Genomic DNA, 144,179 nt, shown 5'->3' on the forward strand with positions numbered 1-144,179 from the left:
TGTTCCATTTAGATTGCAAATGGGCTTCACAAGGAAAACAAGTAGAGACTGCCATTATTCATAATTATTTTTTAATCCCAAAATGTGACTATCTGAGAGCATTTGTCAGTGCTTTATAAATCAGCTGAATCTGGCTATGGAGACATGTGTCCCTTCCTTTGGATTTCAGATCATTACTTTTTAAATTCTCCTCATTGTGTTTGCAAGGTTCAAGGTTTACACACTTGAACTGGCAATCGTTCCTTGTAGTTACCCACTCTGAAGAGAGGGAGGGGTGACTTCGGAAAGAAATGTTAAAATCACTTACTAGGGAAGAGGTCTAGAGAAGCTAAAAGGGTGCACATCTTTTGTTTCGTAAACAAACATGGGATTTCGTATGTGCAGTGTGTGCAGGTCATTCTTACACATACCCAGGAAGGGTCGACGTCTGTTCTGAAATCTTTCAGTGATTATTTTTATGAAACATAAGTAAGGTTAATGTCAAGCTTCTCATTGGAGGCAGGGTGGCCACGGAACTCTTGTTCTTTTGGGGAAGTGAACGTAACGCTCAGTGACTGCCAAGTTCAGAGACTGCAGTTTTTCCTAGTGCTGTGGTCTCTGTATTTATTCGTGGGAGTTGGGAACAGACTTTGTTGAAGGTTTAAGCCACTTTATAAGGTCACATCGTATTGCATTTTGGGGCATGTGGGTACCCTCATAAATGACGTTTCTGAGCTAAAATAGATCACCGAAGACTAGATCCGGGTCGGTAACGTTATCCGCTACCCTTCACGGCTTCCAGTAAATGCCTCTATGCGTGTTTGCACGAAGATCAAAATCAAACTTAGGGCCATCCTTACATGCAGTTTAGCTTAGTTTATGAGCCAGTGTTTATTGATGAAAAGGTCACTATTGGCCTGTGTGCTTGTTCGTGTTTGTATTTTCTCAAGTTCTGATTATGTCTGAAGTCAGCGGAGGGTGTCGCGAGACTGTGGAGTATGGGCGATGGCCGAGTCCTCACTGGGGATGCCCACACGTCCACGCGTGAGGGAGAACCGGTCCGAATAACAACGATGGACTCCTCAGTAGGAGGTGCAATGACACAGAAAGGAGAGCCGGCCGTCAGCACGGTTAGATACATACACCGGCCACTGAAACTAATGTGACAAAGTATGTATGCACGGACGATGTTTAATAACCTCTAATAGAAATTGTTCTGGAATGATTTTACCATATTTAGGCAGATACACTTTAATCACGAAAAAAGGATTTCAATGACAACTTAACTTGATATCAGTTGAGCTTCTCAGATATCCGTGTTGTCCTTTTAGTTCTGTATGCTGCCATCTGTAGAGCCATGGTCTACATGGACATAGTACTATCACTGCAAAACGGGAGGATGCTGAATGAAAAACTGTATTCTTGTTATAAGTATAGAGTATTTAAAACCAATTAATATCCCAAAACTAATTAGAAAGCATTTGATAGCTCAGGAATCTCATAACTAAGGTCCTCATTAGAAGAAAGACACAGTGAGACACGCTGATGGCGAGATCCTTAGAGCAGGCTGTATTTGCTTCGTGTTGGGTAGCAGGACAATATTTTACTAGCTCAGGACAATGTATTTTGGGGATGGGCTTTACTTACCGAAACCCAGAGGAGACGCGTTGCTTCATCGGGTGTGAGACGGCTTCCCCACTCTGCTGTGAGTCAGAGGCCTTTGGAACCAAGTTTATCTTAGTCTCCGAGGGAAACTGGAGGATAATTGAGACTATAACAGATGCCTGCGGGAGAAAACCGTGCTTTCTCAGAAGGGATTACGTGGGAAACCGCAGTTCTCAGGTCCTCTGGGGCAGATGGTCTTAAAATATGGCGGGGGACACCCCCCCGCTGCGCGTGCTGGCCCTGGGACTGCCTTGACAAGTGCATTACAGCAGAGGTGGCTTTTGGCCCTGACCAGTGTGGCTCAGTGGATTGGGTGTCATCCTGCCAAACAGAGGGTTGCAGGTTCAATTCCAGGTCAGGGAACATGCCCGGGTTGCAGGTCTGGTCCTGGTCCGGGCGTGTACGGGAGGCAGCCGGTCGATGTTTCTCTCTCTCTCTTTCTCTCTCCTTTCCCCTCTCTCTAAAAATAAATTTAAAAAAATGTTTTTTAGAAGAAGTGGCTTTCCAATATCCCTGAGCCGCAGCCTACTGGTGTTTGGCAGGAGGCCCATCCTTTTTCTCAGGAAGCTCCTTCTTAGAGTCCCCTCCTCGCTGCGAGGACAGCGAGCAGACCCCCCCCCCCCCCCGCTGAGTTCCCCAGAAGCCAGCACCCCTTGCAGGTGTCCGAGGTGGCACCTGCGGTCCGAGGGCTGGCCCAGTGCCCGGAGGCTGGAGGGAGGCCTGGTCTGTCCTCACAGCCGAGATGGAACCTGCTGCCGTGATGCAAACCGCGGGTTTTGGTGACGTTTTTACGCAGGAGTTGGCAACAAAACACCTCGTCGTATAAATAATGCTCTGATTAGGGGCAATGTTGCCAGTTTCAGTTTGTTTGGTTTGGGGGAGGGTGCTTCTTTCTCTGTTGTCTCCGTTCCTTCTATTATTTTTGTCGTCAGTTTACTACCCACTGTCTTAGGGAATCTGGGTTCTGAGGGAGAAAAGGCGATCCAGGGAAGGGCGAGGGCTCGCAGGCCGCGGCTTCCTGCGACAGCGATCCTGGAGGGCGCGTGTCCTGCGACCGCTGCTGGGGGAGGTGCGTCCGGAGGACAGACAAGCCCACGGGCAGGCCTCAGCTCAGGGTCTGAACCACGGGGCCGAGAGGTCCCTGCGCTCCCGGGGTACGTTTCCATAACTGAACGTCGAGGTGGGGGAGGGATGAACGCTTGTGAGGAGAGGTCCAGAGGGGACAGGACAGAGGAACGGGGCTCCTGGGTCGGGAGGTCTCGCTTGAAGTTCGTTGCAATGTCCTGGCCCCCGCTGGGTGGGTTTGTAGAGCCCGTCACCTGAATGGGGGTGCTTCTCGGTGGGGGCCTGGGAGGGGGCCGTGCTGGAGGAGCTGCAGCCCAGTTCCTAATACCCGTGTGTCCACTGCTGGGGAAAGTGCTGCCTCTGGCGGAGGGGTCGTCACCCTGTGTGACCCGCTGATTCGCACTTTCTTTGTGCAGGGGCATCGGAAATAAACACCCACAAGTTCGTGTATTAAATTACATTTCCGGGGGTTTCCATTTACAGAAAACATAAGAAATACGCCATTATGGATCACATCTTTTCTTCATAAGTTGTACTGACAAACTTTGAAGAAATTCATTATTTCTCTCCTAAAATTAATGAAGCGCTCTTGTAAGTACACAGTAAGTGTAGATTTCAGTGTATTTTATACCAGAGGAAAAAGGCTCTCAGTGGCTTGGCCTTGCTACGGTGTACTTTACCTTGTGTCTTTATGGGGGGATAACGGGATTTTGTGTAGATGAGGTTCGTTTGTAGCCAAAATAAAATAAAATAGAAAGCATGTCATGTGTCAGTGCCTTTTTATTGTATAGCGTATTCACTGGGGCACGTAAAATGTTCTCTTTCAATGAAATTTCACAAAAATGTTATTCAGGTCTATGGAGGGTATAAAAATAAATTTCTAAGTATGAACTAGACCTATGGTGGCCACACAGTATTTTACAGTAAATAATTGTCTGAGTTTTGGCTTTTTTTTTTTCAGAGACGTGGCACATGTTCCTCCAAGCACCTTGTATGTAGTCGGTAGTCAGTGAGTGCGCTTTGTGAAGAATGAGTGTGTCTGCCCTTGCCCTTGACCTGGGACAGCCAATACTGTCGCCTGTGTGCTGCAGTCAGTCCCCCCTACCCCACGCCCCATCCACCCTCTGGTCAGAAACATGCTCGACCAGGAAGTTGCCGGCTGGACATACCACTGTGTTAGGTGTGCATCACACCGCTTACACGCACCCAGTGGCTACCGAGTGCAAAGGAAGGAGCAGTGGCGAAGTGCGTGCAGGGTGCAAACGTGATGCTCAAGAACAAGAACAAGGTTGCTATCACTATGAAGCGCGGGTCATTTCCCAAGGGCCACCATTCTCTCAACCAGCTCACCTTAGATCAGACCGCTGTCCTTTCTAGAGCAGCTCCTTTTAAGTCAATAAGTTGGATATTTTGAAAATATTTAGCTCTACCTATCTGGACACGTTTTCCATTATAGGCATTTTTCAGTAGAAGCAAAGGACATCTTCAAAGATCTTTTTTTAATGTTACATCTAAAGAGAAGTATTTTGCCTGAAAGAAAAACAACTCGTTGAATATGTGAGTAAATAAAATGTATTCATTTTGAAATCAGACGATAAGCCTACTTTTATTCCCAGGTGTGAAATAATGAAGTATACCTGATGCTAGAAAATAGAGAAAGAACAGTGGCCACTGTCTAGGAAGAAAAATAAATTACTCTGAATTAAAAAAAAAAAATAATAACGATAGGAGACAGAGGACCCAGACAGAGCTGAGAGCCCTTAGAAAGAATGACAGTCCTTCATGGAGTGTGTATGTCTTCACGAGGCCTGCGTCCACCCACGCACAATCTGAGAACAGGTGACAAGTCTTCCTGCCACTGCTATCAAAAATCAGAGCGCCCCCACAGCTGAGGGGTGTCAGACTGATATTCTCTATGGGTAGTTTCCCTCAATTTACTCACCTTCAAAAGTAGAATCTCAACTACAACAGTCAGGGACTTCTCACTCATTTCAGGCATCAGTCCAAACCCCAAAAGGAGTTGTGTAAAAGGGTACCTTATTAAAATGACCCAAGAAGCTGTAAGAATGACCGAGCCCACACTTTATAAATGGTTTGATATTGAATCTGGAGGTGGGGAGGCGTCAGTTACCCCGACAGCTGTATCTGGATCATTTTGCCCAGCTGCCTTGGAGACAGCCATGAGGGAAAGGTCACAGGAAACATTGGTGTGGCTGGCGGAGCCGCAGCGGCCGGAGCTTCGTACTTTGCTTCTCCGAACGTTGGGATTCTTCAGGGGCTGGGCCTCCCCATGTTCCATCCCACCGAGCACGTGTGCACACACTGTCGAACAGTAAATGTGAGGATATGTTGTAGTTTCTATACCGGGAGCTCCAGAGCAAGGACTGTTCTGAGTGTGTGAGAAACGGAAAGGTCGATAACTTCCAAAGGGCGAGTCTTGAAACCTCTGCACCCTGAGGTCTGTGATGACAGTTTCCTGTGCTAAAGGTGATGGCAGAAACCTTGTGTCGGTGTGAACTGGTTGGGGTATGACAGTCTACACACATACTTTTTGAAAATGTAAGAAATTCGGTTAAGAAAGCTTCCCTCCTGATTCCGTGTAGTTGACCACTGAACGCTTTTCTCCTAAAGAGCTGCTAGCAGAGAAGCTGTGAATTTCACAAAGCGCCGTTGGCAGAGCTGCAAAAGAGAAATAATTTGGGTCAGATGAATAAAGATAATGTATATTAACATGCATGTATTAAGGGGAACATTTGCTTGGCTGGTTAGTTGTGTTTTTAGGCTAGTTCTGAGTGATTTCCACTTTTTCCCTAATTATCCTCCCTTTAATTATCTCGACTGTTTTCAAATCTCACTTTCCTCACGCACTCCAGCAACTAGGGCCAGAGAAAAACAACGGTCGTGCTAAATGGCTTCGCTTTAAATCCCCAGACACCAAGCGCCAGCAGCACCCCGTCACTGCCTGGCAAGCTCACAGCCCCCCCTCTGCCCCACTGACCTGGGAAGATATTTCACATCTCCCTGCAAACCTCCCGCAGCCCTGCCCCCAGCAACTCCTCCTTGCCCTCAACTGAGAAAGAAGGAGGAGCCCAAAGAGTTTCCCGTTTCCCCTCCGGCCATCCTGCCGCCCTCCCTGAGCCTGGAGCTCTCTGTTCCCCCGCCCTGGGCTTGCACCCGCTGCCCTCCCTCCTGTCCACTGTCCGTTACACGGTGACTTTGCGCCCGTGACAGCTGCCTGCCTCTCAGCAGCAACCACGCACTTTCTCTTTTATATCATTTTCACCAACGTGAAGACATGGTAGGGATCGTACACCATTAAAAACAGCCTCTCCTTGACCTCTGGCTCTTCTTCGGTCACCGCTCCGTTGACTCCCGTTTGCAGAAAAACCCAGGCCAAGGTTGGCTCTACTCGCTGCCTCCCGGAAGGGGCCGACTTGACCCGCCTCGGAGATGCTAACCAGGGAGCCGTCGAGTCCGCCTGGGTGGCTGGCCTCCAGATCTATGAGATAATAACCGCGTGTCGTTTTAAGGCGCTAAACGCATGGGGACGTGGGACACAGCATAGGACCGGATACAGACGGGCAGGGAGTGCAGGGTTTAAAGGCATGGCCGGGGCAGGGCCTGCGAAGAAGGCGGTGTGGGAACAAGGGTTCACGAAGGTGGAGGAACCAGGTAGGTGGGTATTTGGGGTGAAAACGTTCTAGGTAAAACAGGGCCAGCGCGGCAGCAGAAGGCCACCCCAGGGGTGGGGGCCGTGCGGGACCCGGGGGGTTGGAACGAGGTGAGAAAAGGAAAGCGGAAGCGGGGAGAGTGAGCCCCGAGCAGATCCTGCAGGGACTGCCGGGTCCCGGTGAGGACCGTGGGCTCCTGGTGAGGACTGCATTTTCACGGAGTGGCGTGGGGCACCGATGCAGGACTTTGAAGCAGAGCAACTTCATAACTAGCTTTGCATTTCTACTGGACGGAGGAAACCCACGCAGGAGCCGTCGTAGGAGCAGGAACCAGCGGTCCTGGGACGGGACCATGGCAGTGGCCGCTGAGGTGGGGGGACATGGTTAGATTCTGGAGACACCCCCATTGCTATTTGAAAGTCAGTCCCCAAACAGGTGGCCCCTACAGTCAAGGTCATCACTGAGCGGCAATGCTTTGAGCTGTGAACTGTGACTGCAGGGTTGTCACGGTTAATATTAGATGTCAACTTGGCTAGGTCACCGTACCCAGATAGTTTGTCAAACATTATTCTAGATGTTTCTGTGAAGGTATTGTTTTTAGATAAGGTTAACATTTAATCAGTCGGCTTTCAGAAAAGTGGATAACTCTCCAAACATGGTGGGCCTCACCCAATCGGTTGATAGAAGTAGGACAGACCCACCAGGAAGAAGATGCGGGCTGGTGGCCTTGGGATGCACACAGCCGCTCCTCCCCGGGGCTCCAGGCTGCCGGCGGGCCCTGCAGATTTTGGACTTCGCAGCCTCCACCAAGGTGGGAACCCGTTCCTTAAAATGAGTCTCTTGCTTTGTGCACCCCAGACTAACAAAAGGGGCACCTGGAGGGGTGGCAGCGGGAAGCAGACCCTGAGTTGCGATCCTTTATTGTTGAGCAGCTACCACGTGCAGACCTGGGTAGGCTCCCTGGTGGGGGGAGGGGGGCACAGCATGGCGGCCGTGGGAGGGAGAAAGATGAGGCTGCCGTCTAACTTTGCCTGGGCTCTGAACTTTGGAAACAACTACTTCCCAAGTCTAGGTTTCAGGTTCTTCCCTGAAATGTGGGCCTAAGAGACAGAGAAAGACAAATACTGTGTGGTTTTACCGATACGTGGAATGTAAGAAAAAGACAGGAACCAGTGAATAAACAAAGCAAGGTCGATCAGTAACAGACCCACAGCTGTAAAGAACAAGCTGATGGTCACCAAAGGGGACAGGGCATGAGGGATGGTGACACGGAGAAAAAGGAAAAAGAGACTGTAATTCCTGTTAACGGTACAGGTGCTAATAACAGGCGATAATAACACCTTCCCCTGATTTGATTCATTTAACATTTTAAAGAACTTTCATATATTATTTTGTGATCCTCCACTGATAAGCTCTGTGCATTATTGTGCTTTTAACTTCGATGGAAATCAGGAAAATGTCACATGATTTTATCTCCTGTCAAGCATGGGGCTGCGGTTGCAAAGACAGCACTCTGCACGCCACGGAGGATATTGTATTTGCTGCTGTGCTGTGTGATCACGGATGAAATAGCTAATTATGGTGCCAAAGGTCAATGAAACGGAGATGAAAAATATTAAGGAGGCATACATACTTGCTATAAGACTATTTTTTTTTAAATTTGCTTTAAAATAAACAGAGTGAACAGAAGTTTTATGCATCTCACCACCCAACGGTGAATAGATTGTGTCTTTAATGGAGCGTCACGAAGTTGCATCAGAAACACGGTCGACGTACGTCTGGTGTTTTTCGAAGAGCGTTGCGCTGGAAGTTACTTCATTATATTTTAATTGTCTTGCCAAAGAATAAACTCATTTAATGTTTACTTTAATTGAAAGTACCAAAACATGATTCATGATAGCAGTGCCTGTATCGATTGGACATGCAGTAGGCAGCAGGCAGTAAGATCACGGCTTCTCAGACACCGCACATGCAGACGTCACTGCAGTCCTATGAATGAGACTCCTTCTCTCCTTTCGCCAACGACTATCATGAGCCCTAAGGGGGTCATGCAGTTTTCCTAAGGGTCTGCAACAAATATGGCAGAGCTGGTATTTGAATTGTATTATTGAATCCCTGTATGAAGATAGCAAAGCAAAGTCAATAATTCTCCAATTTCCTTGCATGAAAGATATGGGAAGTGTGGTTATTCTAATGCAGACTGCTCCTGGATCAGAGGCTCGGAGGGGGGACTCAGGGACTTTTATCTCTAACACATAACTCAGGGAATACTCTGGGGACAGGAGGCTGCATGGAGATCTAGAATTTGACAAACAGAGTAGGGTTGTTTATGGAATTATCAAGATATGGTTGAGCGTAATTTTCTGTTTTAAATTTTTTACATTAAATCTCTGTCCTCACTATGACTTAATACATTTTATTATTGATTTTGGAAAGAAGACACTGGGCTTACACTGAAGTGTCCCTCCGTGGCCTTGGCCAAGACTCATGCTTGCCATTGCAGGGGTGCGCTCCCCCCACGTCACCTTCCGGGGCTGCGTGGGTCAGTAGGGCGGGGCTGACCTACTTCTCTGGAGGCTCAGTGAACCTTGGAGGACTATCTTCGGGGCAATTTCTGTGTTCTCATAGTTCAGGCTCTTTATGTCTAAAATACCACGAAGACTTCAAAATGTATTTGTGTCGCTTGTGTAGGCATTAGCAGATTTAATCCATTGTCATGAATGGTGAAACCAGAAGACTGGCACGGGATGGGGACAGAGTGTGGGGGTCTCTAAGGGTGAGACAAGAATAGTCAGCTACTCTAGCAGTGCTGCAAAGAACTGTAATTGTTAATGAATCCAACACTTTAAAAACCATGTCTAAGTGATTTACTTATCCTAGACCAGTATTATTCCAGCAAACATACTAAATTTGATGGGTTCCTGCCGTAGAAATTACTTGATTACACTCTGACTTTGCAAACTTTTGTGTTGCGTCTCTAGCTATTAATGTCATGGATGCAAAGAGTTGTTTCATGAGACCCTGAAGATATTTTTGTTTTTAATAAATACATTAATGTGCTTTTTGCTTTAATTATATTTTTATCCTTATGACATATTGGTGAAATTAGTAGGGAAATAAAGAAATTGATATTCAGAGGAGTTCAGTAACTTCTCCAAGATCACAGAAGCAAGAGTTGGGACCTGAAGACGTTTGGGCCCGTGGACTTACCGCCGAAGGGGAAGCACTAATCTGGCGCATCTGGTCCGCTTCCAGGAGGCTACGCGGGGTGGACTGCGGGCTATCTACCCGGTGTGTTTGGAACCGGTCCACTCGAATCACTTCTGCGAGGAGTTAGTCTGAAGCCCACGCATCCCTCTCCCTGTGGGTCCTGCTCTGACCGACTGGCCCCTGTGTCAGAGGGAATCCATCTTCTGGGCACGGTTGAGGAGGGGCTTTGCCAGCAGAGAGGTGGACCATCGGGCAGCAGGAGCTGGCCTGGCAGAGGGGTTGGTTCTCGTGTTGGAGGGACTGCGGGTGGGCAGCTCCCAGGCACCTTAAAACCCAGAGGGGTGAGCTCAGGAAGGACGCTGAGGGGCAGAGGGCACTGCCTCCTGCGTGTCACCGACCAGGTCATGCTGGGCCAACAGATCGCAGGTCGCTCCGGCCTCGTTCATGTTCACGGAAACGTCCAGCCAGGCCACCGTCCTTAAATTGCTGAAATTAACAAAGTAACTGATGAATGAATGGTCACTATTTATAGCAGTCTCCAAGTTTAGATCTCATGACTGTGTAGATTAATGTTCCATTTCAGTTATGTTCATCCTAAAGCTTAAGTGTCAATCTGAGGGGAAAAAAAATATGAGAAAGCAAATCTTCAAATAACAAAAAAAAAATAAATAAAAAATAAAAAAGGAAGGAAAAAGAAAGAAAGAAAGAAAGGAAACACCTATCTATAGAAGAGGATTACTGGGTCCTTAGTGAGGAGTGCACTTCATTTTCTGAGAGAGGAAAACGAGGTCTCATACTTTCCTGAAGAGAGCCAGCCAGTGATTTTTTCAGTTAGAAAACAAAGAATAAAAACAAACAATCACACGACAAAAACACCGCAGCTGCTGTTTTGGGGTAAAGTCTCCCAGGATCCTCTGACCACTTCTCTGCTGCTCCGCACATCTTAGTCAAGCCGAGTGAGGTTGTCAGTAAAGTCGCCAAAGCATTAAAATTCTAAAGCCACCTGTCACTACCGATGCTTCTGAGGATTTTTCAAAACACCAAAGCTGTCCTTGAAAAAACCATCAAATGTACATCTTCATTCTCTCCTGGATCTGCAGAAGTCAGGGAGATTGAAACCACAGATAGAAACCCTCTGCTTCTAGGCTGTGTGACCTTGAGCGAGGGGCCAGACCTCAGGACCTCTGTGTCCCCACTATGAAAATGAAGTCATAATAATTGTGTCCATGCTGGTTTGTGGTGAGGGATCTGTGATAACAAAGCTGGGTCCCTTAGGACAGGCCTTACACACAGTAACAACGGCAGACGGGCTCCCCAGAAAGGGCAGGTGGTTTAGGCAAAAACAAACTCCCACGGTGGTGGTGGGGGCCCCCAAAGTGATGACCCCTTCAGTCAGGCCGCTCCTGCCATGGTTCCCAGGGCAAGGGCTGGGAGGGTCCTCAGCCCCGCTGCAAAGTCAAGCCCAGAGTTGATACTGACTGAGCTACAGACTGTTTCCATGCATAACATAGCCATATTCCTTTAAATAATTCACCAGCCGCTTCATCTTCTCTGAAAGAATGCAAAACTGTGCGGAACACTAGAAAACCCTATAGCCCTTGTGTTTGGAAGTTTAAGATCAGAGATGTGAGAAATGTTTATTTATTTTTTCTCTTACAAGCCTGTGCCTGCAGCTTCATGAGCATTATGTTATTTTAAATTTTGTTTTCTTTCGGGAAGAAAAGGAGAGAGTATCATAGATACAGAGGAGGACCAGAACTCTGTGTGTGAATTCTAGGCTGACTCCCTAGAGGACTCTCCCTGGAGGGCAACAAGCTATTACCTTGGCATTAGGTTAAATAATTAGAAATAGTTGTCCCTCGAAAGGCACAACAAAAGCTGAGGAGTTAACCTAAACGAGAGAGAACAGAACGAAGCAAAGACCATGGAATCCGAACATCTCTAACTGATCTGACCCCGGTCCTTCACTGCAAACTCGATTCTAAACCACTCAGCCCCAGCCCAGCCCAGACATGATGCTCCCTCCCCGTTTTCCTCGGTTTCCCGGGAACAAGGCAGTCTCACTGGCGCCCAGAGTCATTCCCCTTGCTCATGTCTCTGTGGGGAGTTTTTCTCCGGGGCCATCACCGGTTTTTATTTATTTTTTTGACTTTGTTCAAGTCTTCAGAGCGCCTGGCTCTAAAGGTGCACGAGTCTCCCCGTCACAGGAGTTGCGGGAGCCCACACGAGGCCGTGCGTGATGTCAATGCCCGCCCGTGGGCCCAGCTCCGCAGCTCTCAGGAGCCCTCTCAGAGGTGTAGCGAGGTGTCTGTCACCACCGTTACTGATACTGACACATACCAGGGGCTTCTATGAAGTGTTCTGTTCTCAAACTGTCTTAATGTATCCTAATTTACTAATAAGAGTTCAGACCTTAATGAATATGAGCTATAATTCATGTTGGAAGTCATTTATAAAATGATTCTTAATCTTAATTTGCATTTCAAAATCAGTGCAGAAGTGTTGGTATTTTTATCATAGGCCATGACTAAATACAGTTCCTCTGCTGCAAACTTACGTTCAGTATTGAGTTAAGTATAATTAGACCACAAAAACGTACTCAAGCGCCAGCTCTGTGTGGAGATTTTTGCCTTTGTCTTACATCTGGACAGCGGTCTTCACCCTATCGTCATTACTGTGACCTTAACCCACATATATCTTCTTACATACATGCTATTTGTAATGCCTGTTGGCAGATCAGCCTTTCAAATGTACAGGAACCTACTTCGTGAAGTGAGGAATCATCACTGTCGAGAGATCCTGGACATCAGTAGACGATGGCTCTGAACTCCGCCTACACGCACGGCGCTCTTCTGGCACAGAACGAACTCTAGAGGAGCTCTCCGCCCATCATGAGCTCACCCCTGTCTAGATCAGTCACGTGGACACGAGAGCCACATTACTCACAGCATCTCATTAGAGTGAAATGTATGCTATAATCTGTAAGGGCTATAAAAATGGAAAGGAAAGAAATCCCCTAAGCGACTCAGAGAAGCTTTGGAGAATGAAGCGGAATTTGAGCTTGACCTTGAAGAGCTCTTGCTGTCTGCTGTCACTCACCACCTGCACTGAGCTCTGTGTCGGCTGGCACTTACCTGTCCACAGCCTGGCTCTCTCCCATCCGTCTCCGAGTTCCTCCAGGGCACGCGTTCTGCCTTGTGTGTCCCCGAGTGTCTAGCTTGCTTTAACAGGCATTACCCACAATGCACACTGTAAGGCGCTGGGTCAGACGTTCGTGTAGACAGGTCAGGGGACCCCATCCTTGCGCAGACTCTCACCGGGAAGACAGAGAACTGCCCACCATGGCAGACCATCTGCCTGAACCCAGGAGAGTTGGAATGACACGCCAGGCAGAGAGCAGCCATTACAGAGTTCAATGCACTGCATTTTGAGAGTTTTTCACCCAGACAACCACCACTGCAATTAAAACATGACGTATTTCCGTCACCCCCCAAAGATGCCTCACGTCTCTCTGCAGTCTGCCCCTCCCTCTGCCCTGGCCCTAGGCAACCGCTGTTTGCTTTTTTTGTTATTCCAGATCCGATTGCACGTCACCAAAGTGAACTCACATGGCATGTACCTGCACACTCTTTGTACACTGTTGGTGCCAGGCTTCTTCATGCAGCATCGTGGTTTTGAGCTTCATGCATGTTGTCACATGTGCTCCTAACCCGCCTAATACTTATTGCTCACGCTTCATTCTCGTGAATATTTAGAGTCTTGTTTTGGGTCAGAAGAATGCTTTACTGAGATGTAATGTTGCTGGAGAAACCAGTGAATTTTTGAGTACCACCTCAACTGCAATCGCATGAAGAGAATAATGATAATCAGAGATATCCTGAATTGAAAGGTCGAGGTATTTGCTCTGAGCAGCCTCTTCTAGTCATTGTTCTAAAAATGTGCGCACGGGGGAGCAGTGAGGTGCTCGGGGGGGGGGGGCGGGGAACGATGGGAAGACAGGTCTCCGAGCACGTGGCGGTGGGGGGCTGGCGCTGCAGAGCATAGTGAACTCTGTGGCTGTGGGGCCCGGCTGGCAGGCAGATGTGGATTTGGGCTCTAACTTTGACCCTGAGCCTTCTACGCTTCATGTCCACTTCCTTCTCGGGTTTGTTGTGAGAATTTAAAGAAATCAGTAAGGGTGACCAGTATCATGTGAAATAAGCAGTATTTAAATCTGGAAACCATTTAGGAGCTCGTCTAGGTGAAGAACGATGCTTTAACTCAGCACTTGGGCTCAGACAACCTGGGCTGGCCTTCTAAGCCCGTTGCATAGCTGTGTGCTTTTAAGAAAGTACCTCCAAATTTCATTATTTATTTCTACAAATTGGTGTTTTGTAAATAAGAACTAAAATATGCACATTAAGTGCTTAATACAGAACTTGTCACGTGCTCCTGGCCGGGACCAGAGAGTTGTTCTGGCCCTTCACACACGGTTATAACAACCTGCGTCCCATGCTCCCAATAATGTCCCTTCATGGCCAATAATTGTGCACAGCTTTAACCAAGCAATCTTATATATAAAAGGGACCTCTCTTTTAATAAGGAAAATGATTTATAATTAAACCAATTACTCATAAGGCTCTTGCTCAGTAAAATCAGGTTTTCTACATTCTTGAAGTCCTACTATGCCACAATTTCGATTGTTCTTATTAATTTGATTTCCTAAAAACAAGTTATTTTTAATTTCTCATATTTTATCCAATAATATCTAATTTGCATTATACAATGGTCTATAAAAGGTTGCCAGACCAACATCATATGATATGATCCAAGAACCCATCCTTTTTTCCAAAAAAGGCCATAACACATGTGCAGAATTATGTCACAATGATGGTCCTATTAAACTGGTCTTGACACCAAAAAAGAATATACTGAGGCATATGCTAAGCATAAATCAACTAGGGCCCATATCAGGTGCTTTTAGTGGACCAGCTATTATGGAAATATACGTGAAATACTTTATATTGAGACGGGAAGGGGGCACAAGTTCTCAAGACAAAGTTCCTATGACAGAGAACACTTTTTAATGGCACTGTTACGGAAGTCATCCATGTTCGGAACTGGAGAATACAGGCTGGGGAAGACATAAATAAGAGATCGCTTCCTAAGGAAAATTAACCTTGACAGAGAATATTAATGAAGGGTGGTAATTAGCCAAGCGACAGAGGTAGAAGTGGGCTGAAACCAGGTAAGGCTGTGCTACAATTTTCATAATAACATTAATAAGAAGAACAGCTGAAACTTCAGTACCACCTATAATATATACCAAGGATTTTTATATACCAAGGATTTTCTAAGTTCTTAAGTTAACTCTCGTAGTATTTATAACAACTTCATGACATAGGTACTATTGTTACTTCCACATCGTAGGTAAGGAAGCTGAAGCACAGAGATGTTAACTAATTTGCCCAATATCACAGCTAACAATTGGTGGGGCCATGTCATGTGTTTCCTGAGTCTTACTATGACCATTGTCCCCAGGTGGAAACGTCTCTGGAGTGCCAGAAAAATATTTTTTCTTTTAAAAAGAGTTTAACTTAGATATATGTATATCTCTCCTAGTCTCATTAAAAGATATATTTCAAATATATACTTCATATGTTTATATTGTTTTGATTATCTGCATATATCAATAATAATTATATTAATGTGCCAGCTGGGAGCCAAACAATCAACAGCAATTTAGGATTACACTATTTAAAATTGTATCATATAATATATATTATCTCCAAGGATATATAAGTATATATACTTGTTAAGAAGTACTATGTGTGTCCAGGTAAGTATTTTCAAAAATAAAAGTGTATTGTAAGAGGATGGGATACTTTGGGAAGGTCAAGTGAAATTAGGAATTCCAAGACAGAAATGCAACGATGTAAACCTCATGACTGTTAAAGAGGAGACTCTGCTTCCATCTTTTACAGGGACTGTGGCGGGCAATGAACGACATTGGGATTTATATTCTGTGGCATATATTTGAGTGGGATGCAATAGTTTCACTGCATAGTGTCAATATTTCCAATATTGCAAATTGCATCCTTTCTGTTTTAACTCGTGATCAAAAGCCTAATGTATCGTATCGTATCGTATCCATTTAAATGTGAGAGGAAATACATAATTTTCCATAGAAATTATCAAATATATTTGGAAATAACTATTCTAGAAAATTAAGAAGTTAGGAGCTTTCTGCACATCTTCAGAACCGGGGCTGTGGCCTCGGGGAGATGCTGAAGCATGTAGTGCAGAGTCCTGTTTTCCCTCTCAAACCTGGACAGGGTGCCCTTCCTATGTCCTTTCTGCCACACTTAAGAAAAGGAGATAACCTGAGATCTGGCCCCGGTCAAGTCAAGGTCACTAATAATCACCTGCAGAGTTTTAGGAAAAATAACTTGCTCATGAGTGACTACTTAAGTTCTTCAGCAACAAGGCATAATGAATGAACTCGTAATGGTTACATTCCAGAATGCTTTGGGCGGCTGTTTCTTTGCCGGACACCACAGGACGAGCCTCGCTTAGGAACAGTGCCTATCTGCTAATGAGACATTTCAGCAGATCATGTTTTAGACCAAAAAGACCCAAGAGGCTTGTTCTTTCCATTTCACTCAAGCTCAGAAGTTGTAAGTCCCTCATACAAAGTGCTGGGCGACGTGTGCTCTGAGAGCTCTCCAAGGCCTCGGCCTGGCCAGCTGCAGGGCGGCACTTCCAGCTCAGACTGCAGCAGGTTATGTAGAGAGAGTTAACCAAGACTAGCTGCGCGGTGCTGAGGCCCTGAGGCCGTTTGCCCGGGAGAGTCAAGTGCGCCCCCGCACAAGCCACTGTCGGTGTGGCGGGGCTGTCTCCTTCCCTTGGTTCCCTCATTCCCGGGGAAGGAATTGTTGCTTCCCAGCCTTCGTTTCTGAGTCAGCCACCGCAGGAAGACAGCAGATCTCCAGAGAATGAAGATGGGTCCCAGGCCCACGGCCTTTTTCTTCTTCTTCGTGTACGAGGTAGTCCTAGGTAAAATCAAAAAGGAAGACAAAAGCTTCCAAGTTCAAATCTCATGTTAAAAGCAAACATGAGCCTCTGGGCCGACATGGAGCCGATCGATGCTCTCAAACTAAGGTCCCTGCAGCAGCGGCATCAGCCTCATCTGGAACTGTTAGAAATACATGATTTCTTGGGCCCCAACCCAAAGCTACTGACTCAGGGTCTGGGGTTTAAAAAGCCCCTCAAGTGATCGCCATACACGTTAAATATAGGGAACCATCTGCTTGGAAGAATGTCCGTGATCTTGGGAGTAGCTGAGCCCTGAGCTCTGACACTACCTATATGACACCTACTCACTTATCTTGCCTCAAATGGCTGTCACTTATAAACCTACACATTGGAAGCAGCGTTGACTGAGCTGAAGTTTGGACAGAGATGATGGGGGAAGATGCTAGTGGGGAAGCATGGGCTGCTTCTAAACCACCCAGTGCCATAGAAGGGGACGAGGAGAAGGAAGTGTTCCAAGGCTAGGACAGAAGACGCTCTGTTAGCCAAGACAGATGTGTGAGTGCCCACGTATTCTGAGACAGACAGCTCCTCTGGGCGGCTGCTTTTCATAGAATTCTGTCAACCCACTCACCCGAGCTGAAGGGGAGATAATTTCCTAAAACTGATTGCGGTGAGTCGTTCCCAACATTGTCAGGCGCAGTCTCTGCAAATAGCCCAGAGTGACAGGTACAAGATCGAGAGAGTGAAAGGTCTATCCAACTAGGGAAGGGTCTATCCAACTAGGGAAGGGTCTATCCAACTAGGGGTGGGTCTATTCAACTAGGGGCATGTCTATCCAACTAGGGAAGGGTCTATCCAACTAGGGGTGGGTCTATCCAACTAGGGGTGGGTCTATCCAACTAGGGATGGGTCTATCCAACTAGGGGTGGGACTATCCAACTAGGGGCGGGTCTATCCAACTAGGGAAGGGTCTATCCAACCAGGGACGGGTGAAGGGCCATTCGGTTTCCTTGTTGCCTTCATCCCTCCAGGAGCATGGCTTGTGTTCATGTTTCCACCTGAGACGGTTGAGTTTGCCTGAATGGGGTTGAGTCTTCTCAGGTGACGGATGTATAAGGTGCTAAGAATACTTAGTATTCACACCTCTTTACATGTGATCATTGTGTGAAATTGGTGACAATTTACAATTTGTGAGTTAGTGGGGGAGTCTCAGGGTTATTTGTATTGTTAACTTTAGGAAAAAAACCTACCCCATGTTTGGACCAAACAGGTGATCTTTTCAGGGACAAGACATGCAGAGGGTGGGGCCTCTCTGGTCCTGAAGGGAGCTCTTCCTGAATCAGGCTGACATCCTTCAGGAACCTGAACAGGGGGTCACGTTCAAAAAGCCTGCCCTGTACCTTCGGCTTATATTTACCTCGCCTTCTCCTTCTCTCCCTTTTCCCTTTATTCTCTTTATAGTCCTGGCCAGCGCCTGGCCTTGTAAACCTCGCCGCCGACTGCCTGACCTCTCCACAGAGGGACTCTGCTTGCACCCCCGGCTGCTCCCAGGCCCGCAGGAGTGCGCCCGCACGTAGCAGCTATTCAGGATTTGTTGAGAGAATGAGTTTGTCTCTTGGCCATTTTCATCAATACATAGTCATCCATACATATTTTCAATGTATAATTTTTACTAGAAACTAAAAGTCATGCTGCTTAAATTCTACCTATTTGGAACAGATGATTCCAAAAATTTACACTATCAGAAACTTATTCCTAGAGGCTGAGAACATGAGTTTCTTCTTTTTTTTTCTAGTTTCCTAGGCCTTATAATTTTATTTTTAATCATTTTTTATTGTTATTCTATTATAGTTGTCCCAATTTTCCCCCTTTGCCCTCCTCTGCCCATCCCACCCACTGCTCCCACAGTCAGTCCCCACCCTGTTGTCCACGTCCGTGGGTCATTCCTACACGTCCTTTGTCTAGTCCTTTCCCCTTCTTTCCCCACTTATCCCCCTCCCCCACCCCTCTGGTCACTGTCAGTCTGTTCCATGTTTCCATGGCTGTGGTTCTATTTTGTTCATCAGTTTATATTGTTCATTAGATTCCTCTTATAGTTGAGGTCATATGGTGTTTGTCTTTCACTGACTGGCTTATTTCACTAAGCATAATTCTCTCCTGATCCATCCATGTTGTCGCAAATGGCAGAGGTTCCTTCTTTCTCTCTGCTGCATAGTATTCCATTGTGTAAATGTACCACCATTTTTTGATCCACTCATCCACAGATGGGCACTTAGGCTGTTTCCAGCATGTGGCTATTGTAAATAGCATTGCTTTGAACACAGGGGTGCATAGGTTCTTTTGAATTGGGGTTTCAGGATTCTTCAGGTATAATCCTAGCAGTGGAATCACTGGATCAAAAGGCAGTTCCATTTTTAGTTTTTTGAGGAAATTCAGTACTGTTTTCCACAGTGGCTGCACAAGTCTGCGTTCCCACCAACAGTGCACTGGGGTTCTCGTTTCTCCACATCCTCGCCAGCACTTGTTGCTTGTTGATTTGTTGATGATGGCCATTCTGACAGGTGTGAGGTGGTATCTCATGGTGGTTTTAATTTGCATCTTTCTGAGGCTAATTCAAGAGTGCAGCCCCTCTTCCTTTGTATTTGAGGCACTGGGAAATGGAACCAAAACAGATACTTTCATTTCTGTATAAGCCTTTTTCTTTAGTCATCCACATTTTGTTCATTTATTTTTATTTTTCAATTACACTTGACATTCAATATTATTTTACAGTGGTTTCAGGTGTACAATTTAAAAGTAGAGAATGAAAGTATCTGACCCCACATGAAAATACAGGGCAAGGCAGTTGTTTAGCTCTTTATAGTAAATCTCCATTTGGGATTTTTTTAAATGTCAGCAGTCCAGAGATCCTGGGCAGCAAGGCCTGACCGGGAGAATCAGCACAGGAAGGAGGGAGGCATCGGTTTGCTCCTGCAGCCTCTCTGGTGGGACGGCAAGGAAGCCCCACTCCAGGGCGGGAAGGCGGGAAGGTGCCGTGGCCACCCCTGGGGATCAGGAGCCCCCAGAGGAGGAGCGTGCGGAGCCTGCCTTACCGAGGCCCCGGAAACTTTCTCCTAACTTTTTCTGGAAAAAACGACCAAAGCCTGCCACTGTCCTCGCATAATTCTAGAAAGAAGAAGAAAATATAAAGGATTCAATTTATGGCTCTGTGGTTGAGAAAAATTATGACTATTCTAAAGGGAAAAATTAGAAAAAAATATAAAGGCATGAGCTTTCTGATTTTCAGTCAAGGAAAGGAACAAAAGAAGACAGTCTCATTTCTTTTTCACATGGGTAATGTAGAAGTTGGCATTTAACTTACCTTGTTCCTGGCTTTTGTCATTTTTCCGAAAATGTCACTACTGTACGTATCTTCACGATGATTGAAACGCGGGGTGTCATCAGCCTCTCTGACTTCACAGGAGCACGTCAAACGTGGTCTTATAATACTCATGTTTTCTCAACAGGAGGTCAACACTGCAAAGCATTGATGATACACCCATGTCAGGTCACGTTTGGAGAAGTAAAAATGAGTAAAAACTAGTCTGTACTATAAAGGCAGTGCTTATATTTCATACATATGTGACAAAAGACACTAAATGATCATTAATTCCAGCAATAGTAATGGTTTGTGACCGAGAGTGAGTTTGTGTAATTGAAATAATTATTGGGTATTTTTTGTTGTTGTTGAAATGCAGTCTTTGGGGAGAATTATATTTTATAAGTTATAGAAAATGAAATGCTAAAATATCATATTCCAATACTTTTAGGGAGAATGATCTTTATTAGTAGAGGCCACTGTCTAAAAACAAATTTTTCTATTATTTTTAAAGTATTACAACAGAACGGGATAGGCTATAAAAACATTCTTGATTATTTCCATATTAGTATCCACCAGAAAGGACTTTTTTATTAGTTTATTTTTACTGTATTTTTTCCATTACCATTTACCCCCCTAATACCGTCTCCCACCTCCACCCACCCCCTCCTCAGCAATCCCCACACTGTTGTCCACGCCCAGGAATCCTTTCCCTTTTTTGCTCAGTCCCTCTGCCCCAGCCCTCTCCCCCAGAGCTGCCAGCCTGCTCTCTCTCTGTTCTACTTGTTAGTTCAGTCTGGTCACTAGATCCCGCGTAATGAGTGAGATCCTACGGTTTTTGTCTTCCTCTGACTGGCTGATTTCACGCAGTGTAGTGTCCTCCAGGTCTGCAGGCAATTTCCAAAAAGAGAAGCGTCTGCTACCAAAAGGGTGTGGCTGTGTGGCAGTGGTGAGAGAGAAGCATTAGGAGAAAGTGAGAATCACTCGTATTTTGAGAATAATCCACAGAATGAAGAATGATTCTGGGTTAAAAGTGGAGGACTTTTGGATCGGAAACCAAAGGGAAAATACTCACTTGAGTCTCACTGTCCATGACGTAGGCCATTATTACAAGTGATTGTCACAGAAAAATTCGTTAAGCCAACCCTCTCAGAATTACGTCGAGACACATATATGCTTTAGGGACCAAGTGAGTGAAATTATGCTGCTAAATTACTGCTATTAGATAACAAGCTACATTTATTCTAGTACATTTTTATTTTTCCAAGATGTATTAATCAACACACATTTTAGCATCTATAATCCAGGCACTCACATGAAACTTTATGAAATAAAGACTATCACAGAAATAGCATTTTTAGTTTGATTAATGTTCAATTCTGTTCCATATGCTCTTCTGTTTGAATGCAGTTGTCCCAGATCAAGCCCACCGCAACAGAATAAAACTCATTTTTTACTTTATTTTCTCAATATTATATGCATTGAGTTTGATTTAAGTTTTACTTTTCAAAATGAAAGAGGTTATTAGAAAGTACGAACCCAAATTTCACTTCAGATTGAAAACCATGTGATTTGTGACAAATGCACTAATTTATTATATTGATAGCCTCTTAAATGACGCAAGGTTATAATAGCTGATCGAGTGCAGTTAAGTGGCACATTTCAGCACAGTATAAATGATGACATCCCAAGACTGATAAATTAGCATACTTTGGCAGGTTCAATGGATTTTACTGATAGTTTTCTTGGGAGATTAATGCGTAAAACAAACAAGTGAAGTCAGTTTGTGACTTTACAGTTAAAGTATGTCGAGAATCTGTACCTTGTCTTTGTGTGTGACTAAAGCAAAGCACCATGTTAAAGTCAGAAGAGGAAAATCTCCCTTAAATAACCTGTCATGATTTTCCCCCTATAACTGAATTTATAGAGTATCTTCTTTTTGCCCTGGTTGCCAGGAAACCTTAATTCATACTAAGTTTGCATATACGTATGATTTTCCTAATGTAGTGTATGTATTACAAAGTTTTGTAAACGATTTATTCACTTCCATATTTGTCATACAAGTTGTTTCTTTGTGTTTACATTTATTTATTTTATATGCTATTTCTTGTCAGGTGTATCCACTATAAATTAGTTAAAATATATTTACTCCTAGGGCCAAAAGGATGTGTATTATAAAATAAAGCTTACAATCTGAAACTTCCATCTTCCTGATCCCCAGATGACATGGTGGGACAGCTGAACGAGAGGGCCACTGGCCTTTGGAGCCCAGTGATCCTGGGGCCCCTCCCTCCAGGAGCCGTGCAAAAGCTAGGGCGCCCAGGTGTGGACCGGGTCCTTCTGGGAAGACACTGACCACTGCGTCTGGCTGGAGGCAGATGGTGAGTCCGCTGGTGTCCGGGGTCCCCCAGAGGATCACAGCCAGCCCTGGGACATGTGCTGAATTAGAAGTGTGGCCCTCACTGAGGCAGTGGCTTTCAAAGTATAGGGACGGAACCCTTGGGGGAAGAACTAGGAATGAGTGGGCGTTCCCGCCAGGACCTCTCTGTGCTGAGCCGGGGGATGGATACCCATGGCGCGTGCTCGATCGTCCAGGAATCATGGCTTCTTTGTTTGCTTTAGTCTTGGGGGTCTCCTGCGTGCAACCCCATTGGCTTTGAGAACTAGGTGTTTTGGAGACCTGTCCCTTGGGTGGAAGTCTTAAAAACCTGTGGTACTAACTGGGCCAAATTCTCCTCTCCTCAGGGAGAACCAGGAGTGGCCAGTTTCCTCCTGATGGTGTGTCACTCACTGTGGTGGGGGTGGGGTTGATGGTGAGAATGTGTCTGAGTCTTTCCTGTTATTGCCAAACTGAAGTTCAAGTGCCTGATGCTCTTGAAGGCCAGGACTCGGAACATCAGGGTTTGGAGTAAGGAAGGAATTGAAGAAGTTAAAAGATCAGAAACCTGTTCGTATGACAGGAGAAATAATAGAAGGTATTGGGAATAGTTGCATAAAGTTAATTTTTCTTATTTAAATTATAGGAAAAGCATTACAAATGATTTGTTAAACCTTAAGAAAAATAGTACTTCTTCCCTGTCTCTCAGTGTTTAGGAATAGGCAGCTTACAGGCACTTAAGAATGCTGACTTGGAATACTTAGCAAATATCGTGTATGAAAGTACCGAAAGGGATTATGATATGCTCAGTTTTGCTAATGTCATCTTGTTAAAGGTGTTAAAGGTCTAAAATTAATTTTAAAATATTGATTAAAACAACCTATGGTATATATGTCATTGTAGATGGCCCTAGGAGTTGCATAACACAGCCTGCATTCAGAAAGGTCACCCAGAAGCAGGTGAGACCGACATGCAAGCATCTACTTATCATATAATAAATAAAACATAAGCAAATGCAAAGCGTTTTCCAAAATAGCTGTCATCATAGATAAATGGAATGTTCTAGAAAACCAAAGATACAAAACATATTAAATCTTATATCAGCCCATAAAATTGAATAAAAGGCCCACACTAGTCTATGAGTCAGATCAATAGCCAAATCCAAGGTCATATTTAATTCATTGTTCAGAATAACATCTCATGCCTCATTCCTAAAATAACTTTAGCTATTTTATCCTTATAATGTATTATGGTTATATAGCTATAGAATGTATGACAGGAAGCCATGGTTTATGAACACATGACCATCTTACAACTCCTAGCGCTTTAAAATTATTCCAAATAAAACAACATCAAACCTCAAGATCATTGGCTTATTCTGATGTTGCCTCATTATCATGTTGGTTTCTGCTTCTCTGCCAGAGTCACATTAGATAGATTAACGATTGTATTTTTCTTTAGCTTGCTTTGTCAAAAGTACAGAATGTATGTATTAATATTAAAAATTGGGACTCAAGAGTGTGTGTGTGTGAGGAAGAGAGAAAGAGAGAGAGAGAGACTCAAACAAAATGTTTTGTATCGCCAGCATTATTCAGACTCAGACGTGAGCAGGTAGCATCTTTTTTTTTCTTTTTTAGCAGGTAGCATCTTTCCCGCGGCCAGCATTCTCTCTTCCCAAACACTGTGGCCAAAATTAAACCACAGGAAGAACACTAAAGGGAAAGACATTTGAGGAGCTTGAAATGTGTAGCCATCATTCAAGGACTGATACGTTGCAATGAAATATTTAAGTCATTTATGTTAAAATTTAATTTTCATTTGATATCACATTAAACAGTGATGCCCTTGTTATCGGAAAAGACCAGTCTGTGATAGCACTGTGAGTCCAAGAGCCCTGGGCCCCGCTGGGCGGCCAAACCGAGGTCAGATCATGTGGGCACCGGGCTACTTCCTGGCCATTGTCACCGGCTGAGATGAGGTGGGAGCCCTGGGAAAATGGTAGAAATTAGGAGAGTGAGACGTGTCCTGTTTAAACTGGAAACGTTCAATTCTGGATGACGCCGCGGCTCTGGGAAATGTGACATGTAAGAGAAAACTACACATAAAATATGACATCGTAACTTCCCACTGAGCGAGGGAGGCTGGTACTTGGTTTTGTTCTGTCTGTTTTGTTTCTATTTTGCTACAAGGCTGCAGACAAGGCTGCCGCCGTTCCCTGGCCTTCGTGACTCATTATTCTGGAGTCACTGAGCTGTGCCTCAGCTTTATTTGGTCGCTTGCAGCCTGAAAAGGTAGTTGTGTCAAAGAAAGTCTTGTGCATGCCCAGGAGGGCCTGGGCTCACTCCGGAAGGCGTCCTGGGCCTCTGCGAAGGCAGGGGTGCTCCCTGAACCCACACGGTGGTGGGGTTCATGCAGAAAGGCTCATGCGCAGAATGCTAATAGCTAGTTTAAAAGAAACACATAAAAAATTAAGAGTGGGGCCTTCCAGGATCTGCGAGAGGTCAAAATAGAAAGTCTCCTTAATTCTCCGTTCTTCCAAGTATAAAGACAACATAGGTAAGCCTTCCTTTCAAATAGTGTCTCTTTCAGATGATTCTGGAGGGACGAGAGAGATGAGGGGACTGAGCTGAGCCCTGGAAATAACGCTAACTCCCCCCACTTTCCACATCTTAGAGGAATGAGTGAATAGCGGTGATGGTGTGGTTGCAAGCGCACGGTGTATCATTTGTGGGGAATGAGTACGATCCCTTTAAGGTCAATATAACCCGCCCTTAAATACGCTGTTACATGCAGAACAAAGGGTTGCTAAATATATCTTTAAAAACATCTATATATACATCTGCCTTTCTGATCTTCTTACAGCCTGAGTTGCCCTACTTTGCAATGGCATGTAGCCCACTCTCAGACTTTCCCTGCACCTGCTCCCGCGCGGCTCACTGTCGAGGGGGACGTGCAGCGGGGAGGGGAGCGCAATGCCTGTCACGTCCGAGTGACTCGGCCGCTCCTGACGCAGGTCAGGGGCCCTTGCGTGTACAGAGAGATGCCGCGGTCCTGCCTCAGCGCTTCACGCGTGCTTTCCATCCAACCACGTGGGTCAGCTTTGCACGTCTCTCTCTGATGGGCAGTTGGGCCTTTCTCTCCACCACGAACGTCAGACATCTCTTAGTTCTAAACCGAGGTGCAATTCTGCAGTCAGACTGAATGACAGGGACACGTGTTTCCTTTTGTGTAATATCTTAGTCTGATTTTTGAAATATAGTTTTGACACCAGCTTTTTAAAAGCAGAGACAGAGTTTCTATTAGGGTTTTTTAAAACTCAAAAAAGAAAGCTTAGCTTCAAATATATACAATGCTTGAAGTCTATAGATGAATAGGGGGATTTGGGGCTGACTGGAGGCTCTCTTGGAATGTGATAGCTGCAAGTGTTACTTTTGGCAAAGGAAATGCTTTGTACTAAAATATTTTCTCAATTAGAGGGAGGTTCTGTGCATTGTGCGCAACAGCCAAGGTGGAAGCAACCTAAGGGCCCGCTGGCAGAGGGATGGATAACGTGGTACAGCCAAACGATGAATATTATCCAGCTTGTTAAAAAGGACAGTCTGCCATTGGTGACCATAGGGATGAACCCAGAGGACATTGTGCTGGTTGAAATAAGTCAGTCTCCAAAAGGCAAATACTGTATGATCTCACTAATATGTGGAATCAAATAAAATAAAATAAAATGAAAGTCTAACTCAGAGAGTAGCACAGTGCTTGCCAGCGCCCGGGGGAGTTGGAGAAGTGGGGAGACGTGGAGAAGGGCACAGCCCCTCAGTGTTACGATGAAGAAGTCCTGAGGGTCTAATGTACAGGATGAGGCCAAAGGGAACAGGACTGTGTCATATAGCTGACATTTGAGAGCACAGATCCTAAGTATTCTCACAGCATGCAAACACACACAGAAAAGTAAGTGGGAGGCGATGGGCATGCTAATTAGCTGATTGTGATCCATCGTTGCAGTGCGTATTTTGTTCAATATGCATTTCTTATGGAATGATAAGTCTTGGTAGTTTCTTCTGTTTCTTGAATAATTTCCTATACGTCTTTCATAGATCTTCTAGACCAGTGTTATTTATCCTCTGAGTTTATTAGGTCAATTAATTTAAAGCAATAATATGCTTTTTAAAATGATCTACTCATGATCAGGGGAACTCTTACTTAGTAAGTGCATAGTGGTGAATAGCAATCCATGAATATTTATAATTGTTTTTAATTAAAACTGCATTTTATTCTGAATCTCAGATGTAATTATTTGTTGTACTGCCCCTCAGTTTTATTAGTATAATGTTTGGTGCATAAGAAAATAGTAGATAAAACTTAATGTTATGCACTTTAAATAACTTTAGAATATATGGAGTAAATTGAATTCTAATTATTATGTACAAGACCATATGTGCACTTAAACAAGAAAGTTCGAACTAGAGAAATTTGTATACTTAGTCTAGAATAAAGATGGCTCAGAAAGAATGCGTGTAAAGATATCGGACCTCACTTAACATCAGCAGTTTGGTGATGCTGAATTTTACTCTGACCAGGACTTAAAATATCGTTAATTCTTTCTTGCGAGTTTGCTTCTGTGGCACTAAGAGCACTTTGTCTTCGAACAAGTGTCCTCGGTGTTGCAAAGAATGTGTAGTCCCAAGACAAATACATGTTTTCTACTCTATCTTAAGAAAAACTCCGTTTCCTCACCTTTGCGTATCGGCGTCATAAATGCTATAGAAATACTCTTTGGTACGTTTTGTTGAATTGGCTGAAAAATAATCCATGCTCTCTAAACATTCTGAATATTGAAAAATAACCAATGCTCTCTAAACTTTCTGAATATTTTCATTCATACTCTATTTTTTTAAGTGTTCAAATCCATTCCTAACAATGTAGGCATAAGTAATTTAGTTATAAGTCTGGCTACCGGCTATTAGAAGTCTTACCAATAGGCAAGACTTCAGGGAGGCTGTTCATATTCTTGATACATTTTAAAATATTTAAAATAATTCTATCAATTTCAATAATTTTGGTTCCTGTCAAAATTTACGTTATAGTCTTCATGAATGCATGTCACATGATATAATTCCACAGGCCCAAGGAGATTATTGAATGTAATTATCAATGTTAATACAGTAGCGTTTTGACAGACGCTCAGAGTTGTAAGATGAGTATTATATTTAGAGATCTAGAGTATAAGGCAGATGCACTTCATGTTCTTGCTATTGTTTTAAAGACTGTACTGTTTCCATAGTTACAGCATGAAGCTCAGAACACCTTCATTCTTTGTAACATGCTAAAGGATAACTTAATACTATTCTAACAGACTGTATCATTCACCGAGTCAGGTAAATACAGTTTTTGTTTTACTCTCAGACCCATTCCAGCAAACATGGACTTATGAGCAGGAATGTTTGCTGTTAGATATGACTAACAATGCTCACCTTTCTAGAGGCTCTTATCAAAACAAACTAGAGAAAGAGGAGAGAAATAAAATAATTTTAGCTCCGTTGAGTTTGTTATTATTATTCTAATTAGATCGCTTCGTTTTCATTCATGGTACTCCAAGGCTCCATTTGTTTACCCAAACCGAAGCTTGGGAAGGAGAATACACTTATTTTCCTTTTTTTTTTTTTTTTTGAGATTTTATTTATATTTAGAGAGAGAGGAAGAGAGGGAGAAAGAGAAGGAAAGAAACATCAATGTGTGGTTGCCTCTTGCGCGTCCCCAAGTGGGGATCTGGCCCACAACCCAGGCATGTGCCCTGCCTGGGAATTGAACCAGTGACCCTTTGGTTCGCAGGCTGGCACTCAATCCACTGAGCTGCACCAGGCAGGGCTAAGTCATCATTTCGGGCACCAGTGGGGAACTACAGTGACTTTGAAACTGCGACCCTTCGATGGAAGATCTTTGAATGCCAGTCCTCTTGCCCCCTTTACCCCTGTCTCTCAAACCTCTGGGTAGGGAGGGAATGTCCACTACCCTTCCTTGCGCATCTGATTCTGTTTAGCATCATTAAGTCCCTGGTCTGTTCAGCCCTGACTTACTGCATGGGGAAAGCAAGGATGACAGAGAGGCCACCGTGACCTCTCCTCAGCAAAGTGGTGACCTGCATAAGACACCACCCTGAGAAGGAAGGAAAGGGCCCTTGTGGGTTGGGGGGTGGGGGAGCTTTTCCAAAGAGCAATCCTAGCACAGCGCAGGTTACCTGTTTATTTCAATCCCTTCTTCAATTAGAAGCAAGTATAGAAAGGGCAAGAAGCCCTTAGCCCAAAGGCAGACTGCTAAGGATGTTTGATCGTGAGCGGCTCTTCATTTCCGTTTGGCCTGAGCAGTTTGCAGCAGCGGACCGCTTCATATAACAATGGCATTAGCCAAGCCCACAAACCCTCTAAGGTCGCCTCCCTGCGCTGGGGGCTGCGTGCTGAGCCGCCCGGTCTCCTGGGCGCTGGGAGTCCTGGGGCGGTTCCACAAGACTGTTCTTTAACGAGAAGCAAATTCAGTTTGTTCCCTCCTTTTTCTCTTGAGGTACCATCATTTTGTTCTAATTAATACCAAATACTATTATCAATATCCCTTGGAAGTGCTACTTAATGAAAACGCTCTGGTCATAAAATCTGCCACATAAAAACTTGGTTAGGCTTTTCAATCAGCTGCATTTAATGGGACTTACATAATACGCAGTAAGTCCGCTTGTGTAGCTCATCCTAATCGAAGAGGTTCTGGTTTGTTCGAAACAAAGAGAACATTTAGAAAGTAATGGGCATCGATAGGATGAAACGCTCTTCTTCCCAAATGAAGTCTCCGTCTGTGCCGCAATGGAGCCTCCCGTTCTGGTTCCCTCTGCAGTCGGGAGGGCCCGCTGGGACTCCAGGGAGTGGCTGGGTGCCTGCCACCCCGCGGCTGCGGCGGGGACCGCCGGGCAGCTCTGCGTCTGCACCTGGCGCAAACCCGCGTCTCCAGGTCACTCTCAGGGCCCTGACTTCAAAACGAAAAGATGAAGGAAAAACAGAACAAAACGAACGAACAAAAAAACACACAAAACTGGCATGTAAGTCATATGACTTCTGAATTTTATTTTCTTCAGTTTTAAAAACCAGGAGTGCTCTCTGCTAATGTTGAATGACAATCTCACAAGACCCTACCGCAGGGTTTTAAAGGAAAGGAAGAAGGGTCTGCTATTAGGAAAATTCTTGAGCAAAGTCTGTGGCCTGTGCGTCTCCTCGGGGTCGTGGTCGCTGCGTCCGAGGGTGTTGGCCACAGTGACATATGAACAGCATTGCAAGTTGGTGGCATGCTTCCCATGCAGACCACATTGGTGATGGCACACTTGGCAGTGAAGGGTCCTGAGGCCAGCGTGGACACGCCACACTCATAGCCACAGATTAATATTTATAAATTTGCTGTAGGAAACTTCATGCTCATAAAGTCTAGACTTTTTAGGGTGAAAAGCTTTGCTGTTCAAATGAAAATGGGAAGAATAGAAGTGTGCATTTTAGATTTGGAGGAATCTGCTGAATCGGGACATTTTCCAGGAAAAGGGACCTTAGCTCTACCGAGCCCATGGCCTGACCTCCGTCAGAGAGAGGACGAGACACGCGCGCCTGAGCCAGAGGAGTGCTTGCTGCTGCCTGGTGGTCACTTTTGACATATTGCGGAAGGACCATGTTCGAGCCCTCCCGTCAAGGTTCTGCTAACCACTGGATCACAGCAATCGGAATAGAAGTTGACTATTGCTCATGACTGTCATACATTGTCCCTTCTGGAAGCAGAACGTGAGACAGCGTGCGGCAGGAGGGATACTTACTGGGATCAATAACTGCAGGTACCAGAGGGGAAACAGTGGGACTGTCAGAGAGAAAGGCAAGTGGCTGTGCAGGCCTCGTGACGCCTCGGTCAGCCCCGGGGGGGTCCCGAGCACAAGCAGGCAGTGGCCGTTTTCTGTCCAAGAGCTGAAATGGCCTTGCCTTTGTCACCGGGACCTGATTGTATGGGATTCAGGCTCCCCAGGCGGCCAGTGAGGTGCTGAGGCCAACCCTGGAGGAGCTGACATCTGGATGTTATCTGCTAACAACATCCTCCTTTCTCATAAGACAGAAAATAATGTATTTGACAAATCAGTGGCTGTCTGGCAAGGAAATGAGGCCCTGTTTACCTGCCCTAGCATGTGGGGCTGCTACAGCCGTAGTTCAAGGTCACCCTCCAGGGCCCGTCCTCTTTCTACAGTGGCCAGAATGGTCAATGGCCATCAGAGAGAAGTGTTTGGGGGCCTGAGTCAATCAGATCAGGGTGACAGTTCTTCTGTAAAGGGTTGGCTAGTATATACAGCAGGTATTTTGAACCACCTGTGGCCTCTGTGGCATATTCTTATTGCTGGTTTTCAGGGTCCTTCAAAAATATAAAAGGGTTCTTCAGTTCTGGACCATATAATCACAGGTCGCAATCTGGATTTCACTCATAGGCTGTAGTTTGCTCATCCCCAAGTTATATTCATAAAGGCAGCTCTGAGATCCGTCATTGCTGCCACCCCGACGTGATGCTGTCTGATTCCCCACCTTGGCCCCGGGCGGCGGGGCTGCTGCTTGCCCACCCTCCCCCCCACAGTCAGAGGTGTTTGTGATCTGGCTCCTTGTGCCCCTGCCCCAACGGGGCCCTGAGGATGCTTGAGATTGTCAGATAACAATGTCAACATCGGCCCTGTGTCCAGTGGCCCTCAAAATATTTTGATTTCATCCTTTCTTCAGTGTTAGCGACTACGTTGTGTTCTCCCAGAACTGATATGATGAAATCCTGACCCTCAGTACCTTGAACATAACTTTATTTGTAAATAAAGTCATTGCAGATATAATTCGTTAGCATGAGTTCACACTTGAAAGGGTGGGCCCTAAGCTAACAAGACATGTGTCCTTATAAGAGAGGTTAATGGAGAGATTCAGATATAGACACACACACACACACACACACACACACATATACAGAATGAGCATCATGTAGAGATGAAGGCAGAGATTGGCCTTTGTCGTTTGAGGGTTCTGTTGTCCCCATTGCCACGCTTGTACCTCATTCTGTAATGACCTCTCTTTCCATATACTGTGGCATGAAGAGTGGACCACCGGTAAGCATTTAGAGATATTGGTGCTCCTGACTCTGTTCTTTCCTTACGATGGTTGTCAATAAGATATTCTCTGGGCTTCCTCAGGGAGTACTGTCTGCAGGTCTTCCAGCCTCACACACGTCAGCATGCCCACGTGCCCGGGCCTTTCCATCCCTTCTTCTAGCGCCTGCCGTGTGGCTCTGGAACGTCAACCTCACGTAGCGTTGGAGGTGCAGGTACAAGGAGGGTGGACATGCATCAGGGCTGAAAAGAGGATAATTAACTGAAAGTCTGTGTATCCAGGTGTGCACTGTCCAGCCCTGTCTTCAAGCCCAGAATTTGCATGCGTGGAGCCTGTCCTGCCTCCCAGTCCCCAGGCAGATCTCCATTTTCACCCCTTGGGAAATTAAACTTTCTACACAGAAGAACAGTCTATACTCTGGAATTTGGTTATCTCTCAGCATAACTTCATCTGGTTACTTTTAATCATTCTTCAGTAGATCTGAGAAGGGATACATCCCACCAACGTGCCCAGCTGCTCATTACCTTTAACTCACATTCATTTTAAAAATATAAAACGAAGTGTGGAGAAACACACGAGGAAAGCTCTGACTTGAAGTACGCACTGAGGTTTCTAGCAAGATGAAGAAAACTAAACCAGCTAAACGCACCCAGGTGAAGGCACATACAATTTCAGAAAATCCGGGATAAGGAGAATATTCTGAATGCTGCCAAAAATGAAAACCTAGTTAAGTGACACAATAAAGATTCTCATAATTTCTTTTTTATTGAGCGTCGGCCTGCGAGCCAAGTGTCGCTGGTTCGATTCCCAGTCAGGGCACATGACTAGGTTGCACGTCAGGTCCCCAGTTGGGGGCGCGAGTGAGAGGCAACCACACAGTGATGTTTCTCTCCCTCTCTTTCTCCTTTCCCCTCTCTCTAAAAATAAATAAGCAAACAAACAAATAAATTATTTTAAAAAATTTCTTTTTTACTTCATGCTCTCAGTACGAGGCTTTAGGGCTTTCAAAGTACGGAGGTAAAACAATGTTCAACTGAAAATTTTATAACTGACAAAACTATCAATTAAGTAAAAGTTAAGTAGAAGACTTACAGTGATGGGAGAACTCAGGAAATGTCCTTCCCTTTGTAAGCATTTCTTAAATTACATGACCATGTGTTCTAGCCAAACAGAGAATTAGGCCAAAAAATGTGTTACATCTGCTGCACCAATCAGATCACTTTTAGCTCTGAGTAACTGAAATCCAACAAAAGCTAATATAAGATACTAATGATAGGGTGATGTTCTTCGCTCATCTATGCGGTAGTTTAGGGTCATAGTTGTTGTAGTCCCCGTACCATCTACAGTTGATTCTGTCCCTCTTTTCGGGCAGGCTTCCACTTGTGGACTCAAGCCTCTCTCTCTCCTCCTGACTGCAAGTGAAGCCACAGACCCAGATACATCATCTTCTTGGCCTTCTGTTCATGGGAGAAAAACAAGACAAAACAATAGTATCCGGCCTGACTTCTCGTCTTGGCCATAACTAGTTACTCAAGAAAGACTTGGATGTCAGGAATCCAGCTCTTGTTATGAAGGTCAGTCCCCAAAAGATCACATGATCTGAAAGCGGGACGAGGGGATTCCCCCAGATATATCTGGGCTACTGTGAGGGAGGAGAGGGGACACTAGGAGAGCAACAAATGCCAGTGTGCACACACGTAAGGAGCCAGAAAGAGTAGATCCCTTTGAGAAATAAACGGATGACTGAAAATGTCAGGATTTATAACCTGGAGGGCAGCTGGATCAGTCTACACTTGGGAAACAGACCATTCAGATTAGAGATCACCAGGAAAAAAATGTAGTTCCACTAGACCACCTGCTAGACCAAAGTTAAAAACAAACAAACATTTTTATTATAAAGGAGAGAACTAAGAAAAAAATCAGAACCTGCACTGAAAATCAAAACTTCTAAGTTAAAGAACTATAATTAGGGGACCCTCTTTGACTTTGCGGTGAACACCATTTATGTGACTGTATTGTTTACACACTCAATATCCATTTTTACTTAAGTACATGTACTGCACATCTCATCAAAGGGTGAAGCAGGTGGGATGAGAGACAGCTACATCTTTAGGTCTCATAACAGGAAGTAAATGACTGTCTGACTTTGAGAACTCAAGCTAGGCCATGCAAAGTAACTTTAGCTTTTTCTTTGGGCTGCTACAGTCATATCTCTCAAGGATGAAAACCCGTAGCCTTGGAGCGAAAGAGACAAAGACAAACAGAAGATGAGGGGGTTGTTTTTCATTAAAACTCTTTGAGGATTATTTTATTTTTATCTATGTTTATATATTGTTTGGAAAAAAAATAACTTTTTTAAAGGTAAACTCAAGGCAACCCTGTTGGCCCAATGGCAACTTCAATCCACAGTCTTTCAAGTTAAGAACTATCAGGTTGTTGGGAATGGGTACATTTTTGTTTTTCCTTAGATTTGCTTTTGTGAACAAATTATGGCCAATAAACAATTTGGAAACAAAGCAGCCCTCCTCCTTCTTGCATCCCAGTAATGCCGAGTTCCCCCACAGGTCATTATTCTCACCGGGACAATGTTTGTACAGCCTGAGTCTTGATGCGGCGGATCAGCAACGGAACGGAGCAGCCAGAATGGGTGGATGGGGGCCCACGCTTGGCTTCTTCTACCATCTGCGAAATAAACAAATGTCCGAGGATTCATCTGCCCACCAGATATTATAAATTGCCTTTAGGTAAATAACAGTGAGAGAGGAAGAAAAGGAAATACATCAAAGTTAATTTGTCTGCTTCTCTTGGTTTTTCTACAGTTTCAATACATCTTAAATGAACAACAACCTTGAACGGGGAAATGGGGACGTGTTATGTCACAGAGAGGAGCACACAGCTTGGGAGTGAATGTAAAGGAAGGGGAGGGGGGTGAGCAGTCTGCAGCTCGCTCCCTTCCCACCTGTGCTCCTGGGGAACATACGTGTATGCATACTTTGAGCCTGTTTTAGTCTTGGCTGGTGGGCTCCGCCTCCTTCTCCTGCACCTGCTCTTTCCCCAGGCACCTGCTTCCGCTCCCAGCAAGTCTCTGCAGCGCACAGCCCGAGAGAAGAACTTTACTCAAAACAGTCCTTGTGCTATTTGAGAATTCTCGAAACTGATTTAGGAAAAGGAGGGTGTGATGAAGGGTGCTCTGGTGTTACCGGCTGCAAATCGCGGGTTTGGTGTTTTCTTTTTCTAATACCTAACCCTCTTTTGGGGCATGTCCCAGGGGACTCCTTCAAGGCACCCGTAGTTCCAAGGTGTTTTTTCATCATGAATGTTGAATTGCAATGCAGACGAATCTAAACACAATTTTTAAAGCTGTGTACTCAGAATATAAGTTTTAGAGTGTATTGGATAAAAATAGCTGTGTATTTTATTGAAAATAAAATAACTTAAACCATAGTCGTTTAGGTTATTCAGATACTGAAAATTCTGAAGGTTGTGTCAATAACCCGATGATGTCACCAGCTAGTTTCTTCCAACCCCTCCACCCTGCCACCTTCAGTATGTCGATGTTGGCCTCAGCTTGTCCTCTTGTGCTCAAAGTGGCTGTGGATCCATCCCTTTGCACATCCCCAGGAGATAAGTCTTTGTACAGATTTGTATGAGAAGGCTTACAATTGCTGTGGGTTCGCCCTTAGGCTGATGTAATAAAAAAATAATGGATTGCATTATCTTATTGCTCAACATTAGGTTTTCCTAAAAAAACAAAGTAAATATTTACTAATAACCAACTAAGATGATAAAGAAGCTTCTTTATCTCTTAAAATAAGCAAATACTAGAAATTCTTTCTTATTTGCCTAAGGAATATTTTGGTTAATTTGATTTTCCAAAGTTAGATCTTCTTCATAAAATATTTCTAAATGGTAATTCTAGGAATTGATTATTTTAAAAGATGAACACCATCTCTAAGTTTTATATTTTATTATCATGTCAGAATTTTTGTTTATTTAACCATTAATTCACTCACACAGCAATACAATTATTTATTTACTCGAATAAGCAATAGCATGGTGGGGGCACAACATGGTCTGATGTTTAAGTACATGGATCTGCCACAAACTGTCTGTTTTTGAATCTGCTCTTTGGTGTATCATTTGATCTCACTGGGCCCAAGTTTTCTATAAAAGAAAAAAAAAAAGAGGGATAAAATGCACATGTCTCACAGGGTTATCATTTTTATGTGAGTTCACATATGCAAATTGCTTAGAAGAGTCCATACCTCCCAATAATTACTAAGCGTTAAATAAAAATAAAGAAATAATTATACATAATTGAAGGCGAAGATATACTATTTGTATAGGTGCCACCTTGACCTATGTCTGTCAGGTTGCAAAGCACAGGCATGAAAAGCCAAAGCAGAGAAGTGAGGTGACATCAAACTTTTTAGCTTTTTAGCTCCTGCACAGCCAAGGAAACCGCCAGCAGAGGGAAAAGATAAACTCACAGAATGGGAAAGAATATTTGAAAACCGTCGCTCTGAGAAAGGCTGACTATCCAAAATATACAAAGAACTCCTACAACTCAAGAGTAAAAATAAATAACTATCTGCTTTAAGATGTGCGAACAACTTGAATAGGCATTTTTTCAAAGAAGACATGCAAATGGCCAACAGACATATGAAAAAATCTCACCATCACGGATCACCAGGGAAATGTAAATCCAAACCACAATGAGACGTTATGACCTCCCACCTGTCAGGACGGCTGTCACGGGGAAAAAAAGGAAAAAATAACATGGGTTGATGAGCATGTGGAGTAATTGAAACCCTTATACATTATTGGTGGGAATATATAATTGTATAGACTTCTTGGAAAACAATATGGGGTTTCCTCAAAAAATTAAAAATTGAACTACCATAAGATCCAACCATCCCAGTCTTGGGTACATATCCCCAGAAATCCAAAATCAACGTCTTGAAGAGCTACCCACCCTCACATGTATTGTAACATCCTTCACAATAGCCAAGTGGTTGAAAACAGCCTTAATGCCCCTCAGTGGATGAATGGATAAAGAAAATGTAGTTTACACATTCGAGGGAATATCAGCCCTTAAAAAAAAAAGTAAATGCTGCCATGTGGCAACATACGTGGACCTGAAGTTTCCTCAAGGAGTTCTTCATGCTAAATGAAATAAACCAGCCGAGAGAAGCAAAAATCCATGTATACGCGGCATCTAAAGTAGTCAGCCTCATAGAAGCAGAAGGGATTGGTGTCGCCAGGGGCTGGGGGGGGGGGAAGGTGAAAGGGGGAGGTGTGGGTCAGCAGGCATGCAGTTCTGATCACACAAGGATTAGTCCTAGAGAGACCCGCTCTACGTATGTGCATGTACAAGGCAATACTGTCCTGTACACTGAAAACTCAGTGGGGGTAGGTTTCACAGCGTGTCTTTTTTACCGTTATTAAAAAATAACCAGTTCAATCAATTCAGACCCAGGAAAACCGAGTTGATTCTGGGTGCACATAGAATGCAACGGTCAACCGCTGGCCTGCCTTTTCTGTTTTCACCTGCTTCCCCCGAGAAGACAAATCCCGAGGCTCGGGCCATGTGCTGCTACTACACCTGCTCTCCGACCTGACCGAGCAGCACTTCATTAGGCGACGTTACTCTAAGTCGTGTTATATCCATTAGGACTCCTTTTCTGCGCCAATGACAGTAAATCGATGCAAACTGACTTTCGCAAAACTGGACTTTTGACTCATAAAATGGGAAAACCTGGGAATAGTATTATACGTTATGCACCGTTTCATCCAGAAGCTCAGATTACTTGGAGTCGTTGGTTTCTGGTGTGTTTCTCTCCCCACTGGCTTTTTCCCTGAGGCTCCACCCCCCACACCTCATCTCTGGCAGCTCTCCCACCCTGAGTGCGTGCGCGTGCGTCTCTCCTGGCTCATCTGCGCTGTGTATAATATAGATGCGCAGTACATGGGCCTAAAATTGGCACTACTGAGTAGTCCAGTGGGTTCAATAAACTCAACAGAGCACTTAGCCACATTCACAAAGCCCTCAAGTAAACATTAACTTGGCTCCTGTCATGTGCTGATACCTGGATCAATGGACTCTATCTGAATATTTGACAGAAACAGTGTCATTATATTTGGTCATGTATTTATGCCTGACCAGTGACTTCGGCCTCAGAACTTAATGTACTACTTGGCTGACCCTAAACCACCCTGCAACCCTGGAGGCGGAAGTGGAATAATCTACTTTTATATTTTATGTTGTTTAAGCAAAGCACAGACTTGTCATATTTTAGTGGTCCCCTTAAAACGGGGTTCCATTTTTCATTTCCTGTCTGCAAATTCCACTTGCAGCGGTGGGCTTTAATTTTACACTCAGTATTCCAGAAGGGTGGATTTTTTATTCAGGCACCTCTATCCATACGTATGTAGTTATGAATCCTGACTTGTGTGCCTAAAATAAAAGAATATGAGTCAAAGGTATATACCAAGAATAAATGATAAAAAATTCTTATTGCTAAGGGTAACAAGAATAATGTGTTCCATCTTGAGAATAATATATAGATTTTCTAAGGAAAGGCAAATCCTTTATTTCAAAATGATGGATGGGATGGTCCTAGAAAGTAAATTCTAGATAGATAAAAATAAGGTATTAAATTCCAAAATATGAATATTCACTTTTCCTTTTGCGTGTATCATCTATCTGTAAGATCTATTTTAATTTATTGAATGTTTATACTATTTGAGGGGGTCAAAATTTAACTTTCATTTAAAAGTAATCTTTATTATTGGTCTTGCTGCCTCATGAAGTTGGCCTTGGTTGTACAAACCATGACCTGTGGTGGCCAGAGAAGCATTGTTTGAGGTCAGCACATGGGATCACCATGAATCAATCCAACCTTCTTTCATGCCTTTGCAAATCTACTCTCTGTTCATTCAATACAGAATCTTCTTGAAAAGGAAAACAAAAACTCAAAGAGAAGAGGCTTTATGTAAGAGCTGTGTTCTTCCCTGGAGGACTTTGTCATTTAAAAACTAATTTGGGAGAAACTCTCAAACCAAGCAAACCAAAAAAAAATGAAAAAGAAAAAAGATAAATGTCTCCTCAATAAGATAATTGTCATGACCCCAGACTTGCACAACTAATGTACTTGGCATTAATTTGACTGTGCCTCCTGAAATCTCTGAGGGTACACTTAAATTAATGTTTTCTCGTTTTTAGAGTAGTTCTAGGAATGCCATGAGAAATGCCTCGTTCACATTTGGAAATAAATTTGTGAAGTCAGTGGAGCCAACTAGGTATAAAGCTAACAGGCCGCGTCCTCAGGGCATACAAACACGGCTCTCTGCTTTCCCGTGTCTGAACTCAGCCTAACCTCCAAGCTCTAATATTTGCTCAAATGCAGAAAAACAATTGTCGTCTACACCAAAGATGATATAATCGCTTACAATGTAGAACTCAGGCCCCCACTTTCCTTTGCTGATTTTAGACCAGTGCTTGGGTTCAAGCATCAACATGGCCCAATCAGGGAAATCCAGTTACTGTTTTGAGAGGAGAAGAACTATTAGCAGGACGGGGGAACCCATGAGCACATGCCAGACTGGGGAGAAAATGTAAATATCAGCAAGACAATTTTGTCATGGGGGAACATTCCTGTGACTTGGGATTCAATGATTTGACAAGGACAGCTGAAGCAAGTACTAAAAATAAACTACTCATAGACTATTGGAATATCTCCTCGAAGTCTTGAGAAAATAATGGCTTACAATGAGCCACGTGGAGATGCTGCCATTGAGGGCGAGTGGCACCCTCAACATCCACACTCAGATTCTGCTAATAATCCCTTTTGTCTCAGAACAGAACCTGGGCAGAGAGCCTGCTTTGGAATCGCTCTGGCGGCTGCTTGAGGGCTCCGGTCCCAGCAGTCACTGTTTGCACGCGACTTGCACTCTGGCGGCTGTGAGCCTGCTCAGAGCTAGAGAAAGCCCCCCGGGGAACGTGGGTGGGTGCCGGCCGTGGGTAGGAGGCCAGTGCTCACCTGCTCACCGCCACAGTAAGGCCCGAGAGGGTGCTGCCGGGACCCCCGTGCCCGAGCTGAACTCAGCATGTCTGGTTGTGGGGCCAGACCTCTGGTAGCTTCATGACGTGAGATCTATAGCTTTTCTGCTCTTCCTCTTTTTTATAGCTTTCTGAGACACCCCGTATAAAACATGGCTTCCCATGGCCTTGGAAGATCTGGGATGCCATCAATTATTACGTGACAAAGAGAGGGGCATCGTGGAAGGCACCATACTCCTTTTGATCTGATTTTCCCGTTGTTAAAATGAGACGGTGGGACCCGATGGGGACTGCTCGCTCAATGCACAGAGACGAGGCGACTAAGTACCAGGTCAGAGGGGCCGGAGCTCTGACAGGGGTCGGGTATGATAAACAGCCCTATAATAACTACTGTATAGTAATTCTTTTATTTCCCAGAGAGATGTATTGAAAAATTAACCATGTATGTTCAGTTAGAAACTTACGTTCGAGGATTATTATTTTAAATGATACATTTGCCTAAAAGCATTGATGACATTTCTCCTCGATTTTAAAAATATCACCACAACCGTAGCCGCTTGGCAAACATTCTGCTGCGGTATCAGTTCTTTCTGAAACTGTAAATTTTTTGCAACTTGGTCTGCCCTAAAACTGGGGGAAACAGCCACTTCATATTTATCTTCCTGTGTTGCAAAAGGACATGAAACATATGGGACACTCCCTTATATGTGTCGAGTATAAGAAAGAATGGACAGAGGAAGAAGAATTGATAGATGACTTTGCTATTTTTGTTTTGGAAAAGCAGTGTGTTCATTCAGCATTTCTTTCTATGAGCCAAAGTGTGATTGCCTCCTCAGAACTATTTCATGAGCCAGATGTGAGTCCTGTTCTGCCTTAACATTCAGGGTTATTTACAACTAGCAAATCTTGGCTTTCGTTACTTTCTAAATCATCCACATAACTCCCAAGAAATCATAATAATATTATTATATGCCCTAAAGAGAAAAACCAAATAAACTTAGGTAATGGTATTAATTTATGTAATAAAGGATGAAAATTTAAATCTAACCCATAGATTATATTTGCATATCTGATTTAGCAATTTTAAGTAAAGTTTTGGTTGTATTGATTAATGGATATTTGGAAATAGAATATATAGATTCATTCTTCAGCTTAACTTATATTTTTCAAATAGAGTTAAATCTGTTTTTCTTCCCCAAATAACAGTGAGTGGGTGTATGGCCTGATACTTAGTACTCAGTCCAAGGGAGGCCCCTTCCCAGAGCAATACCCTTTCTAGCTCAGGATTTATCTTTATAAATGTTCCTTTCTGCCAATTTACAGAGTGCTACCTATTACTTAGGCTGGTGGCTATAAAGAAATCTTGTTATTTTTATAAGCCATGGTCAATTAAATATTAATCAGAAGGAAAACAAAGTCTTTCTAAAACTTTCGCATAGATTGGTGGATCGTGGAATTATTTTCATGCCCCTCCTGTTTCTCCAAAGGTAAGACGGCCTTGTTTGTGGAGCACAAATGTCATTTACTATGAAGCAGCGACGACAGTGACTGTGGATCTGCACGTCCTGGTAGAAACAGGGTGAAGACAGGAGTTGTGGTCGTTCATACCCACAGAGGCTAATATTCTCGTGCTAACAAAACAACAGTAGATTTGTGCTTCTCAAAAACGCACGTTTCATTTCTCCCTTCATGTTTGTTAAATGCTGAGTCTGGTTTAACTATAAGATTTCAAAGATTTTAACTCCTCTGTTTTAGGAAGACACTACTCTTTTGTGATATATGCCCAGACTTTGGGCGGGAAATAAATGGCCACAAAAGTGTCTCTGAAAACTGGTGGCATGTTACAGAACTGCAGTTCCTTTCTAAAACCATTCCAGTATTTGCCAGCAAGCAATTTATTCATAAATGTTTTTGATGAACTAATATTCTGACATATATTGTTGAGTTCTTAAAATACAAAACAGAACTTTACCTCTCACAACTAGGTAAATACATTAAAACATAGTTAGGGATTGTCAAGAAACTAAAGTCATAGAGAAAGTGCCAGCAGCACAGATTTATTTTAGTTATATTTTGGTCGCTTCAGCTCTTACGGCCATAGAAAACCAGCCTGGAAGAAGCGGCCAATTCTGCAGCCAAGTTCAAGAAAGAGCCCTCGTGCACCCGGGACTGTGTTATTCATTTCTGGGGTTGTGAGCGTGTAGACAAAAACGACTTGCCTTTGCATTAGAAGAATGGTCTCCAGCAATTCTTTTTTACAGGCTTGGAAATCCTCCTTGCCCTTCGCTGTCACGAGGTACGAGCTTACAGGAAACCAATGTGCCTTGAAGCGGGTGCAGGAAGTGCCCGTTCTGCCTGAGTTCTGTAAGTAGCCTGTTTCCGAGCTGACCTTGGAGAGCTGTAGCAAAGCTTTGAACTTACTTAAGTTCTCAGTTTATATGTTCTCCCTTTTGAAATGATCACGTATTGAAATTTGACCGTATGTGTGCCTAACCTTCTCTTGGAGAAACTGAACTTCTCCCATATGTTGATTTTTCTCAGAGAGAAAAGAAGAAAAGAAACCATGTGCCCCCCACCCCCTTAGGGAGCTGGCTGATGGTGGTTTGAACTTCAAAAGGCAAAGAAGGCAGCTTGCCAAGCTACCAGGCTGTGGCGGATGCTTCAGGGTGCGTGTGCATGTCTGTGTAGGAAAAAGAATGGGATTTGAGAGGAAAACGTTGGAGCCGTAGCCTGGTAGGGACGCCTCAGCATCTGGGGTCTCCAGCCCTTGGGGAACAGGTGCAATACTTGAGTGTGCCTCTGTCCTGGACCGTGTCCAGGTCTACCCACTCACAACCGCAGCCCTGAGCTTTGAGCGAGGGTGCGACCCCCCAGCCCCAGGCACTGCCCCGGGGAGCACAGGGTTTCAGAGATCAAAGACACCATGTGTCTGATCCTTTGAGTTCAACACCAGACCTACTGGCCACTAGCTTGTGGGGGAAGGAGGACATGCACAAAAGATGTGGGCTCCTGGCCCCTCTTTCTTTTCTCTGGGATTTCTTCTCTGTGGTTCCTGTCCCCGCCCCCTTACAATTCAAGGACCACTGGTCTAGCACAATTTCCTCCTGCCTGTCACCTACTTGGCCAGGTAACATAATCTCTGTCCTTGGGAAACTGACCAAGGCAAAAAGGAGGGGAAAGGTTAGACTTATTTGAGTAGATGGATTTAGCAAAGACCTAATTTCCATGCTATCTTCCCACTGTACTTGAGAAATGCAGTAATTTTCCTTAAATTGAGATAATTTCTAACATCGTCATTGTTTCATTGAAAAATTTTATCTTTTTGTGAAGCTGTATTTCAGGAGGTAAGATAATTACCAACCAATCCTAAAGATTTCAGCATTCTGCTGTTATTCTGTATCACTGGCCATTTTTCATGGGCCCTTTGTCATCTGTTGGCCCATCTATCCGGGGGTCTCCCCTCTTCGGTGGTGCTTTTGCTTCTGTGCAGTTGGGGCGGTTTTTCAACTCTTCTCCGCTCGCCCCCCCACCCCCCCCAAACCCCTGCGCTGGCACAAGAATCGCACGTGGATCACGTGACTCCGCGGGACCTACTGTTTATTTCCCCTCTTACAAGTACATACGTGGGCAGACAAACGCAGCGTCTGAAACGCGCCTCCACTGTCCGCCCATCGCGCGCTCCAGCCTGTAGCTCCTCTCGCGGCGCCGAGTCCTGGAGGAGCTGGCACTGCGGGCGCTCAGTCTCCGTCCCTCTGCCATTCTTTCCCTCCCTACACACCCACCTTCATTAAATGGATGAACACACACGAGCGCGCGTGCGCGCGCACGCACACACACACGCGCGCACACACGAGTGCGCCCCTCACCACTTGGTGACTTTGCTGCACGTAGAGGACTTGCAGCTGCCTGGAATCAAGGAACCGAAATCTTGGTGGGAGTCTGGGAGGCTGCTTCTGGGGCTCGTGGATCCCCTTTGGACTTGGGGCCACCTCATTATCCCTCAACTCAAATGCTGGGCAGGAGACCACCACCCTCTCCCACCCCGTCGCTGGGGAGAAGGAGGGCTTCCTGCGCCGCAGCAGCAGGTGCCAGACGGAAGTGCGGGCCTGGCTTTGAGCGCCCTCCGTCCCCTCTAGCGGCCCTCTCTGTCCTGTGGCTTTCGAGGTGACCCCAGTCCTAGCCGCGCAGCGTATCTCCGCTTCCTGCCTTAGTTCTTTCTTCGCCTCGTCCCTCACCGCCACCATCCCCATCCCGCGCCCCCGTCCGGGATGCTGAGCCAGAGCCGCAGGGTCTTCAGCGCCCCTGAGGTCCGGGGTTCGACGGCCTAAGCGCGGCCCAGGGTCCGGCTGGCGGTGGGTCTGAGCAGCCCAGCCCGCAGCTGCTGGGAAGGCGGGACAGAGCGGGGGGGGGGGGGGGGGGGGGCGGGCTGCTGGGCCTGGAGGAACCCCCACCTCCCCGCAAGCGCTTGAGCTCCGGCCCTCTGCGCAACCCAGTTACTGCTCTTTCCTATTCATTTATTCGCATTTATGACCCGGGGCTTTCCCAGGGCTCTTTCCCAGGCCACTCGTTCTCTTTTTCCCCCTCCGAGTTTAACTCCCTGCGCGAGCCTGTCCCTGTCGGGGTGGGTGGGCGGCGGTGTCTCTGCGTGCCTTGGGGTGTTAAGTTGAGGCGAGGGTGCAGGTAAATTGCGAGAAGCTCGAGTCTTTGCAGGAGCAGGTTGGTGGGGGCGACCTCGGCATCCGCCCGGAGATAAACTGCGAAACAACTTTTCCTGCCTCCGTGGCCTCCGGGCGCGCCCCTGCTGGGGTCCCCGCCTGAGACCCGAGTCCGCCAGGAAGCCGGCACCCGGGGGAGACAGAAGAACCCGCTTCCTTTAGACAGACAGAATGTAAGGGGTGGAAGTGAGATCCACGGCAACTTCTAATCCTGAAAAAGTGAAAAATTAACCCCCGCAGTGGGTTTTCACGTGACGGCCCCTCCCCCTTGCACGTCCTTTATCCGGCGAGAGGGACCCAGCTCAGAATTGCTAACTCCCTTCGGCCCCCCGGCGGGTGGCCCAGTGACGGATCCCAGACCGGCCCCCACTCCTCCCCCTCCTTCCCCCCCAGGATCCCGGCGGGTGTGTCGTCCTTGCCAGCCGCGCCCCATTCCGCCCTGCACCAGCCCCAGGGCGCCGGCCACGCGCAGCGGCTCCTTTCCACCCCGGTCGTGGGCTTCCTGGAGGGTCGCGCCACCCCAGGCTATGACTCAGTCTCCCGCTTGGTAACTCTGCCATCTTCCTGCTCCTTCCCCGCCCTCCTTTCCCCGCCTTCACGCCACCCCCGCGCCCCTCCGCCACCCTCAGCCCTCCTCCCAGACGCCCACCACCCTCTCCTGTTCGCGCAAGATCGCAGAGGTGGCGCGGGGCCCGGTCGGCCGATGACAGACCCTCTCTTCCCGTCCCCAATGCCTCAGCGGAAGATCCCCAAGGGCAGGACCGAGGAGGGCTGCTGCCGGACATCCTCCGGGCGAGGCTGCCCCGACCTGCTGCTCCTGGTGGATGAGACTGGGGACTGAGTGCCCCTGCTGCCTCCGGCGCCGCGCCGCCGCCGCCACCGCCGCCGCCACTGTCGCTGCCGTCGGTCCCAGGTCCCCGGTCCCCGGCTCTGGGCGCCCCGGGGCTCTCCGCCCGCGCCCACTGCCCGCGCCCTCCTGACAGCTGCGGCGGCGGCGATGATGCAAAGGAGGAGGGCGCTGCCTCCGGCTGCGCGGAGCGTGGCGAGTGGCGCCCGGGTGTGATGCCAGCATCATGGTGGGGATGCTGGCTTCCCGGCGGTGACAGCGAGAGAGAGCCGCGGCGGAGGACGCGCGGATCCGGACCTTCTGCGGCGCGGGCTCGGGTCTGGCCCTGCCCCTCTCTCGCTCCCCCTCCGTGTGCTCTGGGTTTGTCTGCTTCGCATCTTTCGACTCCGTCCTCTCCCCGCCACTGGACGTCTTCCCGTCTCTAAATGGAAGTAGTGGAGCTCGGAGCCTCTGGCGTAACGCACAGACATGACCTATGGACGCAGTGTGCTTCACAGTGAGTGCCGCTCCCGCCACGCGGGTCTCCTCCCGGGTGGCCGCCGCGCTCCCGCGACCCGCAGTCCCAGCGAGTCTGGGGCAGGTGTAAACTTTCTGTATTGCAGCAGAATAGCGCGGGGCGTGGGGAAGGGGGCGCAGCCCGCCGCCCCTGGATCTCAGCGTCCGCCGGGGGAAGCAACCTGTCTGTGCGCAGGATGATTACGGGGCGAGGGTGGCGATAGTTCCAGGATGCGCACGTGTGGCGGCGGCTGGGGAGTGGGCCGGAGGGAGGGCGCGGGTGGAAAGGGGGCACCGCGGGGCCGACAGGTTGCGGGATGCTGGGGAACGTTCCTCCTTCGGGGGCTTCAGGAGCTCAGCGGGCCCGGTGGCCCCAGGAGGTAGTTTACGGTACACCTGAACGCAGCGCTGGAGAGGAAGTGGGGGGGCCCTCAACTCTCGGGCACGACAGACCGTGAGTGTGGCTTTAGGGAGTGTGTGGTGTGCGTGCAGTGCTGGGGGAGGAACTGGAGGAAAATAGCATCAAAAGTCATCAAGTAAAAAGCAATATAAGAAATGTGCGATGGAAATTTCGCATTACAAAGCAAGAATTAGACAGTTAATTCCCGTTGAAAGACCGATTTTGCTGATATGTTAACCGTAGTAACCACAGCACGGGTTCCACAATGTGATTCCATCAAAACAGGAAAAAGAAAAAAAAAAAAAGCAGAGTAAACAAAACCCCAACATATGCCCTGATGTTGAAGGTTGTATACCCGTGTGCTTGTGTATGTAAAGAATCATAGCAAGTTAAAACAAGGTTTTGTTCTATTTAAACACACGGATGATAGCAGTAACTATGTAATGTTTTGTTCTTCGACCAGACGACCAGACTAGAGTACAAAGTCATATAATTGATGCGATTCTCAAACACCAAAATCAAGGACCGGATACTTTTTTCTTGGGATAATCTTTAAGCATACCGGTGTAAGCTCCTGTAAGTGAGCTTTGCTTGGGAAATCATTGTGGATTATATCTGCACTTTCCCAAATTCATTTGAAAAAGGAACATGAATATACACGTAAGGGACCTGGAGATTTTAGATAATTGGGCAACAAAATAAACATTAAGTAGAAAAGGCCAAAACAAGAAACGATAAAGACTACATCACTCTAACACATTTCTAGTTTTAGGTTGTGGAAGGATGGTGAGTGGATCAAGAAGACTTAAAAGTCACATGAAACTTCAGGTTACAAAGGTCTTTGTTAAGTGACAAATCAGAGTCTCTTTGAGGCTGAAAACCTGACTCAATGAAATGCTTGTAGCAATCCCCTTTGTCAAATTAATAATCTATTTCTGGAAAACACTAAATATTAAATCAAAGTTCAGGTTAGAAGCGATGAATTTCGAAGCTCAGAAAATGCTGAGGATGGGCTTACTTGGTAGGACAGCACATTTTTCTGAGGAGCACTGCTGTAAGCCTGCTTCATGCCTGCAATCCACAGTGATTTGTTTTTCTCTGGTTTGCTCCCCCTCCCAGCACAGACTTTGCCGAGGTGTTTAGTTTCTAAAATACAACAGCATTGCCAGTGGGTTAGGACCAGTGCTGGAGTCTCATTGTTTCCCCCTGTTTGTGGCTCCTTTTCATGCTGTCACCTGCTGCCCGGCTCTCTGTCTGTAGAGATGCCAGCCAGCAAAGCCACTCACAAAGGGCAGCTTAGAGACAGTGGGGGTCCTGAGATCCTACTGTAATGTGACATTAGTGGATTATTAATGATAGGGCCTCTTGGTGTTGAAGCAGGCATTTGCCAGAGGAGTTTGGGTCTCATCCATGCTTAACTGGCATTACTTCCCGAAAGGATTCCTAAATTTTCTTGATTTGTGCATTTTGAATCAGTTTGTGGAAGTTCTGAGTCAACTTGGAATCGTTAACAATAATATTAGTCTACTTTGATATTTTATGGTTCAATTATGTTACATTGTTATAGATATTGATTATTTCAGTGTATTATTAATACTATCTCATCAGTTTGTGCAAGTTCTGAGTCAACTTGGAACAGTTAACAATAATAAAATGAATCTTCTTTGATATATTATCATTAAATTATGTTATGTTATAGATTTTGATCATTTTGGTGTATATTAATATTATCTCTTCCTAATTTTTCTTTTCTGTTTCAGTTGTAGCAAGTTTAATCATCCTCCATTTGTCTGGGGCAACCAAGAAAGGAACAGGTATGTTTCCTTGGAAAACTGTGGGTGAGAAATCACTAATTACTTGCATTTCCCCATTTTCCCTTCATATTTAACATTCCAGAATATCTGAGCATTTTATAGTGTGTACAATTGATTGGTTTTGACTAAGATGACATTTTGAAATTAATTTACTAATGGATATTATAAGAATGTCCTCTCTATTTTTAGTCCTATGGAAAATTGGATGATGGTTCTTTTAAAACATTTTTTACAGAAAAGCAAACCACCTCGGAAACACAGCAGTCGGTACAGTGTGGAACCTGGACAAAGCATGCAGAGGGAGGTGTCTTTACCTCTCCCAACTACCCCAGCAAGTACCCGCCTGACCGAGAGTGTGTCTACATCATAGAAGGTGAGGAGCAGGGGCCACGGGCCCCTCCGTGCCGTGGGTGAGCACATGCATGCAATATTATGAGAACTGGTTTTGGAGACCCTGTGCATAGATATCTCTCTGTGGATCAAATCACTGTAGAATCTGGAACTAAACGCATTCTCGAAATTAATAGTAAAGAATTCAAAACAAGCAAATCCTTGGAACTGAAAACACATCAACAACTTATTTTATTTGGCAGTTGATTTAATTAATTTGGAAGTTTAAATTAATAGAATGGATGCATAGTTGGCCTTTTATTAACCTAACATGTCACAATTTTGGAAACTAGTATTTTACTTGTTTAACAATTATGAAAATAACCTGTACATTTGTTATTTTTATCTTTAATAATATGAAGCATAAAAAACAATATGAATGTTCGAAATAGACCTCTGATCACATTTTCCAAACGTCAGTTTGAGCGGCAGTTGCTTCCATTTGTGCTCATAGGTGACATTATCATACATTCACACCAAAGTCAGATTCCAAACTATGATGCCTCTTTTCATCATCTTCCTCCAGCTGGAAAGATAAATAGTGCTGAAAAAGAGGTTCCTTCCTCTTTGAACATTTTATTGCCATTACTCTTGTAGACACGTCCCCATTAAGTTAGATTTTTAAGAATGTAGACGAAGATTTTACTCAATGATAGATTTCAGTGTAAGTGTTAGTGGCTAATAACCCAAAACTTACAACCTCGTCCCCAACCTGACACAGATGGCAGACAGACAGACAGAGCTTTCTTAATGAAGATATGGGTATGCTCAGTATGTACTTAGAGATGGGGACACGTTCATTAGATTAATCTTTTAAAGAAAATGTCCTTATGTTTAGCTGATTTCAAGAGTTTTTATTTAGAAATGATTCTTTTTCTTTTTGTAATTTTTGGGCCAGAATTTTTCCTCTCTCCTTGCTGTACTGAAGATTGAATTTTTTTCAAAAATGAACGTCTGTACAAGAAGAAAGAGGAAGACTTAGTGAGAAAACTGAATTGTGGTACTCTTTCTTCCTCGTATGAGTGATAGAACAGGAAGTGGAAATATGGAAATTTGGGCTTAAAATTACTTGTTATTTTTATTAACTTAATATTATGTATCTATTATATAGATATGTGTTAGAAACTTTAAAATAACATAGATTAAAACATTTAGTCTAGGAAGTAGGTATGTTTGTTATGCCTGTTTTGCAGATAAGAAAACTGAGGCTTAAATTCACATGATCTGTGTTTTGAAGCAACAGCCTTTTAAACTTCAAATTATTGAGAAAATAAAATTAGTTCTCTCATTTAAAAATTAATTCAGAAGCAAATTCTTGCATGTCAGTGAGTGTTCATATTTATTGTTATTTAAAACTAAAAAGCACTGCTCACATTTGATTTTAATATCATGTACGTATTTGCATTCATGCCTAGTGACAGGAAGGACAAAACTTAAGGTTTGGGGATTCTGGGGACCTAGAATCTCCAGTTACTATTAATCATACTCCCATAACCTTTTTGAAGTACTTTATGCTAGTCACTTTTATTCATATATTAATTTAACAAACATTTATTGAAATAACTACTAAGAAACCACCACTCTTCTCTGTCCAGTTTTAGAAAGTGTTGAACAAAACAGACATGAAGCTTGTTTTGTGGAACTTACCGTGTGGTCTGGGGACTCTGCCCCTCTTAGGAAACAATCTGAAGTCCCCAAATTCGGGCAGTGTGTGGAAGAGAAGGCTGTCAGGAGGAGAAGGTGCTCACAACCGCTTTCCGAGGGACGTGCCGGAGACGATCACTCTCTCTACAGAACAGCACATGCGTCGGCTCAGATCGTGTGCGCTCGGGACCCGTGTGTAGTGTCGCTGGCCTTCAGCAGAGGGCGAGGACAGGCACCAGGGAGGGCACTAACGAGGCAGGCTGTCCCTGATACAGTAGAACTCGGTACTCAGACTCTCCCAGGAGAGTTTGAATGATAGGTAATGGATTGCTCCTGAAATAATTTAGAGAGATAAAATATTGAGATTTTGGTAAGATGACTACAGGAAAAGAACATAAGTTGAAAGTTATTGTGAAAGACCAAGTAAATATTGGGTTGGCCAAAAGGTTCATTTGGTTTTCCCTGTAAGATGGCTCTGGTAGCGCTTAGCTGTCTTTAACATCATTCAGAGCAATTTTGTTAGACTGTGTTGTGACAGCTGTCCTATCAGTGTGCATTAAAAAAAAAAAAAAAGCTTATCAAAATTGGTGATTTTTTTGTGTAGCCATTTTAATATTGAAGGCAAAAGAAAATATGCAATATTTTTGGCATATTATGCTTTATTATTTCAAGAAAGGTAAAAATGCAACTGAAGTGCAAAAAAAGATGTGTGCCCTGTATGAAGTAGGTGCTGTGACTGATGAAACGTGTCAGAAGTCGTTTGTGGAGTTTTGTGCTAGAGATTTCTTGCCAGACGATACTCTACAGTCGAGTAGAACAGCTGATGTTGACAGCCATCAAATTGAGACATTAATTGAGGACAATCAACGTTACACCATGCGGGAGAGAGCCGACAGACTCAGAATCTCCAAATCCGTAAAGCTATTGGTGAAAATGAAAAATGTGTCCTTTATTTATGGAAAAAAACTAAATGGGCTTTTTGGCCAACCCCAAAATGACTCACAGTAAAAGCTTGGACCCCAGACGTGATGGTGGTGACGGACCAGAGGAAGAAATGAGCGATGTTTAGGAAACTGAGCCACGAGTGACTGGATGTGGGAGTGAGAGAATGGGGACCCCCAGGACTGTGTGCAAGTTTTCGGCTGGGTGACTTGTTAGACGGGGTCGTTTTGCCAGACGAGAAATACAGGTAGGGAAAGAAGGGTTAAAGGAAAAACAATAGGTTCAGTTCTGGTGTTTATGGAGCTGTCTCATAAAGAGGTTGGATAGATGGGTCTTTAACTCAGTGGAGGATTCTGGGCTGAAACTATATATTCATAGGTCATAAGTATAGAGATTGTTGTTGAGGATATCAGTACGCACTAAGTTATCCAGAGAGAGTATTTGGAGCACTGTTTTTCAACTCTTTCAAAAAATACAGACACCTAAGTCCTCCTGCAGAAACTGTGATCTAATTGGTCTTAGACAGAGCTGCAGGTGTCACTGTATTGTGGCAGCTCTCCGCTGGGATGACAGCGGTGCCAGGCCACTGGTCTGCAGAGGGAGAAAAGAAGACAAAGAATTTCTGGAAAACAGTGGGTAAGGGATGGGCAGAGGAAAGAGAAGGACAAGCCGGACAGGTGCATGGGAGAGTCAGGCAGAAGGCCACAAGCAGCTGGAGTGGACCAAGTCTCAAGAAGCCAGGAGCAGCCAAAGAGGCACTTGCCACAGCACAGAAAAGTCGGTTCAAAGCCATGCATCTACTGCATGAGGTGATGAAGAACCTAATAGTTTCACAGTGTGCGCTCTGATTGACAGAATTAACATAGCTGGTGGTGGGGGTCGGGTGGAGAGCTTGGGGCTATTGATGGACCCACCATGGACATGCCATTCCTGTTTTTCTTTGTCTTCTCTTCTTTTAATGGAGCGAATGGTCATATTTAATTCTGTAAAGGATTGCCTGTTCTGTAGAGATAGGTGAATTTAAAATACAGGACAGCCCTGGCTGGTGTGGTTCAGTGGATTGAGTGCTGGCCTTTGCTGGCTTGATTCCCAGTCAGGGCACGTGCCTGGGTTGTGGGTCAGGTCCCCAGTTTGGGGCAAGCGAGAGGCCACTGGTCCATGAATCTCTTGCATACCGATGTTTCTCTCCCTTTCTTTCTCCCTACCTTCCCACTCTCTAAAAGTCAATAAATAACATCTTTAAAAATAAAATAAAATACAAGACAAAGAAGGATAAAGAGTTAGTGAGGTTCCTTAAGGTAAGGAGGTAAGTTGTGTTCAGTACAGGTGGTGTCAGTCATGGAAGAAAGCGCCCGCCCTTTATGGACCAGGAGGTCCTAAAACCCCCTCAGACAGGGGACAGTGTTCATGTAAATGCGCAGCATTCAGGTGGAAGTGCTCAGAGTCTGAACGTGTCTAAAGATCCTCCAAAGAGGTCAAGGCCTCTTGAAAGGAAGCTGCTTTAGATCAAAGACGGTTTAGAGGAAGTGTCACAGGGAAGGCATCTGTGACTTGAGAGATGTGAAGGGGAAGCAAACGGAAGTTTAAGGAGCTGGGTGTGTAGCTCCCAGTGGCTTACACGCACTGCAGTCGCTCATTTCTCCGCCTGCAACGTAACTACATGACACGCTCACTTACTACCGTCCGGAGTGTCAGGTGAGCGCGTGCGTAGTTAACGTCACCATTCCTGGGCCGAAGGAAAAGGAATTGTCCACCTGTAACTGGTCTGTCTTCCCGGAGCCACAGTGAGGACTCATTTCTTGAAGGAACAATGGCAGACTGTTCACCTGTGCAGGACAGAACTTAAGCAACGATAAGAACGAAGGTGCAAATAAATGAGCCCGGGTTAGGTGGCCGTGTGTCTCCTACTGGGGAACGTGGATGGATGTGCATTGACTGACAGAGTTCTAGGTAAATAAGCTTTACCCCTCCCTAAATATGCATCATTTACTTCTAAAAAAATATGCTATATTTTGACAGTTTACTTCCTCATAAAACTTATGCTGGTTTATCAAAGAGGAGACAAAGTGAGGCACATTCTATAGGATAATAATACACACAAATAGTACTTTGAGGCTAATACATAAATAGATCCAGTTTCTTAAACATTTACCTTTTTGCTATTAGACTCCGGGGGGTGGGGGTGGGGGGACAGGATTTTCCAGATAACTTTTTCGGATATTTTCCAGTTTTCAGATTTAAAAAAAAAATCATTGATACTTCCTCAAATTTGTGGTAATGGTATTGACCTTCATGAGACATGTTAGTGGTAGATAGAGGTCTTCCCGATTTAACTTGTAACAGTAATAAATGTCTCTTTTCAATGTCCAAAGAGTCAGAAACATTTTCAGAGATTAAAAGTCATCCATAGAATGGTCTTTTAACATGTGTCGACCTTTAACCCATTGAGCTTCAGTTTTACCTCTGGAAAGCATCAGAATTACATTCTTGTTTCCTACGTCTCTCATTTGCAAGTCATCATGTATCTCGATTCTACACAGATTTTTTTGACATCCATGAATGCGAAGCTTTAATTTTAAAGCCATCAAGGGTGATATTTAATATAGAGTTAAGGAGCAGTGTGGTGTGAACAGCAGTCATCCAGAATGATTACTGGCCACATGGGGGGGCAGGCTGGCCTCTGGCAGGACTTCACTCTCAAGTGTCCGCAGGGGGTGGTCCCTGAAGAGGACAAAGCAGCTGAGAAGCACTCAGCAGACTCAAGTCAACAGCTCTTCTCAAACGAAGAAAAATGTGTGTGGGTATTGCAACAACTGTTGGCTATTCTGGGGTCCCCTGGCTGAGTATACACCCAGAATGCCTGAATTCTGAACTGTGCAGACATCACAAGGGAAGAATAAAGGGCATTATTAGCAAACTGTTCCCCACGGAGCTCTATGGAGTTGCCCTAGAAGTCTTGTCCAGGCCGCCTCAGAGAGCTGTAAAAACACTTACGCAGAGTACGAGCTCATGTACAATTCACCCAGCAAAGGCTGTTTGGAGAGAGTCTTACTTGCAAGTACTATGCAGAGTGGTGGGAAGGAGGAACAGATACAGCCTCATCTTTAGTGAGGAGGTGTACAGGGGTCTCTCTTAAGTGAGATTTGCCTGTACAAACAGGAGTTAACAAAGCTGGAGGTATTTAGATACCCAAGAAATTGGGGAAATGCATGAAACCTTGAAAGAGCGTGTTAGCTCAGAAGAGGTTGTTTCTCTGCAGTGAATTGAGCTCAGGCTGCAAGGAGAGGCTGGAGGGTGCCCTTGAGGATATGACATGTCAAGTGTTTGCATCAGTTTCCTGGAACGGTTAAGAGCGATGCCAAGGATGTTTGCACCTGAGAGCGGCGTGATAAGATTTGTGTTCAAAGAAAAATTATTCTTAATTGCCTGTGCATTCACTTTGATCTTACCAGGGCCATCAGATTGGGGTGATTAGAACGGTTGTATAACTTCTGCTCCACCATTCTCGGGGGATAGCTCACCTTCAAATTGGGTCGTCCAGGAAATGTGGGGCACAGGACAGAAAGTTGCCTACCTCCTTTCTAAACCCGAGGTAGCAGCCTTTCGCAAAAGCACTGTGAGTCTTTTGTTCTGTGTTAGACATCGAAAGAGTCACTTTACAACAGAATAATATTTTGTTCAATGTCTGAGGATCATCCCTGAGGCATCTTTATGGAAGTATTAATCCTCAAAAAGAGAAGCACCGCACACTTGCTTTGTTTATACACGTACCTCGTGCTCAAGGTTTGATAGATGTGTGGATCAAATTTGTGGTTGAATCAGAAAAATTACATTAAGGATTTCAGAAGGGCCTCCTAAATATAATTTTTCTATTTTCCAGCGGCCCCACGACAGTGCATTGAACTTTACTTCGATGAAAAGTACTCTATTGAGCCATCTTGGGAGTGCAAATTTGATCACATTGAAGTTCGAGACGGACCCTTTGGATTTTCTCCAATAATCGGACGTTTCTGTGGACAACAAAATCCGCCTGCAATAAAGTCCAGCGGAAGATTTCTATGGATTAAATTTTTTGCTGATGGAGAGCTGGAGTCTATGGGATTTTCAGCCCGATACAATTTCACCCCCGGTAAGCAAGGTCTTGTTTTTGCCTTTTATCCTTTTCTCTCTTGGCTTAATATCTCCCGAGTACAGGAACTTTTATAAGACAACTTGATAATTTTTCAAAGAATTTTCCAGCTCTATCTAAAAGCAAATCTGCAATGCGCTCTTTTGTCATTTTACAAATTCTGAAAAGAAAATAAGTTTTGTTAAGCCTACAGAAGAGGTGAAGTGTCGTGGCTCAGGGTCCGGAGGGCCAGGAGAAGCACAGTTAATTAAATGGACTTCCATTATGCTGAAATGTGTCATTTCAGAGGCAGTCTGTAATAAAGAAACTAATTACACATTAAATCCCCCTAAACTTGAAAAGGCCATTGTAGTATTGTAAAATGTATCCATCAAAATGATCTGTGGGGACTTTGAATGAAAAATCCGTTTGTTCTGAAAATCATAATTTTTAAAGCAAATGGATCTTAGCATAAAGCGGTCTAATCTCTTTATAGAAATGCAAATCACTCAGAGTTGGGATGAAAGGAAAACTGAGACCCAGAGCAGACATATATTCATCTGCGAGGCCTGGCAGTCATTATCTGTGATTATATAATTGCTCGTTCTATGTCAATTCTCCTTTTAACCTGCTGATATTGAAAAGGGCGTGTGATGTTGACTAGCTGGCTTTGTGATGAGTTACCATTTAACACAGGGAAAACTGCCCATCCCGGTTTTGAACTGTGAGAATGGTAGGCTAAAGCAATTTGAGATTTAATAAAGAGCAGTCCTTTTTAAATGGGAAAATAAATCAAATCACGTAAAGCACATGACTTATATACAGTTGCATATTTTTCAGTTTGTACATATTGTTTTACGTAGGTTATACTGGGCAATAGATGAAACTCGAATATATGTAAAATTGGTTGAAGTTTCTATTCTATGCTACCAAGGTAACATCAGCAGGGCTAGGATGCTCAGTTCAAGCCCTAAGACTGTAAAAAGTATGTAAAATTAATGACGACTTTCACTATGATGGTATGCTTTCTGTTGAATAAGTCAGATGTTAACCGTACCATGGATATTCACCTGAAATGTTAGGAGTCTTTTTGTAATATCACTAGGAGACTGTGGCCTTAATCCTGCTTTTCTGCTATTGCATACTTTACAGAAATCATAGGTGTTTGAGGAGTGGCACTCAGACTCACCTGCTGTTTTCCATGCAGAGATTAGGATGACTTGATTGGTCCAGAGCTGGAAACAGAAATACGTACTTTTTCTTAACTGGTAATTTTGAGTGGAATCAGGGCCTAAAGATAGCAGCGCAGGGTCTGGTCTACGCTTAGAGAAGTTATATTTTCATCCTGGAGCTGGGGATTGTGGGAATAATGAGTAGGGTTTAAAATTGTGGTTGCACCCAGAAGGGAGGGCCAGCCAACCCGGTGTGCCCGCCTCGGCAGTGTGGGCCACCTTTGCGCTCTGCTGAGACCCTCCGAAGGGGGCGGGGCCCGCACCCCCTCCCTCCCTGGGAATGGCCACGTGGGTCCCTGGCTGCGCCCCTTCCCCGCTCCTTCCGTTGGAGGCACTTCACTCCACCTGTAGAAGGGGCTTCACTACCAGGCACAACCGAATCAGGAGGAAACACGAGAAGACGATTCCACGAAACTAAGGAGAAGGGGCGGACTGACCAAGGCGTGGGTTTTTACTCCTCTGCAGGGAGCGGACTCTGGGCACAGGCAGGAGAAGTGGGACCCCAAGAGATCAGTGAACCCTCGGTGGCGGTGGAACTGATGCTCTGCGCCCCGGCCACTGCCTGCAGACCCAGGAATCTGCAGGGCGCCCCATAAGGCTGCTGTGGCGGGTGGGGGTGGGGGGGGCAGGTGATGAGCCAGGAAGGGGCAGGGGTCGCTGGCGACGGAGCCAGGGTCCGCGTGACCCGGCTTACCTTGCACGTGCTGGGAGCTCCACGCAGGGCTTTGGGGAAACTCGCGGGGAAGACGCCCTCGAGGCAACTTCGTGGTGGAAGCTCTAGGGCACTGCTGAAGTCACCGGGCAGCGGGGTGGCCCGCACACTGGGGGGGAGGGACTGCCTGCTTGTCACCGGGAGGCCTGGAATCCGGCCTGGCTGGGAGGCTTGGACCCGGATTCGGCTGCCACTGCTGGCTTTCTTGTTTCTCGCTTGCTATAAACTTTGCACATAATGCTTAACATTCTGAGCCTCAATATTTTATTGGTAAATTTTCTGTTTGTAAAATTGGGATAATATTAACCACCTCATGAAGGTGCATCAGTTGTCAACCGGTGCATATGGATGAATTTATTCGCTTCCTGTGAGATCTTAACCATTGGGAGCGATCATTTTCATTAATTTGACCACAGAGTCTTCAAAAACACAGGAGGCTTGGTGCAGATTATTCAGGGAACAAGTGTCCCCATTTTTTTCAGCTACAACAGCTTTTTCCTTGATTTGCAAAAGTAATATCTACGTGATGTCACTTCTGTCACTTTTTCTCATTAGGTTTGTCTAAATGAGTCTAGGCCTTTGCATGGGGGAGTTATAGTCATTTCTGATGGCGGTTATAAAATATGTCAAAGCTGAAAGAGCTGTGGGAAGGCCAGGTGGTCTTTATTATTTTCGTGAATTTACCACCATCTGCAATCTGGATCTTCATCTTCCAGCCTCAGAAAATGCACCCTCCTGTAGGAATGAGTCACATTAACCAAGCCAGAAAGACTGACTTTGCATATATGCATGTATATTCTTATACATATGCATATATGCACATATATAAACCTGTAGGCACTTCAATAAGAATTCTTAGAATTGTCTAGCTCAGTTTTTCTTAGGGGCAAACATAGACGGGTGTCCAGTTTATAATCAGAGTTGCTGGTGCGTGTGGAATGCGATACTGAAGCTTCAATGGCACGCTGATGGAGTGGCTTCCAGGCACGGGGCCTGACTTGTCTCCATGACATGGGTCATTTTGTCCAGTGGTGCTCTGGGTCTCAGACTGCGTGGTCGGATCCCCTGCCCAGCCTTCAGCTTCTTCCTTGCCTGACCAGGATGCTAATTTGTGTCAGCTCTTATGGTAAAACGTTTTCCTGATTCTTAATATCTTAATGAAGTCAGAGGATATCTCCTTAACACTCTTCTGTACTTAAAAAAATATGTCCCTTCCCTCCCTGGCTCCTGGGTTGGGAGTAACTATGCTTCCCAGCTGGTGACCAGTGGCGTCCAGCCGACTGGACCTGAAGGGAGGAGGTGGGGCCAGAGAGGGCATCATGGAAACAGAGCTTGCCCTGCGTCTCCTGACTCCTTCTGATGGTTCTTCACTGATCCGAGGAATCGTGGTGGTTTCGGACTCTGTGCTATTACCCATGTCCACGGGGCAGTGATGGGTCACCTTGGGTGACAGAAGGAGGGTGCTGCTGAGCAGTAGGCAGAGGCCAGCTAGCTGGTCAGTGCTGGGGTCTGAAGAACTGAAGGGCAGGGGTGAGGCCTAAGGCAGGGTGGGGGCCCCAGAGCTCTGGCGGGAGGGAGAATCTTTCTTCTTCCTTTGTGAACGGAGTCGTGGGGTGACACCTGCTCATCAGCCCTTTCTCCCACCCCTGAGAAGAGACATGAGCCCTGGGTCACTGACAAAGTTACAAGTTACGTGACAGAAAACTCGATAACCCACAGATAACTTAATAAGCAAATGTCATGGTAATAGAATGATACTGTTTTGTCATCCTAAGACAATTGTTTTTCTTAAAAAGTTTAAACCTAATTTCTTACATAAAAAAGAATGATGAGAAAATATTTGTGATGAAAGTTCTTAGTTATAATAGAATAAAAGTCACCAAATTTATAACAATGAAGAGGATTTGAAGGGGCCAAGATCAGGAAATACTGAAAATTTATCAGCAGCATCAATACATGTAATGCCTTAATTTTTGAAAAATGATGCCATATTTTTGTTATTATTTGTCTAAGTAAAATTACTCAGGATAAAATGTCTAAAAAGAAACAATACTATAATAGGTAGTTTTTAAATGATTTTTTTCTAAGGGGGAATACCATTTCTCCATACTCTATAAATTTTTTTTATACTCAGAAAACAACTTTTGAGTAGAACATAGCTTTCCCCTCTGGCCAGCTGCCTCCATGCCTCAGTTTTCATTGCCAGTTGAAAAATAAAAACTACAGAGAAAACCTGTAACAGTATCTGTTCCTCCCCAGCCCAGAGGCATCATCAGGGACTTGGTCTGCTATTGAGGGAGAGAAACATCCAGGTGCTGACCGGTCCCAGGGAGAGTAACCCTTTCCGTCTCTTTGGGAACAAATGTCATTGGTTCACCCTGTTCTCTGTTCCCGGATGGAGAGGTTTTCTGCTACGTGCAGACATGACATGGCATGTTTATGGAATCTTCCTCTTCGGAGGATATGTTTTCCGAACTACTTCTGTGAAGCAAAGTTATACACACCCTACTGGAGACAGTTAATGTAAGGAGTATGCCTCAGAGTACCAAGCCAGTGAGGCTGAGTTAGGTATTGGCATGGAAGTGAACGAAGCTGTTAAATAAGTGGAATTTCTGATGCTTTGTACTTAAATAGCACCTTTCATCTGAGGAGCTCAAAGTGTTTTCGGGACATTCTGCCCAGTTTCCAGCCTCCTCTCAAACTCGGTCCTGACCGACTTCAAAGCAATGGAAATACATAGCAGTGCAGTGGTTTAAATTGAGTGTTTTAAAAGGTTTCTATGCATATTAAATCAAATATATTATTTAGTAAAATATTGTCATGGAGTCGAGGCCGTTTTAATGATTCAGTGCAATACTTTTCCTTTTTCTTTTTAAGTCTAAAATGTAAGTGATGTGTGAGTGGTAACCGTGCTGAAAGTTCCTAAATCTTCTGCAGGATAATCAGAGCTGGAATATACGCTCTGGTGAAAAAGAAACATATGCATACATCTATGTCATTTTTTAACAACTAAAGTTTCATTTGGATTTTGCACTAGAAGATGAAATCATAAAAGGCTTGAGAGGCTAAGATTAAAAGAAGGACTTTATTTGATTGCTTTGCGTTTCACATAGAAATAAAATGTTGAACACATTTGGGCCAGCTAGCTTGTGTTGTCTTTCTGTGGTACTGTAGACCCAAAATATTTTCATTTCAGCCCCAGGAAAGAATGACAAAAGGAAAATGTATGGTGTAAAGTCATAGGGCTTCTTGAGGCCAATTTTTTCCAGAAACGAAGTTAAAAATTTCAGTCACAGAAGGACAAATCTATCAAATTTATCAATATCCAATAGGTACCATGCGAGGACAATTCCATCCAGCCGGTTCATGGCTTGGTGGGTCTGGTGTATCGAATAGAGGCCGCAGGCAAGGGGATGAAGGGGGGAAGGGGGCGGGGAGCGAGAGAATGCTGTTGGTCTAGGTGGGTGTTCAGGAGAGAAGCTGGGAGTGGGAGAGAAAATTTCCAGGATTAGCTCCCATCTGTGCAGAGAATATGGAAAGCGGCAGCAAAGGAGTAGGAAGGCTTCTAAGACGTTTCCTGCACAGAGAGCGGGCCTTCCTCGTCTTGCCGGGCTCTGAGAGACAGAGAGAAGTGTGTGGTGCGCTTCTGTTGAGTTAGCGGTTCTCGCTGGACGGTGTGTTTTTGAACGTGGTGTCCCCGGGTCTGGACCACCTAGAGTCTCGGGTGTATTTCCACCGCAGACGTGCGTTTTCTTTAGACCCAGAAGAGACCTTGACTTTCATCTCCTTCAGCGTTTTCATTGTAAAGACGAGGAAACCAAAGGCCCGGAGAAGAGGCGTAGCCCAGGTTTCTGCTCTCTGTGCGCGGGGTCAGCTCCTGCTTGTCCAGGTTACGCAAGCCCTGCGCTGACCCACCTCCTATAAAGGGTTGAGATCACGACTGCAGTTACGGCACACACTGCGAGTACTGGTCGTGCGGTTATATTAAGAAATTTAATTAAGGGATGATACATGCTCACTCGCATTTCATCATTAACTGGGGTACGAATCTGAAAGTTCACCTCTTCCGTATTGTATGAAATGTCTCTCAGTCTACAATGTCCAACCCCCCCACCCCGCCACTCCTAACATAAAATCCTGCCTTGGTGACCCATCCGAGCCTTCATGAAGGGCAGGATACATTTGCTGTGCTTCTCAAGCGTCTGCTGTTACTGACGCGGCCAACTGCGGGCCCTGCTCTCATGACTAGAACCCCGTAGCTCGCATTGCTAAACACTCGAGGTGAGATGGTCACTTCTCTCTCGCAGACCTCCCACAGTTCCTCCTCCTTTGTCACACGCATCTCTGACTTGTTCTTGTGATGCCAGTTGCTTCCAGTCACCAACACAGCCCCTCCCTCTGGGACTGCTGAGCAGCCGTGTGCGTTAGGATACCCTGGGGAGAGAAGGGCTGATTCCATTCCCACGGGGAAGCCCCGGAGTGGAGCACACCCATGCCCACACCTGGAAGTGGGCTCAGTTTAGTAATGAGCGTGAAGGCATCGTCAGGACCTGCCGAGACCGTGCCTCAGCCAACCGTAGCATCACCTCTGCACCCAGTCACACGGCGGTCCCAACATCAAAGGGCCAGGATCCACCCTTCACTTGGATGTTTCTAAGGAGAAGTTGCATCATTTGAACAAGGAAAATATCCAAGAAACAAAACAGAGAAATAGTACATAGGCTCTCTTTCAGTTTTGTACATACTTGTGTTTTTCTGGGTTTTGTTAGTTAGTAGGCTTCTTAGTAAACCGTCTTTTAAAGAACTCCAACAGTTAACTTATTGTGTATTCAAGAAGCATGCTTTTCAAATTATAAACATTCTATTTATTTTGCCTGATAAAATATTATTATCTAGCTTTTCCATGTTAAAAAACATTGTCTTTCATAGCAATTTACAGATAATCTGAGGCTTATTGTTATTTTATTTATGTGCAAAATAAATCACGGGATTATCAGGAAAACTATGCAGTTATTTTCTTGATCAAAAACATTTTATTTTAGAATTTGTATTCCATTATAACTATGTAAATATAGCTCATGGAACTATTCTTTAAGTAAATGCACAGAATAACTTTATTTCCATGAAGGTGTATTTGATGCTTACATTTATTCAACAAATATTTATTGATCTCTTCTGCTAACACTGTAGAAATACAGTATGTACAAGACCTATTTTCTCTCCAGTGACTTCATAACGTATAAGAAAGGAGAAACCAGATATAGAAGACACCAAAAACAATTTCTGTGACCCAAGTCCTGGAATTTAAATATATTAGGTCACATGGCAATGGAAAATTAAGATGGTAGGTTGGGTTAAGGATGCCAATCCCTCAGCTGACTTTAACACAGGTAAATGAATTTGGATTATCTGAGAGGGCCCACTGTAACCATAAAAGTCCTTCAGGGTGTAAACTAGAGGCGGAAAGTAATTGCCGCAGTGTGTGATGTAAGAAAGACTCCAATGGCTATTTCTAGTTATGAAGGTGGAAGAAAGACCCACAAGCCAAGGAATGTGAGAACCCTCTAGACACTGGAAAAGCCGAAGAATGTATTCTCTTCTAGAGCATCCAGAAAGGACCACATTGGTTTTCACCCGGTGAGACCCATTTTAGAAGGCTGACATCCAAAACTATAAGATAAAAAGTTTGCATTATTGAAAGCTGCTAAGTTTGTTACAGCGGCAGCAGTAGCTGACAAATACAGATTTTGGTGCCTGAAAGTGGAATTTTCCAGCTGAATTTCAGAATTTCTTGGGCCTGGTAGATTTATTTCCTTTTCTCCTTTTTTGAACAGAAATGTCTATAAACATCATCTTATGCCCATCATCATTGTGTGTCTGGAGCAGCTAAAATGTTTCCTGACTTGGGGTCACAGATGGAGGGAATGTGTGTTCCAATTGGATTGTACTTAGTGCCTCCTCCATACTGGTTTTGATGCAGTGGGTGCTGCAGTGACCCCGGGACTGTGAGTTGAGGCTGTAATGGGCTGAGACTTTTGGGGACCTGGAAGGGAGTGAATGTATTTCGCTTCTGGGAGGGATTTGATGTCTGCAGCCCCACCGGCTGAACTGTGGTAGAAAGAATAATGGCCCATGCAGATGTCTACATTGGAAAGTTTGGTGGCTGTGACTGTGTCAGGTTGTGGCAAAGGAAATTTAAGACCGTGGGTGGAATTAAGATTGCTGACCAGCTGACCCAAAGATAGGGAGGCCCTTCTGGATAACCCGGGTGGGCCCAGAGGTATCACGGGCCCTTTCTGATGTGTGCAGCAGGGGCAGGGGAGTCAGTGTCAGAGGAGCGCAGTGTGAGAAAGACGCCAGTGGTCACCATTGCCTTTGAAGAGGGAAGGGGCGTGGGAGCCAAGGAGCGTGGGCAGCCTCTAGAAGCTGGAAAAGCCGAGAGATGGATTCTCTCCTAGAGCTGCTAGAAAAGAAACCCAACCCTAACAAACCTTGATTTTTAACTCAGACCCGTTTTAGACTTGGCACCAGAACTTAAAACACCTTTGTCCCAAATGCGGGATACCAGTTGGCTCAGCTGGATTTTCCTACACATAAATCGCTACTTTATATCTATATATCATTTGGTTTTACATGAGTCATCATTATGCGTAAAGATGTCCACAACCACAACAAAATAACAGCTTGTGTTTCTGTCTGAAGATGTGCATGGGTTGGTGGCACTTTTGTTTGTGGCAATGACAGCTATTTGTAGAGCCCGGCGCCCTTTACGCCTCTGTCTCTTCACGGCATATTTGCCTGATGCCTCTGCTTCAAAAGAGCTATGCTGTGTGTTCTCGCCTGCTCACTTGGCTAGCTTCCCACCAGTCCACAGCTCTGCTGACTTGCTTGAAATTCTGCTTCAGTACATCCCTTTCCACCTACTTGCAGACACCTCACTTCGCCTAGCCTACCATGAGAATCAGAGTGATTATAACATAACAGAACTCTTCACAATCAGCAGGGCAGTTCCCCACAAGAGACTTAAACTTGACTTGTTTAAGCGGGAGGACACATTAGTCATAAATATGTCACTCCTATTTTGTTCCCCATCAGTCATAAGCCAAATCAGAAAACTTCTATTCTCTGGACACGTTTCTTCTGAAATTTGCACTTCAAAGCCCCCAGGAGTGTTTCTAAGTGACTCGGAGAGAAACCAGTGCTACCTTAAAGCACTCCCGGACTCTCTGATGCTTGCCAGTGCTGCCGGAAAGAAGTGTGTTTCCTTTAGTAGATTCGGTGGGCGAACAGAAGAGCATTTGGGGAATGGTCAGTGCCCATGCTGATGAACTAGCAAAGAACATGAGGGTTGTCATGGCAATGATAAGTGAAGTCTGAAATAGAGGGTCTCCCTGGGATTCACATGCATCAGCCTTGCAAAGACCTGCTGGTGTAGATAATTGGTTAACGGGTAAGAACATGATTTCTATCTTTTTCTTTTGCGTGGGCAGATCACTTTCTGTTAATAGTCATCTTTTTTGTTGAATTATTAGAGTGACATTGGCTAATAAAATTACTGGCATATGGATTTCAAGTGTGTAATTCTATCACACGTCATCTGCACATTGTATTGTGTGTTCGCCACACCAAGTCAGGTGTCCTTCCAGCGCCCTTTCTCCCCCCTTTACCTTGTCCTACCTCTTCTTAAAATAACATTTGCATCTCAATTTTAAATGAAAATGCAGAGGTCATTTCAAATGGATACAAACATGCCTATTCTGCTTTTCACTGTTTCACCTTTTCTGTTATTTCTGTTCTATCCATTCTGCTCGCTCTTCGTTTGGATGTCGCCCCGCTTGCTGCCTGCTGCCTCCCCTCCCCAGCCGTCTCCCCCCGCTGAGCAGGGCTGCCCACCTCAGTCCCTGACACCGCCCACCCACGTGGTGCAGACACGCCCCTTCCTGCTACCCGGCTGCTGGGTCCCCAGTTCTGTGCGGTGCTTGTTGGCTCTGCCAGCCTCCCCTGTTGGTTGGTTCCGCTGCCCCATTTTCTAGAAAAAAATGCAGATTCCGTTTTCATCTGAACCCTTCATGGAGGAGAAATGTAGCGATTGGATGAATCAATAGGGTGTTTCATTTCCTGCAGAAAATGATCACGTTGGCATTTAGTTCCTTGGGCTGAGCTTCTCATGGTCTAGCTTGAGTTGGGTATATTTTTTCTTCTAACGACAACTTCCTTGTTCTGTTCTAGATCAGAAAGCACAACTTTCTGTTGAGTTAAGGTAAAGTAGTTTAGAAGAATGTGATCTAGTATAGGCTTCCCATGACCTGGGGGTGAAATATTCTTCTATGCCTAGAAAAGTTCTTCCGTAGTTTCAGGTTCTTTTAAATGGAATCTGTATATCTTCATCAAAGGGGAAAAAGTCACTCATCATTTGAGTTCCTAATTTATTACACATATTCAACTAGAAAGGGTTTATTTTAGGCCTTCCCTTTAAACTAGACTGGAAGACACTCAGTCCTTTCTGAGGGTATTGACAATGTGCTCAATTATTGCCGTGATCTGTTTGTATAGATCTTCAGTGTTTTGATCTCTACATAAACCAATTTTTCTCATAATTTCATAGTTTCTTCATAGTTTCATGTGTGGGGGGTGTGTTTGTGTGTGTGTGTGTGTGTGTGTGTGTCAAAATGCACAGTTTCATGAAACCTGGGCCGTCGTGCCAGGTTGTCTAAATTCAAATTCTGGCTTTAAAACACTGGTATTATATGACTTTTGGCAACAGAGATTTACTTAATGTCTTAGAGTTTCAGTTTCCTCATGAGACCCGCCCTTGACACATTATCATTATGAATTTTGCTACATGAAGGTACAAAGTACTGACACTACTTCACAGGTGATGAAATAGTCCCTGACATCAAGTCGAAGACTATGAGTCATTGTTTCATAGGCTCGTTCAACACCACAGAAGACTTCTGACCCACAGTTGTCCGAGATTGGACGTCGCATGCTGAAGTATGAAAATAATGGTGATGCGCAGTGTCCTCCCATGGGGCTTCCTGTGTGTGTGACTCCTGCTCCCTGCCATCTCACACCAATATACTCAATCCATTAAAGACAAAGAACCACTGAGTTCTTATTATTGTACACGCCAGGCATTGTTCTTAGCACTTGCATGCATTACCTAGTTCTATTCACACCTCTCGTGAGTTGTTATCATTGCCAATCTTGCTTTGGATTAAAAAAAATAGGTTTAAACTGTTTACGTGCTATGCTCAAGGTCATCTCCCTCGTAAAGTTGCAACTGGGACACAGGAAGTACAGATATGTAGGATTATGTCCCACTGTCAACAACTAAACTCATATTTTTGTTGGAGGGCTTTTTTCCTTTGTGATTTTATTGTTGAGATTTGAGATGTTTTTAGTGATCCTAGAATTTAACTTTTTTTATGTTATAACATCTTTCATACAATGCGATGTTTGTTTCTCTATCGTAATTAAGCAAAAAATTTCCTCTGGATTTTTAAGATGTTAATTAAATATTTTACTTTCTTCATAGACATCATCAACATCATATGAGTCATCAATATTAGTAATCAATAATGATGATAATGCATTGCTTATAATTTATATATTATAAATCAATTTTAAGCTTTTAAAGCTTACTCATATTTTTAAGTACATTATAATATGCATTTACCATAGAAAAATGATTGATTCACTTAATCTGGTTGTTGTCAACCCGTTACAAAAAGTGAATGATAATTTCCAATGCTGAAATAATAGTGGGCTTTAGCATCTTTAGTTTGAATATTTCCCTCTTATAGTCACTACTTTATGTTTTTGTAGACTTTAGAAAAAATTAATTTCAAAACAATTGCAAACAGAGAGTGGACTTACAAGTACAACGAAAATCTCTTCCCTCTCACCTCTGAGACTTTGCTGTACACGTTTTACTTTATTGTTTTGCTAAAAGCATAAAAATAGCATAAAACAGCTTGACATTTTTATTAAATTTCTAAAGGCCTTTTGCAATGTCTCTTCTGTGAACCATGTGCTCTTGACCATGAATGTGAACGTGGCACGGCCCCTCACTAGCTGGTGGTGACAGGGGAGCGTGCCACGTGACCCCATGCAGGGGACACAGCTGGCAGGGCAGTGGCTGAAGCCAAGCCTTGCGGTCTGGGAGGACTGGGAATACCAGGGCTGGAAGGACACAGAGCTGGGAAGTAAGGTGAGCTTGGCTTCAAGCTGCACTTTTAGGGCACCGTCCAGCTATTAATTAAAGCAGAGCCTTTTACCTGGCTGATTTCTAGACCTCTGGTCTGCCAAGTGTTTGTGTTCACTGCTCGGTCCAGTTCTGCAAGGGCGAAGGAAGACGCTGTGTGTGTGACCCGTTCCAAGGATCCTTTGCAGCGTCCTCTCTCACTCTGGATCTGGGGATAGACTGAGCTCGGAGACCGGTCCATCCCCTTGCACCAAACATGCAAACATAAGAGCAACATCATTGATCCAAACGCAGATTTGCTGATGGGGTCTTGAGGAGGTGGATTAGGTAATTATGTCAAGTGTCAAAAAGCAAATTTCCAACATATTTCATTTAAATATTTGCTTTCCCTCCAAATATTTTCTTCTTCTCCCTTATGTCAGACTCTTCTCAGACCTTCTGTGAGCCTGGCTTCTGCCCCAGCCCCCCAAACCCTCTTCTCCATCCCCTCGAAGACTAGGTACAAGAGCTGTCACCGGTGTAGAAAGCTGCCCACAGTTACGTTACAAACAACAGTTTCCCCCCAAGTTTATGGGTGAGGAAGGGGCCCCATCCTTCTGAGAATACTTGGTACAGAGCCGGTACCATGTGGGCACTCTAGAAGAGGCGGCCAGCAGACCTATACCCCCCTGTCTGGCAACCACCAAGCATCCACTCTATGTAGTATCCACGGAGCTTGTCAGGGCTATGCTTTCGTGATCCTACCTAGTGTCTGTCATTCTGCCCTGAGCCCCCCCCCGCCCCCCCAAACAGCGACCTCACCAGGAAGGTCACCTTCTTTAAACTTAAAGTTACCCACACTCCCTATCTGTTTCATTGGTTTAATGCCAGAGCGTGATTTTAAGAAGGTTTTGCCTGTTTGTTTGTCTGTTTTTTCCCTTCACCTCTGAATTTGCTGTTGGAAACAAACTCAAGCTTATTATTGGGTTATATAATGCATATAGGCCAACAGCAGACTTTCCGAGATTGTTACAAATCGTTCTCAATAATTATCCCCTCATGGCTCAGGTCGTTCGAAGATTGATCCTTGAAATAGCAAATGCTTGCCCGGCACCCAAGGATTTGCGTTGCTGGGGTGTGTGTGTGCCTTTAGTTAGCACTCCGATAACATGTATGATGGCTTCTCAGTCTAGGTCAAATACCTGCCTCCATGTAGCAGCTGCATGCTGTTAGACAAGAGAGAATACAAGGCAGACTCGTTGGAGCAGATGTGGAGGGGAAATGTGTGGAGCCACTGAGCATCCTCGGTGCCTCACCTTCCCAGCCCGTCTCCCTTGCTTCCCTCTCCCATCTGCCATCTGTGCTCCCCTTGGGATCCCTCCACACAGATGTTTATTTGGAGCCAGCGTCTTGGCTGCAGAATGGTCCCCATAAACCAGTCTCTGCTGAGGAGGAATTTTAGCTGATGAGGGCTGTTATTCCCCCCCAGCTAGGGCAATCTAGCTTTTCAACGAGGACTCAGGAACTGGAAAACCTGCTGGTCTCAAAGGAATAAGATGTGGAGGTTACACTTTCAGGCAATGGAATAAGCCATACAGAGATGGAGACTTCTGACTACAAGAGCTTTTCAGACACCTTTCCCCAGAGGCTCCATGCTTTCGTGGACGGGGTGGCCGTGAGCACCTGCTATGTGCCAGGCAGTGGAAACAACAGAAAGAGACCCTCACTGTGCTCCAGAAGTGGGAGACAGATGGACAAACATAATCCCCACAGTAAATACAGAAAGCTGTGGCTGAATTAAAAACAAAAACAACTTAATAGCACCTTTCTTAAATGTGCTTAAATGTTGGAGCTGCAGAAACAATCCGCCTTTTCTCCCTTTTCTGTTTCTTCAGTGTGGACATCTTTATAGTTCTGCTCTCCGTACCTTAGGGAGAGGCTATCCTTTCGTGTGACGAGAAATAAAAATAGGCATTGGAAAGGCACTTGAGCTATTCTGCTGCAATGAAAGCTGTCTCACCTTGACGGCACTTACAGAACACCGTGGTCCAATGGGCCCAGAATTAAGAGCTGGCTATGTGACCTTGGGTAAGTCCTTCACCCTCTTGGCCTGCACAGAACTTGATGGCACCTGAGACTAAAATTGTGGAATCACTCACTATCCTCTTAAAACAAAACAAAAAAATCCATAAAGACACTGATCCCTTGATCTTTGAAAACAAAATTGTATTGTTTTCTCGGTTCCCTGGTTTTATAGAAGAGTAATTTGAAGCTTGGATTATGCCTCTGTCTGTTTGGGCTACTCTAACAGCACACCATAGGCTGAGTGGCTTGTTAACAGCAGGAACTATTTCTGGAGGAGCAGTGGTCTGGGATCAAGGTGCTGGCAGATTCGGTGTCTGGTGAGGCCCATCTTCCTGGGTCACAGACAGTGTCTCCTCCCTGGGTCCTCACGTGGGGGAGGGGAAGGCAGTTCTCCAGGGCTTTCTTCCCAAGCACACCAGTCCCATTGGCAAGGACTCTGCCTCCTTGTGATCTAATCGCCCCTAACAGGGGGCACCTCCAAATACCATTGCATTGCAGATTAGGTTGTCAACTTACGAATTTTGTGGGGGGACACAGACATGCAGTCCACAGCAGAGCAGTGTGCTTCTGTCGCTTTAAGCTGTTCTTCAACCAGGTAGTTTCAAAAATGGGATGGATGAGGGGACTGGGAAGAAGACAGAGACGCGTCTCCCCTTTCCCTCTGCGGGGTCTCTTGGAGACACCGACGGGACCGGGGCGGACGCCGAGGGTGCTTGTGGCTGTGCAGCTGTGCCATTTCGAACGGCTGAAATCTCTGAAAGGGCGTCTCAATGGTCGTGGCAAGAAGTTTCTTTGAAATTGAAAAGCTACAGGATCCTCGGAAGCTCTCATTCAAGGTCAGGAGAGAAAATTCTCCATCAGTCCAAGCCTGTAGTGGGAAGTAAAGTGAAATTATGCTTCTTTGAACAACATAGAGATAAGCCTGGTGAACCGTTGGGGTATAAAACTGTTTTCCTATATTAGAAAGAAGAAAATAGAAGCTTAGAAAAGTTAAAAGCATACCCAAGGTCACCCAGTTTGCAAATTACAGCAGAAAAATGGAAATTCTGTACCGTCTGACCCTAAATTTTTGCTCTTCCTTCCTAGTCAATAGTTTCTATGAAAATTAGAATGATACATTTAGTCACAGCTATCTTCACAGTAAGGAAGAATAATGCTTGGACTCCATTTTTACTTTGCTGGGTAATGCAACAATCATTTATTTTTAACCTCAGGCCGCTTGGTTTTCTCTCATCTATCTTACTATTCTTTCTCTGGAGATCCAATTCTGCATTCAGACCTACTTACTAGGAATCTCTGAGACATACTCTAGACCTTTTATTTATGATGCCCAGCCTTGAATTCTTTGGATCCATTTCCCCAGATAAACACCACATACTGAAATTTTCTCCAAGCCTAACTCTTTTTCCGAGGTTCTATTTGCTATTGATCAATAGCACCAAGGTTCACCCAGAAATTCAAGTCCAGATCTGATCTTTCATTTTCTCTTTCTTTCTTACGGGGTCTTCGTCACTCAATACGTCACTGCGAACCTACATCCTTCAAAATTTCTCCTATTCTTTTTCTTTTCTCCATTTTTACTCCCATTACGCTCATTCTGGCCCTCAGCGTGTCCCATCTGGTCAAGTGTAAGAGCCCGTCTTCTCTCATTCGGACACACTCTCCCCATTTATCTAACCCATTATGGCTGGTTATTCGAAGCAGGAACCAAACTGTAGCCACGCCCCAATGAAAAGCGGTCGGGAACTTAGAGCTCCACCTCGCATCATAGCCGAGAGGGCCTCCCCAATGCGCTCCTTGTCTGTACACCCGGCTGCCCCCCACCGCTCTTCTTTTGACAGAAGTCTTCCCTTCATTAAAAACGACCTGCAATGACAATCTTCTGTGCCTCCTTCCTGGGATGGCTTTATCAACGCGTTCATTTATTTAGGCTTTTATTAAGCAAGTCGGTGTTGTAAGCTTGCTCCGAGGTTCCGCTGCGCTGGGCGCTGGGGCTGCCGCGAGAGTCCAGACACACGTGGGCGTTGGTGTCACAGGCCTTGGCGATCTAGTTACAGATATGAACTACACGTTGTCACTGCTTCCTTAGTGGCAGCAGGTCAGTGGGATCAGGGAGAAGAAGAGAATGTCGTACGAAGTGTAGGCCCAGCGGGCCTGACCTAGTTTATGGAAGGGTTTTCCCGAAGAAGAAGCTGGGAGTTGGGGTTGGCAGGTCCACTCCGCAGAAGGCCGGCGGACTGGGCCTGGCGGCGAAGAGGGGAGCCTTGGGGACAGCCTTGGGGACAGCCGGTGGCCCGCGCAGCAGCTCCGGTGCGCATCTTCGCAGAGCGGCAACGCGCGGCAGGGTTGGAAACATGGGCGGGGACGGGCATTTGTCTGCTGTTTACGAAGGTCATTCTGGCGCCCTCGTCTCTTTGATCAACTTTATTTATTACTTATTTACTTCTCTTATCGAGCTCTGTGACATTACGTAAGTTTAAGGTGCGCGACGTGCTGGCTTCATGCACGCGTATGGAGAAGCCATTACCCCCGGGAGGCTCGCTGACACCTCCCTCCCCGCGTGGCTGCTGTTTCTTCACCTCCGAATGCGGCCCGGAGGTCGTTCCCCTCCCAGGGTACCTTCCCTCTTCTCCTCTCCAGGCAGCTAAGAACCCCGTTCTCGCGGCGCCGTCACTGCAGCGGGTGTGGTGACTTCCTCACGGCCCCGCGACTGTCTGTTCACGTCGCTTGTGCTCCCGCTGAAGCTGAGACCCCTGGAGGCATCTGTGAGTCACGTCGATGCCCCGAACATCAGCCGCAGCGTCAACACGTGGACGCACTTACTTCCCCGTCGGCTCCTTTCACTGTCCTGTCTCAGCCTACAGCTGTTCTTACTTGCACGTCCATTTCCTCCTCAAGTTCAAGGAACATCAATGTGTCCTCCCCATGAACGTACGTTTCCCTTCCGTAGTTCATACCTCGGGCACTGGCGCTCCCAATCCCTAGACACCCCGGCAATGAGCTGTGTCATTATCTGTCATTCTTCTCTCTTACTGAACCTCCACGTCCTTCAGAAATGCTTTCAGATACTTCTTGAATCTCTGCTTTAACTGCCTACCTCAGCACTAACCTCAGGCCCTCCAACTGCTTGCTGGAATGATTAGAACAAACTTTTCACTTGTGTTCCTACTTCAGGGCTGCCCGGCCGTAGCAGCCAAGTACCTACTAGCGAGGGCTTCCTAACACTCTTACATGATCGTGATGCTGCCCAGTTGTTCATCTCCCTTACTGGGGGCCCCTGGCTTCCAGAATAATATCTGAGATCTTTAGCAGCACATACAGAGCGTTTTGGGATCTCCCTTCTCCAGGCCCGTTTCTAGATGCTCCAGTGCCTGAAACTTTGATTTCAAGCATTGAGACCCACACTAACAACACCCGATATACCACCATTGGGGCCATTGGAAATGCTGTTTCCTCCATCTAGAAAGCCCTTCCTCTTAGCAAATTCCAGCTCCCAGCTTAAACCTTGGATGAAGACAGCCCTTCTCTGTGAGGTGCTCCTTGTGCATGCCCCTGCTCCAGAGTCAGTTAGTGGTAGCTTCACCCCCACCTCCACCCAGCATATTGTGAGTTCTCCAGCCCAGAAATGATGCCCTGTTTTTATCACCAGTGCCTGGGAATTACCATCTATTTATCATAGTTTTGCCCAAACAATTACTGGTAAAAATTCAAGATAGTATTTTATTTCTCCAATGAATGAGAAACTTTAGAGATAGTTTCAGGACCAAACATAGATATGTAAATTAAAGAATTACAAAACACCAATTTTCTGTATTTCCAATTTCATTATGATCTGAAAATAATGTTATGAAATTGAAAACTAAATTGTTTTTATTACTTCTATATTACTCCTAAAAAATGAATGATTGGAGCAGTTGATCAATAAATAACTTAAAAATGAAATTGGAGCTTGGACTCCAATATTTTTTTCTGTGTTACCTTATCTAGCATAAACTGTATTTATGTGGACATGATTAGTATTAAATGCTGAAGATCAGGCACCTGTTACACATACTCAGATCATTTTAGCTGGTGTTCTAAAGATGTTGCCACAGCAAAATATAACCTGTAGTTCAGAGGAATGTGTCCGGCCTCAGAGAGTTTGGTCACAATACTGCTCCATCACTTTGTCCTCATGTGGCCTTTGGTGACCTTCAGATCTCTTGCCTAGAAAGTGGGAAGAACAGTATCAAACTCACTGGGTTACTGTGACAATTTAGAATGTAAGACATGGAGAATTTGGGGTGCGTTATTTATTGCCATCATTATTCTTCTCTAGACTCAATGTGAATATACAATACTTGAGTCTTTAGTAAACGTTGGATCAGTAAGCATGTTGAGGTCTGTCTCCAGGGCAGAAAAAATATTTCTACTGGGTGCTTTTAGTCATAAACTAAATGCAACCTGCAAATTCCCTGTTTTGATTGAGCTGGTTATTCAATTAAATGTTTATTTTGCCTTATTTTTTTCTCTCGATTTTATACATCAAAATTTACTAGGTGGTTTGCACAGCCTTCAGAAAGGCAAAATAAGGGGAGGAAAGTGATAAAATAGTAACTTGCTTTCCCTCTGAAAAGCTCTTTACCACTCTCTGCTGTAATTTTGTCAGATTTCTCATCATTAATGATCATAAGTACAATCCTCTGCGTTCTCTCTCGTTGAGAGAAAATGTTCTACTTCAATCATAAAACGGTTCTTCCTCAAATCTTCCTACCTTGGGACTTTGCTTGGAATTCCTTTAGCACCCTCCCTATTGACCATTCCCCCATATTTGGCAGTAGTTATTAGTGCTGCATTTTATTTTGTAGGGCTTCCTGTCAATGGGCCAAATATTCCTAGGTAGGCTTTACTCCCCTTGATCTGTGGGTCTTTAAGAATCAATGTATTGATAACAACTATAGGTTGATGATCAGAGAATATAAAGCAGAATAAAGATTTTTAAAATCTTTCAATTAGTAACAACTGTTTCCATTAAATAATATGCAGACTATCCAAGAGCATTTGTAACTTTCGCTCATTTTATTGTTTCGAGATACCAGCAGTATAAATTACACATAAAAAACAGAATGAAGTAGTGCCACTTGCTAGTAAAAATATAGCAATAGTGAGAACAGCTTTTTATTACACTGCAATATTAGTACAAATATGTATGGAACGCCAAAACTCTAAATTTTTAAATAGGAAATTGAATTGTAATAAACCATCTTTTAGCCTGTACATCACCACCAGGTCATATAAATGAGAGCAGCCAGCTTAGAACAAGACTTAGAAATCTCAGCCATAGGAGCTCAAGAAACAGTTACAAGGTCTGCTTATTGTAGTGTCTGGGTTAATTTGAGCCCAAAGAAGACTACTTGGCTGTTTCTTATTTCTTTTGCAATATAATTTATAAGTGGCTCTTCCTGAAGAATAAATGTAAGTAAATAAAACCTGAAGTATTTATATTATCCTGAACGAACTTTGATCTTTATGACAGTGATACATACAAATTACTGGAATTTCAAACCTGAGACTTCTCAACAACTGTATACAGTAATGCTCTTCCTAGAAGTATTTTGAGTCGCACTGAGGTTTCTAGGATATTGTGAAATAATTTTAAAAATAAATTTTAGGGACTATATTTTAATGCAATTTTCTAAAAATTACAAAATATTTGACACTGCGTTAAAATTGTAAGAGTAATAAGTACTTTGCACAGCCAGCAGGACTTGTAAACATACTACCTAGCTCATCAGTCAGCTATTCCTGTACTTATGTGCTAGGCACTGAAGATAGCAAATAAATAAAAGTCCGACGCTGCTCAGAGTCCACCAGCAGGGGACAGAGTGGTGACAACACTTGAGCAGCTGGAGCCTATGAGTGCAGAACCATCTTTCAGGACCCTTGTCTATAAAACAAATAAGATTATGGGGATGAAGACAGAGTGAGTGGTGGAATTTGAAGGGCAATGCCGAGTCATGGGAGGATTTGTAACGTTGCTGATAAGTTTGTCCCTTCTCTCTGTAAGACTTGGCTCCACAAGGCATCAGCCGAACGCTGGTTTCCTTACGCCTTGTTTCTACCTGGTGGGTCCACCTTCTCACCCACCCTGCAGTCCGTCCCTGAAAAATTGTGGTCATCTTCTTCGTTATAGCTGCTCGTGGAGAAATGCAAGCCAGCCCTCGGCCCCTAGGACCGTTGTTACTTTTGTCATGTTTCTGCTTCTTGCTTGGGATCCGTGCTGAGAGGCCCCCGTGCCTCCCGGCGCCCAGGGACGGTGCGGGCGCAGCTGCTGACGCTGCGGAAGGGCACACCTGGCCGCCCGCCCGGCCCGGGGCTGTGGGTTCCACCCGGGATGCTGAGCGTGTGGAAAAGCACCAACGTGGCGGCGCGGCTCCCTCCCTCCCTCTCCAGCCCGCCCCCGCCCCCGCCCGGGTGGCACTGCTGGCCCGTCCGCCTGGAGGCTGTGTGCCCACCCAGGGCAGCGGCCACAGCTGTGCGCGCAGGCCCACCCACCGGAGGCTGGGATGATGTTCCCCTTGCCTTCGGCCACCTGCGTACACCCGGGGGCCGTGCACTCTCCGAGACACACACCGGACCTCTTCCCGATCGCCCGGCTGTCTTTGCACAACCAGAGGTCTCTCAAGGTTTATTTCCACCCCCCTGTGGATACACTCGTCTCTCCATCTGCCCGGGTCAGTCCTAGGGTAATGCGGTTTAGTGTCAAACTGGAGTAAGACAGTGGTCATTGCCACACAGGGGCACGCGGTCTTTAGAGCCCCTGGGATGCGATAGAACCGGACAGCAAGAGCCCGGCTGCCCTCCACGCCCCACTGCCGGGCACTAGGACAGGCGCCGGCCCCACGGTGCTTTCTCCCCCGTGCCTCCTATTCGGGTCTCATTATTCCATTTCCTTTTCCGTCTGCTCTTGGGCAAAGGAGGAAATTATTTGCTGGTATTCCAGAGCGCAAATGTATGACAGGGTAAAACAAACATAGCTCTGTTTGAACAGCCAGAGTAGGAGCTGGATGTTAAAACATACATTTAAGTTTTACATCAGGTGTGTCAGAAATGTGTTAGGACCATGAAAACTCAACAATGATAAAAATAATCAATGACATCATGCTAAGATTTAATAAGTGGTTGGAGTGTCCTGGACAGTTTTGGCTCTTTATTCTTACACACACACACAAAGAATCAGCTTGTCACATCCCATTAAAGAGAATCACTCTTGAGATGGTGGTTGGTCTGCTGATTGAATTGCTGAGGACAGCTACCATTTCCAACATATTGAGTTTATATTTCATAAACAAGGTTCGACTCTCCTCCTTTTAGGTCTTACCTAATGCCTTTCACTACCATTCAGTTCTAAATTTTAAAAAATTACTTCTTGGACCCATTTTCTTTACAATGACTGTGGTTTTCAATTTCTAAATGAAACATATATGCGTGTATGTGCTTCTGACTTAAGTTGCATGGTGATTGGAAATGTGGATCACCCCTTGTCGCTATTTCATCTATTTGCTGATCTTTCTTGCACTTGAGAGTGTTCTCAGACCATTTCTGTTAGAACTACGTCCGCATATTTTTCTTTCTTGTAGATAAAATTCCTCAGTGTTTACCTGCGCTCTAAATGTGTTCATTTCCCCTTCATCCCTGAAAGATCCCTTTGCTGACTGACAGTTCTAGGTTGACAGGTGTTTTTTCCCAGGTCTTAGGAGACATTATTTGACTGTTGGCTTGTGTTGAATGGCTTGTGCCACCGAACTATCTGCAATCAAATCATTCTGTCATCTTCTTTAATTGACATGGCTTTTTTTTTTCTGGCTTTTTAAGGTTTTATCTTCATCTTCTGTGTCTAGCAATTTCATTGCCATGGAATTGTTTTGTGAAAGATACTAAACTTTCTAGATCGGTGGCTTCATATATTCATCAGTCCTGAAAAATTTGTGGCTACCATTTCTGTAAATATTGTCCATTTTAAATTATGTTCTTTACCAAATTTGTATATGGAAATTCCATTTTAATCTCCTTGTTTCTTATACTTTCTATTGCACATTTATTTTTTCAAATACCTTTTTTTGGAAACATTCTAAGTATTCCTATAGAAACTTCAAATCTCTGGTTGACGATTTCAAACTCTAGGACCCAGGGGGTGTTGCTCCTGCCACCTTGTCATGACTCCGTCTCCTTTCTCTCAGCTCTTCACTTGCTCCTTTACTCTCTTGCCATTTGTCAACATATTTTCAGGAGCATTCCTCCCAAGATGACCTGATGTCCCCCTCCTTTATATCTGCCAGTAGCGCAGGACAGCAGCTGAGCAATGCCTCTCTGGCTCCATCCAAAGTGTGGCTGCAGAAAGGATCCCGGGCCCAGCTTCCCTATGTCCTTCCAAGTTCAGAATCCCACCGAAGTGCTGCTGCAGGGATCACGCATGTGAGAACCCATCTTTCCAGTGTGCCCTTCATTCAGTCAGACCAATTTCCTTGCTCCTACACCCCAAACCCCCTCCTGCCCTGGGCCTGTCAGCTTGCCCTGGATTCCAGGGCTCTCTGTCCCAGCCCTGGCAGGTCCCTCCAGCGCAGGTTGCGTCAGCACAGAAGGGGCTCAGTCTGTGGTCATGGTCTGTGTGAGCCTGACAGTCATCCTGTGGCATAGAGACCTGTGAGACCTCCGTGAATGTGATCATTAAGGGATTGTTAGTGGGGAAGTGTGCAAACACATGTGCATGCACTGTGCACATGTGTGCATGTGTGTATGTGTGTGGTGTCTCTCAGAACTCCTAGGTATTCATTTGACAAGAAACACAAGTCCAAAGAGCCATTTTAAAATAATTATTTTACAATGAATATACTAAACATCAAAGTAAATATAGAGAGATCTATTTAAAGTTCTGCAAACCCACTGCTGAGCCTTTACAGATACTGGGAGGTTGCCATTAAGTAGGTACTTACAAAGTTGAGGACAGTTCTCAATATGTAGAAACACACGCTCTAGTTTCCAAGCCATCCAATAATTCTAAAGGGATACAGAAATGTTATAAATCAACTAGAAGGCAGGGAAATAGGGAAAGAAAATGTGGACACAAAGGAACATTAAGAAAACACAAAATATAATGATAAAAATAACCCCAGATATGTTACTGATCAATATCAGTGAAAGTAGAGAAATTCACCAATTAAAGAATCAGGAGCAGTGGGTTAGACTCGGGGAAGAAATCCAGCATTGTGACACATCTAAGACACACGGCGGAAATGACGGTGTGCGCACGCGGGAAGGGCGAATACCAAGGAACATGGCAGGACAGCGAGGCCTGAACCACAGGAGAGCTGTCCCTCCTGACCTCTCCTTGTGTCTGTCATAGTTGGCTTCTGAGGCCGTGGCTGGAGATGTTTCCCTTTATTAGGATTTCCACGAGAACATTTGACAACTGTATTTGTCCTGTTATTCTAAAACAAAGCTGTGAATTTTGTATTTAATCCCCATCTCTTTTATGGTAACGGAAGTAGCTCCTCTAGTCTCAAGAAATGAAATGAAGTTTGGGAACTCTTCTCACAGGATGATCATGTCCTCAGCAGTGAGCATTCCCCAGAATGTTTATTATTGTCCAAAAGGGACACCCCATCCATCTGTACCAAGTAAACAGAGCCAGATAATACTAAATCCAATGTGAGATCATAATTCTAAGTTCGAGGCTCACGAACGTTTTATGAGAAGATAAACATATTAGTAGCAGAATGCCATGAAGATATAATTTGAAATAACATGACCTTCTGCCAGTTCCCAGCACGTGATTTGAGTGTATTCTCTCTTTAACAATGACTTCATGAGTACACATGAAATATTAGGGATTTTGAGAACTAGTTACTAAGATTAAAACAACCCACAAAACTCTGCCTGCTTTCCAAGTGTGCGTCAAACCCATGAGGAGTGTTGGATGAGTAACATTATTCCCGGACAGATAACGCTACAGACATAAGGCTGGGCTGTGAGGTCAAGCCCTTGTTGCCAGCAAGTATCTTCCGCAAAGAGGCCAGAATGGTCCTTCGAGAACTGAGTCCCAGTCAGTCCTCCACGCAGCCATGCACCGCCTCTTCTTTGCCATCAGTCCTCCCGTTGCTGAGCTGCTCTGGGGTCAAGGGTCAGAGGGTGGGGATTTGGGGACCCTCTGTCTCTCTGGCATTAGCTCAGCTCTGCTATAGGTGGGCAGGCAGCCCTGCAGCCTGCCTCAATGAGCGAGCTGGGATGGATGTGCTTTTGAGCATCTTTTTTTTTTTTTTTTTTTTTTTTTTTTTTGAGGGGGAGAGAGAGGGAGTTTGGAAAATTGATTACTGCTGCTTTCATTATCCTTGTTTTCCAGAAATCTGATTGTATATGCAAATTTAATAATTCATAAAAAGCTTCCAGTGTCTGCCAGGGCTTGAATCTTTAGCTTCTATTCCTATGACAATCGGTGCTGTTCTGATAAGAGTAGCACAATTATTATTTATTTCACGGCTACAAGATGCACAAAAGTCAGAAAAATGTTGCTCTCACAACTAAAATAACTTTCTTGACTCTCAGCTCATAGTTCTGCTTGGCAGCAGACAACTTCATTTTATCCAGTAAATTTCTTTTTTTTTTTTTAAAGTCATATTCAAGATTCAACTCAATTCCATTTGATGCCTTCTCTGCAAGTGATTTCTGCTCTTCTCCTACTTCCCAAGCCCTGCAAGGGGACACAAGGAGAGCAGTGTCCTGACCCTGATTTCTTTGTTATCTGTCCCGCCTTTGGTGACCTGGGCTGTGCCTGGTGCTCCCTCACCAACACGACCCTCTTAGACGGCCTGCAGCTTCCCGGCACTGCGAGCCCACAGGGTCACGCCCCCGCCCAGCACACCTGTGTGCCCCATGACCAGCCATCCCTTAGGTGCTCACCTCTCTCTGCCCCTCCAGCTTCTTGTGACTGGAGCCCCGGGCACTCCCTGGCCATCGAGGTGATCAGATCAGTGTTTCGGTGCCAACAGATGTGTGTCTGAGTAACCTTTATCTGTTGCTAGAACTGCTCGATTGTATTAGTTATTGTTGTGAATCTGGTCCTGTACCTAATCTATCGATTAAACTTTATTGTAAGTATGTGTATGGAGGAAAAAACACAGCGTACATGGGGCTTGGTGCTATTCTCGGTTTCAGGCATCCTTCGTGGGTCTTGGAACATACCCCTGCGGAGAAGGGGAGGGTGGCTCTACCTGTGTGAAAATGCCAGCTTTGCCCAACGTGTACTGTGTGAACTTTGTCACTTTTCTTAGCCACCCAGTCTCGCTTTCTTCAGCTTTAACACTTGGAACAATAACCACCCTCTGAGTTAAGTATTATTTTGAGGACTAAGGAGACCGTCATTGGTCAAGTCTCTGCACAGGCAGGCCTGACATATGGTAAAGGCTTGCAGCATAGCACAGGGTCCTTGTGGTGCTGACCCGATGCTTCTGTTTACTCTCCAAAGGGAGGATATAAAGAGCACATAAAACTGCCCAGGAGATCAATTGGGAGCTAAGCCATCAAGAAGTAGGGTATCAGGCAGAGCCAGCTGTTTCAGGGGGACTTAGGGCTGTTTCCCAGGCAGGAGATGGGCAAGAGGAATGGCAGGGACAGGTGAGGAAGGGCCTCCTGCCAGGCCTCGTAGTCAGAGTTCTTCGGAGAAACAGAATCAATTCCCTAGACGCATACGTAAGATTGGTGATCAGGAACTAGATCGCAGAGGCTGAGAAGTCCACGGGTCCCCAGGTGGAGACCCAGGAGAGCTGACAGTGTAGTTGCAGCCCAAATTCAAAGGCCTGAGCACCAAGACAGCGGACGGTGTAGTGACAGTCGGAAGCGGGCAGGGTCCAGACCCAGAAGAGCCGCTGTTTCAGCCTCAGTCCAAAGGCAGGACGAGGCTGATGTCTCGGCTCCACAGTGTGTTCCTTTCCTGTCTCCAGCTCACCCGCTGATGAGGCCCCTCCACCCTGGGAGGGCTGTCCTCTTGACTCTCTTTATGATCCAAAGATCAATGTCAGGCAGAAACACGCTCAGGGGACACACCTACTATACTGTTTGGCCAAATGTCTGGGCTCCCATGACCCAGTCGTGTTGACCCATTAACCATCCTATCAACCTTTTAAAAAGATTTTAACTATTTATTTATTTTTAGAGAGAGGAGAAGGGAGGGAGAAGGCAAGGGGGAGAAACATCAATGCAAGAGAGAAACATGCATCAGTCACTTGCCTCTAGCGACCTTTCACTTTGTTGGGATGACACCAGCCGAGCCGCATGGGTCAGGGCAACAACCATCACACTGTCCTGGAGGATGGCAAAGCCACAGTGAGGACATCGGAACCCTTGAACAAACAGAACGAGCGGTAGGTCAGCGGGCGGTCTGGGGCGGAGAGTGGCAGAGTTCTGCCTTGCGGCTGGTGAGAGGTGACGCAGGGGACCGCAGCGGCGTGTTCCGTAAGTGGCCCCCGTTCTGAGCCCGGCGCAGGCTCTACCCTACACTGAGGTGCGTTGCGGCAAGGTGGGATTTTAGAAACAGGAGCTTATAAACTGTAACCCTAACACACTTATTCTTGGTCTTCCCTGAAACATGGAAAGTAGAAGTCATGTATTCTTCTCTCGTTTTCTGTGTATGAATTAAATGAACATTAATGCAGTATCCATATTTCAAAGGGCATCTCTCAGGTACCTTATAAATTCGATCTTTTCCACTTATGTAGCTTTCATGTGAAACCTAGTCTTCACGTCCTTGTAGTAGAAAAGCAAAAACGAACCTTTTCATCTTTGTGGTGCCAGAACTGTGACATCTACAAGCGTGAGCTTTTATTTTATGCATCTCTCACCAACAAAATAAGGCTTAAAATAGGGACTGCAAGTGGTTTCTTTAACTAAAACAAGCTAAGAGAAACAGGTCTTGATACGTTTAAAGTTAACATCATGAAATTCTAGTCTTTTTCATGTCAGATATAATTCAAAATTAATTTTTATATTTTTAAAGAAAAATTGTACTTTTCAATTGTAGCATATTTTCTTTGGAAATTTATCTACATTTAACATTGCTTTTCATGCTTCATGTTATTTGTTTTTGCTGCATCTCTCATGAGGAAATTTTAACGCAGGTGAAGGTGCACATTAACAGATGAAATGACGGTTATATTGTGCCTTAATGTTTAAAATATTTAAGTTAGTTTATTTAAATCCAGAGTTCACTATATATTTCAGTGTTGGCATTCTTAAGTTTAATTGAAGGCTTTAGTACAAGGAAAAACTCAGGAATGTGAGGAATCTCTCTCATTTTGAAATAAATCCGATACTGATGTCAAATGTTTTTGAAATCACAGCGTTACTTAGTTGAAAAGTGTTGATCACTTCTCAACTTCTCAGCATTTGTCCAGCTCTTTAGAAATGCATAATTTCCTGTCAAGCCAGTGATATCCAACGTATGCGTACGCTGGGGCCTGGGGTACACGCAGGCGTGTCCTTGGGGTGACACGGGGCTGGTTCCTGGGGCAGCCTCTCAGGCCTGCTGCGCTGGGCGCCATGCGCTCCGGGTAATTCTCGCCATAGACTGGAAAGGAAGTCCAGAGGCCCAGAGGAAAAGAAAAGTCACAGGAAAGGAAGAAGAGAAGGAGGAGGGAGAAAACGGAGCCATTATTTAGATTCATCAGGGCCTAGAAGTCGATGGGAAATAAATAAAAAGAAGAAAGGACAGCTCTGTGGAGTTTATTAACATTCCCATATAAATCAGTGAATAAATAGAATTTATTATAGAGGCATGTCTATGTGTCTTGGGAACACAATGTATATGTACACACACACATAAACACTTCTATTTTTATGTTTTAGATAATTTTTAATTTTTGTGCTGTTAATATTGGAAAATTATACATGTGATAAAATTACAATGACTATCATGGGTGTTTCAAAAGAATGTATTGCTTGTTTGCTTTATTGACTAACAGGGAAACAAGAAAATCTTTTGATAAATTATAATTAGCATAATATTTTATGGTATAATTTTTCCCAAGAACTATCATAATATAAGTAATAATATTATCCTATAAAATGTTTAATCATCAAGCCAATCAGAACATCTCAATAAGCAATGGCTCCTCTGGAATAAAAAATGCCTCCTATCTAATATCTAAATACACGAGTATGAATAAGTCTTGTTTCCCAAAGAAGGGGCTTAAAATGGTAAAGGGGTGTTCTGCTGTGACAGTGAAATTGCGTGTCTTCTCTTGGAGGCAGATGTCCATACGCAGCTCCCCCCTCCCCCCCCACCGTGCTGGTGTGGCCCACGGAGTCAGACCCTCGGTGGCCGAATGTCCCAAATGCTCACAGTGCCTTGCAGTTTCTTAAGGACGGAGAAACCTGTCGCCAGAGGCAGAGTCCATCATATACGATGTTGTCATCAATATTTTTAAAAATATTTTGAAATTGCAAGTGGCAAGAGCTTGAGAGACTTTTATATTTTCACTTGAAAATTTTATCGCCTTTAAGAATCTTCTAAAAGTGAGTAAATAGTGCCCTGGCTGGGTAGTGCAGTTGGTTGGAGCATTGCTCGGTGTGCTGGGGTCGCGGGTTCAATCCCTGGTCAGGGCACATGTAAGAAACAATCAATGATGCATAAATAAGTGGAACAACACATTGATGTTTCTCTCTCTCTCCCTTGCCCCCCCCCCGCCCCTCTCTACAATCAATTTTAAAAAAGGTGAATAAATGGCCTGGCCAAATTCATTTTGTGTAGCATTCCTGCTAATTTTCAAACAATGATTGTTAAATGTGCAGGTATTCTTTTAGTTTCATTTTTTAACCGTATATGACAATTTTGATTAATAATAACTATTAAGAGTCAAAAAGTATAAGGGCTAGATTTTCTTACTGTATGCTGACCACAGGCTGGTCTTATTTAAGACATAAAAAAAAAAAAAACTTCAATAGCTCAGGGTGCAGGATCAGTGTGGCCATCTCGGGGCTCAGTGGGGTGAGGCTGCCCGTCCCACCTCACTCACTCCCCCCTGACCTGGCTCGGTCCTCACTGGCTGTCGGCCCAGGCAATATTCTAGTATTTCCCAGCTTTGTGAGATTCTCCACTGGGTAGTTGGTCGTATGAGAGCTGACTGTCCTTAGAGCAAATGAGAGAGAATAAGAGCGAAGGCAAGAACGAGAGAGAGAGAGAGAGAGAGAGAGAGAGAGAGAGAGAGAGAGCTGAGGTCAGTGTCTCCGTAAGAAATCTCAATCCCATCACCACTGCTGGGGCAGGGAGTCAGTCTTCGTTGGGAGTGAGTCACGGGGTCACACGGCAGTGACACCAGGGCACAGTTTCTAGGAAGTGGGACACTGAGGGCCATCTTAGAGGCTGTTTGAATCTCTGTGTGTAGTAGGCTATTGACGGACTTTCTACAATCTTTTGATAGTTGTTGTGTTAAAAAAAACCCTAAAATTTAGTGCATTAAGACAGAAACACGGCCTATTCCTCATGCTGTTGCTGGCGGGCAGGGCATGTGTTGACGGGCACAGGGATGGTCCAATGCCCTCCCCCCGTGGCCGGCAGTGGGTGTTGGCACAAGCCTTCTAGGGCACCTTAGCTCACAAGTTCTGTGCACAGCACTGGAGGCAGAAAGAACTGGGGCAGAGAGGCTGCCTAGGTTCTGACGCCCTACGGCGCCGAGGCTGGGACTAAGCCCATAGGAGACTGGGAAGGGAGGTGGGTAGCAAGATAGTTTACAAAGAACAATCGAAAGCTCTTGGTGTGTTTTTGATGAAAGGAAAGTGTGAAGAAGTCAAGTTCATTTTGGGTTTGAAGTGTTCAGCTCGCATAATCAGGAGAAGGCTAACGATGGATAAGAATGGAAAGCCTAAGGGAATATTGCTGATGGGTTCTCTTCAATCATCCTCTCTGATAAACAAGAGAGACCTAATTCTTCCCTTCTGACCTAAAAATTATGATATTGAGTTATATTGCTTTAGACCATGACTTTGGGGAAATCGAGGATTATTCTCAGACTTCTTGATGGAATAACTTTAGGTGCTCTTATGCTTGAATGATAGATAATTAAGCAAAGAGATGCCAGATTTAGCAAGTGTCTAATAAACAGCGCAGTCTTCAACTGCAGCCTGAAGGCACGCGGATCATTCAAGGTATTTATAACGTGACGCGATTTTTACAATTACACAAATACTTTTAAAAGCCAATGGAAAGAAATGCCAGTAGAGCACTACTAAAGAATCTAAGACGCATTTTAGTGAGCCTCTTGCGCTGTGTGTGATACAGGCTAGCAATGCACTTGATGCCTGTAACCGTCAGATGATCAGTTTGGGGTCCGAGCGGACCCTGACAGTCTGGCTCTGTTCAGGGCTCCAGCATCTCTTGTTCTCCCTGGTTCCCTGAGACGGAAGGTACACTTCTGGAAAGTGATCTTCTCCGAGGCAGAGGGGTCTGAGAAGCTCTGGCCTTTCTTAACGTGTGGTTCAAAACTGGGGGCCCGACTGTGGTCACTTGAAGCCTCACGTGGAGGGTTCATTCTTCAGACACCCGCTGATACCTTCGGAGTCGCTGCAGTGCTAACCCCCATGCTTAACATAAGCCAAGGTTACTTGCTAGAGGAGAAGACAAATGCGTGATGATTCTTTCCTTCGTGGGTTTCTCCAGGATTTGTCACGAGGTGCCTCACACTGCCTTCACGTGGACCTGTTGGCGGGGTGGTGCTTGGCTTTTTACATCTGCATCTCCTCCCAGTCCCACGGTGGCTTCCGTGGCCTTTGTGCACTGCTGATGCTTGGCACATTCACTCTGCTGTCCTTGCCAAGGCCACCCATAGAGAACACTCCCAGCGCCGCCAATTAAAGGCCGGCTCAGCTCATCAAATTCAGGAAGCACAAGAGGTCTTGACTTGAGGCTACATTTGCACGGCTGGCACCGCTTCGTTGTGACCCCAGGACATTTATTTAGCTGAAGTTTTAAGGTCTTCTGGTGATACTTGCATTTATATTTTTAAATGAAATTCAGTTAACTGAGTTCAAAACTGACAAACATGATGCTTTTCAATCCTGGGTAGGAAGTGAGGGGTCCATGGGGTGATGGGCTGCAGGGAGGTGAAGGATGGAAGTGGGACCATGGCCGCTGGGGTGGGCAGGTAGCTGCTATGTGAGGGTGGCAGTCATGACGATATTCCTGCAGACACCGCAGGGCTTTCACGAGTCCCTAGAGAAAAGAAGTGGGGACGCTACGGAGCTCGTGACATAATTCGAAACGCACGAGAGTGTGAAAATTTGAGGAAAACATTGATTAGCTTTCTCGGAGACTGGCTGTCAGGTAGTTGAGTTGTGCATGGCAAACATATCAAAAGATCAAAGTTGATTTCCATAATGAGAGGGTTTTGTAAATATAATTACATGGCCAAGCCAGGCAATCACATTTCCCCATGAAGCGTGGCTCCGGGAACATCACTGTGTGCTGTGGCATGGTGGCACCCTTGAGCTCTAAAAGCCTCAGTCAGCACCCTTGTCATTAGAGCTAAAATATAATGTTTCAGAAGTATTGACCGGCTTGCGGTACAGAGATAGCTAGGAAGCTCTTCAGGTTCTAGGTTAAAACAAAGGGCATTTTGGGAAAGTTGTTGAAGCCCGCCTTTGTCCATTTGTAATATGAAGATGCCTCCCGTTGGATTCAGTCACAGCCTAATCACGTAAGCGATGGTTTACTGAATGTCCACCGGTAGCCCTACTAGCATATGGGAATTCCTTTGGGGTATGAAATAAAGGCACTGCCCAAGCCTGAGTTAAGAGATTGTAACTTAGAGTTTCGTTGGCAGAACGCATTTTTCTGGATACAAAGGTGGGCTTGGGCAGGGCAGAAATTCTAAAGTGTTTGGCTTTCAAAATGCTTATCCTTTTAAAAAAATACTGAACACCTTAGGGTATTTTGGTTTGTTTAGCTATATCATTCAGTATTTATCATATTATACATTTAAATGGACAAATTTTATTTTTTACTCTATCCAGCAAAGCTCTTATTTATTTATTTATTTTTAATTTTATTTTTTGGTTTTTCAATTATAGTTGTCCCATTTTCCCCCCCATTTCTCCCCCCACCCAGCCCACCCCTTCTCCCACAATCAATCCCCCCCTGTTTTAAATGGCTATTCATACATAGAAAAATTACACCAGTAAACCAGTTATGTGTTAACATAAAAATCGTATTTTTAAACACCTATTAATATTAAAATATTAATTAATGAATATTAAAGTAATAACTAGGTAATTCCGTGGTTTCACATTTCTGTAAATCTACTTAACGTCTGGCTTATTAGAGGGCAGCTAGACTCTCACCTCTCTCCCACATCAAGTCTGCTGCAGGGTGCTTTTATGGATAAAGTATGTGAGGGAAATCCAGCCTCACAGAGCTACGTAGTTGGAAGGAAGAAAGTATTTTTGTAGTCGTATCAGGTGGATACTACTTCAAACCTCAAAAAACTATAGTTTCTTAAAGGTTAGTTGCGATGAGTGTAAAACTGTATCAGTGAATTTTTATTTTCTGTTACATTAGCATCTACCAATGCGTTTTGCTGTTAGAATGCCTCTTTCACCCTCACGGGGTTGTTTAATATCGTGCGTTACTCCTTGACAGTTATACGTATCTTCCTAATGTTGACGTATTTCATTATTTAAGATCAAAAACCACATCTGCTCTTAGCAACAGTCACACTTAAGGATTCTTAAGGATTGAGCAGCTGTCAAATACGCAGTGATGGGTACATTTTCCTTCGCGAGAAGCTCAAATTTTATCATTTGCTGCCGAAATTGTCCATTGTTTCCCTCGAAGTCAACAGAGTAACTCTGTTCTGCCTGAGGCAAAGACATGCTCTCAAAATTTAAATTTTAGGGGATGAGTCACTTTCAGGGCTTCATCAAGGAGACTTTTAAGTCAGGTGCCCCTTGACCCCCGAGGCGCGCGGGGACGCGTTATGCAGGGGCGTGGACGGCGACGGTCCTGGAGCCCTGCAGAGGTGCCAGTAGTTTGATCCGCCGCTGACTCTGCACCGTCAACACAGATGTTCGCGTACGAGCCGTAGGATCCCGGTTACCCTGTGGTTTGAATATTTCATCACTGCTGGCATCTGTTGCCAAGCATCCGCCTAAAAGGAGCCTTCGGTGACAGCTCCATGCTGACACCCGACGACTTCAAGCAGAACGAGCCGGCTCAGCCACATCGGTACGTGGGTCTACAGGTCAGACAGAGGGGAGTTCCGCAGGCGAGATACTAACTCTGTCTCCCTGCTTCACCTAAAACTGAAGGTCAGGGGGCTACTGTCAGCAAAGTGACAAAGCAGCGGTGCCCTGTTCTGTTTTGTTTTGTTTTTACCAACTTTTCATCCAGTAGCCATTTAATAGTGTGGGCGGTTTTATTAGTTTATTGTAATTCACTGCGTTAGGAGTTTCCCAAGAAACTGTGGGCTTCTCCACCCCACGCCATTCACTAACTTACTTTGTGAGGTGTTTCAGCGACTGTCATTTTTCCTTTGACAGGTGTAGCAAGCCATTTTAAGCTTTCATTTATTATTTTTGTTTTGTTTTGCAATAGTATCTTTTTCAAAAAACGTCCTAAATAGAAGAAAAGTAGAATAACTGTTTTATATAATTGTGGAACATATTATATACTTATACAATTATTATATTGACATTTCTTATTTCATTATAAGAGAAGTGAAAAATTATACTTGTATTTTTTATGCTTAGAGATGCATTTCAGATTTCTGAAAGGAAGAAGTAGAAGACTTGCGTTCTTAAGTCAACTGCACTGTTAACATTTAATGATGCTGAAAAGAATTGGGCATAGCAGAGTTCTCTGACTCATGGAAGAGAAGAATCTACTCCAAAGAAAAGGAAAAAATGCTAAATAAGAAATAAAAATATAATAAAATCTACTCTTTCCCAGGCTTTGCGGAGGTTAACATTTAGCTTAATGTGCGTTATGCAACAGAATGTTTTTGAATGGTGTCATTGCACTGCCTCTAGTTCGGTTGTAGCCTCATTTTGAGATCAATTGTTAAAGAAAAAGCACGGAACTTTTCAAACTCAGATGTAATGAGCTCTTTAAAATCCAAAAAATAACATTTGTTACAGCTTCAGACTGGCAGTGAAGAAACTGCAGAAGCATCTTCACAGGGATTTCTCACATTCCCTGGAGAAGCAACACACTCACCAAGGTGGTTAGCTTTTAAAGAGTTAATTACGTCTACCTTTAAAATATTCAATACTTTCCAAAATTTGTCTCAAAATAATGTTGCGATCAAACTGTCACAATAAACTTACTAGAAAATATTTTTTCTGCCTGAATCACAATAAGGCGAATTATTCACATCTGTGGAGTGGGAGGAGAGAGCGTGGGCCATGTTTTATTTCTCCATTTTCCCGTTTTGTCTGGAGTAGATAGACTTCTCCTTCCCGTAAGTAAGAGACCTCTTTGAAATACCCGCTTCCTTGTTTTCGCCAGCTTTAGACACAGTGCAACGGTGGTGGAGAAAGCGAGTCTTTTAGTCTAGTGGGAGGATACATCCAATCAGAATGTAAGTGAATAGCAAAATAATAGTCAACTGTAATCGCAGAAACACCGCCACGGTAGAGAGGGCCATCCAGGAAGGCGTTTCTGAGAATATAATGTCTGACCCAGGAACTGAAGAATGAGGAAGATCCGGCTAGGCAAACAGCTGGCAGAATGACATTGCAGATAGTAAAGAATTTAAGTTCAAGGTTCTGGGAATGGGAACAGTCTGGAATGCTGAGGAAAGAGGATGGGCCAATGTGTCTAGTGAGGAGAGAGCAGAGGGGAGCAGCGGGGAGCAGTGGGGGGCGCACGGAGCCAGGTGGTCCAGGCAAGAGTGCACAGGGCATCTTAGTCCGTGAAAAAGAGTCGTGGTCTCATGCTAAAGGCAATGGCAAGCCAGGGCAGTATCGTGATTAAACTTAGACTTTAAAAATATATTCAGGTTGCTTAGTGGGGTAGATTTGCCGTGGGCTGGGAGGGTGGCCGATCTGGAGTGGAAGACAGCTTACTCCATCACCTCCATTGTTTGTCATTGGTCTTGAACAACCTGGGGCAATAAATCAATCGTAGTATTCTTAAATTCAGTGTAAGCCATTTAAAAAAATCGGTGTGTTGTTTATTTTGATTTATTTCTGCAGGTCACATGGACCATCTATTCTGGTGATGGTGACGTGACTGTGGCTAATTCTAATGGAATTGCAGAAATGTTCCCTTCTTAAAGTTGTTTTTTTAAGTATCTGTGCGCTCACCATTAATACAAAGCCAAAAACAAATTTTCGATTACCAGACCTCACATTCTCTTTACCTTGTCTGGCATGAGTTATAAAACTGACGAATGTTAGCCTTCGGCTAGAAAATAGAACACCAGCCCCATTTCCACAACAACCACAGGGATGGCCATGGAAAGCTGAAATGTTCTAATCAGAAAGGAGAGAGTGACTAATAGTGATGACTACTGTAAGCATTATTCAAAATAGTAAAAAGGTCAGAATGAATAATAAGGAATCTGGATACCTGAGGTGGGTGAGCTGGATGTAAAAGTAAGAAAAAAATGTGGATGGCCTTTTCAATCTCAACAGGACTGCCTAGTGGTGACAACCAATCTGAGTGATTCTATACAAAGCACAGTTCTTTGCTTATGTACAGCAGGTATTAAATATACACTTATTTATGGAATAACCAAACGTCTATTGCTTCAGGTGGCGGGGATACCTACTAGGGGTATCCTAATCCTAATGAACTATGCTGCCCTTATTTCTGCTCCTTTCCTGGAAATTGCATGTAGGTATTTCTCCCTTCCCAAAGATAAAAGAACTGTATTAAAAACAATTATGCAAAGGACTTTGTATCTTGATGCAAGATGTGTAATATTACCACTTTTGAATGACGTCCCATAATAAACGGAGTCCAACAGCAGGTGATGTAAGTAGCTTGATGGCCGAGCCCGGCCTCTCGGTCGTCCCAGGCCAGCACGTGTCCCTGTTGAACAGACACATGAACAACAGCCCAGGATGAGGACCACCAGCCTGCAATCACGCGTTCAGCCCGTCTGAGCTCACAGACATACGAAAAGCGCACTTACATACACACAGATGTACACATGCCCACAGTCTTAATATCCAGAACTAGTCCCCCCCCGAAAGAGCACGGTCCTTCCATACGCCAGCCCTAGACTGTGGCCGAGCGGTGCCTTGAAAACTACCGGTTGGGACAAAAGTCGGTTCCCAGTTGTTCGTGTAGAAAGCAATACAAGAAGTAACAAATGATAACCTGTGTTTGCGTCCTCACTACTGAAACCTCCTTTGGCTCCGCCCCTTAGTTCTAACTTCATAAGATTTTAAATGTATAACTAATGCTATAGTAGTAAAATAAACTAACATTTCAGAATCCCTTTTTAATTGGACTCCGTGTATCTCCAAGATAAATGATAAATTTGAAGCCTCCACCCGTAAATAAAAGAAAATCCAGTTCCAATTAACTAAGACTAGGAAGACGCGTATTGTTTCAAAAGCAAAAAGCGCCCAGAGATGTGTGGCGGCCATGGCCCGGTGACACTGGTAAGGACTCCCTCCTCCCCAGATTCCCATTTCCATTCTGCTCATTGTCAGAGTTCACCTGTCAGCGTCACAAGGCCACTCACTGCCCGCGATCCCCCCAAAGGGCCCAGCCCAAACAGGACACACCTGAGCCCTCCGGCGGGCTGACCTTTGTACCACGTGGGCTGCGTGTCCATCTCACACTCCATCCCGGGAAATGGAAGGCAGAGACCACCATGGTGGCCTCTGATAACTAGGGCTCCCCCGAGGCTCCCGAGAGATCAGGGTTCCCTGACATTTACATGCAGACACGATGGGCAGACACAGAGCCTGCTGTAGGTGGGAGGAAGCCAAGCCACGAAGAGTGAGTGCTGAGTCGATGCAGTTTCTGGGGGCCTCAAACGGAAAATTTCGGGGAAAGATTTGCTGAGCAGGAGATCGTGGGATCTGCCGAGGGAGAGGAGCCTTAGGTTTTACATCTTAGCTTTGTGCCTCCAGTACTGCAGTTGAAAATTGCGTTTCAACAATTTACGGAATCTTTTAAATCAGACAAAATGCTTGAATCTAGAATAGATGGAAGTTTCACCCAAACCTTGAATTATCTATGGATATATTTTACCAAATCATCTATTGTCTAATCATGACGTTAGAGATAATGAGTAAGATTCATATTTGATGATTAGAGAAAAGAACGGCATTGGATGATTTTTAAAAATGGCTTATTTTGTATTGATGAAAACTGTAGTAATAGCAACGTGTTACATAAATTAACATTTCAGTCTTAATATCATCAGGAAGTTTTTACATAAGCATTTAATTCCCCCTAATGTGGAGTTTTAGTCAGTATCCTGAATCATTTAATGGTATATTACTCAGCATCATCGTAACTGATAAATGCAGAATAAGATTAATTGTCTTTTTCTCAATTTTTAAGATCCTGACTTTAAGGACCTTGGAGTTCTGAAACCATTACCAGGTTGGTAAAGTAGATACTTAATACCGTTCAGAGGTGTTTGTTTTCTGCTATGAAATATCCTTTTGGTTTGTTATTCAAGCTCCGCCTTTGTCTTTGTTTGGCACCCTGTCACCCAGCGTGCGAGTTTGAGGCGGGCGGCCCCGAAGGCATCGTGGAGTCTGTGCAGATCACGAAGGAAGGGAAAGCTTCTGCTAGCGAGGCCGTGGATTGCAAGTGGTACATCCGGGCGCCTCCGCGATCCAAGGTCAGTCTCAAGGTCAATCCCAGACCTGACAGCCCTCTTGGGAAGCGTCTACAGCGTGCAGAGCTTTCAGCAGGCTGGACGTGCTCCGAGCCCCCATTAGCTCTCATTTCTTTTGGATTCTGACGTGCCCTTTGTCTTCTTCTGTCCACTGTAACTCTCATGTCATAGATAACACGGCGATGTTGCCGAAGATCGTTGGAGACCCTGAACACGGGGCTCCACTGTAACTCCACGCTGAGAAGTGGATAGGAATGCTACCCGTAGGCCATGGTCCTAAGTAGTATCGTTACAATTAGGCCTTTTGACCTCAGATCACATCGACGGGATAAGTTGACCAGGGCTTACAAAACCCTGTATCTCTGGCGTGTAAGACAAACCTGTGTGAAGGCTGGGGCCAGCGGTGAACAGGGCCTAGCGGGGCATTGGTGGCATGTGGAAGTGTGTGCCGCAGGACAGGGACGTGATCAGGTCTGCGTTCTGAGAAATCGTTCCCCCTGTGAAGTGAGGACAGAGCGGTCAGCACTGGAGGCAGAAGAGTCCCCGAAGGCCCGGCAGGAGTCCTGGGGCGGGGCTGGTTGATGATGGCACACAGGTGAGGTGACGGCACCGACAGATACAGCAAATGTGGGGGCTGGACACTCGGGAGGAGGGGAAGTAGGGCTCACCTTTGAGGGGGTTCGTATTTCAGAAAATAGTTTTGTCTTCCTTCACAAATATTTTTGCCCGGGGTCTGCACACAATTTGGGAGTGTGGCACACTTTTTCTGGGCTTCCGGTACAGAGATTCAGAGACATGGTCCACATTCCAGGTTTGTCACTTGCAGGTCACCTTGCATCTAAACAAATCTTTGAAAAAATTAAATGCATTGCAAAGAAAGGCAGTAATTCCTCCTTAAACCTCCCCCCCCCCCCCAAGGCCATTGGTACCATAACATTCAACCTAGCTTGTTAATTCTGAGGGAGCTGGATTGGTCTTTCTTATGCTCTTTTATAATAGACGAATGCTATTCATTTTTCTTAAATTCTATTAATGGAAGACTTTTAGAAGGTTTTTTTTCCCCACTGGACACACGTGAGTCCCACCTAATCATTGCAGCCAGCATCTTTGTCACTGCCACTGTCACAAAGGGGGTTTGTCAGGGAGGATCAACACACACCGTGTCTTCCAGCGGGTAGGTAGGCCGACCTGTGGACAGCCCAGAAGAGCAATGCCAATGCACCTGCCTGTGACAGAAGCTGGCCTTCTGTGACCCAGAGGGGAAGCCACCTGCAGAGCTGGACAAAGGGGGCTGGACTGGGACAGGCTTCCTCTGTTAAGTGAAAGGTCAGAGGGTAGGAAGTGGCTGTGAAGAAAAGCGAGAACTGGAATGGCTGCCCGCACAGGTTTTCTATTTTTGTGGCATTCCGAGCAGCTTGTGCTAGGAGCGTGAATTAAGCTCGAATTGGTTCCTGGGAAAATTTGAATGATAACTGGTGATTGAAGCATATTGCTTATTTGAGTTCTATTAAAATTTAAGTCAAGTACATACTGCTTCTCAGCCTTTGCACAAGTAGAATATATAATATCTGATATCTGCTTTGTTTGAAAGTAATAATATAGATGATCCGATTTCATTAGAATGTGTTTGATCCAGTTTTTTAGGACATGGAATGCCAGGCGGACTTTGGAAATCTGTTACTCATTTGACAGATGGATGAGCTGAGTCAGGACGGTGGGGTTTTTTATGGGTTAACAGGAGAACGTAAGAACATGCCTCTGTGAGCAACTCTTTGGTAGGCACAGAGATCCTAGAGCAGAGAGGACGGAAGGATAGCATGCTGTCTAGTCCTGCATCTGGTCCAGAAACGAATGCTGGGTGATCAGATCGTGGTAACCACTTTGGATGGTAATTCCATGAAGTGGGGCTTCTGTCTCAGTGCCAAGAAAAACATCTGCCCTTCAGGTCTCTCTCAGGGAGAAAATAAGCTGATGTACATCTAGAGACATGGACACGGGGGCGCTCTCCATACCGTTGAAGGACTGTGAGGTGACAGAAGAAGACACAGTCAGGCTACATCTGCCTGGTTTTAAGTACTGCAATTTGTCTGAATGCTTGAGACCAGAGCAATGTAGTTTTGATCAATATAGAGAAGGTTTTTGGTTTTTGTTTGAATAATCAAGCTGCCCAAAGACCAAATGAGATTGCATAGGAGTAATCTGGGTAGAGTTTGGCAGGAATTTTGTATAATAATTAAAAAGTCAAGTACACTTTTGGCATAGATGATATTCCATTTTTTTTCAAGACCAGAACTTGATGAGTCTCTCATGAAGGACTGCCCGAATACTTGGGTGGTTAGTAACAATGCTAAAGCGAGATCTTTATGTCCTGATTCAGTTGGGGTGATGTCTCAAAACCACACTTACAGGGGAAATGTTCAGATCTGTAAAGTCAGGAAAATAGATTAGCCAAAGATGTAGAAAAATACACGAATGGAGATAATTTAGTGACTTTAGGTCTTGGGAGAATAAAATTCTAGCTTTGAGTAATGACCCATCATTTAAAACTTGAAATTAATTTTGGATATGTTGTTACTTATTTTTGAAATGTTTCGAATAAAAGGATGAAATGAAAATATATAATAAGTCAATATTTCAAAGTGAAGTTGCGTTCAAGTTAATTATATAATCAACTTCATTGTTGTAGGCAGAATCTTCAAGATGGGCTCCGAGACTTCCAGCCCAGTCCTCGGGACTGGGTGTAAGATACACGTCACACACTTGATTATGTTAAGTTCCCGGCAAAAGGGATTTTGCTGATGCAATTCAGTTCCCCAATCAGTTCATTCCGAGTTAATTAAAAGAGAGTTTATCCAGGTGAGCCTAATCTAATCACATGAGCTTTTTAAAAATCAGAGTATTCTTTGGCTGTGGGCAAAGGAGAAGCCAGAGAGTCAGAAGAACAAAGAATGTTTTCTAGGACCTAAAAATGATCCCTGGTAAACAGTCATCAAGAAAACAGGCCGCAAAGGCCTCGGTTTTCTGCCTCATATATACGCCCTCCACAGCCTGCAAGTATTTCTAACCTACAGAGATGATAAATGGATATTGTTTCAAGCTGCTCAGTTTGTGGTAATTTGTTACGGAGCAAGGAGAAAACTAATGCAATAGAGGAAGGGGTAGCAACTATAATTGATTACAACGATACATTTTAGGGTTCTAAAGACTGTTTGCCCTTATTATCTTGAAGAAGAAAAATAAAAAATTGGGTAAACAAAATGAAAAATCTAACTGGCTAGATAACTACCAATGAAAACATTATCGTTCAACTCTGTTTTTAAATGATGTCTCAGTTTTGCGCTATCAGATTTTGGAGGGCTACCCAGATGGACTTTTAAAATATTTGATCCTTGTCTACGTTTATCGGAAAATCATTTTACTGTTGCTACGTCAGGATTTGCTGTAGGCTGTGTGTTTCTTGGCATTCCAGAAAAGAAGACGCTGTCCTGGTTTCCTGCTGGGTGCTGCTGCCTTCCAGATTCATGGGGTGTCCTGACTTAAGACCTGGCAGGCCCAGTCACAGATCAAACAGCTACCATGCAAGTCCTGGGCTACACAGTGCTTAGAAGGTGGCTCTGTTTATCAAAGTGTGAGGTCTTGAAACCATGGCCAGAGTTTCCCAGACTGTGGTGTGTTTGATTTGTATTTATCAGGGGGAAGATTGTTCCCACGAGTCTTCAACAGGCGCCCCAAATGGTGTCTGTTTCCTGTATATCATTGTGGCGTGACGGGAGGCACCAGATTAAATGGGCACCATGAAATGTCTGTAAATATATTCCTTAGTCAATTGTTAGCTCGATTTCCTTGCTGTGAGTATGCAAAATTGATGCCGCTCCGCTTATTAGTGTGATTGGGAGACAGATATGCCTAGAAATTGCTTATATGTTCCGAAGCTTCCCAAGTCCCATTTAATAAATCATTTTGTCAGCTCAAACTTGGTGATTGATTAGAAAGAAGAATATGCATCGGAATGATTCACTGAGAGGAGATTGTGATCGGGCCGTTTTACTGGAGTTATATATGATTCTGTTGGGCGTTTTCTCTTCTTCCGAAGAGAGACTGAAACACTTTCTGTAGTTTTCTCCCCAAGTAAACCCATTGTCATGGGCATCCTTCCACGCAGCGAGATTATGGTGCAAGCCTTACGCTGCTGAAATATTATTGAAATCACAATGCGGGGGCGGGAGCGGGGCAGCTTTTATAGGATCTCTGCCAGAGTGAGAGTGGGGAGGCTTGGTCACTTTTCTGGCTAGTGACATTTGCAGTCAACAGCCCTGCGCCCAGGAAGGCTAAATACCCACTGGCATGTTTTATTTCTTTTCTTGAATGATAAAAAGGAAGCAGTTATAAAAAACAATTGAGTACTTCAGAAGTGAATAATAACATCCAGTGACTGTAATGTTCGCTTCCTCTGTCAGTTGTATGCTGTCTAACAAGAATGGCCTTTCGGTGTAGACGGTACTCAGACCTCAATCACGCACTTCACGTGAGAAGGCAAATCGAGCTCCTCTTAGGGAAAATATGGCAACTGTCAAATGAGAAAACATGGGCCAAGTGCGCAAAATTGCCTTTCTAACCCTAGCGACAGTCTTCTCTAAAGTCAGTTTGTCTTTTGAGAAAATTGAAGACCGCCATTTATTTCAGAGGGACACTTTTATTTTCTACGGATCTCATTTGTATTCCAATCATCAGCTTGGTTCCTTGTCCCCTTAGGAAAAGGGCGATGGCTGCTTATTTATTAATTTTGTTGTAGCTGTTTAAGATTATAATTTTCTTTAGGGAATATAAGTCTGTGAGAATTTTTTATCAGTGTATGTGAGGCTGTGCAGTGCGATACTAAGGTGTAGATTTTTCAGGATTATCTGAGTTCAGTACTGATCTCAGGGGCCTGTGTGGCTTTGAGAACGTGACTTATTTTTCTGAACCTCTACTTTTTCATTTTTAAATGGTTATGATAAGTATTCTTTATAAGTCTGCAACATATGATCTTTTGCTTTCCTGTCATAGTTTAGAGTTATAAATATGTTGTTTTGAAAATTATTGCATAAAATAATAAAAATGTCATTTATCTGTACAATTATCATTATGTATAGCACTCGAAACACTGGCATATAGGTGTCCAATAAATACGTGATTGGTATTGAACAAATGAAGTCAATAAAGAAAACAGAATTTCCAATCAACCATTGAACTACACCTTGAAAATTCATAAGAAGTTGGTAGAGAATGGAACATGCTTACTTATGTAGAACTTGTGTACATAAAAATAATTGTGTGATGTTCAAAGATAAGAGGAAGGAAAATTTGCCAGTGTATGGTGTTTAAACTTTCTCATTATAACCATTTTGAAGCCAGTTAAAGATTTTATGATCATTATTAGGTTTGTTTTATAGAAAGATTAATACAACTTTGACTGGAGGTAGGCATTGGGGGTGAACTGGAAAAACACCCAGGACATCTGGGAAACTTGTAATATCACAAAAGTTTCAGTGGAGATGGAAAACCGCCATCCTGAGGGTGGAGTTCACAAGAGTTTGTGCCCCATTCAATGAGAACATTGAGGGCAAAAGAGAAATTTCTTTTAACTGAAATAATAATAATTTTTAATGCAAGGGCAGGCATACTGGATCTGGGGAATATTTGCCTTATGAGATTCACAGATTATGAAAAATATGGAAAAAGGAATACAGGGTGATGAAAGAGTTGAGTTTTTAATTGCATGCATGTCTTTAATTTATAGGTGATGTATTAATAGAAGGGCATTTAACAGGAAATAGGTGGTAGGCATTCGTGTTTTAAAAATGTAAAACACTATTGGTTGCATGAATTGCTTGTCATTTTTAGTGCATATCGGAGCACAGTCAGATCTTGTCTGTTGACCATAAAAAGTATCGTGAAGCAGTGTGACTAGGTGGAAGGGGTATGGACCAAAGAGTTAGAGGGACCTCATGTCCAAGTTAAAATTCATATTGTCTGTGGTTTTCATTTGAATATGGCAATACAACTTTATAGGGTTGTTGGGAATTTAAAAAATAACCTATGAAGCAGATGGCGCAATAGTTTTTACTCATTGCATGTTAATTTAATTTGTATTTATCTGGACTTAGCTAAATGGCTTGTCTGTTTTTGTGAAAATAATAGCAGGTTAGCTGTCTTTTCTTTTCTTTCCTTTTTTAACAGTCTACCTCAAAGGTGAAGCTCTGTAGTTATGTGGAATAATTTCAGCAAAGCGAAGCCAGAGACCACCTTTTTGATACCCTTCTGTTTCCCTTTGGTATTAACAAAAATTGTTTCCACCCATGCATTTTTGGAGGTGGGAGTCATGAAATTTATTTAACACAGGTACATCAGAAATACTCTCACACATTTGTGCCTATCCAGATAAAACCGTGTAACTATGAAAACTAATAACTCATTCCAGATAAGTTACGAGGAGAAATAGGGCCATTTGGGTAAAAATACCCAGCCATGGAAAATGGTTCATTTACATAAAGAAAGGATAATAACCTTTGAAAAAACTATGAGCCCCAATTGGGACCTACTCATGCATCCTTCCTCCTCGCTGTCCCCGGGGGGAAAAGAATAAGAGTGATTGCAATCAAGGCTGTCTTGTGAGGCCGAGGGAGAGAGAGGGACGCGCGGCGCTCGCTGAGCCGCTTCCCCGTGTGGATGCGCGGAGACGACCGTGGCCTTGCTGTGTTGCAGATCTACCTGCGCTTCCTGGACTACGAGATGCAGAACTCCAACGAGTGCAAGCGGAACTTCGTGGCCGTGTACGACGGCAGCAGCGCGGTGGAGGACCTGAAGGCCAAGTTCTGCAGCACCATGGCCAACGACGTGATGCTCCGCACGGGCCTCGGCGTGATCCGCCTGTGGGCCGACGAGGGCAGCCGCAACAGCCGCTTCCAGATGCTGTTCACCTCCTTCCAAGAACGTAAGCTTCCCGGCCGGCGGCCCCTCCACAGTGCGGGGCCGGGGCATTGTCCCCGCGCAGTTCCGGCACCGCAGGCTGCACGGGCGTCCCTCTCCGTCGCTGGGACCAGTGACAGGACAGGGCTACATAGGCCACTCCGACTAGTGTTTTCTTTCTTTATTGTTTATGCTACACAGTTGTTCCCGCTCTTTCTCCGTTTCCTCGCCTGCACCCAGCCCCACGCGCCCCCCTCCCTAAGTCAGTCCCCGGAACGTCGTCCCTGTCCACGGGTCACGCATAGATGTTCTCTGGTTAATCCCTTCATCGTCCTTCATCCCGTCCACCCGTCCCCTCTGGCAGCTGTCGGTCTGTTCCATCTGCTTCTGTTTCTATTTGTTCATCAGTTTATTTCGTTCATTAGATTCCACCTGTAAGTGAGGTCCTATGGGGTTCGTCTTTCACTGACTGGCTTATTTCACTTAGCGCGATGTTCTCCAGGTCCGTGCATGCTGTCGCAAAAGGGAGGAGTTCCTTCTTTTTCACTGCTGCGTAGTACTCCACTGTGTACGTCTCCCAGAGCTTTTTTACCTACTCATCTACGGATGGGCGCTTGGGCTGTTCCCAGACCTTGACTGTTGCTGATAGCGCTTCTATGAACATAGGGGTGCATAAGTTCTTTTCGTATTGGTGTTTCGGGATTCTTCAGATATATTCCCAGGGGTGGAGTTGCTGGGGCAAAAGGGTGTTTTTTTTTAAAATTTCTGACTACTTACTTCTGCACAGGCATTGTAGCCTTGCTTAAGACAATTCTCCTTGTTCAGCAGGGACGTAATGGGCGCTCTGTCTTTGGCTGAGCACTGACAAAGCTTATAGACCTGATACAGTGCAGATCTTAACAACCTACATAAAAACAGTTAGTTGCTTCTTTATAGTGAGCTTCTCTTGCAGTTTCCATTAAATTAGGCAAAGAGAGAGAACGGCATGGGAAGTCAGTAAGAAGAAAAAAGTTTCAGAAAATATTTAAAATGGCGCAATGAATGATGCCCAGATTTAGGTGCAAAGCACAGCAATTTTAGAAAATTATGTTCTGACAAATAATGAGTCATATTAATAGATATATATTTGGAATGTTCTTTAGAAACCCTGAATAAATCATGTTTAAATTTATAGAACTAGAAAATAATCCTGAGAAATGTACCTTTATTGCATTGGCACCTTGTAATTTGAAGCTATGCATTTAAAAATATATCTGAAATGTCAATGATAGGCACAGCAGCTAATATTTTCTTCAATTCATAGAGGCTAAATATAGCGGACAGTTCTTTCCCACAGTGAATAAATAGTTGGGGCCTTAAATTGTTCTCTAATTACCCAGTTGGATGATTCTAGAACACTGGAAGTCCTGAATGTCAACTCTATCTTTCTAAGTCTTGATACCATCAGAAAATGTGTTAAATATCTTACCCAGTATTATTGCAGATTTAATAGCAGGTTGCTGTCTATGTCAGTAATTGATCAAAATGTTAGAAGAAGTTGATCAAAATGTTAGAGCAATCCATCTTTATTTCAGCAAGGTATTTGGCAACAAAAAAACAAAAAAACAAAAAAAAACATAAAAAACCCCCAAAAACTTATTGTCTTTTTTCGGACTAGAACATGAAGATATTCAGGCTAACACATAGCACCTTTGGCATTTTTCCTGCTGATTGGTCTATCATCTCCCATATATGGTGCTTTTGGTAAGGGGTTAGTGTGTATGTTATTTAACATTATTTTTAATCTTAGATAATAATATATTGAGAGTTCATATCTAATTCAAATGACAAATATAGAAGGGCTCTAATATTTTAGATGATATCAAATTTTAAAAATACCACAAAAGTTTGACCTTTTTCCAAAGCTACATCATAAAATATAGTAGAGAGCAATTAGAATATATACTCTCACATTTCAAATATTAAGTAAATGCAAATAGTATAGGGGAACCCTGACTCCTAGGACTTCCTAAGTTTTTATTTTATTAAACTCAAGATAAGCTATTTTTATAATTGACAAAAAAGTCTTAAGCAGAAGTAGCTTATATTAGGAAAGTATAATAAGCAGCTCAGAAAAAAGAATCTCATGGAAAGTCCCATTGGTCAAAAATGCCTGTTCTTTCCTGGCTAATATTGATGAGGAAGAGAGAAAATATTCGAAGAGGTTGGCTAGGATGCAGAAGCATCTAGAATCATGAGGAGAAGCCAAAAGGAGAAGGAATGTTTTTCTCAGAGATTTTTGTTGTTGTTGTTCCAAATGTAATAACTATCTTAGATGTGTACGGTTGATATGCATTGATATCTGAGTGATAAGATTAATGTTTGTTAAGTTAATTATAAGGGAATATTTGAGTTCAACTGATGAAAAGAATGTCTAGCTCATAGGAGTTGAGATATTCCAAAACTGAATATATTTCCAAAGAGGATACAGGGTGACTCAGTCTGAACATGGGTTATCATCTGGTGGGAATGGTGGATGATTTTGGGAGCAGGCACAAGAGCCAGGAGGGCAATGACCACGGCTTCAGAGGAGTAAGTCCTAGAACCTGAAACATCATCAAGAGAAATCCAACATTTCCCTCTACTGGATTTCAAAACTGTGATGGACCAGTGACTCTAATTTGCCCTCCATTCTTTTTTCTTTTTTCTGAGCCAGAATCTCTATGCAGTTATCATATGCCTATCCTACCTTTGTGTGCTGGGAGCGTTGGGAATGGCGGTTTGTCTATCTGGTCTCATGAGTACGTGCGTGGAGAGGAACCATACCCCGGGGACTGACGCTCAGGCTCCTTCCAGGTGTACTCTCAGGAGGTTCATCTCCACCGTATCTAGATGACTGAGATGCCGGAAGATTGGGCTTTGAGCCGTTGAGATTTAGATGAGATTTTGGACTTTGAGTTGATGCTGTTAGGGGGTGAATGTATTTAGCAGCTGTGAAGGAAGTGAAGCATTGGGGGCCAGCACATGGACTATGATAGGAAGAGTTTTGTGATGACCCCAATATCTTTATTCCCAGTGTACAAGCCTTAAATATATCCCTCCTCTCAAGTGCAAGAAAAATCTGTGAATGTCATGGAGTATTGCTCCATGATCACATTACATTGTATGGCAAAAGGGCTATTGTGTAAGTAGTTAAGGCCCCTAACCACTTGACTCTGTATTACTCAAAAGGAAACTTTTCTGGCTGGTCTAACTATACAAAAAATATTGATAATCATTTTATGCCCTTCTTGAAGGCCTAAAGGTCAGGATGGAAGGAGTCAGAATTCTAAGCTGTAGCAAATACTCCTTCTGGCCTTAAGGGATTATACTACCATGTTAGAGAGATGGCCATTTGGCAGAGGATGGTGGGTGCCCTTTAGGAGCTGAGAATTTCCCCCAGGGGAGAGCCAGCAAGAAAGCAGGAACGTCAGTCCTACAGCCCCAAGGAACTTAATTCTTCCGATAACCTGAATGAGCTTGGAAGATGCCTCCATGTTCCAGACAAGAATGCAGTCTAGGGTTCTTTGCTTCCAGTCCTTCCTTGACTTTAACATTTTGAGATCCTAAGGAGAGAGCAAACCCACCCTAGACTTCTGATCTTCATACCTGTGAAATAACTAATGGGCGTCATTTTAAGCCAGTAAGTTTGTGGTGATTTGTTCATCAGCAGTAGAAAACTAATGCATTCTCTTAATGTGATGGATCATCCAAATGTCGATCTATCTGTGTTACTTAATATATATTTAAGTGATATTCCTATTTGTTAATGTATTTTTATTCCTCAATTTGGTAGTTCAAGAGATACAGAAAGATATAATGTAGACAATATAAGAAAATAATCACTGCAAGTTCAGCTTGGCCCTAGTGCTGAGCATCTACTACAGATTTATTAACCTAGTCACCCATAAGTTTTCATTTGGATACTATTTGCATCCTTCCGCTCATTTGTCCCTTTGGTAAACAGCAAGCACCCAGGCACTGATGACGCCAGGCAGGTGACTAGAACGGGTGTCCACCTTATGGTGCTGGCACACGCATTCAAAGGCAGTTCAAGGCTGGGGCCCACTTGGAAAGATGTCCACTCGTATCTGACACTCGGGTCCACACCCCCACCACCCATTTCCCCATTACTTCAGTCCATGGCCCACTCCCACCTGTGTTCTAAGGGGCCCATTTCTGTTCTTGCAGGGTCTTTCCTGCATCAGTGTGCAGTCGGTGGGCGTCTACTGTCCCATCCAGGGACGGTTGTTATTCCCAGCTCAGTGTTGTTACCTCTTCCCCGTCTGGGGTGCTGTCGGACCTGCCCTCTGTTCCTCCTGCGCACAATTTGCCTTCCGCCCGGGCTGGCGATAATCCCTGATTTTGTACTACACAACGAAAATGATCATTTTACCCCAGTGAACTAAATTTGATGAGTCCTAAGGGTAAAAGGTTTAGAAATTGTAATTTGAGAATTAGTAGAAAAGTGCACAGAGCTCAGTAACACTCTGCGAATAAACAAAACATGTTGGAATAATAATGCATTTGGGGAGGAGAGATAATAATTATGGCCTCAGTTGAGGGTACTGCATCACTACCTAACGACTTCTTCTTTTAGTCAGAGAATCGCTACTGTCTACACTAGAATTTCTCCAAGACACACTCAGGCGATGGCTTATTTACTGCAAGACCAATGCCTATGTCCTTAGTACACTTGAGGTGACATGTACCTTTTCTCTCCCAGGTGGCATGGTGACACTGTATTAGCTTAAATAGTGTCAGTGATGTAAAGAATTAGAATATGTTGTTCCTGACACATTTCCCAGTGAGTCGGGACTCAGGAGCTGGCAGGTCATCCTGGTTGGGAACTGTCACACTCCCAGCTCAGCGGCCTCGACCTTCCCCTTCTGCATTTGTGTCTTTCCCTGCCCATGCCATGGTGGGCGCAGCCGTAGCTACACGTGCAGAAGGCGGGCAGATCCAGCTTCCGATTACCTGAGAAATCAGCTCCTAGATAAAAGTAGGAGTATTCATTTCTTATTGCTGCTGTAACAGACTACCATACACTTAGGCCTTAAAGCCACACTGATTTATGACCTGAAGTTGGCCTCACGGAGCTGAAACTGGTGTCAGCAGGCGGCTCCCTTTGGGGAGCTCCTGGGAAGAATACAGCTGCTCACCTGTCCCAGGGCCTATGTCACCTGCGTTTGGCTCTTTGCTCCTTCTCCTTCTTCTGAGCTAGCGGGTGACGTCTCCACTCTGGCCAATTCCTGGTACCACTCTGTCCCTTAGAGCCACCGCTGCCCTCTTCTAGGGACCCCTATGTGAGCATCAGCCCCACCTGGGGAATCTAGAACAATCCGCCACCTTGAAACTTTTATAATCACATCCACAAAGTCCTTTTTGTCTTATAAAGCAGCATCCACAAGTTCTTGGAATTGGGGGCCATTGGTCAGCTTACCACAATAGGTTTGATATTCTCTTTTGGCTTTCTTATTTGCTTTTATTAAACCGATAAACTCTTCATCCAAAATTATTAAAACGTGACTTAATTGACTCGAAAACCAAAGTACACAATGCCAGATGGTAGATCTAAACATATGTTGCTTTCATACTCTAGTTGTGAATCAATATTCTTCTATATAAAGAAATTAATTAAAATTAAATATCTTATTACAAAAGGGGAATGTATCATAAAGAGAAACAGAAACATCAATTTGCTGCTCTCCTTATTCATGCAGTCATTGGTTGATTCTTGTATGTGCCCTGACTGGGGGTCAGACCCACAACCTTGGTGTGTGGGGATGATGCTCTAACCCACTGAGCTGCTCGGCCAGGGCTCACTGAACTCCTGAGAGCAACATTGTCTTCGGTGAAGGAGGGCAGCTCATTCCTTGTGGTTTTTGGTGGGCTTCTTGGGTAGCGTTTACATCGGTCGCTTTGATGTTGGCATTGCAGCCTCTGGGTTTTATGTCTGTCATTGAAAGCAGGCAGGATGAGTTTGTTGTGTGGAGACAGAAGACGATTATTCTGCATTGTCAGCCTTTTGGGCCGGCAGCATCCCACGCCGGAAGGTGGTCCGTCTATGCCTGGCTCTGATGTTCATTTATTGTAAGTCCTGCTTTGGGGAGTTGGCATGGCCAAGAGTGAAACCAAATGTAGTACTTTCAGCACAACAGCGTGTCTGAGCTAACAACGGTCACAGACACGCATTCACCATCCTGGAAAGCAAGCCTCGGCAGCACGTCCAAGTTCCAATAAGAATTAGAGTACAGACCCCAAGAGATATATTATCCTCCTCATTGTGAATCCAGTCACGTCCAATTGTACACAATGAATAAATCGCGTAGCTGACCCAAGGTAGACATAATCACCACATAAAATGTGTAATAATTTCCTGCACTCAAATAGTAACGGTTTAATAATGATGTGGTTCATGCCCTGTGCTGGGAAGGAAGTGGTCTCTGTCCACAGAACATAATTTTCTCATGAAGGTGTTGTTTTTTTTCTTAACATGATGTTTTATGCCACACTAGGAATACACAATTTTAGCAGAAATATTGGGGGAGGGAATCTAGTGTGAGCAGTGTTAAACTGAAGTTTGGGAATAGGATTTCTTGTATCAAAAAAAGAAATGGAAATATATCTTACTCAATAATACTGGATATTATGACTGATAACCAAGTCACATTGGAACATAGAGTTTTAGAGGCAGATATTGATTTTTTCAAAAAAATATGAAGATGATAAAGGAGATGAAGAGAAGATGCACAAATCTATTTCTGGCCTCAAATCTGGTCATCATTTTTCAAATAAAATGTCATTTCTTGTTATTGCATAGCCTGGAGGCCATTTTAAGTTTAAAGTAGATGGCAGGGGAAATTTTTTCTATTTATTTCGGGAAGAACAAAACAAAATGAGTATTTGGAGGTAATCTCTGATGGCCAAATAGGGAATTTTTATGTTTTCTATTTTGGTAATCAGAATACTAGAACTAAAATTGATCCTCAGCAGCAAGCTCTACACACTTATAATAATTTAAGCTTTGCTCCCATCTCTTCGGCAAGGAGAGTGACAGATGCTGGAGTGCCTGGAGTATCAGAAAATTTTAATAAATCAAAGTCTTCAAAGCTGATAAAAGTGGAATTCAAGAAATGAAGCGAGGGCTTGGGAATGTTCCCAGAACGGCCTCTCTACACGGCTCTCCGACCACTTCCCTTCTAAGTTAAGACTGGGATGAGGGATAAAAATGAGCAGACGCCGGAGATCAAACACATGTGTGTGAGCCTGTGTGTGCATTTACACATACATATGTGAGTGAGCCAGGGCGCATTTATCCACACATGCATGTGTGCATACGAGTGTGAGCCCTGTGCGTGCACTCACATACACATGTGAGTGTGTATAGGAGTGTGAGCCTAGTGCATTCACACATGCACACATATGTGAGTATGAGGGTATGCATATGAGTGCGAGCCCTGTGTGCATTCACATACATATGTGTGCATGAGTGTGAGCCTTGTGCATTTCCACAGGCATGCATGCATGCATATGAGTACGAGCCCTGTGTGCATTCACACACACATGCGTGTGTACTAGTGTGAGCCTTCTGTGTGTGTTCACACACAGGTGTGAGTGTGAGAGACCTTTGTGCATTTACACATGCAGACATGTGTACGAGTGTGCATACGAGTGTGTGAGCCTTGTGTGCAGTTACACACAGACATGAACAGGAACGTGTGTATGTGTGTGAGATGCTGTGCACACGCAGGCTGGCACAGACAAGGGCGAACCCTTGACAAACCTCCACCTGAAGAAATTAGAGAAGGTGAGAGACAAGGAGAAGGTGTGTGGAGAGGAGGTTTGGGGTGGGCTGGGGACTTCCGGGGAACTCTCGGCCTTTGTTTAGATAATGTGATGTTTTCTAAAGGAAATCAGGCTCAGGCATCACTTCTAGTTCCAGATTCTCTTGGCGAAGGCTCTGTTCTTTGGCTTTGACCTAATAATCTACCAATGACAGTTTTATTCACCACAAGGCACGGGAATTTCAAGGACCAATATTTCAGAGATAAAGCCGCCATTTCAATTCCATTTTGTTTTAATATTTTTTGAATAGAATTCAATGGATTTCTGGATTTAAAGTGAAATGGAGAGAGGAAAAAACGAATAATAGTTAGAATAAGCATCGGCGCCTTTAGCATTAAAATGACAATTATACATTAAGAGCCTTTTATTGACTTCCACAGTTGGGACAACCTCCCTAACCACGTGGCACGATGCCGAGAACGATGATGCATCATGATTCAGCCTCTAATCTTACAGCAGAGAGGTCGGATGACTCTTTGCTCGAGTTGTAAATAGAGCTTCCTCTGTGTCGCGCTGTGCTGCCTTCCTGCCCCTCATTCTTTGGGTCACCTCCTGCTCGAGGGTTCACCTCTTAAGGATCAGGACTGTAGAGAGGGCCGCTGTTCGCACGGATGCACGCAGGGGTTCAGCACCCCGCGGACTGGAACGCGGTTTCACCGAAACGTGGGGCACGCTGCCACCTCGTGGTCACAGTGGGACATGGGCGGGTTAGACCGGAGAGAGAACAAAGCGCCGTCGGTGACCCCGGAGACCGCCTGCGTTTGCGTCCTGCGTCCTTTTCATCACAGGCGAACTCCTGCTGCCCTTTAACGCCAAGTAAGCCCCAACCGCTGGTGTCTCCCAGGCGACCTTAGGGAAGAAGAGGACGGGTTTTAGGAGGCCATAGGTTTTGAGATCCGCCTCCCGAATTTCTAAGCAGACGGACTTAGTCCTCTGCGAAGGGGCAGAAGGTGCGCTCCCTCCGCACGCAGGAGGGCGAGCGCGGGGAACTGAGGGTTCGGGCCCGCTCCGGGGGTGGTCGCCGCTCCTGCTGGGCTGGGGAGCCGGCGCCCTGAAGGTTCGTGCTCCCCCCGGAAACACCCCGCTCAGGGTATTCAGTTCTCTGGGGCCCTCAGGGGTGAAGCTGCCCAGAGTTAACCTCTTCTCGTTGGTATTTGTCAGTTAAAACTCTGTCAGGCATTTACTCCAAGCCTGGAGATGGTAAGCCATAGAGGAGATTAAAAAAATACAAATTTTTAAAAGTCATGCCTCTAGCCTCAGAGGACCTGCGGGAAAGATGATAAGCGTATACAGCATTCCGTCACTTTTCGCGGGTATTACGTTCTAGCCCCCCCGCGAAGTAGGAACCTTACATTTACTTTAGTATTTATATGTATTTTAAGGTTTAAAAACCCCTCCCACACACTTATAAAGGGTTCCCATGCCCATATTAACCTTTGCCACTCCCTTATTCACCTTTCCCACACTTTTATAAACACTACCTATGTTCTTAAACATATTCTGTCCTCTTAAACCTGCGTAACTTTAACAACATACGTATACAGTACTGGGAAATCCAGCGATATAGCGAAAAATCCGCCATGAATAAGTAAATATATGATTTTTTAAAAGCCCACGGTACAGCGAGGCCGCGATGAGTGACCCGCGATATAGAGGGGGGCTGCTGTACTCAGTGTGGAACGCTTTGGAAAACTATCACAGGAACGAGTGAAGAAAAGGATCACTTTCTGTGAGGGTGGAATCTGTCACCGCTGTGCTGATACTAGAGTTCTGATAGGATTAGATAGCTGAGTGGGGAGGGGTAGTCCAGCATTCCCGGACAGACCGAGGATGGGAACAGCCACCGGGAGTGTAGGGGGTGGGGTGGGGGAGGTGATGTGAGTGATGGGGGTGGCGCGTGCCCGACATCCGCGAAAGACCGATGAGAACGCAGCTTGGTTGGGGAGCTTGTGTTCTGTGAGCACACGCTAGAAACGGGACTCCTTCATCATCCGCCACGTCTCTGGGTTCACGTGGATTAATATTCAGGCAGGCCACGCCAAGGAAACTCAGATTCCAGTAGGCTTTTTAATCTGGCGTCTAGGAAACAAAACTGGCTTCTGTTCAAGGGGTGTAAGTTGTCCCCACTTGCTTCTTGGTCTGGGCAAGGCTAGCGTATTTGTTTCCGTTTGTTTTACTGATGTTTGCGTAGCAGTTCTAAGCACATGAGCCACGGTAAGGAGGGAAAGACAGAACAGGGCCTGGAATGGTGGTCGCTTTCAAATGTGAGGGTGGCCCCAGAGGGCCGGCACACCTGCAGCCTTACCGATGGGGACAGGCAGGTGAGGGTGTCGTGACTGATGGTCCCGGCCGCCCTGTGACCTTCTGTCTTGTACCTATTTTTCCTAAACATTTTGCAGCCACTCCCGTCGACGTGCAGAAAACTTTCTGCACAGATTTTGACAACACTCACTATCCACGGAAGAGACCATATCAGCCCTGCAGCAGCCATTAGGGTTGGCTACGGAAATTCAAACTTAGTTCCTTAAGAAAAAGCAGATTTTGGCAATAATATACCGGGTCATTAAAGTTTACATTGTAAAAGGTTAACAAACCACTAGTCCAATAAAATATTAAGAAAAAATGTTCCAAATGACAACCGAATATTTTCTAATCTTTGATCCTTTTTTTTTTTTTTTCAAAATGGTACATCTTCTCACCCTTTAGCCGGCAGCCTAAGGTCAAACGAGGCAGAGAGGAAGCAGAAACTTTGCTCTTCTGAGAAGGGGTGGGGGCAGGAGGGGCAGGAGCCACTTTCCTGGAGTTGGCCAGGTCTTTGCTTTACTGTTTATTTTAGAAACTTGAGTGTTTTGGTGTTTTTTTCTTTTTAAGAATTCCTCTAAGAGTGTTAAAATATACAAATTTTCCTCATGCAAGGTATTTTCCTGACAGTTTTGATTTATACAGTAAATACGTTGACCCTTGAACAACGTGGAGTGTGTGCCAACCACCCTGTCCCAGACTCAACTGCCATTGGCTGGGAGCCGTATCAATAACTTAAGCAGTCATTAAGACACATGTTGTATTCTGTACTCTATTGTTCCCAAAAACTAAGCTAGAGAAAAGGACATGTTAAAAACTCATAAGGAAGAGAAAATACATTTATAGTATTTATTGAAAAAAATTCATGTATACGTGGACCCATGCAGTTCAAAGGTCAATGTACATTTGAACATGGTAACTTTCTCAAATATCTGTGATATATAGTTTGAAGGCGAAAAACTCACTATAACGTGACTGCAGTGTCTAGATAATATTAATCATTAATAAAGCTTTGCTGCTTGATTGACCACTGCACATTAGGTGTTATATCAAATATGTGTTGTGTTTAGTATTTCTGGAATGTCTAGTCTTACAAGGGTCCCAGGGCTATTGTTGAAAGAGATACACCCTAAGGTCATACTGTGTGAGCTGTGTGGGGCGGTCACAAAGGCGGACACAGAAGTCAGCTTCCCAGCCCTGTCTCCCCACTGGGATCCCTAATGCAGTTCTGCCCTCGAAACATACTCTTCTGAACAGCCTGGTGCTCCGATAACAAAAGAAAGGCGTTTTCCCTAGTATTGGCGTCATAGCTAACATTCTTTGCTACATTAAGCCCTTCAGTGTTTGTCCCATTTCTGTAGCCCAACTTCTCATAGTTATGTGTGCCTTCTTGGACTTAGACTGTACATTGTAATCTGGGAATCGTGGACCAAAGTTACCGGCACGGGTGATTTCATGCAACATAGACTAATTTCATGTATATCTATATCAATATCTATCTATATATATTAAAAGTTGATGGGGATATTACATCTTTTTCTTATGTTGATCAGGATTGGTTTTCTCCTGTTCTGAATGTCCATAACTCACCTTCTGTTTTTTTCATGTACTTAAATAGTGCTACAGGGTTTTGTCTAACAGGTGACTCTTTTTGGTAGTATTTTGTAAGCAAATACTTTTCAGAATTATTTCACTATTTCCATGACATCGTTTCGCTGGGTGCAGCTCAGTTTATACAGGTACAGTGTGAAGCACAACGTGACGTACGCGGGAGGCACTTTAGTTTTCCTAAGTGAGCGCGCCAAGTTAAAAAATAGAAGTACCGTATGGAGAATGGACTTCGTTTTCGTGATGGACAGTCCCCGCCCCTGCTCCATCAGCTGGACACCTCCAGGGGAATGCCCGTCACACAAGAACTCATTTCCATCCGGCCACACTTCTGAGAGTGGACGGTCAGGTCCTGTGTCTCAAGCTGACGACAAATGGTCACCGTGACCGTCCCCTCGTGCATGTGCAGGGCGCGCGGCTTTCCCCGGAGCCCCAGTTACAACCTCGTTTTCTCCCCCGTCTTGCTCTCAGCCCCCTGTGAAGGCAACACGTTCTTCTGCCACAGCAACATGTGCATCAACCACACCCTGGTGTGCAACGGCCTGCAGAACTGTGTGTACCCGTGGGACGAGAACCACTGCAAAGGTAACGGCGCGGCCTTGGCGCGCGCGCGCGCGGCCCCCTGCCCGGAGGTGGGAAGGACGTCTGCGCCAATGTTGTAGGCGTCAGTCTTACAGACGGAGTGCAGAAAGGCTTTTAGGACCTGTGGGTTCTTTATAGCCAATCGGGAAACTTAGCTCTTTGCCATTTCGGGGGCTGTCGCCAGAAGGCTCTCGTTCATTAACGTCCAGGGGACCCTCCGGAGCCCTTGCAAGCCCCCTTATGTTCAGGTTCAATGTGAACGAATTTGCAAAAGAGGAGCACGGGCGGATCGCGCTTCTGTGCGCCACGTCCAGCAGCATCTCCTGAAGTGGGTCACAGCCGAGAGCCAACCAGCAGGCGTTCCTGGTTAGTCGGGAAGGCGGGGCCCGTGTCAGCTCTGGGAACGTGGGAGGTGGCCACGGTCAGCTTCCTGTCCGAGGACCCACTTGGGGACGGATGGAGCTCAAGCACTGGGTGAAGGTTCGGCTCATTTCCCTTGCCTTTGAGGTATCCGTGGGCTCCAGCACCGCCCCCTCTGATGCAAAGGAAGGGACCCTCCGGGGAAAGCTTGGCTTCTCTGTCCTTGCACCTACCTGCCTCTCTTCCGGGCAGCCCCTCTGCCCCGCGGCTCGGGATGGGGGGCAGGGGCAGTGGCCCCCTCTCCTGCTCAATGAGCAGGGCCCTGGGCGAGGGTGGCAACAGCTGGGTGTCCCCAGATGGTGCCCCCTCCAGCCCGCAGGTGAGCTGGAGCCCGGCCTTCTCAGCCTCTGCTCTGTGGGAGGGGCTGGAAGAGGGAGGGGCCGCTGACTCCAGGCAGCCTGCCTGGGTGGAGCCCTGCTGGTGGCCCTTCTGTGCTGGGGAGGTGCTGTCGCCAGGTCTGGTCTGGGAGCTGCAGGGAGAGGTGCCGTGTTGTCTGAGGTGTCCCCTGAACAGTAGAGCTTAGCACGCTGTGTCCTGCGGGCTGCCCAAGTTCAAACGCTGCAGCCTCGCATGCACCTTAAGGAAATCGAGGTTTTTTTGGTAGGCCTTCCTCCATTTGCCATATGCCATTAGGACCATCGCTCAGACTGTACACCGCTGGGATTTTTAAACAGAATTTTTAACAATGATGGCTGTTTCACTGGGGAAACGGCCTCCATGCCACCGTTCCAGAAATGTCTGTCTTGAAGTTCAATTACCTTTTGGGTTCAGAATATTGTTGTTGCTTTGACTTCCGTTACCCACATCAGAAATAAGCTCACAAGACTCTGAGTGTAGTCTTGTTCCCAATGGTTGAGTTTGGAGGTTTTCTCATATCTTTGAGAGAAAAGAAAAATACGGTCTTTAAAATTAAGAGACCATTCTTAAATGTCACTCAAAAAGTCTCATAAGACCCTCTCCAAACACGTTTACATTTAAAGCAGGGATGTCGGGCAGCGGGAGGGCTGTGTCTGAGGCCGGAAATCCTGGTCCTTGTGGAAGTGAAAAGTGTTGATTTATAAAGATCAGTTTATGTTACTTTTTTTTTGCTTTTTTATTTGTTGATTTTCGAGGGAGAGAAAGGAAGGGAGAGAGAGAGAACGCACTCGAGAGGGAAACATTGGTTTGCCGTTCCACTTATTTATGCAGCCATTGGTTGATTCTTGTCTGTGCCCTGACCGGGGATCGAACCCTCAACCTTGGTGTGTGGAGATGATGCTCTAACCAACTGAGCCACCTGGCCGGGGCCCTTTAGCTATTTTTAATCTTTACAACCCGCCTGCTCCGCCTGCTTCACGTTGCAGCTCTGCGTCCCCGCGCTGACTCCCGCACTAACGCGCGGTGGGGGGTCTTTTTTCTGTGTCATTTGCCCCCTTCCCGCCCCTAGAAAAGCGGAAAGCCAGCCTGCTGGACCAGCTCACCAACACCAGCGGGACCGTCATCGGCGTGACCTCCTGCGTCGTCATCATCCTCATCATCATTTCTGTCACCGTGCAGATCAAGCAGCCCCGTAAAAAGTATGTGCACAGGAAGGCAGACTTTGACCCGACGGTCTTCCAGGAGGTGTTCGAGTCCCCCCACTACGAGCTGTGCTCGCTCCGGGGCCCGGCGGCCCCCGCGGACCTGGCCGACGGGGCCGACGCCTTCGAGAGCTTCCACAAACTGCGGAGGGCCTCCTCCAAGTGCGTCCACGACCATCACTGTGGGTCGCAGCTGTCCAGCGCGAAGGGCAGCCGCAGCAACCTCAGCACAAGGGACGCCTCCGTCCTGGCCGACGTGCCCGCCCCGCCGCCCCGGCCCCTGGGCCCGCCCGCCGGCCGCAGGAGCATCCTCGTCATGAAACACAGCTACTCGCAGGACGTCGCGGACGCCTGCGACATCGACGAGCTGGAGGAGGTGCCCACCACGAGCCACCGGCTGTCCCGGCACGACAAAGCCGTCCAGCGGTCAGTACCCGTAGGTTTTCTGATGACGACTAGCACCTGAGGACCCACATGCTGCCAGAGCCCTGCGCTGGCCGTTTTGTCTTCATTGTCCAGTTTCCCCTTTGATTAATGAGTTCAGCCAATGTCTCCCCCTTTTCCTTTATTTTTGCTTTTCAGCAAAAGCCCCGTACGCGTATGTGTGGACGTGTGTGAGAACACACAGACCAAAGATACTTTATTTAGCTCCACACGTACATAACATTCACTAATACAAACGTTAGGTTGCCATTTCTATTACCAATTCACATCGCTAATTTGCTTCCATGTGGTCACTAATGTCCCAATCAATATTTATATTTTTTTAGTATATGAAATGATATTTGGAAGTAATTGCCTTACCAGGGTGGTTAACCCATCTTGTTGAATAATTTTAATGTAGAAATAGCATAATTTGCAATATAATGTTTTATATTTTGGGTATGAAAATGAAAATACTTTTTCCACACGTTACATAATACTTATATTACAAATTGCATAGGATAGCATGGTGTGCTAAAATACTCCAATATTTATATTTAAATGTAGCAAAGATTAGTAGAAACATTTGATTTTTCTTTTACTTTAGACAGTATGATCTGTGTTGTAGCATTAGTCCTAAAATTAATAAAGATTTGGGGAAAAGAAAATCTAAATTTAGGGGGAAATTACTTTAAGTCCCCAAATCCCATCTAGTTATGTTTTGTTTTGCATGTTTACTAGGCTTTGGTTTGTTTTATAAATGTACATACTTTCTCAGCCATATGTTTTCAGCCCTTAACTATTTTAGTGGATTTAATATTTTTGCATGCTGATGGCCAAGATCTGCTTGCATAGCTTTATGAAATCTTAGGAACGCTCTGAAGTAACTGTTTGTGTGCGTATTTATCTCCTGTGCAAATATGACTTTGTTGAATGAAACAGCTGTAACGTTCCAGGTTCTGCCTCATTGGCTCCCTAAGCAAACACGAGTCTGACTACAACACCACTAGGGTCTAGGAGGAGAGTTCAAGGTAAGCGGTGCCCTCGGTCCCTTCTCCCACGTCGTGGGATTCTGTTGTTTTGTTTCGTTCCATTGCAGCTGTCTCGTAGTTTTTTAGGGGATGGGCTATTGATTCATTACTTCTTGAGATACGTGGTTTATAACATTTCATAGAAACAGAATGGGTTCAATGCTGATGGAAGGATGGTTCTTAGTACATGTATCTTTAAAATAAATATTAATATTCTTACCATCAAGCATTGTATGGCAATGCTACTGAAACGGATGTTCAATTAATGTAAAAGTTATATGTTATAAGGTTAAGATACAAAAATTAGTGACCTCTTCAAAGAAATACCAGAAGAAACCTGAGGTTTTCATTATTAGAACATTGAGTATTGTCTCAGTATAACTGAGGTCAATCTATAAAATTGATAGTAATTTTATTGATTTAATTTGGCGACATTTTGCTCCAAACTCATACACTAAGAACTTGGTGGCGCTTACACATTGTGTGCCCTCGTAGTTTGCATGACTGTGTAGCTTCTTTCATCAAAATTAAATGCAGCATGTTGTTGAATGCCTGACAATGTGAGCTGTCTCATCAGTGCCAGCTGTCTGTGTGTGCGTCTAATTTGTCATTGAGAATCCCCGTGGCCTTGTTTTAGCATTTGATAGTCTGTATCTCCATGAGACTAATTTGTCTCAAATAAAATTGATGGCTAATCTCTTACAAACTCTTCAGACCTATCAACTGTTCTTGAATCAGGTGAATGCATTCCCACATTCTAGGTTACCTTAATAAGTTAGTGTATTTGTGTGCATTTTTCATTGGGAGAAAATGTTTTAACTGTGTTTTATTTTCAGAGAAGAACTATTTATACAAACATGGGGACTGTGAAAAGAACGTTCTGTAGCGAATTGTGAAAAGTGGACATATTTCTTAATCCATTCCACTGCCTTTTATCCAAAACTAAGAATCACAGACATGTGTTAATCCTTCGGCAAGACATCCCCGCCTCACAATGATGTGTTCATTTCATAATTTGGTTGCTGGCCACCAAGTGCTCCTTAGTATTTAAATACATTTGAGATTTACTAGAAAATTGAAGAAGAAAGTAGCTCCCGATTCAGATGACCCCGCTTTGTTTTCGCTCCCACTCCCGTTTTGTTTCTATGTTGTTCCACGTCTCTGCTATGTAACTGTACATTGTGTGATGTGTGAGAAAACATGACTCGGGATGGACTTTGTGTTACATGTACATTGTCTTTATTATATAGACTGCTTGAGAATAGCGCGTTCCTGAGGGACTTTGAACACGCTTCAAGGAAGAGTGAAAACGTGGACCGTGGCGCCACCAGCCAGGGGTTTTATGGACTGACTATAACATCTGTTGTGTTACGACTTAATGCAGCCACAAGTAACGAGTAAAATTACTAGATGGCAATAAGAAAAATCTCATTTTTTGTTCTTTTTTTTCTGTACCCCCAATTTCCTTTTTATATATATATGTCAAAGGAAGACACCCAGTTTCAGAAACAGTTTTGGAAATATGGTATTTTACCATCTACACCCTTCAGTAATGATGTGTTTTGATTAAGCACTTGGCAATATGACTGAATTGGCAGAGAAAATGCCCTGCATGTCAGTTCTGGATATTTCAGTCAGAAAAACACCTGTTCTCTTGGGCACATTGTAAAAAGCATGCATTCTCCAATACTGCTGTCTCTTCCATGTCTTGGGGCCATCTGCTTGCTACTTGTCACTTTTTATATAAAGAAGATATATAAAAATGTATAATAATTTCCTAACTGGAGTTAAGAGAAATTTTTTCTTTTATTAGAGTGATGAAAAACCGACTCACACACTCTTTTCACATGTTAGGCTGCGGGATGTCCTTTAGTGCGGAGGGTCATGTCTCCAAAATTTTATAGGAGTATGTTCATTTTAGAATAGGAAAGTCTTTTTTAAATGCTTTTAAAAACCCACAGGCCATTTGATGACCCAAATTATACCATTCTGAGTTGTTTTGATACCAAGGCACACGTATGATAAGATGTGTTTAAACATAACTAAAGTAAAATCGTATAATATATGCAATTGCTGTTGAGTTATATACACTATCAGGTTTGATTTAGTGATTGGCTACTATTTAAATATTGAATGTATAGTCTTAGAAAACATATTTTAAAAGCCAGAATTACTATAAATCTGCTTACAACACTTGCAAGACTGCTAAATTCTACGGAATTCTGTCCTTCAAACAACAAAGCAGTCTGTTCTATCACAATTCAAACCTTGTAACTCAAGCAGACTATAAACCCAGTAGATGAATGATTTGCATACATCCATGTTAGAATTCAGTTTTATATATGTCACAAAAACAAATACATGGACAATAAAATAAAATTTTAGTGCTAGAAAAATTATCATAACAATTCTGAATAGTCTAGATTTTAAAAAATGCCCATTTCTAGAAGTAGTCACTCATGAATTTGATAAGCTGGTAAATAGAAAAAAATTAAACATAATAATAAAGATATTTTTATTTTGCTCCATACTTTTATACACATTGCTTATGTTAAAATTTAGGCTTTTTAATCAACTTGAGTGATTTATTTATTATCATGCCTACTTTTATGCCCTTTAATTCTAAGTGAAGGCCTCCAGAGATTATTCTTGAAGTGAGTAGCCGTATTTTATATTGCTTTCTTTAGAAATCTTCATAGGGCCCTTTACCCTTTGAATGGATTATCTCAGAAATCCTGACACACATGCCCAAATCCTTGATCACCACAAAAGGCGGGAAAACAGATTAGGGGAACCCTTAGTCGCCTATCTCGCGGCTGCCCCAGGCTTCCGGTGCCCCCACTCTCCTGAGGGCACAGAGTTCTGCTTGGCTGGTGCAGTGCTGGAGAGATGTTCCCACCAGAAACCCGCCAGTGGAGACTTGACACAAATGCACAAACGTCCAGCGACACTAACTGGAATGGTGAAGACGGACCGCTTCCCTGTATTTACTACACAGCAGGCCCGTGGGCATACAAGAGTGTTTCAGACGGTGAATAGCCCCTTCAGTGGTAAGACTAACAACTATTTACCACTGAGCACTGACTAATGAGAAAAGATGATAGGGGAACTGAGGCAGGGTCCTGGGGCTGGTCCACTGTCCCTGACGTGGCACTAGATGCTGGATCTTGGGAGCGGGGCTCCGGGAGGAGGCTCTTTGAAAGCCAGAACTGAAATCGATCCATGTATTCAAAACCCCTGTTTACTGACGCTCAGACCTTATCACCTGATTCTCAGCCTCTGTCCGTCCGGCAGACGCGGGCAGGTAAGGAAGGAGATCTTTCAAGACTTTTGAGATGTTTCAATGTGTTTCAAATCACAGTATTTTAAGAAATAACTATATTTTTGATAAAGCGATTTCAAATATGACACGAGTGGGATATTGGCCCCATGTTTTCAATAATGTAATTACACCCTGTGTTGCTTAATTTGAAAATAGCTGCTTTCGTTTTCTCTCTCTCCGTTGGAATTCATTTTCAAAATCTGGGCTGCGTGGCAGGATGGAAACTACCTGTGAGGCCGTGGACCTTCCTATTTAAGTCCAAATGCTTTCAGTTGCTAATTCAGATGGTATGCTGACATGGAAATGCGATTTTTCTGCACCTGATTTTATGCACTTGCCGGTTATGCATCACATTGCAAAACAGACATGCGTTGTTTGATTTGCCACAATTTCCTTCCCTTTGATTGGTCATAGGATGTGGCTGTAAACTCATTGGACGTCAGTGGCCTCGGGCTTTTATTTAATTTAATTTATTTATTTTTTATAATGCGCTGTGGTTTTACATTTTTATTTTTATTTAAAACTTTTTTGATTTATTTATTGCTTTTCTATTACAGCTGTCCCACTTTTTCCCCCTTTGCTCCCCCCACCCAGCCCACCCCCTCTCCCACAGTCAGTCCCACCCCGTTGCCCGTGTCCGTGGGTTATTTATATTAGTTCCTTTGCTAAACCCTTCCCCTACTTCCCCGCCTTCTCTCCCTCCTCCCTCCCCCCCTGGTAACTGTTAGTCTGCTCCTTGTTTAGAGAACAAGTCACATGGTATAGATGCTGGCTTTTCTCTTTCACATTTTTTTTTCGACTAAAGTTATTTCAGTGGGTCTGACCCCGCAAACTGTCTTTCTTGGTGTTTAGTAAAGTTAGGCCTTTGGCATTACCTAAATAGTCACTTAAGCTATTGCATCAAACTTTCTTACATGTTTTCCCCTTAGGCATTTGGGTTTTCCTCAAATTGGAGAACTTAAAAAAAAATTCCACGAGTGGGTTTTTCTCGACCTCAGAATATCATAATAAGTTGCAAATATGATACTAGTTTCTGTTATCTTTATTAAAGTAATAGCAAATAATTCCTTGATGTTTGGGTGATAAAATAAACAATGCATTTTATCTAATTATGAAATTTGTATATGTCAGAGATGAAAATTCTGTCAGAATCCAACTTTAGGGGGGTAGGTTTAATAAACAAAATCTTTAAATTTATCTGAATCCTAAATGTATATGATTTGGAAAGTAGGTGTCAGGTTGGGGCAACGTGGCTGAAGCAGGCAGTGGGTTTCTATGTCGTGTTTCTTGAAACTCCTTCCTCATGCCCATTCCTGTCCATTTCATGACCCAGAGGCCCCAGCCAAGAAACGGTTAAATAGTCAAAAAAGAATGAAAGAAAACTTGAATTGATCATTACTCTCTTATCCATTTCATTACAATTTCTCATGTCCCTCCGAAAGGTTGACTAAAATAGCAAAATAAGTTATATTGGTTAATATGGAATAACCCTGATTAATTTTATTAATGAACTGAAGTTGTATGATGGTTTTCTTTCACCGGATAATATTATTCAAGTAAATCCAACAGGGTAATGAAAATAAACCCAGGTGACTGATGTCAGACACTCTAGCATCTCATTTTTTGCATGGCCCCTGGCTGTGTACTTCTTTGTATGTTGTTAAAGAAGCAAATGCCCTCTGAATACGGCTTTAATTACTCAGAGGTGTGGATAACCGCTCCAACCTGCTTCCGAGCCTTGTCAGTTACTAGAGGTGCCTTCCAGGTGGGTCTTACTGCTGCTTGGGCATGACCATGGCGCTAAACCATGTCCACGTGCCCATGAGTGATCATTGCAGTCAGCACGCCCATGCCTGGTTTTGGCTCCTACCCTCTTTTCCAGCTCGGAGGCATGTTCTACGCTGGCTCGTTTGGAAAATTATTTGTTCTGTCCCCCTTTTCATAGTCACAGACAGAGGCACCAATGTAAAGGTGACCAGACGATATCATGCATGCGTTATTTAAAAGAAAATATTCTTATTTTATCACATTATAAAATGTTTACTCTTCATTTGCTTTCTCATGAGTTATGTTTAGTATTTGCATAGTCAACGTTTCTGAGTCTGCGCAATCTACACGCGAGGCCTCTTCTTACGTGCTTTGGGGCTGAGAAAAAGAGGTGGCAATCTGGAGGGGAATGTGACCGTGACGCTTTAGAGAAGGGACGGTGCTCGGGAGGGCCAGATAAGGCGCACGAAGCCCAAAATTATTGGCTAAGTTTTCCATCTTCAAAAGCTCATTAATTTCTTCATTCCGGCTTTGTATGGAAGAGAAAATATATTCAGCTGTCACGAGAATATAATACACGTACTGTTTTCTAATAAAGAAGTTGCAGCTATGGGGATCCAAGAGAGGTTTAGTGGTACAGTTGTCCTTCCACAGTTTGGGAAGGCTGGAGGCCATTGCTGAGCGGGGCGTCAGGGAGAGGCTCCCCCCTGGAGAGGCCGGGGTGAAGTAGCTCTGGAAGGCCACGTGCTGCAGTTGGCCGGAACAGCGGCGTAGATGAGAGAAGTAACAGCGGATATAGTTGGAAGAGGAGGCTGACATTATCCATCAGGAGTGCATGTCATGCCATCCAAAGGAGTTCACGTTGTATTCAAAGGAGAACACTTTCATGTCTCTTAGCAAAGTCTGTCTTAAAAATTGTACATCCAATGGAATTCTTGGACAGCAGTGTGTTCGCTAAATGTAATGAGATTGGAATAAGTAAAGAAAAAACCAAAACATTATAGAAAACAGACATGCAAAAGGAACAACTGATGAATTGTTAGATATCTAGAAATAAGTCTTGCTTTTCTTTCTGCCGTATGTTACTATTTTAAGATGACAGTTGACCAGCTAGCCAGCATATTAAGAGCTATGTGCTCAGCCCCATTTGAGGGTTTTATGTGGAAGTATTCTCTTAGCCATCTTAGCAATTCTTTGACTAATAGTGATACTCGTTATGGTGGTGGTGGTTATTGTTATAATTCCATTGTCCACGTGAGAAAACTGAAGAGAGTTTTAGTAACTTTCCCAAGATTGCGTCGTAGGGAAGGAATCCAGCTCTGAACCTGAGCAGATGAACCCCAGGGTTAGCTAGCACCCTCACTACGTGTAATACGACCCTCAGTATGTTTCACGGAAAGAAGCGGATGTTTATTCACCGTAGCCCCAAAGTGTTCTCTTCCCTCATCTGTAAAAAGATGTACTATAGCACCTTCTCTCTACCCTATAGCATTTGAGATCAAATGACAGTACATTAGAAGGTATTTTAAGACTCGATCGAATGCCTTATAAATAAATGGTTTTTCCTAAGTCACGTGCAAAGTTTGTTTTATGGTCAACATGGAGCAAACACACCATCTAGAACGAGGGGTGATGAAGAATGATTTCACTGAGGGAATTTTTAAATTCTACCCTGAAATTCTTTTGCTTTATTTATGAAACTTTGCCTAATTGAATTTCACAATAGAAAAAGAATATTTGGCAAAGTTATTCCTGGAATATTAGCTCTATAGGATGAGATACTCAGTTTGATGTGGTCACAACACATAGGTTTGTAATAAGCACGTGTTCTCATTTGTACCAATGCTCTCCCGAGAGCCCGGAGGCCTTGCCTTGTCTGTTAGCCATTCCAGAACATTCCTAGGAGGGTTAAAAACTTAAATTCGAACTCATCAGCCACAGGGCTTGAGAAGGTACAATTTTAAACTTCAATTTTTCACAGGGTATAACTTCAAATCCCATCACCCGGCAATAAGAACTTTAACCTTTCTGAAGTCAACCGCCATCAAACGCCTGTCTGAAGGGAACAGGAGCTGATGGGTGGACTGAGTCATTCTGACCCACTCAGCGGTCAGTTGTAAATGAGGTTTCTCGCAGTTCCGTATTCAATAGAGGGGAAAAATCCACTTTTCTGTCTTAATCAGATCAAACTATAGCTTGATACGATAAGCTCATTGCGCACAAAACACATTCTTGACATGACTAAATTATGGACCTTTACGGGAACACTCGCACGTATGTGTTCTGTTTTATTAGTAAGTTAGAACATGTGGCCATTTCCGAAGACACACGCAAAAAGAACAGGCGTTATTTCTAAAGAGCGAGGGCCGGCAAAACCATCGCTCTGCACTGAAGTGTTCGATGTAAGTAACCATTGTGGGCTGTTCGGGGGTGCAGGCGTGTACCCGGCGAACCCCCGCAGCAGCCGCGTGCGGCATGTCGTTAGCTTTGTTTTACAGGCGAGGAGAGGAGGTCGGAGGCGTCAAACACTCCCAGGACCACGAGCTAATGACCAGCAGGGCCCGCGCTTCCACCTCACAGGCCTGCCTTTCGTGTCAGCCCCCAGAACCCGGGCAGGATCTGGAAGGACTGGGGAGTCGAAGTCATGCTTCTCAAGGTCACCGGCAGGTAGGGGTGCGGGCAGGGGCTGCAGCTTCCTGGCCGCACCTCCCAGCTGCCGGTTCTCCATCGCGGTGACCACCCGTGCTCCAGCGTCCCGGGCGCTGTGGCTTCTGTGCAGGACCCCACCGTGGGTCCTACAGATGGCTCCCCACCCCTGCATACTGGCCCCACCCCCGCCCCCCTCGGCTGGGCAGCGCCCAGCTCCCGCAGCCAAGCCCTTCTTACAGCAGGACGGACCTGACGCAGGCGGAAGGTGTGACCAGACTGGGCTATTGTCAGCGTAGGCGATGAAGAAAAAGGACGGTCTGTGGGTGGAACACGCGTGAAATGTGGAAAATGAGCCGTATTGCAGTAGCTTCATTTAATTCTCCCCGGTTGGCAATGGGGGGAAGGGTAGAAGGGATCAGAGAAGTGACTAACATGGGCCAAGGGGCCCGCGGAAAAGATGAGGTCAACGCTTGACCCTAATTGCTGTCAGGGGTCAAGCAGCGGTCCAGGAGAAGAGTTGTGACCTCTGCTGGCTTTGACGTGGGTGGGTCGCAGGCACATGCACGAAAGGATCTGAGCATCATAAACACGGACATAGTCACAGTACCCTTCTCAGTGTCTAGGAAGGAAGGGAAGGGTTTAATATGCTGAGCCTGGCTTTGGCATAGATGGACTATATTTATTTAATTTGTACTCCAGAGGCTGTAGTTCTCTCTTTAGTATTAATATGGCTACTTTTTATTTAGTGCATTTGAATGTTGAGCCCATTGAGTGTATATGAAATTCTTTATTTTTGTAATGGGTCATGTAGTGCAAGAATATGAAAAGAGCACATTCAAGGAACGTAGATTTAAGAAGTGGGGACTTGGACTTCCGGCCAAGATGGAGGCTTAGACGGACACGCTAGGTCTCCCTCTACAACCAGATAGGAATACAACTACTTCAAAACAAAGGATAACTAGAAATTCCAGAAAATAAAGCTACACGGAAGCCCAACACATGAAGTTATAAACCAGCGGTGCCATTTGGGCAGGTAAGAGTTAAAGAAGGCAAAGCTGTCTGCGGAGCGGCGGCGGGGGCGGGGCGGCGAAAAAGCCCGGAGGCTTGGCGCGACTCCAATCAAGCCCCTGCCGGTGCGCGACTCCGGGCGCTGGGGAGAGCAGTCGCAGCATCGCCTTGAACAGTGAGGCCCAGGGGCGCGGGAGGACGGATCCCGGTCTCCTAGCGGAATAACTGTGTGTATCCATTTTGGACCCCCGCCCCCAAAGAAAGAAAGCACCACAGGGCTGCGAAATAGGTCGCAGACAGGCGCCGGGCGCTGACTTGTGACGCCAAAGGGCGCCGGTCGCTGGGTCATTACGAGTACACAGGCACCGCCCCCGACAGCCAGCCCAGGAAAACAAAACGCATCTGTCAAAATGAGGCAGACAACTATAGAGATCCCGGTGGTGCAGCTCACCAGGCAGCAGATAGAGAACCTGACAGATGAACAGATAAGAAACCTGTCAGAGGCTCAGTTCTGGGCCATTGTTATCAGGTGGCTTACAGAATTCACAAAAGAGCAGGAAAAAGATATGAAAGAAGCGAAAAACTTTCATAACGAAAGGAACAAAACCATGTACGAGACAGATGGTGAGGAATCCAGAGTTCATTTCAACAAACTGGAATATGGAGAAGGAAGAAGCAGTCAACCAATGCAGCGAGAGGAAATAGGAAGCAACAATGAGACGATCAGAAACCTCTGGGACAGCTATAAAAGGCCCAACATAAGAATCATTGGTTTGCCAGAGAATGAGGAAGATGAACTAGAACTTGAAAAATTGAGTGAAAACATAATAAAGGAGAACTTCCCAGACTTGGGGAAGGGAATAGACCTGCAGGTCCAGGAAGCAAGGAGAGTTCCCAAGAGACTGGACCCAGGGAGAACCACCCCAAGACACATTATAATCAAAATGTCAAAAATTAAAGATAAAGAGAGAATCTTAAAAGCAGCAAGAGAGAAGAAAAGAATTATGTACAAAGGGGTCCCAATTAGACTATCAGCTGACTTCTCAAGGGAAACCCTACAAGCAAGAAGGAACTGGCAAGAAATATTCAAAGTAATGAAAATCCAAAACCTACAACCACGAATACTCTATCCAGCGAAATTGTCATTCAGAATAGAAGGACAGAGAAAGTGTTTCCAGGACAAAATAAAACTGAAAGAGTTCATTAGATCCAAACCACTGTTATATGAGAAGTTAAAGGGACTGGTTTAAATAACAGAAGATAGGGAGATGAAACAAAGGCAAACGAAACAGGCAACGAGAGTGGAAAAGGAACTGTGGGTAAGGGAAGCATAGTGGGGGGAGGTCAACAGGGAGGGGGAGTGGGGAGAGGGAGGGAGATGATATAGGAATTGGGGATCATGGTAGGAGGGAATGGAATAGACAGAGGTTGGGAGGAACTGTATGCACAACTAATGGACATAATCTAAAAGGGGGGGACAACTGGAGGGAGGGGGCCACCGGATGGAGGGGAGCAGAGGGAAGGGAAATTGGCACAAATGTAATATTTTAATCAATAAAACACATTAAATCTGAAAAAAAAAAAAAAAAAAAAAAAAAGAAGTGGGGACTTTTCTATGGTAAACATAGGGTGTTACTCTCGACCGTGTGGTAACATATTAAACTGTATCTGGTGGGAATAAAAGAGTTTCTTGCACACAGAGCATACAAACCTAAGCGTACAAAGGCACAGCTGTGGCACGGATGCTGTCATAGAGATGAATGCGGAGGACGTCCTTCGAAAATAAAACCTGCTACTAAATGCTCAATGCAATTAACATTACGAGATCCAGCCCCGTCTTTCAGTAACAAAGATTAACGACCAGCCCTCTCACACAGGTGTTACTTGTTTCTGGTCTATCTACGTCTCTGGGGCATAAAAGTATCTGTACCCGTGATATTTCTGTGGGTTTATATTGAGTGGAAGTACCATCCAGGTAGTCACAGATGTGTTAGCATTTCACTCAATAGTCTGACCAGTTGCCTCCCATGCTGCCCTCTGTCACTAACACAAGTGACAGGAAATGTTTGGTTAGACGGCATTAAATGCTGTTGTGAATTCAAAATATGACTTATTGAGGATTCTGTTTTCAACTCTTAGCATTTAATTTTCTTTTACTTTTTTATTTTAGAGAGAGATGGAGGGGAGAGAGAGAAAGGGAGAGAGAGAGAGACGTCAGTTTGTTGTTCCACTTACTTGTGCATACATTGCTTGATTCTAGTATGTTCCGTGACCGGGGATTGAACCCGCAACCTTGGCATATTGGGACGATGCTCTAAGCATTTTTTACAAGAAAACACCCTAGCTAACTTTTCACCAGCTGGCTGGAGAAAATCTCTACCCTCAAGTCTCACGGCTTCACTGCTTTCTCTCTCTTCCCGCGGTATCAGAGATGAACGAGGGAGGACTCTGTTTTTGTTTGTTCATTCGATTGTTTGGCTTTTTTGTCACTGTAGAGATCTCCTAGGTCACTGTCACTGCTTCAGTTCTTTCCTGAGTTCCTCTTCATGGGAAAAGTATTGAGAAACTCATATAAGAATCTAGTTGCTGGAATAGAGAAACTCAACTTTTCAATTTATTTCACAAAGAATATTGTCTCACACCCACGTTCTTTCAAAGCAATAAAGTGACTATATTGTCTTTCAACTTGAAATAATTTGACATATTTCCCCTGAAAAGAATCTAAACTTAAATCACAATATTAAACTTTAATAAACCAATATAAGTAATGCTGTACACAGAGATTTCATGTAGTTTCATGACAGTTTGACACTTTTCTGAAGGTCTTCTCAGTCTCTTGGTAAAAACTAAGAGTGTTTATTAATTTGAGTTTTGACAAGCAAAACACACAAAAATAAATATGGTGAATATTAAAGGCTCTTTGGTATATAATTATATGTGAACATATGTAACATATGGTTATATACGAACACATGCATGCTCATATATATATAAATATTATATACATACTAAAATTTTACAATAAAGTAATTTCACTGGGCTCATGTAAAAGCTTTCTTATTTTTATGTTAGAAAAGAACTTATGTATCCATGTTGGCTTTCCATCATGGCTTCATATATTAAATAAACACTTATGAAGTGCAATCTCTGGGCCAGATACCTATTTTGAGATGTAGAAACTTAAATGCAAACAATTTTTTTCACGTTGAAGTCAAGTCAATAGATAATTATTGTATCAGAGATTCAAGGCATGTGGAAGTATAAATGTAAGGGCATATGTGCTTATATTGCAGAATGTAATTATAACTCCAACGTCATGAAAGAAGCTGCTTTCCTGAGAAAGTTAGGGAGATACGTTTGTATGTGTCTGACGTGGATCTGGTTGGCTTCTATACGTTGTCTGCTGGTGACGTCAGAGTGACAGCTGGTTTGCCTGACCACACAGGCTGTGCCACTTATGTGGAGTTTTACCTTCTACTACCAGGAGACAGTATCACACGACCTCCGTAGATCAATGGGGGCATCTGAAGTGTATTGAAGGGCATGCAGTGAAGGGGTGCCCTATGGAGGAGGGAGTGTATGAGCTGAAAGCCACCTGGGAGTCACCTCGTGCAAGATGCTGGCTTTACAGATGAGACATTTGGGGCCAGAAAAGCCATTACATCCCCAAGGTCATGCAACAGGTCAGAGAATACAATCTCTTTCTCCCGGTTGCTCATGTGATGCTGCTTGAATAATGCCCCACACGGCCCACCAAGTGAGCTACGTCAGGAAGAGACAAGGTCGGTCCCAGGGCATCTGCAAAGATTTCATTTTCCAAGGCCACCTCTGATGCCGCACAAACAAAATCGGAAAGGGGAACACATTGCCTCTTTATACAGCGAATAGGAATGCTAGGTGTCTTTGGTCAGGCCTTGTGGAATTTAGCGATTTCCAGAAGCACGCAGGAGGCGGAGAGCCTGGGGAGGCCCCGGGAGCAGCTGAAGCCCCTTGGGCTACCAGTTACTCAGGCACCTGACACAGTCCCTCCGGTGCTGATGCTCTCGGAGCAGATAAAACACATCCTTTTGGCTCCTGGAAACTTTGGCGGCCTTTCCTGAAACCAGATGAGTCCTAATTAATGCGGTAGCTGTATGCGGCCTCCTTCCTTTCATTCCTAACTGGCAGCCTGAGGTCCATTCGGGACTCTCCTGATGCGCCTCTTCCAGGAAACGGCCATTGGCCTCGATTAACTGTATGGCTTGGATAGGAAGCATTTCCAGGGTAGTTAACATTTTGAGGTGACAACAGCCAACTCTCACTTCTCTGCAGCCTTAGTTTCTTCAAACTTAGGGATTGCGTTTTAAAAAGAAATGGCATTCCCAATACCATGGAGAGTCCCTGAGCCTTCAGAGTGTCATCACTGTGGTGCCCTCTTCCTTTAGTGGCAGAACCCCAGTTTTGTTCAGGGCACCCACGTGCCTGGTGAAGTGTGCACCTGCCCAGCGAGGCGTGGCCGCAAGGGCCAGTTCTGGCTGGTAACGGGGAGGTCAGTGTCGGCCGAGTGCGGATTCTGTGAACGCCAGTCTTCGGGCCCCCGAAATCGGGCTCGGCGGCTCATAACTTTTACTCTTTCTTCTTCCCCCTTGGGCTGGAGACGGGGGGGCTGACGGGGGTTGAAGATTTTCAAGGGATGAAGTCCTCAGGATGAGAGGGAAAATGAAGAAAGACGGGCAGGGCCCCAAAGAGAATGGCGCCTGCTCCGGGCTGGTCCGTGCGACTGAAGATCCAAATTCCCGTTTCTCACTGACACCTCGGTCCCCGTGGGTGTCTAAGCTGTCCCTGGAGTGTTCTTGTCAATTAAGTCAAACAAGTCTTACATCTTATGGTAACAGGGCCGGGGCCCTCCCCAAAAGTCCGCACGGCCCACGGTTTGGGGGATGGGGGAGCAGGTAATACAGCTTTTAGGGTGCTTTGCATTCCTATGGCAGGCTGTAGCTACATAATAGCCGAGCTCCTGCCCAGGGAGCAGGCCGGGACAGGGGCTGGTGTGGCTTGAGGTACTCTGCATATCAATGACAAGGTGGGAGCCCCAGCCTTTCCTGAAGGGAGGCCGTGCAGGCACCTGAGAAAAAGGCCCCGTGATCCAGCTGAAGATACTTTTCATAGCAATGAGGTGTGGGGCTCCGGGCCAGCATTTAAAATAGGGGGGAGCCATAAGGCAGGGCACCATGCTGTTTGAAAGGATAAAGAAGGGCCCCATCACCCACCATGAAGCCTAATGTGCGAGGAGGGACCATGCGCTTGGAAAGGAGGAAGAAGGGCTGGCATCTGCCACGAGAAGAAGCACATGGGAGGAGCGTGATGGAGCAGCGGGTCGTGGCGGCCCGTGGGAGGAAGCGGCCCTGCAGTCTGCAGTCAGGACCAACGTGCAGCCCCGGGCTGGTGAGGACGCCGCACGCTGCTGCTGTGACCGTGCCCGCTGCAGCTGACTCAGAAGCCACCAAGGACTCCGCCTGGCACGCCTGGACTCTGTCTGGACTCTGGGAACTCGGGACCTACGAAGAGGACACTCTCTTAGGACTTGTGCCTGTCCTGGACTTCACCACGACCCAGTGTAACATGGCACATGCTTGCCTGGACTATTGTACGGAGGCTGATGACATCGTACCCCAGATCCTGAAGGAGACAGCTGACAGACAAGGAATGGGGAACTGTTGGGCTTGCTTTTTGTTTACAGCCTTTTGGGGAGCAAGGGAAGCGCTGGGTCTCGTGGGGGAACAGGGTTCTGAGCTGAAGTGCTCCCAGCACCCCCAAAGGTTGGACTATTGTAAATAAAGACCTCTTTTTCTCAGCATTAATTGTTGTGCCATACTTTAAGGCATCACATGAACGAGCCCTGCTTTGCTCGGTCACCTTTGCTCGCACGCAATAATGCGTTGGCTCATTATCAGGAAAACAGGTGAGTCTACGCAGCCTCTCTCTTTCCCTTCAGCACGCCCACGGTCTGCTCCCAGGAAACATCTGTGACTAAAGAAGACTGCAGAAACGAGGATGAGGAGTGTTTTGTATGTCTCAGCTGTAACACACTCAAAATCACCTGTCACAGATTTTTTATTTTGTCTGTCTCCATGGACACCACAAAATGGAGACTTTCTTGACAACTTTCCATGTAAAACCTCGGGCCCTAGGATTTTCTCTCCACCCCCCAATTCCCACTTTTGTGTGTACGTACAGCATCTCTGTGAACACTTCCGAGCAAGTCCTTCTCTGTATCTTATGAGCGATAGTTGGATTCTTGCTTTTTGAAGCTATTGTAACAACACACAAAGCCTGGCTTTCTAACTCAACTGGGTAGTCAGGTATTATGTGTCGGTTTATCTATATATTTAAATGTTTATTGTTGTTTTGCTAAGAGGAATACTGGTTCCCATTGTTAAGAGATCTAGTCTCACTTTGTTATAAAGGAGTAATTTAGGTATACACATTAATATAAATTTATATCTAGCTTTAAACTTCAAAAATGTCCATGTGGGCCTTAGTAATGAAACTTCTACTACAAGGAGCAGATATGCACTTTTAAAAAAATGGTTCCTGAATTATCAGTAGACTCACAGAAGATTCTGAAGGGTCACGTAGCGGGAAACTCGGGGGGTCTGGAAGGCACTTGGCGGTGCAGCCATTTGTATCTCTGCATTGCCTTGAATTTTCATCTATGACATAATGGCACGTGGTCACTCGGTGGCTTCATAGATTAATGAGATTATGCACAGAGCCTGCCCAAGGCAACAGCAGAATGCTGGAAAGGGTAGTTATTGTTGTCATGGATTTTCTATTGAGAAAGATGGCGAGCCTTAGTTTTGAGCTTCGTAAACTAATCTTTTTTAACCCGAACTACATCTGAATCTTGATCGTCACAGTTTGCCTTAGATTTCCATTCCCGGGATCTACAGGGTGGGGCAGAAGCAGCTTTACAGTTGTTCATGTGGGAAATAACACCAGAACTGATGAATAATTCAAGAATAAATGGTGTTTCATGCACGCACGGCTGTAAGCCTACTTTTGCCCACGCTGTGTTCTGTTGCGTGTCCACTCCAGACATGAGCGCCTTATCCCAGGCAGGGATGGTCACGCTGCCCACCAGCGCGCGATCGCTGCTGAACAGCGGCACAGAGGACAGCAGGACTCGCACACGACTCCCGGACTCCTTGCATGACACACACCACCAGCACTCAATTAGAGGGCGGCTTCGGGAGGACTCACCTGAAAGCGGCCCTCCCTTTTCTGCAGGTGATTCGGGAGAGCAAATGAGCAGAGGGGTGTGCGTCAGGGTTTGTGATGCAGCTGAGGGTCCTTGGCCTCAGTCCGTACTAGCAGCCGCCAGAGTCACCAAGCAGAGCAAAGGCAGGGAGCGTTCCTCCTGAGACCAGGGTCCGGAGCTGTGTGACTCCTGATCAATTGCTTGGTTCCCCTGGAAGGGCTGAGATTTCCTGTTTTAAAATCTGAGTCAGGATTATGTTTATAATCCAGGAAAGAGAAATGCATTGGCTTTATTTTTTTTTATTACAGAAATAATAGACAATCAAATAAATAAAAATAGGTAAATGTTCCTCAGGCATTTTCATTTCTGCAAGAAAGAAAACTCCAACTCCAACCTGAAATTCTCATATATTCCTCTGATCAGGTAAGTGAGTTTTCTTCCTTCACTGTGCAATTGCTCTGGCACGGGATACAGCGGTATCTGTATTCGAGGGGTGTATATTTCTTTAGGGAACAAATTGAAAATGTCATTGACATAAATGACATGTAGTCCGTGGTCACATTCCTGCTTTTCTCACCACGCAGAAACTCTTTTTCCAGTTCTAGTAACACACGCTGACATGATATACAGGAAAAAAAAAAATCTTAAACTATAAACACCACTTACTGTTTCATGACTTATTGCTTAAAAGATACACTTCACGTTGAGAGTTAGGCGTAAGCAGCTAGGCCAACGGTGTACAGATACAATCAACCTCTTTTAGAAGCAGGACCTTCTCATGAAAGAAGTTTTACTAAAAATACGTGTATACATACACAACTGACATTGTACGATACCACAAACTTACACTGAAAGGTCTTACTGATCGCTTTAAAAAATCAGGTTGAGATTTTCATAGATCTTGAAAATACATGCTTTGAAGAGGGTTGAAATGGAGCCTGATACATCTCATTACTTATAGATATGAAATAGTGATACCTTAAATATTTTTCTAAGCTACTATTTATTAAGTGCTTACTGTATGCCAGGAATTGTGCTTGGCATTATCCTGCCTAAGACCCACAGCAGCCCTAAGAAATGAGAATTATGACTTTGCTCATTTCAAAGATTAAAGTTCTGAGGCTTAAAAAGTGTGAGAATCTCACTGAAGGTTACTCAGTTGGGTTGAGACTCACATCAGTCTAACCCCAAAGCTCCTACAATGTCCTGACCATGCCTTGTATTCTCATTTCCTTTTAATACAAGACTTTCATCTCTGTCATTCTGGTTAATGTTCTTCTTTATGATTTTAAAAATGCCCTCTGAGCTTTGTATGATAAGAGGATGACATTTTAAAGTAGCCGTGGATCCACACGATGCCATTCCGCAGAGACATGTCATTGACTGTTTGATAGGACCCGCTTTCTGGGGACCCCAGTGTGCCCTCCCCCACGGGGTGAGACCGGCTGGTCTGACTTTGGTGGAGGAGGAAGTCTCAGGAGAGGGGCCCGTTTGTAACTCTGGTGCTGAGACGCCAAGGCCTGAGGTGTCTTTGTGCACAATGAACCATGGGATCATGTGAGCTTTGCCTCTGTCCCAGTTGGGGTTTTCCATTCTAATAATATATCATAAAGTTTGTTAAGCCTACAATTTAAGCTGGGCTTCAAAATAACTTCCCCAGGGGGCTACAGCTTTATTACAGACTCTAGTTGTCCTTCTAAAAACTGGAAATTATATGCTGAGACCTGTCACAGTGGGGTGTTGTGAGTAACTGTAAGGATTTAGCTTATGAGCAGCAGAGGCCATTGCTAAGCGTCCCTTTCACCTCTGCTCTGCTGGAGGGATGAGGGCAAGGGGTCCACAGGCCACGTCCATGCCAATCTGCATCCCCGGGCTCTGTGTTTGATTTCCAACATTCATCGTGGAGAGAAAAGTCTGGCCCTTCAGAAAAATCTTACTAAGCAATTACACTTGCGAAAATCAAATTCTAATTTACCATAAAAACGTCTGAAAAGAGGGCACCAGATGTCTCTCTGATCTAGTGTTAGTGTATTAAGTAAGATTATTCTAAAACATCTAACGGAATGACTGATGGGTATCAGGTGCCCAGTAGGTGTTCCTTTTCCTTCTTCACAAAGGCAACATGTGGAAATTTTTGTGACCCAGGAAACCAGCAACTGTTTCAAATCTCGAATCTTTCTACTTTCAAACCTGAGCTCAGTCTAGATCCTTTGCAGACACACCTGCTATCGATCAAGCTTGGTTTTGATACAGTTTCTACTTTACTGGTGGCCCAGCCTGTGTTTGTGTGTGTGACTCTGTCTCACCTGCAGAGAATTTGGGAGACGGTTGGGTAATATTTTAAAAGCCCCATTGCCGCTGTGCACTGTTGCTCTGTGAACACGGTGTGCTACCGTTATTATAATCAACATTAATTGATTTGTTAATCAGTTACTGGCATCCAACAGGCGAGGGGATAATGCACGTCGACTCCATAAAATCCCAACTGATGACCAGTAACAGCAGAGGCATGATGTTTCCTGCGGTCCAGTCCTCAGCTGTTCGCTAGAAATGTTATTCTATACTTAGGACACTGGCCTATAGCTACATCTACATCTCTGTATTCTTTAGAGGCTATGAAAGCTGGAGCCATAGGCTCTCATTATCCCCAGGGATATTTACTAGTTAATTTATGTTTAATTACGTACCAGTACTACCATAATGTTTAAGAGAACTATCGGGTTTATGCTGCTAACTTGGTTGAACAACCCACAAAGCCAAAGTAAGACTTCTGTATTTCAAAATAAAAACTGTGCCAAACATTCGGGTAAATGCGACTTTTTTCCCTCAACGATGAATTCAGGCTGACCGAGGTAGTTTCGAAGAAATGTTGTGCTGAGTGACGCCCCTGAGAACTGCACCTCACTTCCGAAGACCCTAGAGCAACGATCTGCGTCTTGCTTTGCGCCGTCATACCCCCGAAATACGCAAGACGTGTCAAATGGTGTTTAAAGGCGGGCAGGGAAACCCCCATTTGCAAGAACCAGATGATAAGTGTTCTGCTAATGCGACTAACTGTTCTCTGCATTATCGTCCTGTTAAACTTAGATTTTGTCACATCTTGAGTTTCCTCTCGCTGTCACTCAAAATAGTGTGTGGCTGGTTGTCACCAACCTCCCAAATGTAGTCACTATAATATGAAACCACCTTGAAAACAATGCTAGATATTTAGTCAATGCATTTTCACTATGAAACAGGCCCCAAATGTGACACCCGCTGTGACGTCGCCACGGGGCTTGGGCTTCCGGGCTCTCGTTGCTATGGAGCCCGCAAGGCTTCAGCGAACAGGTGGCCTCTGCGCTGGGACTTAATGAAGGGGAGGTCCCCGCAGGTGAACAGGGAAGGACAGAGGGACCCGACCTAGGAAGTGAGCTGCAGACAGGCATGCGGCTGAGAAGGCGGGCGCTGGGTTCAGGCCATCAGACCTGTCACGCAATGTGCGCGGGGACACGCTGACAGCCAGGCCAAGGAACTCAGGCTTGGCTTGTGGTCCATTCGCTGGTAGGGGAGAGGGTGCCCCGGAAGGAACCCAAACAGGAGTAGGCTCCTCTGCAAACTGCTGAGTTATTTAGAACTGGAAAACTCTGGGTGCGAGGGAACCGTGTAGAAAGTTCTGTGGGAATGACGCCTGCTCTGACTCACCATGCCTGCTGGTTTAGGATACATTTTTACATGCCGCAGAGTTAAATCCTTATAGTGGCTCACCCCTGAGAAAATGGGGGTGGGGTGCAGGGAAGTTGTAAATGTTTCCAAAGGTCGGCAGTGTTCATAAGCCGCTGCCGGGATCAGAATATAGGCCTGGGAACGAGGGCACCGAATTCTACCTGGTCCTTTGTCTTTCCGCTGGAAGACTGGTGTTTCGGGGACAGAGGCATTTCCTCCCGGCCTGAGGGCGGGACGTGGACGCTAACTTGGAGGGAGCTTGTAGCCAAAGACAGTTCTGAGCTGACTTTCTCTCAGGCTTCGCTGGCTAGAGCTTAAGACGCACACACGTGCGTACAGCACATCCACACACCTGTGCAACGAACCGGCACACCCTGCAGTTCTACAGAGGCGTGCGTTCGGACGCGGCTCTCCTCCAGCCGTCAGCGTGATGGGCCGGCCTCAAATGACGAAATCGCTGTGTGGGGATCGCTGTCCTGGGGTCCTTCGCACGTCCCTTTTCCACTGTCTCATTTCCTAGTTGGAAACTGTTTGTCACTTGCATAATTTCCCAGTGTTGGCATAGGAAACAAATTGGGTGTTTGGGGTTTTCTAGACTCTGAACATCTCATCTCAGGTTGCTAGGGCTGCCCTAACAAAGGGCCAGACGCTGGGTGGTTTAAACAGCGGACAGTCATTGTCTCACGGCTCTGCAGGATGGAAGCCCAAGGTCAAGGTGAAGGTTGGTTTCTTCTGGAGGCTGTGAGGGCCGGTCTGGGTCCAGCACCCCCTCTTTGGCTTGCAGGTGGACAGACACCTTGTCATCCCTCTCTGGGTCTAAACCGCCCCTTTTACAAGCACACTCTGATTTTCATGCAGCTATTTCTGCTCCCTTTCCCCTCACGTTTGGGTGATATATCATCTTCCATCCTTTTATTTTCAACCTACCCACCCCCGCATATTTAATGCGAGTTTCCTACAAACCCGGTGAGGATGGAAATCTAAGCTCCCTACTCCCTTTGATGGCAGAGGAAGGGTGGAGCCTCATTTTTTCCCTGTGGTATTTGCTGGAAAGCAGAGATTATTGTGGAAAATGTTCTGTCTTCCCTGGACACCTCTTTCCAGACCTTGGGCTTCTGTTGGGGTTTTTTCGGCTGTGCCCGCGTGGGCTCTGGGTGGCCGGTGGAGTTCCATGGCTCCGAGTCTGGGATCTATAAGGTAAAAGAAAACCTAGGCACTCAGTGGAATCCCTCCTGGAGTTTCAGTTGCTCCGACTCCTTTTTGGAGCCTTCTTGGTTTGCACCTGGAGGTGTTCAGAGTTGTACTCGGGCTCAGCGGAAGGAAAAGAGGAAACGGCACTTTAGCAAAGCAGAAGTCCTCTATATTGTTTTTTAAAACTTTTCTAAGAAATGCTACTGTATTTATTTAACTCGAAAGACATATGATAAGTAAAATCATAAAACTTTTCATGTTTGGGGTTGTAGAGACGTTTTGGGAGCCAAGCCCTTTGCCTGAGATAATTTCTACTTTCATATTCCTTCTTGGGAGGATTAGTTTAAAAACTTAGTTTTTAAAAAAGGCTTATTAAATTCAAGGTAAACAATTTAAGTGATTGTCATACAAATTATGTGATTTCGGAGCCCAGATATATGTGACGAATACTCCTGCAAAAGCTCTGAATTGCTCAGCTATGGAACCAGGTCCATCTGAGCTTCAGAACAGAGTCCTTTTGTGCAGTGGGACAAGCATGACACGGGAGTGAGGCAGGCGTGACTTTGAACTTCCAGTCCCCGATGTTTGATTTTAATTCGCTCCCTTAGCCTCTGTTGAGTTGGTTGCCTCTCTTATAAAATAGGGGGAAACGGATCATGAATTTTGCAGATTTGAGTGATTTGAAATGACCTTTCTTGGGGAAAGAGTAATTCAAAACCTTTCATCCATCGTCTCACTCAGCACTCAGTGGGAACAAACGTCAAAGAAACGTTATTCCAAGAGAACAACGTCCTACCTGGTCTCAGGACTCAGGTCACTCAGTTGAAGGAGAAGGCCAGCGGTGACCATCAGGGGCAGCCAGGCGGGGTGGCAGCCTGCAGTTCAGCCAGGGTCTGACTACCCCCGGGGCCGCTGCCTGTAGCATGGACGTCACGTCTCATGTTTCCAGAACACTGATGGGTGCGTCATGCTCATGGTCCATGATCAGAAGTAGAGATTCCAAATACCTGGGTATATAGAGCGTCTTTTTCCTGCACGTCAAGAACCAGTGAAAGCTCTTCTAGCCTTTGTGATTGTTTGAATCATTCTCCAATTTTACTTTGTGATGTGTAAACAGGTGGAAAATATTTTTCTAATGATGGCATGACTTGAAGTTGATTTTTGGAAAATACAGAGCTGAGAGAATGGCAAGGATCACTAAGCATCTCTAGGAATATCTTTTTTAAAAGGAATCATTGCCCATTGGATTTTCTAGATGTCTGAGAAAATATAAGGGAGACATCTGCTGGAGAGAACAGGACGTATCTTGTCATCAGATGGATTTTCAGTTTCAGGAAAATAATACAATGGTATGTCCATTGCTCTAAGCTTTCAGACCATACACTTCCAGATCAGCACATTCCCACGGTTATGGACATCCTTGTATAAAAAATGTGTGCGCACCATACGGCCAGCTGTCAGGAGAAGGCTGAGTCTGATTCAGCAGCTGAATACAGAACCCACGGCGGCAGATCCGGCAGCTGCTGCTGCCCCACGTGACTCAGAAGAGAGGCCAAGCTGGTCACACAGGTGGCAGCGATCGGTTTCCAGAGCAGAACAAGGCGCACCTTTAGGTCCTGCTCCCCCGCCTCCTGTAGCGTCTGCGGATGGATAATTGCAAGCGATTGAAAGCCACGTAGAACTGGACACTGAGTTGCACAAAAGCCACAGTCCTGCTCCACACGTGCACGCGTGAGAGAATGGTTCCTGCGGGTTGGCCTGGGTATGCGATGTGCTGAGGACTGTCAATCTGGTAGACGTACAGGGTGCAGCATTGTTACAATGCACACACGGAGGCTGTGTTTCACCAAGGCTGGCTACATTTGAATTAGATCCAGCTCCTGTAACGGAATTCCATCAGCTGGGGGCTTAATGACAGAAATTCATCCCAGTTCTGGAGGCTGGGAAATCCAAGAGCAAGGTGTCAGCCAGATCAGGTCCTGGCGTGGACACCCCTCCTGGTTTCCAAAGAGAGACCATTCCTGCTGCACCCTCCTGTGATGGAGCAAAGGAAATCTGTGTCTCTTCCTTCCTTACAAGGGCATGAATCGTAACATGAGGCCCCCCCCCGCCCCCCGCCATGACCTAATCTAACCCTGTTACAACCCAGAGGGCCCTCTTCCTCATGGCACCGCATTGGGGGTTCATGTGTCAATGTGCAATTGGTGGGGGCAGCAGCATCCAGCCCATAGTGGTTGGAGCTCACCCTCACGGGGCGCTCATGCTGCCGGGCCTGGTTTACGCATTTACTGAACTGAAATCTTTAGAACGTGAACAGGGGTTGTTTATTTAGATCAATGTATCTGGGACTATGCTAATCGATCCTGTTTTCTGGGTTTTTAGGGCAGACATTATGTAAATACTGAGGTAGATAATAATCTTACAATGATAAGGCATGTGATTTACTAAATTTCAGTGGCCTTACATAAAGTACTTTCATTAATTTCAAATTGAAATTTTTATTGCGATTGTAGAGTTACATGCAATCATAGGAAATAATACAGGCAATTGTATACTTTGCCTGGCTTCCCAAATGGTAACATTCTTCTTAAATATGTATAATTCAAGAATTGGGATATTGACATTTATGTGATCAGCCGATGTTATTCAGATTTTCCCATTTTACTTGCTCTCATTTACACGGGAGCACAATGTTATCGTTTTGTTGGTTCATGTATCCGTCATTTGTATTAAGTTTTGACCCCCAATGAAGCCATCATAAGGGACACATATGTTAATTTGCCATTTTCAAACATTCGTTAAATAGCAGCTTTTCATCCATCTTGCCCAAGGACAAACCCCGCACGCGCCCCTTTGGTTGAGGTCTGTACCATCGTCACACTCATGAAAATAGAGCCGCGCGAGGCCGCGTGGGTGGGGGCGGCGTGGGGGTGGGGCCCGGGGGCTGTTTTCCACGGGGACAAAGTCTCGGTCTGCAAGGTGAGTTCTAGAGACCTGCCATCCGGTATTGTGCCTCTAGTTAACAGTCCTGTGTTTTGTCCTTAAAACATTTGTTAACAGGATAGATCTCAAGTAATCTAATCGCAGAAAAAGGGGAAGCACAGGAAATTCTGGAGGTGGGGATATGTCATTTTCAGATGGGGGGTATGTGTTGGGGACAGGGGTGGGCAAGGCACCACGGAATGGCCACCTCTTGGGTCAGAGTGATGACAGCAATGGCACCACACGGCCTCATACAGTTTCTGGACCACGTGACTGCAATAGGCAGGTTTCTAAAGATGCCTTTCCTCCATGTGCCATATTCTTGTCATGCAGTCAATCATGGGTCTAGGTACTTTCGTGAAGACACTTGGCAGACGAAAGTAAGGTTCCGAAATCAGCTGACTTCAGCATGTAGACATGACCCCTGAGAGTGAGCCTGATTCAATCAGGTGAGGAAGAGGAAGGCAGACAGGGTCAGTGACCTGCGCAGGAAAGGCAGGCGACAGGACAGGTGATGGGAGAGGAGGTGCAGGAGCGAAGGTCACCACCGAGCCCTGCAGCCTGCGAGGACTCACTCGGCATTGGGGATGCTGCAGGGGTCCCTGAGCCAGGGCACAGGGCAGTGTCTCCAGGCAGAGGCTGACTCCCAGCCAAGAACCAAACACAGACGTCCTGAGCCCCCTCTGCGGGACCCTGACAACCGCCTGAGTGACGTGCAGAGCAGAGTCACTCTCAGGGCCTCCGGAACGGAGTGGCGCCTGCCAGCACCTTGATTTTGAACTTTTGAGACTCCAGCTGGCAGCCGGGAAGCCACCTGCAGCCCCGCTCTGACCTACAGAATCGTGGGAAAGCTTGTCGTGGCGACAGCAGACACTGCCACACTGACGCGGGGGCCGCCCTGCGCTGTGCAGGCGCCCGTGCCTGCAAGTACCTCCCGGAAGAGCAGACCGACTTCTTCACGCGTGTGATTCTCGTTTGAACTCACTTCTGGGTCTGGGATGAGTTCAGGTCAATTACACGGTGAGAAAATTTGGGGGGAATGTGTTTTGATGAAGAAACTACAAAGTTTCTACTTCCAATTTTTGCTTTCGAGATATGATCCCCCCGAGGTGATTCGTGAAGACACGAAAGTGGGGGGCATTCTTCCTTGCCTCCCTTCCCCCCTCCTCTTCGCGTCAGAAACTGAGCTGGCGTCCGCAGGGGACCTGCCTCCAATAACGGGCGCAGCACCGCGAGCCTGGTTTTATTAAACCCGCCTTGGAAGACCCTATCCGAGCTCCGCACCGACGGTGCTGGTCTAATTTGGACCCGTTACCACGCAGGGAAACTTCTGCCAAGACTTGAGGCACGTTTTGGAAACGATGTTTGCGCCCCGGCTGCCTCCTTGTCCCTCCGGGGACGCGCTGCGCACACCGGCGCCACAGCGGTGCCCCTCCGCCGGCTCCGACTCGCAGGACCTCCCCTTCCCCTGCGTGTTGGGTGGGCCCTTGGGTGGGCCCTGCCCTCCTGCGGTGACACGGGAGGTCTCCTCTGAGAGCGCTCCCGGGGAGGAAACCTGCTCGGCGGGGCGGAAGCCAGCACAGCACGGTGGCGTCCCACTGCGTCCGCCGGCCTCTTCTGCGCGGCATCTCGAGAGGGCCGCGGGCATCCTGCTCAAGGTAAAAACGAGGCATCTGTCAAGTGCATTGGAGAGGCAGACTCTTAAAGGAGAATTATCTTTTTTTTTTTTTACTAAAACTGGTATAAGTATACATTATTTGTGAAAGTTTAAAACAGGTTGTGGCTATGGGAAAGAAAAAAACAACTATTATTTCTTACAAAGGATTTCCCAATAATAGAAAACTTCCTAAAACCCTTCCACGGGGGAGAGGCGGTAATACCTTCAAGGCACCACCAGAGGGCGCCGGCGAACTTCGTGTGAACTATTACTTCTTAAGCAAAGAAGGAGGAAATTTTATATCAAGAGGAGGTTCTAAAATCTTGGAGGTTGATCTCATCCAATGAACTAAAATCGTAAAAGTGTGTACTTATTTGTTAAACATGATTCAAGGTTTAATATTATTTTATGCTAATGCCTGCCCCCTCCCGCCCTCTGCCTCCAGAAACACGGCAGCCACTACCTAGACACCTGCATGCGCGCGTGCAGCCTCGCCCCTTCCGCAGGCCACCGACGACGCCTCCGCTCATGGGTCTCAAAGAAAATAAACGCAATATTTATTGCAAGAGACATCTTGACATCCTGTTTCCAAATCAGATTAAAAATTCATGGTTAGCTTCTACTTTGTTGATGCATTAACGTTTTGCTATTAAAACATTCTGTTGGTAACTGACTTGCCTTCTTGAGGGTAGGCATTGGAGAGCAGACGGAGAAGCAACTGCAGACTTTATTTGTGTGCCTGTCTAAGCAGACTTCCGCTTGTGATTGGGCAGGTGCGGCACATCCAGGACCGCGGGTGCGCGCGCGCTCGTGTGTGTGTGTGTGTGTGTGTGTGTGTGTGCGCGTGCAGGTGTGAGAGGCAAAACCTGCTGCTCTACCTCTGGGACCTCTATTCCCTTATTTATGAAGCACGATTTGCATGGTTTTGTGAACATGAATTTATTTTATGCTTCTTGGAAGAGATTAAGGCAGTAATGATTTCTGAACGGAATTGGAGTTAATGAAAAATTCTTGTAATGGGTTATCATTCAACTCCGATTCCCTTTTTATTTTATTCTTCTGCTCCTCAGACGTGCTGATGTCTGCCCGTGGCTCAGCGCAGCTCCTGGCTAGCTGAGCACGCCTAGCTTATCGAGTTTAGAATTTCTGCTTCCTGTAGTTAATGTGCGTGCTTAGCAAGAGATGGTTTTGTTTCTTCACAATGCTATTTGTGGTGGCTGAGCTTGTTATTTTAATTATGTGAGGAAATCAAATGTCATCTAAGGAGACAAACTGTGGCGGCAAGTCTAGAGATTTTTTTCTGTAAAAATTATGTTGAAGTGTTTTGAAAAACTTTATAAGAATAAGTAAAAAAGGCACGGCTTATGTATGAATAGAAACTGGAAAAATTAGAAAAGGTATGTAAAAATTCATTCTGAATCTAAAATCAGGTTTTTTTCACAATTCTGCAGATTCCTGCTCCCCATGAAAGAAAAGGAAACTAAAAATTACAAAAGAAGCTACCCAGCTATAGTTTACTTGAGGGAGACTAGATTTACCTTCAGTTAGTGGACTCAACATCAGCAAAAGATTCTGCGTGTATCAACAGACTGCAAACGAAGAGTCATGTGTGTTTTATGTTCCAATATGATGTTTAACACATGTATCACATTTTGGGTTTCCTAATTTAAGCTGCTTTTTTGATGAATTGAGCAACCATCATACCCTATGGACTCGTCGTCGGCAGCCGTCCGTCTCGAGAGACGATGGTGTAGCTTCTTAAGAGTCTATCCGCACCGCCGAGAATGGCTGTGCAGTCCGACTCGGGAGTGACATCGTATCTGTCTCCTCCCGTGTTGAATCGACATCTTGCGATGACGCTGAAGCTACAGAGCCTGGGCAGGGTGATATGGAGGGTCTGCTGTTGCCCATGCAGCAGACCCCCCCTCTCTTCGCAGCTGAAGGGTCCAAGGGAAAGACGGAGTCAATACAGCTTGGCTTCAGGTGCGCCGCAGGAGTTGCCGGTGTTGACTACAACGTCAAACCGCCTTAGGGACTCCGGCTCCGGATTTTCTGTCGGGGTTTACTCCCTTAGCCTTTCCCCTGAAGAGGTATGCCGCAAGGCAGCGGAGGTTTTTTGGAGTCAGAGTTTTCCTTCTCTGATGCTAGAAACATTGAAATGATAGTCAATGTTACTTCCTTAAAATTCCCTGGGAATTTAGTGTCAATGATCAAAGCAGACAAGTGGAGCAAGTCTCAGATGAACCATGTATTTGATAGGAACAACTAAGTAAGTAGACACTAACTCAGGCTAAAAAGATCTACCAACAGTTCCACTGGAAGAGACCGTCATCAGGTTTGTCTAAAACAAAAGCGAGGGGCACTCTGTCAGCTGAGTTGTCCCAGGACCACCATGTGAGAGACTCTGACCATCATCTTATCCAAAAGCGACATAACCGAACAATTAATTCTGTTAAGAAGTGTTTTCTCAAACTGGACAAAATCTCAAAGCAAACTGCAAACTGCTTATTGTTATGGGAGCCCATGTAAAAAACTGCATCATACCGTGACACCTGCCGCCCTTCTCTGGCCAGTCTGAACCCCCTCTGGTCGTTAATTAATTTGCTCAGCTCCCTAATCTTCTGGCACTCATTCCTCATCATGACAGCCCTGGGTGGCATTTACTTTATTTTACCTATTTGAAGCAGTTCATTACTTACAAGATTATATTTTACGTCTCCAAAGTGTTCTATGGTTGTCCGTGGCAAAAATGTTCTTGGCTGTGTGAGTTTCAGGACATAATTTCAGGACAAAGAATATTTTCAGAGGAACTCGTCTTCCCCAGGAACACTTAAAAATGTGGGAGGGTTCTGTATCTACATCATTTATCGAACCAATTAAAGCCTGAGGATAAAAAGGCAAACATCTGACTTTGTCAGAACTCGCCTGCTGAGGCAGGGTTGTGAACACGAACTGACTAGCAGAGAAGTAAGTGACTATGA

The 144,179-nt window shown here is 44.9% G+C and overlaps 1 protein-coding gene, 2 long non-coding RNA genes and 1 pseudogene across 4 annotated transcripts; 1 reads left to right on the forward strand and 3 right to left on the reverse strand.

The window, feature by feature from the left end:
* Positions 1–32,476: 32,476 nt before the first annotated feature.
* LOC150002447 (uncharacterized) lies at positions 32,477–35,203 on the reverse strand. Its single transcript, XR_016512700.1, has 3 exons — positions 34,460–35,203; positions 34,058–34,161; positions 32,477–32,936 (listed from the first exon to the last, which is right to left on the reverse strand). It is a non-coding gene; the product is annotated as an uncharacterized LOC150002447 (long non-coding RNA).
* Positions 35,204–35,460: 257 nt separating this feature from the next.
* On the reverse strand, positions 35,461–43,311 carry LOC150002448 (uncharacterized). Its single transcript, XR_016512699.1, has 3 exons — positions 43,165–43,311; positions 36,157–36,228; positions 35,461–35,643 (listed from the first exon to the last, which is right to left on the reverse strand). It is a non-coding gene; the product is annotated as an uncharacterized LOC150002448 (long non-coding RNA).
* A 554-nt stretch (positions 43,312–43,865) lies between these two features.
* Positions 43,866–45,571, reverse strand: LOC150002449 (uncharacterized; annotated as a pseudogene).
* Positions 45,143–117,461, forward strand: NETO1 (neuropilin and tolloid like 1). Of its 2 annotated transcripts, none has more exons than XM_090285393.1 (11): positions 45,143–45,599; positions 47,759–47,812; positions 48,048–48,185; positions 54,669–54,917; positions 92,660–92,701; positions 92,818–92,945; positions 99,687–99,915; positions 112,137–112,250; positions 114,094–114,652; positions 115,606–115,680; positions 116,517–117,461. In XM_090285393.1, exons 1-10 carry the CDS (start codon positions 45,572–45,574, stop codon positions 115,664–115,666), a joined length of 1,602 nt encoding a protein of 533 aa, XP_090141519.1. In that variant the 5' UTR covers positions 45,143–45,571; the 3' UTR covers positions 115,667–115,680; positions 116,517–117,461. The 2 variants fall into 2 exon arrangements, with proteins under 2 accessions (XP_090141519.1, XP_090141518.1); XM_090285392.1 differs by having other exon boundaries at positions 116,931–117,461.
* Positions 117,462–144,179: the final 26,718 nt, after the last annotated feature.

This window comes from Furipterus horrens, unplaced genomic scaffold (genome assembly GCF_987537825.1).
Source record: "Furipterus horrens unplaced genomic scaffold, mFurHor1.1.pri manual_scaffold_8, whole genome shotgun sequence".
Taxonomy (NCBI): Eukaryota; Metazoa; Chordata; class Mammalia; order Chiroptera; family Furipteridae; genus Furipterus; species Furipterus horrens.

Coding starts and splice junctions, on each gene's coding strand:
- NETO1 (XM_090285393.1), top strand. CDS start 45,572: ATGACCTATGGACGCAGTGTGCTTCACA. Junction 48,186..54,668: donor GTGTGTCTACATCATAGAAG/GTGAGGAGCAGG, acceptor TCTATTTTCCAG/CGGCCCCACGACAGTGCATT. Junction 114,653..115,605: donor CACGACAAAGCCGTCCAGCG/GTCAGTACCCGT, acceptor GTAACGTTCCAG/GTTCTGCCTCATTGGCTCCC.